This window comes from Rana temporaria, chromosome 3, assembly GCF_905171775.1.
Source record: "Rana temporaria chromosome 3, aRanTem1.1, whole genome shotgun sequence".
Taxonomy (NCBI): domain Eukaryota; kingdom Metazoa; phylum Chordata; class Amphibia; order Anura; family Ranidae; genus Rana; species Rana temporaria.
Window position 1 is genome coordinate 450,629,448 of NC_053491.1, and position 144,179 is coordinate 450,773,626.

Sequence of the window (144,179 nt, forward strand, 5' to 3'; positions counted from 1 at the left end):
CTCGCCGCATTTGAATTCTGCGCCCTTACGCCGCGAGAGATACACTACGCCACCGTAACTTACGGTGCAAATTCTTTCAGGATTCAAACCAAAGCCAGGTAAGTTACGGCAGCGTAGCGTATCTCAGATACACTGCGCCGGTGCAGATCTTTGAGGATCTGCCCCCATAGGTTCAAGTAAAGCCAACTCAATTTTTCCAGTTTATAGAAAAGTTTAAGTTAGGAACACATACATTAACTTAATTATTTCTAGTACTTATATAGCACTGTCAATTTACAGAGAGTTTTACTTATACATACACATCAGTCCCTGCCCTCAAGGTGTTTTCAATCTAAGATCCCTAACTCACATTCATACATATATTAGGTCCATTTTACACAGGAGCCAATTACACTACCAGCATGTAGTTAGAGTGTGGGAGGAAACCTACACAGGCACAGGGTAGAACATGCAAACTGCAGGCAGGGAGTGTCGTGGTTCGAACCAGCGACCCTTTTGCTACTAGATGAAAGTGCTAACCACTACACCACTGTGCTCCTATTGCTTAGTTAACTTTTAACTTGTAACTTACTCAATTTTTTTAAGTTGGCAAAACTTATTTTACAAATGTATGTGATATATGTTTGAAGGTTTTTATATAAGAATAATACGATAATTTGTTTTTTATTAAAGGAATAGTCTCATGAAACAGGCTTTTAAAACAAATTAACATTTATTATTTATGTACATGTACACATTTAAAAAATAAAGCTAACAAATTAGACTGAAACACATGTATATACAGTTAATCTGTAAATAACACAGAATACAGAATGTATTAACTTTTTTAAAGTTTTTTAGCAAAGTAATTTGCACTTTAACCACTTAATAATTTAACCAGGCCATTTTTTCCGATACAGCACTGTGACTCTTTAACTGACAATTGTGTAGTTGTGTGGTTTTACGACGCTGTACCCAAACAAAATTGACCTTCCTTTTTTTCCGACTATATATATATATATATATATATATATATATATATATATATATATATATATATATATATATATATATACACTGTATACAGTTTAGCGCCTTGTCCTGTGCTGACCCGGACACAGTCTTTCTCACTGTCTGAATGGTCCTGGTCTGCATACTCTGACCCTTCAGAACAGGGGTCCTGTTTCACAGCCAGGCCCGAGTCTGAGTTAGAGCTTTCCCCAGACGATGGTTGGGGGAGGGGGCATTTTTTACCCCCCTTGCGCCCGCACACTGCTTCCACCCTGGCAACAAATGATTCCAAGACCGCCGACAAAGCGTCCACAGGTACCGCAGGTGCAGGGGCACCGGTTGCTACCACTGGAATGTCTGGGGAAGAAACCCCAGCTTCTGACGCCATGCTGACCCACACACTTGACAGCCACTCAGGGAACAAGTCAAGGTACAAGAAAAGGCCCACCCTTCTAGCTGCCCAGACCGAGGGGTATTCCCAGAGGACTCACCGCCCTGACCCAGGCACTGCTTCAGCGCTGCTGTCTGCTCTAAACTACTGCACAGTGTGTGCCTGAGGTGTCTCTGACGTGATCTGCCATTTGCGCTGTTCAGAATGACAAACCGGCGCTAGAGGTCCAGCCAATGTAAAAATCCCCACAAAGATGGCCGCCGGTTACTGCAGGAAAAAAAGAGCGCAAGCTTCAAGAAAATGGCCGACCGCTGTATTAGCTATAGGAACAGCGGAGCTTTATGAGGTAAAAATAAAAGGCCGCAAACACACTGGGCCTCCGAGCGGAGGCCCTCACAAGGCAGACCACCCACACTAGAGCAGACCCAGACACACCGCACAGCCCCCAGCCAGGACCCGGAGCCCCCCTTAGGGACCCCCCGATGAGGTACACAGCAGGCCCAGCAAAGCATGGGGAGAAGGGATGGACGGGGAGAGAGGAAAGGGAGGACTAGAGACCAACTAATCCACCACCCCAGGAATGCCCAGCTGTTCGATCCTGCCAAGACAGGAGGAACCTTACTTACCTGTCCCTGCGAGGACTGCTGGACGCATTCCTGACAGACCCATCACCGAGCAGTATGGAGTGGCTGTCGGCCACGGCTCACTGTGACTGGACAGCAGTAGCCCAGTAATATGTGGGCCCCGGAGCATATAGCTCACCAGCCACCCCTGGAGCAAACGGAGTATGTCGTGGCCGACCCAGCACATAGCTAAAGAGCTGCTCACGCTCAATGGCTGGACTGAGGAGACTACAAGGATCTATATTATCCAGCCTGTCACCCAGCCGGCAATTGATAGTAGATCTCAGGATCCAAAATTGAAAATAAAAAAATAAAAAAGTTCTCCAGGACCAATGGACCCCTAGGGTGCCAGGTCCTTCTCCTACACTAGGCAGAAAAAAACTGAGCTGTTGAGTGCAGGGTGAGAGGTTATGACCAGAGGGACTGCCATTGATATAATTACATGTTTTTATATATCTAACATGTCTGTCTAGTCCTCTCCTAATAGATGGAACATAACCCAATGGTCAAGACTAAAGAAGCTGTGACTGTCACTTGTTACTCTCTGTCTCACAACAATCTTTACCCAAACTCACACAGGTGTCTTTACAAAGCACAAACAATACCATTGCTGATGCAAATGTAAAATGAGTCACAATTTTGTGTGCTTTTTTCCAAATAATCATAATTTGAGTCCCAAAAATTTGATATGTGTACCAACATCAGAAATCAAAATGTAATTCCCCAAAATTTGAGGGTAATATCACTATTCTACACTCACCCACAAAAAAATGTTTTATTTATGTGTATTAATGTGTAGGAGGTTCTCACGTGTGGCAGCTCTGTGGCTTAGAACTTCTACTTACCATCCTTGAATGTCTGGGTTTGAATCCCAAACATGCCGCTTCATGTAGAGAAGTTGTCTCATCTCCCAGGTCCTAAAACTATGTCTAAGTGTAGGAGGCTTCCACCATCATTGTAAATCTTGCCAGATACACTATCTATCCAAAAAAGTCTTGGGTCACCTGCCTTTACACACACTTGGTCCATAGGGTTAAAATTTTATTTGCCCCACCCTTTGCAGCTATAACAGCTTCTGGGAAGACTGTCCACAAGGTTTAGTGTGTCTATGGAAATGTTTGACCATACTTCCAGAAGTCCCTCAGTCGAAGTCGGAAGTGATGAAACGCGTCAGGGTGTGGCTACAGACAGCGCTACACAGAAGTCTTGTTTGCGTTCCACCGCGCTCCACCGTCCACCATCCACAGTGAGGAAAACCAACACATCGCATCCGCAGCACTCGCGCGCCCCCTGCGGGCAGGAGGTCTTCGGCGATGGCGGTGAAACCTTTTTTGTATTTATGTTCACACACAGCATTCTAATTGTACGGGCATTTATTAGTGGGCTTACACCCAACCTGATCGGGGATTACTGTTAGCCATTATTGCACTATGAGAGATCTGTGTCTTTTCTACCTTACATGTACCTCCGCTTGGGCAGTTTAACCCGTACACCCCTGGATGACCAGTTGATTTTGAGAGCAAGTTTATTTCTGACTTGCTGTGGTAAGCTTTACCCCACTCAGGGGATTTATCCACACTTGATGGTGTATCTACAGGTATTTGGTGCACATATACCTTCTTTTGATCACCCACCTCATCATCACCGATCCTCAGGATTAATTTTCTTTATTGGAGTCAGATCACTTCTACTCTTAGCGCTGTTTTTATCATTTTGAACATAAGTTCACGTTTTACTGATACTTTTAATTTATTCTTCCAGAAGTGCATTTATGAGGCCAGGCATTGAGGTTGGATGAGAAGGCCTGGCTTGCAGTCTCTGCTCTAATTCAGCCAAAGGGTGTTCTATCGGGTTGAGGTCAGGACCCTGTGCAGGCCAGTCAAGTTCCTCCACCCCAAACTCGCTCATCCATGTCTTTATGGACCTTGCTTTGTGCACTGGTGCGCAGTCATGTTGGAACAGGAAGGGGCCATCCCCAAACTGTTCCCACAAAGTTGGGAGCATAAAATTGTCCAAAATGTCTTGGTATGCTGATGCCTTAAGACATGACAAGTATGACAAGTCGCTGCCTATTGGAGGCAATGGCACTGTTCCAATCGATGCGACACAGATTTTGCGGCGCCACAACGATTTGCAAAAGTAGTTCCTGCACTACTTTTGTCGATTTCAGGTGCAACTTCAATAGGCATCTGTGCATGAAGCCCCACAGATGTCTATCAAGTAGCAGCTGAAATCGCACTGACCTTGCTACTTTGAAATCACGCTACTTCAAGTGAATTAGCGCGATTTCAAAGTAGCATCAATGTGAACCAGGGCTAAATTTGTTTTGGAGAAGTGCAATATCTTATTATTTCTATACGTATTTGTGCACCAAAAAAAAATAATCTCTTCGCCATGGTTCACATTGATGCTACTTTGAAATCTTGCTACTTCACTTGAAGTATCGCAATTTCAAGGTAGCAAGGTCAGCACGATTTCAGGTGCTACTTTATAGATATCTGTGTGGCTTCATAAACAGATGTCTATTGAAGTCGCACCTGAAATCAGCAAAAGTAGTGCAGGAACTACTTTTGCAAATCGGTGCTGCGGTGCAAAAAACGGTGTTGCATCGATTGGAACAGTGCCATTGCTGCCAATAGGCTGCTACTTGTCATGCGATTTTATCTTTCAAATCACATGACAAATCGTTCCAATGTAAACCTAGGCTTCAGCACACCTGTAAGTTAATGATAAAGGTGGAATCTTTATATGTAATAGCTGTGGAGAATTGCAGATAATGAATTCAGCTGGTGGATAGGCAGTGTTGTATCTGTCAGCTCCGGTTCACATTGGTGTGATTTGACATGTCAAATTGGCGGCAATTGCACCATTCTAACTGGTGCGACTTTGGGTTTCGATTTGTATTGGTGTCAGTGGAGAAACCTGCACAGAGATCTGATATTTCCCCCACAGTTGGGACTGACGTGCGGGAATGAAATTGTGTGAGTTCAGCTGATTTCATCCCGCTGTCAGTGTGATCCAGGGCTCAAACTGGGTCTTTTGTCTTTGTAATTTACCTGCTGCTATCCCAGAGACACCATTTCTTATCGAACTCCCTTAAGTTTACCTTCAAATATCATGATATGTAGAAATACAGATTTGCATATCTGCAAATTAACAAAAATAATAAAATTCTAATTGTGGTTGAGATCAAATATTTGCAGCTGCAATCAAAAGGACGTGGTTTCACCTTCTGACCCGGAAATGAGTCATTGTAATCACCTGGAAGTTCCTGTGCTGATCAGGATCTCCATCTAGGTGGACGTGGCAAGGTCTCTCTTTAGCGAGGAGGAGGTGCTGCTGATTTGCCGGGTAAGTGTAGGATATGTACTTGTGTTCACTCAATGTGGATGGGGGTTCATTGATTTGCTTGGCATCACCACACATTTGCTTCCGGCCCATGTGCACACATCACTTCATGCATTTGTTCTGCTGATGTAAATCAGTAAGGACTATGCAAGTATAAATGAGAGCTCCTTTCTATTAAAATGTTATATATTTTATATATATATATATATATATATATATATATATATATATATATATATATATATATTATGTATTTATATGGCTTTTTTTTACAGTTGGGCGACTTTTCCAGCAAATTTGGACCTCTGATCTGCATGACAAGTTGTACCCTATGATTTTCAATGATAATCATTCATATCTGTTATACTTTAAGTCGCACCAACTTCAAAGTAGTCCCTGTACTTCTTTGGTGTGACTTGAGGTACATAGGGCGCAATATTACACAGGCATTCCCAGAAGTTGGGGCCAAATTGCAGCGGCAAAATAATGTGACTTTCAGGTTGCAGCAGTGTGAATGAGATTCAAGGATAACCTTTTGAATTTGGCCCTATTGTCACTTGTGCATCCTGAAAGTGGGGAAAATTTGTCCCTGTACTACCTTGGTTTGACTTTGATGCGATTTGTGGTCCATACACCACAAGATTACGCAGACACTGCTTCAAGTCATGGCAAAGCTGTGCAATTTTAAGGTTGCACAAGTGGGGCCTTATTCAGAGGTGTTATTAATCAATCTCATTGGGTTGCTTTCACACTCGGGTGACTGCTCATGCAGCTTTGAACCTCAGAGTCGCATGAAAAGTTGCCCCCCATGATTTTCATTCATATCTACGCAACTTTACCCATGTTCACATAGCTATGAATTGACATGTAAAATTGCAGGCCAAATCGGCGCCCATTTGACGACAATGGAACTGTCCGAATTGGTGCGACGCCACACAGATTCCCAAAAGTAGTTCCAGCACTACTTTGGGTGACTTCAGGGGGCGATTTCTTACCTCCCAACTTTTTGAGAAGGGTATAAGGGACACCTATTAGCAAAAGTATGTAGGCATAGGACACACCTTCTAAAACATCTTCTCAAAGGAGAATTATAAAAAATATATATGTATTAGTTAAACCCCCCAAGTGCTTTTTTTTTTTATTTCTTTTTTTTTACCAATAATATTCCTTTAGATTGGCTTTGGAAATTTACAAACAAACCAGTTTAGAAATTGGAAAAAAGGTTTAGCGCTTCCCCTTTTTTGAAAGATATAAAAAGTGCATTTTATATACAACTGTACAGATCAGGACAAATGAGGAGGACGCAGGGACAGTTGGGACCTATGTGATTTCACTATACATCTGTGCAGGAAAGTGCACTCATGTCTCTAAAATTGTTTACAAAGTCGGGCTGAGGCCCCTTTCACACTTGTGTGACTTTTCCTGAGACTTTGGACATCAGAGCTGCGTGACAAGTCATACCCCATGATTTTCAATGTGTACCATTCATATCTGTGTGACATCAAGTCACACCAACTTCAAAGTAGTCCCTGTACTATTTTGGTCCGATTTGTGATGCGTGTTGAGGCCCATAGACCTCAAGTTTACACAGGCATTCCCTGGAACCGCTGCAAAATTGCAGACGCAAAACCACTGGAAAATTGTGCACATTTCCCTGTGACTTCTGCATCCATAGACCTCAAGATTACACAGGCATTGCTTAAAGGACTTGTAAAGACAAAAATATTTTCCTCTTAAATTAAAGTCTGACAGTAGCTGATAAAGTAAAAAGTAATGTTTTGCATTATAACTAGTTTGATACCTGTTGAAATTGAGCTGTTTTATTCACCTCCGTCACTCCTGAATCATTATTCTCACTGACTTCCTGGTTTGCAGTGCGCATTCATTCTTGCTACATCACGGCCTAATGGGAAGTACAGTTCCCATTAGGCTTAGCCTCCATGCCTGTGAGGGATAAGATAGCATATTCACGCAGGGCTGTAGTCATAGGGAGGGGGTGAGCACATTCTGCTTTCCACCATGCAAAACAGCTCAGATGCTGGTGGAAAGCAAGAAGAGGAGAGACAGGAAATGGCATTTTCAAACCTGGATTACTGTATTTTGGAGGTCAAAAGGGAAAAACGAGGTAAGTGATATATAAATGCTCTAGCTTACAGCAATCAATTGATCTAATAATAAACATACTTTTAGTGTTCCTTTAAAGTCGCATCAAAATCGTGCAACTTTCAGGTTGCACAAGTGTGAAAGGGGCCTAAGTCACTGTGCTGAGTACTATTATACCTAGAATATAAAGTAGTCCCGCCATCAAACAATAGTAAACATATGTTCTCAATATAATTGTGCTCAAATGGCTGAAAATCACACAGATGGTATGGTATCTCCTATTGAAAGCTTGCATTGTACTCAGCAGCAAAAGAAAAGAGGCGAATGCCTATTAGCCAATGCCAAATCAGCATGGTTGTTCCTATAATAATAATAATAATAATATAGTAGTAGGTATGTGCTCAGCTCTGTAGCATAGCGGTATGCTCTGCTGCCCTCAAAGGTTAAAGCCATGAGTTCAAATCCCACTGATTGCTTCACCTCCTGAAAGTGTCCATTGTACTCGGCAGCATAATTAGCCAATGCCCATCAGTTTGGTTTATTCCATATTTTAACTCTTCAAATGCATGCAATGGTATGTACTTATTCAATAATAGTATGGTGTGGAATTCCAAAAATTAAGGAAAAAAATGTCATGGAGTTCCCCACCCCAAAAACAAAAATCCATACCAGACCCTTGGTTCTTAATTAAATAGCAAAGCATGCATTTAGACAAAATGCTACTCCAAGTGGGTTCACGTCACTGTCCTCCACAATCCTCAAGTATTCAATTGCTAATCCAGTTCATCCAACTGTGTACAATATAACATCAAAAAATCCATACGGTTGCACTTCTGAAAAATATCCAATCTTTATTGCGGTAGTAAAGTCGTTCCAAAACAGCACTTTGACACAGAAAAGTTAATGTGTTTTACGCTATCCCAGCACTTATTTTTGACTAAACATTCCAGAAGTGCAGTCTTCCCGTTTTTTGGATGTTATATTGAGCCAAGCATACTGTACATGTTTAGTTCAAACAAATCTGACTTTTTTTTTCTGTGGAAAAATATTAAAGAATTCTGCCTAGTGCCTGCAGACATTCAAATATACTACGTTCAATTCATAAAGCTTACAAGGGTAAGAATATTTATTTTCAGCCTTGTGACTGTAATTTTCACTTCCCATTAGTTGCAGCTGAAAATAACTGTTTGAAAATAAGGATCCTTCTTTTGTTTTTTTATTGTTCTGATTTGAGCCTATATTGTTGAGAATCTAATGGTCCATTGTAAAATGTATTGCTCTGTCCTTGTTGTCCCATGTGTCTATACACATGAACATATCAGGAATATATATTGTGTTGTAAAGGTAAAACATGTTATTCCTAAATAGCTTCCTTTACCTTAGTGCAGTCCTCCTTCACTTACCTCATCCTTCCATTTTGCTTTTAAATGTCCTTATTTCTTCTGAGAAATGCTCACTTCCTGTTCTTCTGTCTGTAACTCCACACAGTAATGCAAGGCTTTCTTCCTGGTGTGGAGAAAGCCTCTTGAGGGGGAGGGGGCGAGCAGGAGTGTCAGGACCCCCAATAACACACAGCTCCTTTCTCTATCTGCAAATTAGAGAGCGTCCTGACACTCCTGCTCGCCCACTCCCCCCTCAAGAGGCTTTCTCCACACCAGGGAGTAAGCCTTGCATTACGGTGTGTAGTTACAGACAGAAGAACAGGAAGTGAGGATTTCTCAGAAGAAATAAGGACATTTAAAAGCAAAATTGAAGCATGAGGTAAGTAAAGGAGGACTGCACTAAGATAAAGGAAGCTATTTAGGGAAACATTTTTTTACCTTTACAACCCCTTTTAAATACCTGAGCTGCATTTGACTACCTGTGAATAGAGGTTTTTACATGCAAACAGAATTTTCAAGTATATCTGAAGCCAAAACCTTTTTCTTTCATGTTAGTGTAGAAGGTTAGAACCCATTTCAATTGCATTGCTGTCAATCAGAGACCATTTTAAAAAAATGATGGGGAAACCCAAAATGTATGGTTAATATTGAAACAGGGGGTCAGGGGGGATTTTCCAATGGTGACAGTGACAGCGAAAGTGACAACTATCTAATAGAGGCTTTCTCCTCCCTTTTGAGGATATTTGATTTTACTTCATGTTGTATTTTCACTACAGGATATGTACGTAAGTAAATATACCTTCAGAATAGATAAAAGTGATAACGGTTCTAGCATTCTCTACACCAGGGATATGCAATTAGCGGACAAGAGCTTCTTAAAAAAGGGTCATTTTAATAATCATTTGAGCACTCACACAGGGGAAAAGCCATTTATGTGTTCAGAATGTGACAAGAGCTTTTCACGAAAGGATAATCTTATTCAGCATCTGAGGATTCACACAGAAGAGAAGCCATATCATTGTTCTAAATGTGATCAAAAGTTTTCTCACCCTAGTTCATTCGCTGACCACAAGATGAGTCACACAGGAGTGAAGCCGTACCCATGTACTGAATGTGACAAATATTTTTACAGAAAATCAAAGCTCACAAGACATCAGAGGATTCACACAGGAGAGAAGCCTTTCAGATGTTCAGAATGTAACAAGTGCTTCTCAGTAATATCCAGTCTTTATACACATCAGGCGATTCACACAGGAGAGAAGCCATATCAATGCTCTGAATGCAATAAATCTTTTATCAAAACAGCTGATTTTATGAAACATCAGAGGATTCACACAGGAGAGAAGCCGTACCCATGTACTGAATGTGACAAATATTTTTACAGAAAATCAATGCTCACAAGACATCAGAGGAGTCACACAGGAGAGAAGCCTTTCAGATGTTCAGAATGTTACAAGTGCTTCTCAGTAATATCCAATCTTTATGCACATCAGAGGAGTCACACAGGAGAGAAGCCTTTCAGATGTTCAGAATGTTACAAGTGCTTCTCAGTAATGTCCAGTCTTTATAGACATCAGAGGATTCACACAGGAGAGAAGCCACATCAATGCCCTGAATGTAATGAATGTTTTGGAAATAAATCAAACCTGAAAGCTCACCAAAAGGTCCACACGAAAGTCAAGTCTGACTCAACACCTACAAAGGCATAGGGAAGCAATTTAGATGTTCAGAAAATCCTTAGTACACATAGAAAAATATTTTTGTGATCAGAAAACTTACAAGAAAGAGGTTGTGTCCTTGTTCTTAAAAATAAAATGATCTCTAATCATGGAGAATAGCACAAAAACGCAAACATAAGAAAAGGGAGCTAAATGTTCCAAATCTGTTTAGAGCTTTAGACAGCAGACACATCTGATTCAACACAAAAGGGTTCATCAGAGCCACTGTGAAAATAAATTGTAATTGATGTATATTATGAATAAACATTTGGCTAACGGATCTAACGATTTATGTGTATATGTTGAATGTGGAAAATACTGAAAGTTTATTGACATTTTTCACTGAAAAGTATGTGTCTCCCTCCTGAGAATGTAATTTTCATGGCAATCAAAAGTGGCTTAACTTAAATTTATCTGCCAGCTTTGGGGGTTAATATCAGGCAAAATCATTGATAAATATGCACCTAAAATAAAAATCGTCAATAGTCCTTGAATTTATGTTTCAAAAAGTTGAATTGCAAACCAAAGCCTCATTCACATGGGACCAGAACACGGTGAATCAGCTGTTTGATAATGTCGCCAGCTGTTTTCGGAGCTGCTGGGTGCTGCATGCAGGCAGCCCATGTAAGTCTAGGGAGGTGCAGCATCTGTATAAACACAGCCACTCCTCCTAATGTAACAGGTAGGGATGAGCCAAACAGTCCCTGGTCCTGGGTTTGGTTCAAGCAGTGTTTTGATGCTGAAACTGAACCCCACTGAAATAAAATAGTTTAATCAGTTAGCCCAGAAAATGGGCATTTTTGATTTAACAGGCAAAGGCTTGTAAACAATAAGTAGCGTGGAGGTGGGAACTGCCCTGGTGAACATGTACCAGTACAAAAATAAAAATTAAAGAATTCTATTTGGCCAGGGGCAGTTTTTTTTTTTTTTTTTTAAAGTACTGACATTTTCAAAGAGAAAATGCTTTTAAATTGCCAGCAAATGAAATCTCCCTTCTGTCCGCTATTTAAAAAATACAGAACATTGACACCTTAGAATAGGGGTGGCCCGCGGAGCCCTCTGATGTGGCCCGCGACCTCCTGCTCCAGAATGGCAGGTTGGCAAGCCCAGATCGCAGGTTGCCGACGTGCCATAACGCAACATCAGTGTTGTGAATGAAGCTGGTGGTAGAGGAATAAAGCGTCTGTGGAGCAGAGCCCCATAAGCCGATACGTCTTCTACAGCGCTGGCTTTTGCCACAGGTGGAGTCAATGGCAAGGTTCAGCTAACCCGCAGGATAGACACGGGTGCACTATGCTGCACCCACGGTGTGGGTAAATGGCAGCACATCAGCTTGAAAGCAGTCTTAGGCCCCTTTCACATGATCAGCCCAACCAAATGGGACCCTCAATTCCCCTCTATAGAGCGACAGATGTCTGTTTACGCCCACCTACCTCCAATCCGGAAAACAGAAGGGAATTCGTCCCCTTCTATCTGGGTGGATCGGAGGGCCTATAGAGTAGCTGTGACCTGTATCCGCCCACTCCGCTCATTGTGGCCCATGACTCGTTACCAAGTTGCTTAAGTGACCCTCGCACTTCAAAAGGTTGGGCACCCCTGCCTTAGAAGGAAAACTCTACTTGTGTTAATTAAAATGAATGTAATATATATGTGCAACATTTAGTGATAACAATGAAATCACGGAATACCTTTACTCTAAATCTAAATGTTTGACTCATCAAACTGGTGTACACTGTTTGCAGATATTACAACTTTTTAGAAATCTCTACCCCATGAGGCTCAGTAAAGCCAAAGAAATGCCACTCTAGGTGAGTGACTGACTCTCATATGTTATGAACTGGAACCAAGGGTTCTGCACAGCTCGTCTGTGAGATTCAGTAACATGCAAAATACAGAATATTGCTGCTCTCTTTGGTATCTTTATTGAAGCATTAAAATCACATCACAGGTATGACAAGAACAAGAAAGGTAACGCGTTCCACACTAAAGCCAGCGCTTACCTCATATACACATACATTGCATGAAATATATATGCATGATACAAGTGAGCATGGTGTGGCAATTGAACAATAAATCAATTAGACATGCACTCCCACTACACTAATGATTCTATGCTCCTTTCCTTCCCATACTAACATGTTGTATAAATCAAAAAATCACAAACAAAACAGGCACACAAATCTCCTCCAACACGTCACCCACCAACACAGATCCAGCAGCAACATGTGGGAGAGCACAGGGAAGCAGACAGTCAGCCAACTACATCAGGACACCTTTACAAACTAAGTGCACATAACATCACAATATGAGAGGTACACATAATGTTGTTTCCTCCTCTGACAGGCTGTGTGGCTAACATGCCATTCACAGCATGCCAGACAGCCAATGGTGACCTATAAAAACTAATACAACGGTTTGGAAAACGTCAAAATATGCTAGGTGAGATAGAGTATCCGATTATTCAAAAACAAAAAAATCATAAAAACAATATAATAAGAATAAAAGATCAAAATAATCCAAAAAAAATGGACCGCCTAGGAACCCATTACAAAAAAGGTACAATTGGACAAAAGGATGATACAGGTGGATGAAGAAGGAATAATACCTGTATGGACCAAACACAGATATAATACCAAACCTACTTACTGACTACATATAATGTGCTAAATGTGGTGTGATATAAACAAACGTCAGTACCATAATGGCTGTTCATAAAATTATTCAAACTAAAACACCACTGTGTTCATATACAGTATATACATCACACCACCATGCAAGGATACAGACCAACACACCCTTCAGATGGCACTAACAGCTCCCTTGTTTATTCATAGAAATGTGTAAGGTACCACACATAATTGAACCCCTCTGGAACTCTAGTATGCAATTGAAAGATCCAATAGACCTCGCATTTACAGAGAGACCTTAAGCTGTCACCACCACATCTGGGAGTACCCACCTTCTCTATAGCCTGTACATGGATGGCCATTGTGTTCCCCATATGGATAAGCAGCAGGTGCAATCATGGGAGGATGATGATGCCCTCCCAGAACTGGCTGGCAAATGGTTAAGTAAACGGCATAGTTTTGATTAAAAATCCACAGTGGGGAAAATATAAATGTATTAAAGCCTTATTCTGTGCTGCTGTTAAATTTTTGTAGTGGGGCACCTCCTTGCCACCCCACCTGCAATGCATGGGTGCATCATATTGAGATGACAGCAGGGGATTAAACGCACTCCCTGTGCAACCCAACCCCCCCCCCCAACTTCATGTGGACCCATCATGTAGCTCGGGTTATGGCATGACAGGTGCCGCAGGGTAGAGGGGAGAGATACATGCAAACATCTTTTTGCTCTCTCTACTGACCCAAAAGCAAAATGTCACTTCTGAGTCCCCATGTCACTTTTCCCAGCCAGTAGATCGCACTTTTGTGTCACTTTCTCCAGAACATTATATTGCATTATATTTATTAAAGGACAGATGAGACACCAGGGATCTTTTAAACCCCTGTTGTCTCATTTAAAAGAACCCATCACTAAAAAATCATACGGTATTATAGATACAGTATAACAGTAGCTTATGGGGATTTAAGCAAAAAAAAAAATGAATGAAAGTACCAAGTATACAATAACCTGAAACTGTAAAGTCAAAAATGTCTACAGGCATCAGCTTCCTCTGTCATTGATATTACAATCACAGTATCATCTCTTATAAATGCTAATGATAAGTGCAAACCATGGATTTTGCATTTACATTCCCTCTTATTGTCTTCCCTCCAAACTTTCAAATGTTAATGAACTTGATGGAATCAACTTGAATACAAATAAAAAGTATATCTATCTTTAAGCAATTGGAAACACACCTTACATTGTTCTGAGTAAATGATTTTAGCCAATCCAAAGATTCCTCATGTTAGTGAATTTGGGGTTGGAATGAATATAAGGTGAAGCAGATCTCAAACAGGTAGAAAGATTACTGGCAGATTAGGAGAACAAGGAGCCGCTGAAGAATCCCAATATTACATCATATCGGGTAAGCTACAGTACTTTTCATTCACATATTTTTATTCCTACACATGTTTATCAATAGTCTTTTTCATTTTCATCTCTGTGTTGTATTATTGTATTAACATGCTGTATTAATATATAGTTAAATACCTGAGCTGCATTTGGGTTATTTGACTACCTGTGAATAGAGATTTTACATGCAAACAGGATTTTTAAGTATATCTGAAGCCAAAACCCTTTTCTTTCCATGTTAGATAGTGTGGAAGGTTAGAACCCCTTTAAATTTGATTGTTGCCAATAAGAGACCATTATCAAAAAAAAAATGATGGGAAACCTAAAATGTATGGTTTATATTGAAACAGGGGGTCAGGGGGGATTTTCCAATGGTGACAGCGAAAGTGACAACTATCTAAGAGAGGATTTCTCCTCCCTTTTGAGGATATTTGATTTTACTTCATGTTGTATTTTCACTACAGGAAATGGACGTAAGTAAATATACCTTCAGAATAGATAAAAGTGATAAGGGTTCTTGCATTCTCTACGCTATCCAATATGAATCAAAATATTTGGGTTGGAGTTAGGGGACACTCATGCATGGACAGCCATCTAATGCTAATAAAGTTCCATGGGTTGTGGCATTTAATAGACACCTTTGAGTGCCCCTGAGTCATCTTGGTTGTACCCCCCCTCTTTTTTGAAAATGTTCACACCTCCTGTGGTCCACTCTGGGCTTCCTCTTGGGTGTGGCACATGGGATCCACTGACTCATATTAGAGCTCCCCTTGGGTTGGACCCTGAGATCTCTGGTTTATCCATGTGGGTTTTTGGAATGGTTTTCATTCATTCTAATTTGTCTCCTGATGAAGTGCAAGAGCGAAACATGTTGAAACCACCAATAATGAAGATAAGAGTATATAGTGTAATACTGCTATTTTTATTCATAAAATTAAAAAATATTACACTTTCATCAAAAAACGTTTAACCACTTAACCCCCGGACCATATTGCTAGTCAAAGACCAGAGCACTTTTTGCGTTTCAGCACTGCGTCGCTTTAATTGACAATTGCGCGGTCGTGCGACGTGGCTCCCAAACAAAATTGGCGTCCTTTTTTTTCCACAAATAGAGATTTCTTTTGGTGGTATTTTATCACCTCGGTATTTGAAAACCTGCGGTTTTTCGTTTTTGCGCTATAAACAAAAATAGAGTGACAATTTTGAAAACAATGAATATTTTTTTACTTTTTGCTGTAATAAATATCCCCCAAAAATATATAAAAAAAACGTTTTTTCCCTCAGTTTAGGCCGATACGTATTCTTCTACATATTTTTCGTAAAAAAAATCACAATAAGCGTTTATTGATTGGTTTGCACAAAAGTTATAGCGTTTACAAAATATAGTGTTTACAAAATAGGGGGTATTTTTATTATTTATTTATTTTTTTACTAGTAATGGCGGCGATCAGCGATTTTTTTTTTTTTTTTTTTTTTCCCCGGTACTGCAACATTATGGCCGACACTTCGGACACTTTTGACACATTTTTGGAACCATTGTAATTTTTATAGCGATCAGTGCTATAAAAATGCATTGGATTACTATAAAAATGCCACTGGCAGGGAAGGGGTTAAGTATGTTCCCTGGGTGTGTTCTAACTGTAGGGGGGTGGCCTTACTAGGGGAAATCACTGATCTTCTGTTCATACATTGTATGAACAGAGGATCAGCATTTCCCCCTCTGACAGGACCGGGAGCTGTGTGTTTACACACACAGCTCCCGGTCCCCGCTCTGTAACGAGCAATCGTGTGTGCCCGGCGGCGATCGGGGGCGAGTCGGGGGCGAGCGGGGGCGCACGCGCCCCTGGTGTCCTGCGAGAGAGCCGATGTAGAGCTACGGCGGTAAAACGACGGCGGCAGGTCGGCAAGCCGTTAAAGTAGCTTCTGATGATGCCCAGTGGGAGGGGTAAAGCAAGAAGCTGAGGAGACCTTGTGATGGTTGTTTGCACGTCAAGGCGGCATTTCTCTGCACGTTTTGAGCATTTTTGATGTAAGTGTAATTTTTATTTTATGAATAAACCTAGCAGTATTACACTATATACTCTCTTATCTTCATTGCTATATGTTTTAAATTGATATATGGTCACCATGAAAGCTGGGAAGGTGATATTTAAGATTTGGATCTAGAAATATCCCAACGTTTTTTAATCTACCGGTGGAAGAAAGGAGTTATTCCTATACAATGACAACATACAACAGCCAGTGATGGGAGATACCATCCTAATATTACAGGATTATTTAAAGTTTCTTTCTGGTGAGTGGGGACCCAGGAGGGGAGCACGAAAAGTCACCTTAGAACTACATAAACTATAAATTGTCACAAGTTCAACACACCATATTGGATGGACTTTATATGACTGCACTATATTTGTTTGCACTTTATTTGCACTGAGCACTTTGTACCATATTGCCAAGTAATATCATGCTACTGAGCATGCTGATATAGGCATTTGAACATTAGCTATTGTATTACTGTTTTGTTTACAGAAGCAGCACTAAGTTATTGTTCATTACAATATGATCTCTTATAAATGATAAGTACAAACCATGGATTTTACATTTACATTCCCTCCTATTGTCTTCCCTCCAAACCCTCAAATGTTAATGTACATGTCACTTGACTGGAGCAATAACTTGAATACAAATGAAAATGCAAAAATTACCGCTAAACAATAGGAAACCCACCTTACATTGTTCTGAATTATTTCCTACAGCCAATCCAAAGTCGTCTCATGTTAGTGAATGGGGGTGGAATGAATATAAGGTGAAGCAGAACTCAGCCAAGTAGAAGGTTTACAGTCAAAGAGAACAAGAAGCAGCTGAAGGATCCCAATACTACATCATACCAGGTAAGATAAATTACTTTCCATTAAAAAGTTTTTTGATTCTCATACATTTTTTTAGGCTGAATAGTTTGTTTCATGTGTAACTAAGTGGTGTGGTGTACTATTGTATTGTCATGCTCTATTAGCCGATTATATTTAATAATATATTCCTCTAATTATTATGTCCCAGTTTTACAAACCTAAGAAAAGCTACAGTATGTTACCCAAAATATATTTTTTTTACTATACTGAAAATATATTGACCCTTGAAAATTTGCCTACTAGTTCATTGCAAGCTCATAATTTTGTAATGTAGATACTTACAAAACAGTAAAGTGATTGTAAACCTTAATTGTATTTTAAATAACAAACATATTATAATGACATGCTCTGTGCAATGTTTTTGTGCTCAGAGCAGCCCTGATCCTCCTCTTATCAGATCCCTGGTCCCCCGCTAGTGCTCCTGGCTCTTCCACCCATGAGTGCCCACCATTGCAAACTCCATCCTATTGGGACCCCCTTGCAGACTTGCGCCTAAGATGGACACAAGGGGCGCAGCTCAGTCCGGGACCCCACTAGCTGTGATTGACAGCAGCAGGAGCCACTGCTGTCTCTGAGCCCATGAGGAGGGAGAGACCCACTGCTCTCGTATACATTTCTGGATCAAGATTGGGTGGGCTGGAGGGGGACATTATATTAAAGTAAAAAAAAAAAAGTTAAGCCTTTAGAACGACATTAACCACTTAAGACCCGGACCAAAATGCAGGTAAAGGACCAGGCCCCTTTTTGTGATTCGGCACTGCGTCGCTTTAACTGACAATTGCACGGTCGTGCGACGTGGCTCCCAAACAAAATTGGCGTCCTTTTTTTCCCACAAATAGAGATTTCTTTTTGTGGTATTTGATCACCTATGCTGTTTTTATTTTTTGCGCTATAAACAAAAATAGAGCAACAATTTTGAAAAAAAATCTATATTTTTTACTTTTTGCTATAATAAATATCCCCCAAAAACATATATATATATATATATATATATATATATATATATATATATATATATATATATATATATATATTATATAAAAATTCCTCAGTTTAGGCCGATACGTATTCTTCTACCTATTTTTGGTAAAAAAATACGCAATAAGCGTTTATCGATTGGTTTGCGCAAAATGTATAGTGTTTACAAAATAGGGGATAGTTTTATTGCATTTTTATTAATAATTTTTTTTTACTACTAATGGCGGCGATCAGCGATTTTTAAGTGACTGCGACATTATGGCGGACACTTCGGACAATTTTGACACATTTTTGGGACCATTGTCATTTTCACAGCAAAAAATGATTTAAAAATGCATTGTTTTACTGTGAAAATGACAATTGCAGTTTGGGAGTGCTGAAGGGGTTATGTTTCACCTAATGTGTGTTTACAACTGTAGGGGGGTGTGGCTGTAGGTCTGACGTCATTGATTGTGCGTCCCTATATTAGGGATCACACAATCGATGATAGCAAAAACACGGCTATCCTCGTTCTTCAGCTCCGGGGACCGATCGCGGGACTCCATCGGCCATCGGGTCTGCGAGTCCCGCGGTCCCGGACCTTCAGACCGGGTCGCGGGAGAATGCCACCGCTGGGCTTTATACAATCACGTATAGGTACGTGATTGTGCCCAGCGGTGCCATTCTGCCGACGTATATCGGCATTAGGCGGTCCTTAAGTGGTTAAACACAAATGAACTTCCATTTTTGTTAGCATTAAATTGGACAAAACTGAAATTTGAAGTATATTTTAGGCATTTCTCTTACTGTTGAATAGTGTAGAAAGGTAGAACCATATCAATGTTTTAATTCGGTCTGCTTTAGGCAATGGTAACATGGACAGGGTCTAAAGCCCTGTACACGATCGGTTTGTCCGATGAAAACAGACCGATGGCCTGTTTTCATCGGACAAACCGATCATGTGTGGGTCAGTCTTTTTTCCATCGGTGTTAAAAAATAGAACATGTTTTAAATTTTTCCTATGGATAAAAAAACGATAGAAAAATCTGATTGTGTGGAACTCCATCGGATAAAAATCCATGCATGCTCAGAATCAAGTCGATGCGTGCTCGGAAGCATTGAACTTAATTTTTTTCGGCTCGTCGTAGTGTTTTTACGTCACTGTGTTTTGGCACGGTTGGATTTTTGACTGATGGTGTGTAGGCAAGACTGATGAAAGTCATCTTCATCGGATATCCAACGAAAAAATCAATCTGATTAGATTCCATCAGATATCCGATCGTGTGTACAGTGCTAAAGAGTGGCTGTCTGGGAATGCTACTTCACCAGAGGGAGATCTCAACTGCTAAACTGGGAGATTTTGCAAAATATCATGGGATCTTGGGAGAAAGGTGTTTTTTTTTTTTTTTTTTAACAAAGTTTCTGAGTAGAGAATTCAGTGCATAGTTACAGGTTCTGCTTGTGCATCATCGTAGGCGACAGGAATTATTTGCCCTTATTTCCATGGGAGAAGAGTCTAAAAACACCAAAGGTATTTCCAACAACAAATGCCTGCATTTAAAAAGTAAAACATTATTTTTCTAATTAATTAAAACTTCTAAACTTTTCAAAGGTGGCTTTATTTATTTTTTTACGATGTGGGTGAAGGTCCGCTTTAATAGTCTTCACTAAATAAATGTTTCAGTGGTAATTAAGACTTGGGATGAACTGGGTTCAGTCTGAACTCGGTCCAAAACCAGTACAGCAGATGTAAAGACCTAACGTAAGGATACAAGAAACTGGGTTCAAACTAAGTTCAGACCACTGCATTGTTAGTATTTATCCTATGTTTAGGATACTTTCTACACTTTATGAGCACCGATTTACCTTTTCTCACTTGGTTTTTAAATGCAGACCACACCCAGCTCATGCATAATTATGACAGATGTTTCTATTTAAGTGTGCTTGTGAGTTTATTTTTATTTTTTGCATATCTACAGCACTTAAAAATATTTGCATAGGATTACATTATAATTAACTTTTATTTACTTCTAAATTATTTTCTGTACTTCGTATGCTCAAATTCCCTGTACACTGCAAGCACACTAAGGGACCCAGTTAACCACTTCCATACCAGGCACTTAAGCACCTTCCCACCCAAGCCAATTTTCAGCTTTCAGCACTGTCGCAATTTGAATGACAATTGCGCAGTCATGCTATACTGTAGCTAAATTACATTTTTATCATTTTGTTCCCACAAATAGAGCTTTCTTTTGGTGGTATTTGATCACCTCTGCAATTTTTTTTATTTTTTGCGCAACAACTAAAAAAAGCCAGAAAAATGTGTTTTTAATTTTTTTCTGTTAATTTTTTCTGTAAATAAGTTTTCTTCTTCAATTATGGGCACTGATATGGCGGCACTGATAGGCGACGCAGGTATGCGGCCCTGATGGGCACTCATGGGCGGCACTGGTGGGCACTGATAGGTGGGCACTGGTGGGCACTCATGGGCGACAGGTGGGCACTGATAGGTGGACACTGGGCATAGATGGGCACTAAGAGGTGGCACTGATGGACACTGGGTGACACTGAGGGGTGGCACTGATGGCATTGCTGGGCATCAGTCAATGCCCATGTTGCCAGTCAGATCAACGGCTCTTCCTGTTTACATCGTGATCAGCCATGGTTGGACACGGCTGATCACGTGGTAAAGAGCCTCCGCTGGAAGCTCTTTACTGAGATCGGAGATGCAGGGTGTCAGACTGACACCCCGCATCACCGATCGCTGCGCACCCCCACGGGCGTGCGCAGGCATGAAATCCTGCAGGACGTCCAGTCAGGATTTCAGAACCACTTCCCGGACATCAATTGACCATTGACCGGGCGGGAAGTGGTTAACCACTTAAGGACCAGAAGGATTTGCCCCCTTAATGACCAGGCCATTTTTTGCAATATGGCACTGCATTGCTTTAACAATTGTGCGGTCGTGCGACGCTGTACATAAACAAAATTGACGTCCTTTTTTTTTTTTCACAAATAGAGCTTTCTTTTGGTGCCATTTGAGCACCTCTGCCATTATTATTATTTTTTTTGCACTATAAACAAAAAGAGTGACAATTTCGAAAAAAAACTATTTTATACGTTTTGCAATAATAAATATAAAAACATTTAAAATAATTAATTACTTCATCAGTTTAGGCCAATATATATTTTTCTACAAATAAAATCACAATAAGCATATATTGATTGCTGTGAAATTTTGTTGTGCGACAATCAAGGGAATATTGCTTGGGGTGCCATTAACCACTTAATTTTACCCCCTTCATGACCAGGCCATTTTTTGGTGCAATTTTTAAACATGAGTGGCAGTCAAGTTATAGGGAAAAGATTTATGGCATTTTTATGGCAGACTAGAGGAGGAAACAGATCGCCAACATACAGCTATGGCGATTTACAGGGAGCCGACCTGCCACAGTATAATGGTGATGGCTGGTCAGCAAGTGGTTAAAAAGCAGTTAAATTATCATATCAAAGCCATATTGTTGCTTTTAAAAAAGAGCTATACTGCACATTTAGGCTCCTTTCTAATGTGTGTAATTTTTCTAGCATGATTTACACACATTCTCACGTGTTTTACATAGAACAGCCCTATGTGGGTTTGTCAGAATTGAGCAGAGGTATATCTTGTCTCTGTCGTGCAGAAGAAGCTCATGCACCTGTTTGGTTGAGGAGCTTCGTGCAATTTTTAAACATGAGTTTTGACGCAATTTCTGTGCAATTTTGTTGTGCAACAATCAAGGGAAAATTGCACTGTTTGGGGTGCTATTAACCACTTGATTTTGCCCCCTTCGTGACCAGGCCATTTTTTTCTATTTAGCACTCTGTTACTATAATTAGTAATTGCATGGCCATGTAATGTTGTATGCAAACAAAATGTATATAATTTGTTTTCACACAAATGGAACTTTCTTTGGTGGTATTTGATCACCACTGGGTTTTTTTATTTTTAATATATATGAAAAAGCCCAATATTTTGAAAAAAACTATATTTTCTACTTTCTGCTATAAAATATATCCCAAAAAATGTTTTAAATTAAATTTCTTCAAAAAGTTTGGGCAAAATGTCTTTGGTAAAAACAAAACAAAAAAACTATGGTACAAATACTGGATTTTTTTTCTATACTATTAATGGTAGTGATCAGCAACTTATAGTGGGACTGCAATAGTGTGGGGAGCAATCTGACACTAACTGATGCTGAGGGGGACTGATTAACTGCCACTGACATCCCCAGTGACACTAATACAGTGATCAGTGCTAAAAAAAATATACACTATCACTGTACTAATGGCACTGGCTGGGAAGGGGTTAACATTTTGAGGCTGATCAATGGGTTGAATGTGTGGCTAAAAATATTTAGCATGTGCTGTTTTACTAATCAATGTGCCGGTTTTTACTCCCTGCTTTGCAGAGAGGAATGAATGGCACATTGCTGCTGTATGATGAGAGTCCTGTGGTGTTAACCAACACAGGGGTCTCTTCTGTCATTCTTTCTGCTGATGAGTGGGTCCCGGCTGTATTTCATTGGCCAGGACCCACTGATCGACTTGTGCTGCAGTGACATTTTTCAAATGCTCTCGCAAAAGCCCGAAATCGCCCCCGAGAGCTCTTGAGTGAGTGAAAAACTTATATAGCGCTGCACATGCGAACTGAATCACCTCTGGGCGCTCGTTTGTCCATTTCTCCTTATAACTCAAAAGAGATAGGTTTTGATCTTTCTCCTAAAGGTCAAGTGATTCTCCTCCAACTGAATGCTGGTTGGTAAAGCGTTCCATAGTCTGGGGCCCTGGAGCGCAAATCTTCGTTCTCCCTTGGACTTGTATCTGGCTTTGGGTATTTGGAGTAGATTTTGATTGGTGGATCACAGAATGCGATTGGAGTTGTGAGCTTTTAGTTTTTCGCATTGATATTGGGGGGCATTTCCTTGAACACATTTATGCGTCAGACAGAGGGCTTTAAAAGTAATTCTGTCTTTTACTGGCAACCAATGAAGGGTTCTCAGTGAAGGAGAGATTGATTCCCATGCTTTTTTCCAGTCACTAGTCGAGCGGCCGTATTTTGAACGACTTGCAGATGAGTGATTTGGTACTTTGGGAGTCCGAGGTAGAGGGCATTTTGCATAGTCCAGTCTGGAGTTAACAATTGTTCCCACCACGACTGCTATGTCTTCTTTAGGAATAAATGGAATAAGTCTGCGTAGTAGGCGCAGCAGATGGTGTGATCAGCTGACTACTGACCCTATTTGTGCATCCATTGTCATGTAGGTGTCGAAGATGACCCCGAGACTTTTGACTTTGGTGCTAGGGGTGATGATTTGGCCTAGAATGGGCGGGGTGTTCAAGTTGTTGCAAGTTGATTCTTTCGATTGGCGTGAAACAGGAGAAGTTCTGTTTTCGATCCGTTGAGTTTAAGATAACTCTTTGTCATCCAGTTTTCTACCAAAGAGAGGGATTTCTCTAGACCTAGATGATAATCCTTTTTGTTGCAGATTCGAAAATACAGTTGTGGGTCATCTGCATAAGAGTGGTAAAGTAACTTTTGGCTACTGATGATTTCAAAGAGAGGACAGAGGTAGATATTGAACATCACCGGCGACATGGGGGATCCTTGAGGGACCCCGCATGACACCGTATGTTTAACATAGTCTCTCAAACCATGAACCCAGCCTGCCTAGAAGCTCAAAAAAATGAAACACAAGAGTTCTGCAACAAATTATCGGATTTTTTCATCAATAAAATTAAAAAAAATTGTGAAATAATACAGTAAAATCAAATCACCATCTTCACCCCCACTAATCAAAAAGAAAATACAAATGTTCTTCAATCCAAAAAAATTATATTAGTGCCAATCTCCATCGATACCACTAAAAAAATCATTGGAAGTCTCCGAGATAGTACATCCCACAATGACATCATTCCCACAAATGTGGAAAAAGAATGTGCCGATATTTTGGCACCCGCAATCACTCACCTCATAAACCAATCATTTAAAAAAGGCATAGTTCTAACCCCCTTAAAGCAAGGAATAATTAAACCCCTTCTAAAAAAAACAATTCAGACTGCAAATATCCAAACAATCGGTGTCCGATAACCTCCCTCAACATCTTTTCCAAGGTTATGGAAAAGGTAGTAGTACAACAACTACAACACCATTTAGACACCCATAAACTCCTGGACCCACTACAATCGGGTTTTCGACCAGGTCATGGGACAGAAACAGCGCTTCTCAAAATATGGGACAACTCCCTCGAAGCAGCAGATGACGGAGAATCTTCTCTCCTGATACTGCTGGACCTCAGTGCTGCCTTTGATACAGTAGATCACAAACTGTTGCTAACCCGGCTCACAGAGATAGCTGGAGTGGCAGACTCGGATCTACCATGGTTTTTATCATTCCTGGAAAATCGATCCTAGATAGTGAAACTAGGACCTTTCACATCTGAATCTCGCAGCGTGTCTTGCGGAGTCCCTCAGGGATCTCCCCTATCGCCCGTGCTATTCAATATTTACCTCCGCCCACTACTAAAAATTATTAGTAATCACGACCTTCTCTATCACTCCTATGCGGATGACACACAACTTTATTTTCGTATCAGCGATAAAAAGAACCAATACTCCGCATTAGAACAATGCCTCACTCAGATAGACATCTGGATGACGGAGAGTCACCTCAAACTCAATGGAGAAAAAACAGAAATCATTCAACTCCATGCAAACAGGAGGAAACTGGCCAGGACTGCCTGGACCCCTCCACCCATTTTGGGACAAACCATCACCCCTAGCACCAAGGTCAAAAGTCTAGGAGTCATCTTTGACTCAGACATGACAATGGATGCACAAATATGATCAGTAATAAGTGGATCACACCATCTTCTACGGCTCCTACGAAGAATGGTTCCCTTCATCCCTAAAGAAGACACAGCGGTAGTGGTAGGGTCAATCATTAACTCCAGATTGGATTATGCAAATGCCCTTTACCTCGGACTCCCAAAGTACCAGCTCGCCCTGCTCCAAATCATCCAAAACATGGCAGCTCGACTGGTAACAGGGAAAAAACCCTGGGAACCAATCACCCCATCCCTGAGATCCCTCCATTGGCTGCCCATAAAGGACCAAGTCATTTTCAAGGCCTTATGCCTAATGCAAAAATGTGTACACAGAAGGGCGCCCTTATATTTAAGTGAGAAAATAAAACAACAAAACCCAAATCGAGTTCTTAGATCAACTAACCAAAAATTATTACAAATTCCCAAAGCCCAATATAAGACCAAAGGAGAACGTCGCATTTCAGTTCAAGGACCTCGACTATGGAACGTGGCAACTAATATCCGAATGGAAATTGATCACCTGGCCTTCAGAAAAAAACTAAAGACCCATCTATTCTGAGGGTCAAACTGAAGGAAAATGGATACCTAGCGCCTTGAGGCGATTCAGTTTGCATTTGTAGCGCTATATAAGTAATTCACTCACTCACTCACAGCACAGTCTTCCAGGTCTGTGTGCACTTGCACAAGTTTACCTGGAAGAAACCAGCGACATACAGGTACATTACGGGGCCTGTATGAGCTAACCTATCACAGTATATGTACTGTGGCTGGTCGACAAGTGGTTAAGAATGAATGGCATCCAAACACACATTGAGTTTGTTGCCAAGTGTGAATGGGGCCTTATAAAGTACAGTGCTGTGCATAAAAATGTGCTAACCTGCCAAAGTCATGTATCGCATAGTTTCCTGTGCTGCTTTGAGCAGAGAAAAGTCTATGAGCAACAGCAGCCTCCAAACTGCAGCCTGTATTTTATTAACGAGCCACAAAATGCAGATTACAATGGGTTGTAACCTAGCCATTTCAGAATTTTAGACAACAGTGTATAGTGAAATCCATTTACATTTTTAATTAGCTACTATTATATTAGCTACAAATGAAAAAAACTATATTTATGAAATTGCAAATTTCTCAATACCATGAATACTTTCAAATGTTATAAAATTTCTACCCTATTAGTATTATAATTATTTTATATAAACCTTTATTTCAAATTTGATTGCAGGTGGATGAAAGAAGAAATTGTGAAAGGGCTTCACAGCAAAGTATGATGGATGGAGCAGGTGAAAAGCCATTTTCTTACACTGAGTGTGACAAATCTTTTAGCGCAAAAATTAATTTACTTATTCATCAGAGGACTCACACAGGGGAAAAGCCATTTACATGTTCAGAATGTGACAAGAGCTTCTTACGAAAGGATCATCTTATTATTCATTTGAAGACTCACACAGGGGAAAAGCCATTTATGTGTTCAGAATGTGACAAGAGCTTCTCACGAAAGCATCATCTTATTCAGCATCTGAGGATTCACACAGAAGAGAAGCCATACCATTGCTCTGAATGTGATCAAACGTTTTCTCACCCTAGTTCATTCGCTGACCACAAGATGAGTCACACAGGAGTGAAGCCATACCCATGTACTGAATGTGACAAATATTTTTACAGAAAATCAAAGCTCACAAGACATCAGAGGATTCACACAGGCGAGAAGCCTTTCAGATGTTCAGAATGTAACAAGTGCTTCTCAGAAATATCCAGTCTTTATACACATCAGGCGATTCACACAGGAGAGAAGCCATATCAATGCTCTGAATGCAATAAATCTTTTATCAAAACAGCTGATTTTATGAAACATCAGATGATTCACACAGGAGAGAAGCCTTTCAGATGTTCAGAATGTTACAAGTGCTTCTCAGTAATATCCAGTCTTTATAAACATCAGAGGATTCACACAGGAGAGAAGCCACATCAATGCCCTGAATGTAATAAATGTTTTGGAAATAAATCAAACCTGAAAGCTCACCAAAAGGTCCACACGAAAGTCAAGTCTGACTCAACACCTGAAAAGACATAGGGAAGCCATTTAGATGTTCAGAAAATCCTTAGTACACATAGAAAAATATTTTTGTGATCAGAAAACTTACAAGAAAGAGGTTGTGTCCTTGTTCTTAAAAATAAAATGATTTACAATCATGGAGAATAGCACAAAAACACAAACATAAGAAAAGGTAGCTAAATGTTCCAAATCTGATTAGAGCTTTAGACAGCAGACACATCTGATTCAACACAAAAGGGTTCATCAGAGCCACTGTGAAAATAAATTGTAATTGATGTATATTATAAATAAACATTTGGCTAACAGATCTAACGATTTATGTGTATATGTTGAATGTGGGAAATGTATACTGAAAGTTTATTGACATTTTTCACTGAAAAGTATGTGTCCCCCTCCTGAGAATGTAATTTTCATGGCAATCAAAAGTGGCTTAATTTAAATGTATCTGCCAGCTTTGGGGGTTAATATCAGACAAAATCATTGATAAATATGTACCTAAAATAAAAATGGTCAATAGTCCTTGAAATTATGTTTCAAAAAGTTGAATTACAAACTAAGGCCTCATTCACATGGGACCAGTACACGGTGAATCAGCTGTTTGATTATGCAGCCAGCAGTTTTTGGAGCTGCCGGGTGCTGCATGCAGGCAGCCCATGTAAGTCTAGAGAGGTGCAGAACCTGTACAAACACAGCCACTCCTCCTTATTAGGGATGAGCTTTGTGTTTGAGTCGAACCCATGTTCAACTCGAACATCATATGTTCGATCGTTCGTCAAAATACGAACGTTACGGGCCGTTCGCGCCAAATTCGAGTGGCGTGTCACGGCCCATAATTCACTGCGGCAATGCTGGCTGATGATTGGCCAAGCATGCACTATGACCCGCATGCTTGGCCAATCACAGCTTTCAAAAAACAGAGAGCCATAATTGGCCAAAGCCACGCTGGCTTTGGCCAATTATGGCTCAGGGAATTTAGTACACGCCCCCACACTATAAAAGTCCGCCTGCAGGTCAGCCTTGTGTAGTGTGTTGCAGCGGTGGTTAGAGATCTGTCAGAGAGAGAGTGTCTTTTTTTCTAGATAGATAGAGCAGGCAGGCTAGTCAGTTAAAGTTACAGTGTGTAGAGGATATATATGCATCCCAGGTGTTGTACATATATTTATGCACTGTATAGTTTAGCTAGATCAGTTCTTCCTAATTTACTGGCAGGCAGTTGATTGTGCTAGCTGCAGTATTCTCACATGGTGTATTGCCTCTGTCGTTTGCACCTAAATCTTCTTTGTGTGTACTGCCTGTGTGCTCTGTAGTTTGCACCTAAAGCTACTTGGTGTGTACTGCACGTGTGCTCTGTAGTTTGCACCTAAAGCTACTTGGTGTGCACTGCACGTGTGCTCTGTAGTTTGCACCTAAAGCTACGTGGTGTGTACTGCCCGTGTCCTCTGCAGGCCATTAGTATGTCTGGAAGGACAACAAGGAGAGGCAGAGAGTCACAAGGGCAAGCAGGCTCTGCATCTAGAGGCAACAGTGCTGGTCGTGGACACGGTGCATCCGTATCAGCACGTGGCCGTTGGACACGCTCGTCCTTGTTTTCGGCAGCTGGCCGTGTTGAGCTGCAACACGCCGAAGACTTGGTAGAGTGGATGACCAAGCCGTCCTCATCCTCCTCATCCTCTCTCACCCAGGCTCAGGGTACTTTGTCTGGCAAAGTAGTTGCCAAGGCGTCCTCTTCCCTCTGCTCAATGGCATCACTCACTCCTTCCCTAGCCCCACTATGTCCTCCTGAGGAGTCCCCCAAACTGTTTGACCACAGTGTTGGGTACATGCTGCATGAGGATGTGCAGCGTTTTGAAGGCTCTGATGATGGTATAGAGAAAGGCAGTAACGTGAGCCCAGAGAGAGGGGGTGCCCAAGAAGGACAGCAATCTGGCAGTCATGTTCCCCCCCAGCTGCAGCATACTGCCAGGTTTTCTACAGTGATGAGGAGGGAGGGGATGATGTCACTGACTCTATGTGGATGCCTGATGGGTTAGAGGAGGAGAAGCACATCTCCAACGAGGCAGGATGCCCTCCAGTGGCCAGCTTAAGGGCAGCACACCGACTGCATCACAACGCAGAGCTAAGCTGTGTCTCAGCATTATTCCAAAAGTTCTTTGGTGTGGGCTTTTTTGAGACGAGTGCATCAGATCGCACTGCTGCTATTTGCAACATTAGTCTCAAGCGTATCTCGTGTGGCCAAAACATCACCCCCTTGGGCACCATATGCTTGACCAGACATATGTCGACCTGTCATGCAGTTCATTGGCAAGCGTACCTCAAAGACCCACACCAAAAAACAAAGCAGACCTCCCCTTGCCCCTCATCAGCTGGGATCTCCAACCCCACTATACCCTCAGTCCTCTCTGAAGCCTGCACTGATAGGACTGAAGGTGTAGAATTAGGTGTGTCACAGCCTAGTACATGCGGGCAATCTACTATCAGTACACCGATGGCAGATTTACCAGGCAAATTTCCCTGCCCCATCTGCTGCAGCACTGAAAGAAGTTCTCTCCCAGCCATCCACATGCCCAGCGGTTGAATGCTAGCTTAGCTAAATTGCTAGCACTTCAACTTCTGCCTTTTCAGTTGGTAGATTCTGCCCCCTTCCGTGAGTTTGTGGAATGTGAAGTACCTCAGTCGCAAGTTCCCAAACGCCACTTTTTCTCACGGAAGACGTTTCTGGCTCTCTACCGCCATGTGGAAGGCAATGTCCATGCCTCGCTGGACAGGGCAGTCAGTGGTAAGATGCATATTACCGCTGACTCATGGTCCAGCAGGCATGGACAGGGACGTTGCCTATCTTTCACGGTGCATTGGGTGACTCTGATGGCAGCTGGGAAAGATGCAGGACAAGGTACAGTAGTGTTGGAGGTTGTTCAGCCACCACGCCTCCAAAATTCTACTACTGGTTATGACACACCTCTCTCCTCCACCCCCTCCTCTTCTTCTTCCTCTGTGGCCTCTTCCTGTGCTGATGTGTCCTCGGAACCAGCGGTGCTCTGTAGGCTTTCAAGGGGGTACGCAGGAAAAGAGATGCCATGCAGTGCTTGAGCTGGTGTGCTTGGGAGACAGGAGCCACACTGGGGCAGAGGTTCTGTCAGCTCTGCAGGGGCAGGCTCAGAGGTGGTTGACGCCACGCCAGCTTAAGCCAGGAATGGTGGTTTGCGACAATGGCAACAACCTCCTTTCCGCCCTGCGACAGGGACAACTGACCCATGTGCCCTGTTTTGCTCATGTCCTTAATTTGGTGGTGCAGCGATTCTTGGGCAGGTACCCGGGCTTACAGGATGTCCTGAAGCAGGCCAGGAAAGTCTGTGTTCATTTCCGACAGTCATATAATACGACCTGCCCAAGAACTGCCTAATCTGTGACATGCCCACCAGGTGGAACTCTACGTTGGCCATGCTGCAGCGGCTGCACACGCAGCAGAGGGCCATCAATGAGTATCTGTGCAAATATGGCAGCAGAACTGGGTCACGGGAGCTTGTTTTTTTCCCCAAGCCAGTGGGCCTTGATCAGGGATGAATGCACTGTCACCATTTGAGGAGGCCACGAGGATGGTGAGCAGTGACAGTGCATGCATCAGTGAGACTGTCCCTCTTATTCACATGTTGGAGCACACGCTGCATGGAATAATGGACAGGGCCCTTGAGGCAGAACAGAGGGAGGAAGAGGAGGACTTCCTTACCTCTCAAGACCCCCTTTATCCAGACAGTGTTCCTGCTTGCCCGCCTATCACACAGGAAGAGGAGGAGGATTGTGTCAGCATGGAGGTGGAGCCTAGCACTCAGCATCAGCAGCAGTCTTCAAGGGATCAATTACAGTCCCAAGGAACCCATAGACTTGTACGTGGCTGGGACGAGGTGGCTGCGGATCATGTCGTCCTCAGTGACCCAGAGGACTCCGCAACTAATGCCTCAGCAAACCTACGTTGTATGGCCTCCCTGATCCTGCAAAGCCTGCGGAAGGATCCTCGTATTCGTGCTATCAAGGAGAGGGATCATTACTGGCTGGCAACCCTCCTTGATCCACGTTACAAGAGTAAGGTTGCGGACCTTATCTTGCTGTCGCAGAGGGAGCAGAAGATGAAACATCTTCGGGAGGCCTTGCATAAAGGTCTGTGCCACGCGTTCCCAGAGACTGGGGGGTTACAAAATCCTGGTCCTGGACAACGTGTTGCTGAGGCTTCGGTCAGTCACTAGAGGAGCGGTGGAGAAGGTGGCCATCTGACCGATGCGTTCAGACAATTTTTTAGTCTGCAGCCCCAAGGTATGACCGGTTCCAGCAACCATCGCCAGTGTCTGTTTTACATGGTGCAGGAATACCTAGGGGCAAGATCAGTCTTGGACTCCTTTCCCACCGAAAATCCTCTGGCTTACTGGGTCTTGAGGATGGATCACTGACCAGAGCTTGCACAGTACGCAATTGAGCTACTGGCTTGTCCTGCATCCAGCGTTCTTTGTGCCTCTCCACCGACTCGGTCGATTGACTGACCTTCATAAAAATGAATCAGGCTTGGATCACCACCAGCTACCAAGCACCTGATGCTGATGTAACTGAGTATTTTTTTTAAAATGTCCGATCCCTTCAAGACTGCCTATGCTGATGCTGAGTGACTATCCTGTTATGCTGAGTGAATATCATTTTCCTTCTCAATAATCTTTCTGATAGCTTGTAAGAACATTGTTGGTTCTGGGCACCGCCACCAGTGCCTAAGGCCCAATTTTTCTGCCCCTGTAAAACAGGGGCGTGTAATTACAATTTTTGTGCAAAACTTTGCAGCAGGCTCATTGCTGCACTCAAACTAGAGTATCTGTGAGGGGTTGCAGTGTTGTGGCACCACCACCAGTGCCTAAGGCCCAATTTTTCTGCCCCTGTTCAACAGGGGCGTGTAATTACAATTCTTGATCTAATATTTCACAGCAGGGCGTTCCAGCGCCCACAAAGACTAACTGTGAGGGCTTACAGTGTTGTGGCAACACCAACACCTAGGCCCCAAATTTATGCAGAGTATATACGGCAGGCCCCTACTTTCAAACATCCAACTTACAAACGACTCCTACTTGCAAACGGAAGGAGACAACAGGAAGTGAGAGGAAATCTACTCCTAGGAAGGGGTAAAAGGTGTCTCCTGTCCACTGATCACAATCCTTGTTTCACAAAAAAAAAATCATTTGTCATTGGGACAGAAAGTGAGATGCAATCTTCTGAACAGATGCACACAGACAGCAAAACAAATGTTACAGGGGTGATAACCCTTCTCTATGTTTTCAGAAAAGCTTAAAAAAAGATTTTATGGCTGAAGCTACACTTTAAAGAAGTACCAGTTTAAAATTACAGATTCTACTTAACAACAAACCTTCAGTCCATGTCTTGTTTGCACCGCCTGTATACTACTGTTCAAAGTATATAGGGCCAAAGGGGCTTGTAATGACCTGGGGGGAGGGGGGCGGGCAAACCCATGCTATTTTTCTCAGTGATTTTCATCCATATGCAGGGACCAAACATTACATTAAAGCCGCAAGCAGTCTTAAATTACTTTAATCTCATTTTGTTCAGGGACAGTTCTAAACATGTGCCACTACTATAGACACCAAGCAGGTACGATATTTAAATGAATTTTTCTTTTTTTTCCACTTTAAGCTTCATTAAAATCGCTGCCCTAGAAAAAAATACAGTTTTTTAAACTTTTTTTTCCATTGATACATGTTCCCTTGGGCAAGACCCGGGTCCCCAAACCAGTTTTCCGACAATAACTTGCATATTAGGCTTTAAAATGAGCACTTTTGAATTTGAACGTTCGAGTCCCATTGACATCAATGGGGTTCTAAATGTTTGCGCGAACGTTCGGTCCCTTCAAAGGTTCTGGTGCGAACCGAATTGGGGGGTGTTCGGCTCATCCCTACTCCTAATGTAACAGGTAGGGATGAGCCAAACTGGTCCTGGTCCTGGGTTTGGTTCAAGCAGTGTTTTGATGCTGAACCTGAACCCCACTGAAATCAAATCGTTTAATCATTTAAATCAAAAATGCCCATTTTCTGGGCTAACAGGCAAAGGGTTGTAAAAGATTTTAAGAATTCTATTTGGCCAGGGGCAGTGTGTTTTTTTTTTTTTTTTTTTTTTTTTTTTTTAAGTACTGACATTTTCAAAGAAATTTTTTTTTTTAATTGCTACCAAATGAAATCTCCCTTCTGGCCGCTATATACAAAATACAGAATATTGACACCTTTAGAACAGGGGTGGTCAACCAGTGGCCGGCGGAGCCCTCTGATGTGGCCCGCGACCTCCTGCTCTGGAATGGTGGGTTGGCAAGCCCAGATCGCAGGTTGCCGACGTGCAATACCGCAATATCAGTGTTGTGAATGAAGCTGGTAGTAGAGGAATAAAGCGGCTGTGGAGCAAAGCCCCATAAGCCCATGCGTCCTCTACAGCGCCAGAGTCTATGGCAAAGTTCAGCTAACCCGCAGGATAGATACAGGTGCACTACGCTGCACCCACAGTGTGGGTAAATGGCAGCACATCAGTGTGAAAGCAGTGTTAGGCCTCTTTCACATGATCAGCCGACCAAATGGGACCCTCAATTCCCCTCTATAGAGCGACAGATGTCCGTTTACGCCCACCTACCTCCAATCCGAAAAACAGAAGGGAATTCATCCCCTTCCACCTGGGTGGATCGGAGGGCCTATAGAGTAAACAACAAATGTCAGGGATAGACAAAAATGGACTTTGTAGGCAAAGGGTTATTGGACCAACAGCAGAGAAAGTACAATAAAATAAATTAAAACATTAAAACAAAAGAAAACAACACAGTAGCAACTGTGTTAACAGCGAAAAAATTCAATAATGATCCAAGGAAAGGCATCAGATCTCAAAGGAGATGTAATGACTATTGTACATAATAGGACGGAGAAAAGCTTGACATGTTTCGCGGATACCGCTTCTTCTGGAGCTATTAATAATTCTAAAAGAAAACAGACTATTATTGGTTTCTGGAGTATATAGACATATACAAAATATATCAAAATGCATAAACAAGAAAGATATACAACGTGCATTAGAGCACCATAGAACAGACAAGACATGCGAGTAGAATAGAAAAAACACACCCAAAGTGCCACCATATCTGAACTGCATGCTACAGGCCCAGCAAGAAAGGGGTGTCGGGACACACCTGGAAAGATAGTGTAGAAACTATATAAAATTTTATATCAACAGTGTCAGGATGTTAATTGGTTGATTGACTCAGTCCAATATAGTAAGCCACCCATAACTGGTCATAAAAACAGGACTAGTCAAAAGAGAAGTGTGCGCTTATATAGGTATTGTGACACCACCACCAAAGCCATATAATAAGGCAGGTAAATTGAAAAATGCCTACCATACAAGATACTGAAATATGTTTAAAGATGGATAATCTTAGACAGGATTATGATGGTTGGTAATATATTCAGAACTTCCAAGAATGCCTCATTAATATCCGAGGTGGAGCACATCTATCATGGGCAAAAGTAAACAGGAAAGAAACAGAAATGAGACAATCATAATAGGGGCTAATTAGTGATCAAAAAGAAATAAGGAGTATGACTAGATACATGTAATAAGAACATATACCAGCCCATACCTATTTGTCAGCCAGGAAAGGGTAAACCGTGGCCCAGTAAATTAGATGTGTGAGGATGGTTGAAACCAATAAAGTGAGACAAGTGTCACTTAAGGTTTAGAAGATACGCCTAAGGTAAGTTTTAGCCACATAAGTTACCACAATAGCTGAATCATTGATATGGTATCTGGTAGAGATAGAGAAGGAAGGAGTGGGACAATTAGCAAAAATAAAAAACGTATTTACTGACCATAATGGGCCCTGAAAACAGTGCATGCAACATTCAGAGTATACATATCACCAAGAGTCCCAGTCACGTGTGCGGTGTGAACTTCCGCATCACGTGACTCGGCCAGTACACAGACCAACGAATCCCAGCATGCCAGTCACCCAGGCGGTGTCAGAGACGCCGCACCTTAGGAGCCAACTATGCGGGGAAGAACGTCTGTAAGAGGAGAGGAGAGGAGAATCCGACCAGCCCCACCTAGTGGTCCCAATAGGACATGGCGACGAACGGCAGCCCAAGTGATGACAAGAAGCAGCTGGGAACAACCAACAAAGAAAGGGCGGCCAAAACGTCCGCTCCACACCGCAGAGCGCAGCAAAATCTGTGCGCTCCGCAGTTAGCTGGCCGCACATCCACAGAGCCTTAAAGTGCAAACTAGTCCCAGTGACAATGGGTGTAGGTTCTAATCCACTCACATGTAGTGTTGAGCAGAATACGTCATATTCGATTTCGCGATATATCTCGAATATATAGTCGAATATTTGAGATATATTCGCTAAATTCGAATATTCGTGATATTTTATCGAAATGAAATGATTGCGAATTTTCGCTATTGCGAATGCGAAAATAATTGCGAAATTTAGATAACTGCGGTAGGAGCACTCTGATTGTCTCAGAATATTCTTAAAATTTTTTCGAAATTTCGCAAAATGCGAATGCGATATTTACTGTGCAATTTCGACAAATGCTGTAGGAGCACTCTGGCTCAGAATATTCGTGATATTTTATCGAAATTTCGCAAAATGCGAATGCGATATTGATGGCGAAATTTCGACAACAGCGATAGGAGCACTCTGATTGGCTCAGAATATTCGTGATATTTTACAATACAAAATAATTGCGAATATTCGTCAAATGCGGAAGGAGCACTCTGATTGGCTCAGAATATTCTTGATATTTTACAATACAAAATAATTGCGAATATTCGGCAAATGCGGAAGGAGCACTCTGATTGGCTCAGAATATTCGTGATATTTTACAATAGAAAATAAAAAGTGTTTTGCATTGGTGGTGATTCTTTACTCTATCCATCTGTCACAGCCGTTTGTCAATCAAACACCTTGAAGATTGAACACGTTCATGCTGCATGCTTTGGACTTTTTTTCACTTCACATATCAAAGACATTTTTATGAAAGATTATTTTTCTATTATTGGGACTATATTTCTTTATATATTTGTTTCACTGTGTATTTCACAAGTTATTTGCGCTTGCTTATTTTATAATTTGCCCACATGTCTTGTCACTAGACATATTTTTTATTCTTGTAGAGCGACTCCATTTTCTGTCTTGTATTAATTTATGTTGTATAACATTTTTGAGTTTCTGCTGTATTCTCCCCTTTTTTTTAAGGTATGCGCAATTTTTTCCTTCTTACAAAAAAAAATAATATCAAACATACAAATATTCATAACAGAAACATACACAAAGCCCCCCACTTTTGCATCAGAGACAATCAGAGTTCTCCTACCACAGTTATCAAAAATTCGCAATCATTTTCGCATTCGCAATAGCGAAAATTCGCAATTTTTTTTTTTTTAATATTCGGCAACATAAAAGGATCGCCTCAGCTCAGCTACTCGGCCCAGGGTCTCTAATCATACCAGCAATGCTTTTAGACGTCGATAGGATGTGATCTGTTTTAAAAATAAAATTGAAAAAATGCGAATATTCGGAATAGCGAATATTCACCGCGAAATTCGAAATATATCGCGAATACTCGAATATGCCATATTCGAGCCGAATATTCGCAATACGAATATTCGTGAGCAACACTACTCACATGCATTAAACAGTAATAAAACAATTACATTTAATGAATGCTCTCTTGGTGATATGTATACTCTGAATGTTGCATGCACTGTTTTCAGGGCCCATTATGGTGAGTAAAAAAGTTTTTTATTCTTGCTAATTGTCCCACTCCTTCCTTCTCTATCTCTACCAGATACCACATCAATTATTCAGCTATTTCGGTAACTTATGTGGCTAAAACTTACCTTAGGCGTATCTTCTAAACCTTATGTGACACTTGTCTCACTTTATTGGTTTCAACCATCCTCACACATCTAATTTACCTGCCACGGTTTACCCTTTCGTAGCTGACAAATAGGTATGGGCTGGTATATGTTATTATTACATGTATCTAGTCATACTCCTTATTTCTTTTTCATCACTAATTAGCCCCTATTATGATTGCCTCATTTCTGTTTCTTTTCTGTTCACTTTTGCCCATGATAGATGTGCTCCACCTCGGATATAAATGAGGCATTCTTGGAAGTTCTGAATATATTACCAACCATCATAATCCTGTCTAAGATTATCCATCTTTAAACATATTTCAGTATCTTGTATGGTAGGCATTTTTCAATTTACCTGCCTTATTATATGGCTTTGGTGGTGGTGTCACTATACCTATACAAGCGCACACTTCTCTTTTGACTAGTCCTGTTTTTATGACCAGTTATGGATGGCTTACTATATTGGACTGAGTCAATCAACCAATTAACATCCTGACACTGTTGATATAAAATATTACATAGTTTCTACACTATCTTTCCAGGTGTGTCCTGACACCCCTTTCTTGCTGGGCCTGAGGCATGCAGTTCAGATATGGTGGCACTTTGGGTGTGTTTTTTCTATTCCACTCGCATGTCTTGTCTGTTCTATGGTGCTCTAATGCACGTGGTATATCTTTCTTGTTTATGCATTTTGATATATTTTGTATATGTCTATATAATCCAAAAACCAATAATAGTCTGTTTTCTTTTAGAATTATTAATAGCTCCCGAAGAAGCGGTATCCGCGAAACATGTCAAGCTTTTCTGTGTCCTATTATGTACAATAGTCATTACATCTCCTTTGAGATCTGATGCCTTTCCTTGGATCATTATTGGATTTTTTCACTGTTAACACAGTTGCTACTGTGTTGTTTTCTTTTGTTTTAATGTTTTAATTTATTTTATTGTACTTTCTCTGCTGTTGGTCCAATAACCCTTTTGGGTGTTGTGTCAATAAACGTATTCATACTTTTATAATTGGTGCCTACAAAGTCAATTTTTGTCTATCCCTAACATTTGTTGTTTCAATTTATTTAGGACGTGGCACTGCACTATTATAGACACCCACAGTCCATCCTGTGCGTGGTGTTCTTTTCTCTAATAATTCAGGCCTATAGAGTAGCCGTGACCTGTCATCCACCCACTCCGCTCATTGTGGCTCACTAATCGTTACCAAGTTGCTTAACCACTTCCGGACCGCCGCATGTAGATATACGTCGGCAGAATGGCACGGACAGGCACATGTACGTACCTGTACGTGCTCTGTTTGACGTGGGTCGGGGGTCCGATCGGGACCCCCCCCCTGCTACATGCGGCCGTCCCCGTGGCTTCAGGAGCGATCCAGGACGACGGCGCGGCTATTCGTTTATAGCCGCTCCGTCGCGATCACTCCCCGGAGCAGAAGAACGGGGAGAGCCGTATGTAAACACGGCTTCCCCGTGCTTCACTGTGGCGGCGACATCGATCGAGTGATCCCTTTTATAGGGAGACTCGATCTATGACGTCAGTCCTACAGCCACACCCCCCTACAGTTGTAAACACACACTAGGTGAACCCTAACTCCTACAGCGCCCTCTGTGGTTAACTCCCAAATTGCAACTGTCATTTTCACAATAAACAATGCAATTTAAATGCATTTTTTGCTGTGAAAATGACAATGGTCCCAAAAATGTGTCAAAATTGTTCGAAGTGTCCGCCATAATGTCGCAGTCATGAAAAAAATCGCTGATCACCGCCATTAGTAGTAAAAAAAAAATGTAATAAAAATGCAATAAAACTATCCCCTATTTTGTAAACGCTATAAATTTTGCGCAAACCAATCGATAAACGCTTATTGCGATTTTTTTTTCCAAAAATAGGTAGAAGAATACGTATCGGCCTAAACTGAGGGAAAAACATTTTTTAGATATGTTTTTGGGGGATATTTATTATAGCAAAAAGTAAAAAATATTGCATTTTCTTTTTTTTCAAAATTGTCGCTCTATTTTTGTTTATAGCACAAAAAATAAAAACCGCAGAGGTGATCAAATACCACCAAAAGAAAGCTCTATTTGTGGCGAAAAAAGGACTCCAATTTTGTTTGGAAGCCACGTCGCACGAGCGTGCAATTGTCTGTTAAAGCGACGCAGTGGCGAATTGTAAAAACCCTTGGGTCATTTAGCAGCATATTGGTCCGGTCCTTAAGTGGTTAAGTGGCCCTCGCTCTTCAAAAGGTTGGGCACCCCTGTCTTAGAAGGTCCCCCAGGGAGTTTTTTTTTAATAAAAGGAAAAACTCTATTTGTGTTAATAAAAATAAATGTAATATATATGTGCAACATTTAGTGATAACAATGAAATCACGGAATACCTTTACTCTAAATCTAATAGCCAGATTCAGGTAGAGATACGACGGCATATCAGTAGGTACGCCGTCGTAACTCCGAATCTACGCCGTCGTATATTTAAGTGTATTCTCAAATTGAGATGCGCTTAAATGTTTCTAAGATACGACCGCCGGCGCCGGCGTATCTTAGCTGTCTATTTACGCTGGCCGCTAGGGGCGTGTATGCTGATTAACGCCTAGAATGCGTAAATCAGCGAGATACGCCTATTCACGAACGTACGCTTGCCCGTCGCAGTAAAGATACGCCGTTTACGTAAGGCGTTTTCAGGCGTAAAGATAAACCACCAAAAAGATGGCCCAGCCAATGTTAACTATGGACTTCGGAACCGTGTCAAATTTTAAAATTTTTACGTTGTTTGCGTAAGTCGTTCGTGAATGGGGCTGGCCGTAATTTACGTACACGTCGAAAGCAATGAGTCTTTGCGGCGTAATTTAGAGCATGCGCACTGGGTTACGTCCACGGACGGCGCATGCACCGTTCGTTCAAAACGTCATTTACGTGGGGTCATGCTTAATTTACACGCCCACTTCTTCCACATTTGAATTAGGGGCGCTTACGCCGGCACATTTACACTACGCTGCCGTAACTTAGGACGCAAGTTGTTTGTGAATACTGTACTTGCCTCTCTAACTTACGGCGGCGTAGCGTATATGAGATATGCTACGCCTGCCTAAAGTTACGCACATCTACCTGAATCTGGCTATAAATGTTTGACTCATCAAACTGGTGTACACTGTTTGCAGATATTACAACTGAACACACTCCTGGCATTCTTTCTACAATGAAAACAATTATGTTTTTAGAAATCTCTACCCCCATGTGGCTCAGCAAAGCCAAAGAAATGCCACTCTAGGTGAGTGACTGACTTTCATATGTTGTGAACTGGAACCCAGGGTTCTGCACAGCTTGTCTGTGAGATTCAGTAACATGCAAAATACAGAATATTGCTGCTCACCTTGGTATCTTTATTAAAGCATTAAAATCACATCACGGGTATGACAAGAACAAGAAAGGTAATGCGTTTCACACTAAAGCCAGCGCTTACCTCATATACACATACATTGCATGAAATATATATGCATGATACAAGTGAGCATAGTGTGGCAATTAAGCAATTGAACAATAAATCAATTAGAAATGCACTCCCACTACACAAATGAGTCTATGCTTCTTTCCTTCCCATACTAACATGTCATATGACATATAAATCAAAAACAAAAAATCACAAACAAAACAGGCACACAAATCTCCTCCAACATGTCACCCACCAACACAGATCCAGCAGCAACATGCAGGAGAGCATAGGGAAGCAGACAGTCAGCCAACTACAGCAGAACACCCTCACAAAAATGCACATAATCTCATAATATGAGATTATGTGCATGAGGTACACATAGGGGCTGATTTACCAAGCCTTTGCACCATGATTCATGGCGCAAAGGCAGGAGTAAAAGCCTTCTTGACATACGGCAGAGCAGCATATTTCTTTATTTACTATAATGCCTAGTGCGCCTAGGAGAGGGCGCATGGTGCACCGCTATAGACCTGGTACACGGCATTTAGAAATGTAAATAGAAAGTGTGTGGGCGGGAGTTTATTAGGGGGATGTGGGGTGATGTGGGGAAGTGTAGTGACATGTGTTTGTTTAACATTCACGGGCTGAATTGAAAGTGAAAGTGATTTTTCTGAAAACGATCGCCGTACGCCGCAAGTACGCCTAAATCTCCGGGAGGTTTATTTGTGTACTGCGCATTCGTGCCCGGCCTAATTTTGGAAAATCACACACGCCGTCTCACTACGCCGCCAAAATCTTGGTAAATACCAAGCGGTGCAGCTGCATTTGTGCGGCTTGGAGCGGCGCACGTGAATGCCTGAACCGTTTTCAGCTTACGCTGACCATGAAGGGGAACTCTGCACCAAATTTCAAACAAAAAAAACGGGTGGGTTCCCCTCTAGGGGCACATTAAGCCCTTAGGTTTGGTCTGGATCGTAAGGGGGAAAACCTATGCCGAAAAACGGCGTGGGGGTTCCCACAAGATCCATACCAAACCCTTATCCAAGCATGCAGTCTGGCCGGACAGGAATGGAGGTGGGTAGGAGCGAGCGGCTCCCCCTCCTGAGCCGTATCAGACCGCATGCCCTCAACATGGGGAGTGTGTGCTTTGGGGCAGGGGGGCACTGCGCCCCCCACCCCAAAGCACTCTTGTCCCCATGTCGATGGGGACAAGGGCCTCTTCCCGACAACCCTGGCATTGTCGGGATATGCGGGTGGGGGCTTATCGGAATCTGGGAGCCTCCTTTAATAAGGTGGCCCCCAGATGCCGGCCCCCCACCCTATGTGACTGAGTATGGGGTACATCGTACCCCTACCCATTCACCTGGGGGGAAAAAATGTAAAGTTAAAAAAACACCACACAGATTTTTGTAGTAATTTATTAGTCAGCTGGGGGGTCTTCTGCCGGGGCCCCCCCTTTCTTCTTTAAGCTCTTTTACAAGGGGGGTGTAGGCCCGGTCTTCTCTGTTTTCTGCAGGGGGGAGGGCCGGCCCCCTGGCAGAAGACCCCCCCCCCCAGCTGACTAATAAATTATTTTAAAAATCTGTGTGGTGTGTTTTTTTAGCTTTACATTTTTCCCCCAGGTGAATGGGTAGGGGTATGATGTACCCCATACTCATTCACATAGGGTGGGGGGCCGGCATCTGGGGACCACCTGATTAAGGAGACTTATCCTACAATTGTCCAGCTGCTACTCCGGCTGCCAGGTCAGTGAGAGAAGCCTGTCCGGGTGCGCTAAACCCACTGCGGCAGGAGTGGCACAGAGAAGTGTTACACCTGGGAGCAGGACTGTTTCCCTATCATCACGCCTGAATCTGCTATTCTCCTTCCTTCTTCAACTTTACATCCTCACCACAAGTTTACTTTTTTTACCCGGCTGGGTAATAAAGAGCACAGCAGAGAGCACCTGTCGTGGACATTCCTTTACTTCTACTATATGCAAATACACATCACTCACCCCTAGGAATTCGGAGGAGCCATGAGGTAATGTGCCACCCAAAAATCCAGCAGCTCCTCCGGGGGTAATGCTACATTAGGAATAACAAACTAAAATCTGTCCAAGCCAGAGTTTAGTAGACATTCCGGGTATGATAAAGTTTGAAACACAAAATCATAAATTATAATATAATAAATAACTATAATTATAAAACAAAAAAATATAATAATAATAATAAAATGAATTTCCCCACAAATCACAGTCTCACTAATCTGCAAGTGTTCTAATTTACTGGCGCTGTTTTTTAGCTGGTCTAAAACCACTTTTGATGTAAAGGGACACTTTTGGTTGCTCAAGTTTCCAGGCAGAAAGAACAGCACATATAATATAAAAGTGCAGGCAGGGCAATGGACAAAGCATTAGAGACAAAATGGATGTGAAATTATTTGATACTGTAATGTAATCTGTAAGATTACAGTATACTGTTTGTGTTATGTTTTTTGTACTTTTTGAATTTGCCGCCGGGCTCCACCCCAATGCGTTGCGACGCTCCCAGGGAACAGAGCCCGGAACACAGTATTGATCGCAGATGATCCGGCAGAGGACACAGTGGGGGAACATTGCAGGATCCTGGAGACAAGGTAAGTAGGCTGTACCAAGATTCTGCAATGCAGTCCCGAGTGTGGCTCTGGGTTACCACTAATGGTACTGAAATTTAACCCCGAACCACACTCGGCAATACCTCCAGGAGGGTTAAGATATTGTTTCACAAATTAGAGCATGTCATGGACAAGGAAATGAGAGCCTACTGGGATAAACATGACTTGACAGAGTATGTATCCACCAACATGATTCCTAGTGGACTACGGATTAAGAAGTATCTGACATTCAAGTTTATGGTTGAAAAATTAAGGAAAAGATGGCTTGACACCTTAACCACTTTTTCCTTGGAACTAATGGAGATTATTATTGTGGCCAAAACCCAAGAGCTTGAGAAGTTACAGCAAGAGATAACAGATATTCAGAATGAAATAACACCATTACGAAATGTACCTGTCTTTGGGGACTTGTACATTAATTTTAGAAAGGAAGCAATATCTAGCAAGTGGACATTGATGGTCAGACTTTCAGGCCAGGGAAGTATGTTTTAAAAAAAATATATTTAATAGCATATAAATACACAAACAATAATACAATATCATTTTTACAAAAAAATGACCACTGTATATTCCTCAGAAGGCGACTTCTGAGGAATATACAGTGGTCAATTTTTTGTAAAAAATTCGGCACTGCGTCGCTTTAACAGACAATTGCGCGGTCGTGCGACGTGGCTCCCAAACAAAATTGGCGTCCTTTTTTACCCACAAATAGAGCTTTCTTTTGGTGGTATTTGATCACCTCTGCGGTTTTTATTTTTTGCGCTATAAACAAAAATAGAGCGACAATTTTGAAAAGAATTCTATATTTTTTACCTTTTGCTATAATAAATATCCCCCAAAAACATATATAAAAATGTTTTTTTTCCTCAGTTTAGGCCGATACGTATTCTTCTACCTATTTTTGGTAAAAAAAATCGCAATAGGCGTTTATCGATTGGTTTGCGCAAAATTTATAGCGTTTACAAAATAGGGGATAGTTTTATTGCATTTTTATTAACTACTTGCCGACCGCCCACCGTCGTTATGCGTCCTCACTTTAGAGATGAATATCTCGGTAACGGCAGCAGCTGCTGCCACAATCGAGATATTCATCTCTTCTGTGGGCGGCCGTGTTAACGACAATGGCGGTCTCCGCGGCGAATTCGCCGCGAGATCGCCGTTATCGGTGGCGGGAGAGGGCCCCCCCCCCTCCCGCCGCTCTCCCACGCCCTCCGCCGCTTACCGTAGCCGTCGGTAGCGGCGGAGGAGATCGCGACCATCCGGCATCTGAGCGGGGACGAGACTGAAGGAAAAATCTCCTTCGCCCGTCCCCATAGCTCCGCTGGGCGGAAGTGACGTCAAAACGTCAGTCCCGCCCAGCGTCTTAAAGAAACATTTTTTTTTTTGTCATTTGAAAAAATGACATTTCCAATTTTTTATTTTTTTTTGCAGTTAAGCCCAAATATGAGATCTGAGGTCTTTTTGACCCCAGATCTCATATTTAAGAGGACCTGTCATGCTTTTTTCTATTACAAGGGATGTTTACATTCCTTGTAATAGGAATAAAAGTGATAATTTTTTTTTTTTTCAGTGTTAAAAATTCTAAAATAAATAAAAATAAATGCGAAAAGCAAAAAAAATTTTTTTTAAAGCTCCCCGTCCCGACGAGCTCGCGCGTAGAAGCGAACGTATACGCGAGTAGCGCCGACATATGAAACCGGTATTCAAACCACACAAGTGAGGTATCGCCGCGATCGTTAGAGCGAGAGCATTAATTTTAGCCTTAGGCCTACTCTGTAACTCAAAAAATGCAACCTGTAGAATTTTTTAAACGTCGCCTATCAAGATTTTTAAGGGTAAAAGTTTGACGCCATGCCACGAGCGGGCGCAATTTTTAAGCGTGACATGTTGGGTATCATTTTACTCGGCGTAACATTATCTTTCACAATATATAAAAAAATTGGGCCAAATTTATTGTTGTCTTATTTTTTCATTTAAAAAAGTGAATTTTTTCCAAAAAAAGTGCGCTTGTAAGACCGCTGCGCAAATACGGTGTGACAAAAAGTATTGCAATGACTTCCATTTAATTCTCTAGGGTGTTAGAAAAAAAATATATATAATGTTTGGGGGTTTTAAGTAATTTTCTAGCAAAAAAAAATGGTTTTGTCTCGTAAACACCGACTCTGAAAAACAGGCCCGGGGCTAAAGTGGTTAATTTTTTTTTTTTTACTACTAATGGCGGTGATCAGCGATTTTTTTCATGACTGCGACATTATGGCGGACACTTCGGACAATTTTGACACATTTTTGGGACCATTGTCATTTTCACAGCAAAAAATGCATTTAAATTGCATTGTTTATTGTGAAAATGACAGTGGCAGTTTGGGAGTTAACCACAGGGGGCGCTGTAGGAGTTAGTGTTCACTTAGTGTGTGTTTACAACTGTAGGGGGTGTGGCTGTAGGACTGACATCATCGATCGAGTCTCCCTACATAAGGGATCACTCGATCGATGCAGCGCCATAGTGAAGCACGGGGAAGCCGTGTTTACATACGGCTCTCCCCGTTCTTCAGCTCCGGGGAGCGATCGCGATGGAGTGGCTATAAACCGGAGATATGCAATTAGCGGACCTCCAGCTGTTGCAGAACTACAAATCCCATGAGGCATAGCAAGGCTCTGACAGCCACGAGCATGACACCCAGAGGCAGAGGCATGATGGGATTTGTAGTTTTGCAACATCTGGAGGTCCGCTAATTGCATATCCCTGCTATAAACGAATAGCCGCGCCGTCGTCTCGGATCGCTTCCCGCGGGAATCCGACCGCCGGATGTAGCGGGAGGGGGGGTCCCGATCGCCCCACATGCTAGAAGGCAAGGACGTACATGTACGCCCATTTGCCTGTACGTGCCATTCTGTGAACGTACATTTACATGCGGCGGTCGGGAAGTGGTTAATTTGAACATTAAATTGGACAAAAAAGAGAAGGCTATTATTGCTACAAAAAGGGACAAATTAATGTGGATAAGGTGGACTATAAAACTGATACTGTTTATCTGTGGAGAAAGCACAACGGTATGGACACAGGTGGAGGGGATACAGCTGACCTGACAAAGCAGGCAAGCAAGTTGGCTTTTCTGATTCCTAAACTGACACTTTAGACTGCACATGGGCCACTTCAGGCAATGAGTCCTCTGTAAGCTCTCCGGAAGCTGTGTCAACAGGTACATCAGTTAATTCCCATTAACAGGAGTTCAATGGGAATTAAAGTATCCAAAGTATCCATAAGTGGAGATCACAAGAAAAAACACAACCGTACAAGAAAACGGGGAGGACAAAGGAACAGGCGGGAAAGGTGGCTATGCTCTGAGAGGGTCCAGTCAGAGGTGAGCCACAGTGTATTAAATTTGTCAAAAAAAACTGGAGTAAGGAAGGACATTACACTGTTATCTAAAGGACTCAATTTCATCCTAAGAGACATTTTAATCTTTTTGATACCATATTAGATGTGAATGAATTAGTTATAGCTATGATTTTGCGCAAGCATTACCACTCTGATGTTTTGGTTTCAGATGCAGCACCTGAGACAAATAGAGAGGATGTAACTCAGGAGAGATCTCTATATTTCAGGGATCAGTTTGGTGTTGTGGACCTGGAAGAGTTAATGTGTCTGAGACTATTAAAAAGGAAGGCTCTGCCACTGTTATTCCTGTGAGCTGCAGGATCAGGTCTGACTTTTATCCTGTCAGCTCTAGGGGGAAAGCAATGGATGAGTATCAAAAAATGGTGGCACGTGATTTAACTTTTCTTTCCACCACTATGCATCACATGGAGGGGTTGTGAATGACAATTTCACCTCTGGTAAGTGTGAATCCTTACTTAGACTCAGTAAAGATCCTAACATAATAATCAGAAACTCTGATAAAAGGGGACTGATGGTAGTACAGGATGCATTAGCTTACAGAGATGAGGCATTGAGGCAATTATCAGATGGGCCACATATGAGGTGTTGAAAAGTGATCCCACTAAATCATGTAAAGAAAGGTTGAGTTTGTTAGTGAAGAGGGGTGTAAGATCAGGAGTTCTCAATATAGAGGAGGGTGAGATATTGATTCCACAATTTCCTGTAATGGCAATATTTCATCATCTTCCTAAAAACCATAAGGTGTTAATTCCCTTTGTGGGTAGACTTGTTGTGTCAGGAATAGGCTCCCTAAATGAATGGCTAGGATAGTGGCTTGATGCTCAATTATAACCTCTAGTTAGAGAATTGCCCTGCTTCCTTAGAGACACCAAGCATTTGTTAAGCCCCATACACACTATCAGTTTTCCTGATGGTTTCCTGATTACCAAAACCATCTAATATGAGGTCAAACCTTAAGCGTTTCAATTTGAATGCAATCAGGCAGGTCCTTGTACTACATGGTTTTGGTAAACCTGAAGAGAAAACCAGCAGGAAAACTGATAGTGTGTATGGGGCTTTAGACATTATGGACACTTTTCAATGGCAGGATTGTTTAATTTGGGTCACATGTGTTCAGTCTTTACTCGTGCATACCACATGGGTTGGGCTTGGATGCAGTTCAGTTTTATTCGGACAGGTATAGTGGTCTCTCATGCGTCCAAAGGGAATTCATTTTGGACACTTTAGTTTATCTTCTTGCACACATTTTGTTTTCTTTTGATCGTCAATGGTGTGGTGCATCTATGGGCACCTGATTTTTTGCCCTCTCTCACTAACTTATATATGGTTTGGTGGGAGAGGGTTCACATTTATGGCAAGGGTAATCCATTCAGGTCTAGCATCAAATTGTTCTATCGCTTCATAGATGATCTGACAATGATCTGTTTTAAAAACAAAAAACAATATTTTCTACTTTCTATTTTAAAAGAAATCCAATAAAATTGAATTTTGTCATAAATTTAAGTCAAAATTTATTCTGCTACATGTCTTTGATCAGTGTGTAAAAAACAGCTCATACTCAATGATCACCAGCCGGCTGCAGCGATCCGCTCTCCTCACTGACAACTTCTGTGTGAGGAGAGCCGATCGCCTAGCAACCAGCTCTCTATTTACATCACATGACGGCTGTGATTGGACACAGCCGCCATGTGATCAGGAGGGCAAATCACAGAGTCCTCCTGCAAATCAGAGATACGCCATGTCCGGGTGACACAAGCGCATTGGGATCGTGCTGCACCCTCTGAGGGACATTCCTGAACATCCACTCAGAAGGAGGAAGCACCTACCCGGCCATATATGTACAGTGGCCAGATGGGGGGTGGTTAAAAGTCCCCACTACAGTTCTCAGATCAGCAGATGACCTTGATCTAGAACACCTAGGTTGGCTGATCAGAACTCCCCCCAGCATTGCTACTGATCCCACCCCTCCACCAGCACTGCCACTCTTCCCACCCCCCCTCCCAGAAAAGAGTAAGAGAAGGGAAAAAAATAACAATACATGGAAGGGAGAGGAAAAGAGGGGGAGGAACAAAGAAAAAGGAAGAGAAAGAATAATAGAAAGAACAAGAAAGAGGGATAAAGAGAGGGATGGGGGAAACAAGAAATTTATGATAGAGAGAGATAAAAGGGAAATAAATGAGAACAAAGAGAGAGTGGTACATCCTAAAATGTACCATAAGGGGTTTCAATACTGTACATGTACAGCCCACGCTATGAAAATGTCACTGTTAGGGGTCCCCACAACTTGGGAAATTTTATCAAGGGGTCACGGCACAAGAAAGGTTGAGAACCACTGCTCTGTCATTGATATTACAATCACAGTATCGTCTCTTATAAATGCTAATGATAAGTGCAAACCATGGATTTTATATTTACCTTCCCTTTTATTGTCTTCCCTCCAAACATTCAAATGTTAATGAACTTGTCACCTGACGGGAGCAAAAACTTGAATACAAATAAAAATTGAAGTGGACCTTTAAGCAATTGGAAACACACCTTACATTGTTCTGAATAGATCCTTTTAGCCAATCCAAAGCTGTCTCATGTTTGTGAATGGGGGTGAATTGACTATAAGGAGAAGCAGAACTCAGACAGGTGGAAAGATTACTGTCAAATAAGGAAAACAAGGAACAGCTGAAGGATCCCAATACTACACCATACCAGGTAAGATATAGTACTTTCCATTTACAGTATTTTTTGTTCTTATACATTTGTATCACATTGAATAATCCTTGTCATTTGCATCTGGGTGTTGTCTTATTTTATTATCATGCTGAATTACATTATTATATTTAATAATAAGTTTCCCAAAATCATTAACAGGGTTGTAAAGGTTCGTCTTGTATTCTCTAAATAGGTTCCTTTAAGCTAGTGCATTGTTTTTCCTTTTTTGAATTTCTCACCTCCTGTTTCTCGTCAGTAAGCTTTCCAACATCATCCGAGCGGTGGAAAGTCATTGAGAACAGCTTACTGAACACCTGAGGCCCCCTACACACGACCGAGTTTCTCGGCAGAATTCAGCCAGAAACTTGATCGGAGCCGTATTCTGCCGAGAAACCCGGTCGTGTGTACACTTTTGGCCGAGGAAACCGACGAGGAACTCGTCGAGCCAAATAGAGAACATGTTCTCTATTTCCTCGTTAGTCAATGGGGAAACTTGGCTCGGCGAGATCCTCGGCGGCTTCACAAGGAACTCGACGAGAAAAACAATGTGTTTTGCCCGTTGAGTTTCTCGGACGTGTGTACGGGGCCTTACTGAGGAGGAACAGGAAGTGAGAAATTCAGACAAATAAAACAAAGAAAAAAACATTTAGAAGGGAAATTGAAGGAAAAGTTAAGTGAACCAACAATGCACTAGCTTAAAGTAACCTATTTAGAAAATAAAAAATTAACATTTACAACCCCTTTAAGTCCCACCTTTCAAAAAGAAAGAGATATAATTCAAATTTTATTTTTCTACGCTGAAAAATATATTGCCTTTCGATAACTTGCCCAATAGTTCTTTGTAAGCTCATATTTTTTAATGCAGATAATTTATATAACTAAATACCTAAGGTGCAATTGGTTTATTTGACTATCTGTGAATAGGGATTTTTATGTGCAAGTTTTTATAAGAAGCCAAAACATTTATTTTCATGTTAGATATAATGTGGAAGGGTGGAACCTCTGTCAATTTGTATTGCTGTCAATGAGAGACCATTGTAAAAAAAAAAAATAGAAAATAATGGGAAATCCAAAATATTAACATTGGAACAGGGGGTCAGGAGAAATCTTCCAATGGGGACAGTTGACAGTGACAATGAAAGTGGCAACTATCTAAGACAGGATTTCCTCTCCCTTTGAAGATATTTGATCTTACTTATTGTTGTATTTTCACTACAGGAAGTGATTAAACTGTATGTAAGTAAATATACCTTATGGAAATCAGTCCAGATAAAAATGATAAGGGTTCTAGTATTCTCTACTCTATCCAAAGTGAAAAAAATATATAGGTTGGAGTTATGAGGGGTCACTCATACATGGACAACCACCTAATGCTGATAAAGTTCCATGGGTTTTGGCATTTAGTAGACACCTTTGAGAACCCTTGTGTGATTTTGGTTGTACCCCCCTTGTTTTGAAGTTGCACACCTCCTTATTATCTCCTCCTGTGGTCCACTCTGTGCTTCCCTTTGGGTGTGGCTCATGGGATCCATGGATTCATTTGGGGTTCCCCTGGGTTGGACCCTTGAGCTCTCTGGTTTATCCATGTGGGTGGTTGGAATGGTTTGCATTAACTTTAAGTGGTTTCCAGATGAAGCAAATGTCTAGAAGTATCTGTATACCCTCTATAGCTTCCTCTGTCATTGATATTATGATCACAGTATCATCTCTTATAAATGCTAATGATAAGTGCAAACCATGGATTTTACATTTAAATTCCTTCCTATTGTCTTCCCTCCAAGCCTTTAAATGTTAATTAACATGTCATCTGACTGCAGCAATAACTTGAATAGAAATAAAAAAGCAAATAGACTTTTAACCTCCCTGGCGGTATGATTCTTTCAGAAAAAACATGCTGAAAGCGGTACCATTATTTGCAAGGAAATTTGGCGTTTTATATTGTAGGTCTGTAATTTTTAGAAATAACTCACTTAAATCTGACCAAACAAGCTTCTAATAGGCATCCCGGGTATGACATTTTTTAAAAAACAAAATTATAAATTATAATATAATAAATAATTATAAATAATTATAACAAATAATAATATAATTATAATAAAAATTATTCAATAATGTAATCAAATCAAAATCACTGAAATTTGCTCAGTTGCAGAATTGTTGCTGTCATTATTTTTTTTTTTTTTATGACGAATTTCCCCACAAATCGCTATCGCACAATTCTGCAAGTGATTATAATTTATTATCGCTGTTTTTTAGCTGATCTAAAACTATTTTTGACATAAAGGGACACTTTTGGTTGCTATGGACAATCTACAGTTTGCAGGGAGAAAGAAACGTTTTTATTATATAAAATGACATGCATGACACAGGACAGACCACTAGGGACAGGGGGGGTGTGTTTTTTTTACATACAGTACTGTAATCTATAAGATTACAGTATACTGTATGTAAGGTGTTTGTTTACTTTTTTGAATTTGGCGCCGTTCTCCGTCCCCGTGCGTCGTAACGTCGCAGGGAACGGAGATCGGCGTCACACGGAGGCACTGTGTGAATCGAGCGAGGACCCACTCGCTCACACAGCGCGGTGGCATCGCTGGATCCAGGGACAAGGTAAGTAACTTGTGCCTGTGGATCTAGCGAGGCAAGCCCGAGTCTGACACGGGGTTTCCGCTCGCAGCAGGAAAATCTAACCCCGTGTCAGACTCGGGAAGACCGCCAGGCAGGTTAAACAATGTGAAACACACCTTATATTGTTCTGAATAATTCCCTACAGCCAATCCAAAGTCGTCTTATGTTAGTGAATGGGGGTGGAATGAATATAAGGTGAAGCAGAGCTCAGCCAAGTAGAAGGTTTACAGTTGAAGAGATCCCAATACTACATCATACCAGGTAAGATGAATTACTTTCCATAACATTATTTTTGGTTCTCATACATTTTGATCAGGTTTAATAGCTTGTTTCATGTGTAACTAGTAAAGTACTATTGTATTTTCATGGTGCATTAGCTCATTACATTTAATATTATATCACTCTAATCATTGTGTCCCACCTTTCCAATATCTACAGCACTTAAAAATATTTACATATGATTACATTATGTACATTTTTTTATATTTACTTCTATAATATTATCCACACTTATGCTTCCATGTGCACTGCAATCTCACTAATGGACCCAGTTAAAAAGTGGTGAAATGACCATACCACAGCCATACTGTAGCTTTAAAAAAAAAAGAGAGACACTGCACATTTAGACCCCTCGTGTTCCCACTCACAATGTTTCTAGCGAGATTTACATGTTTCCACGTGTTGTATATAGAGCAGCCCTATGTGCATTTGTCAGATTTGAGCACAGGCATATCTTGTCCCTGTCATGCAAAAGAAGCTCATGCACATTTGGGTTATGGAGCATTGTGCGATTTTTAAACATAAGTTTTGACATGATTGCTGTGCAATTCTATTGTGAGACAATCAAGGCAAAATCCCATTGTGTTTGAAGTGCCATTAACCACTTGATTTTACCTCCTTCATGACCAGGCCATTTTTTTTTTTTTAGCACTGTGCTACTATAACTGGTAATTGTGCAGTTAAGCTTTCCTTTGGTGGTATTTGATCACCACTGGATTTTTTATCTTTTGCGATATATCGTATATACTCGCGTATAAGCTGAGTTTTTCAGCCCTTTTTAAAGGCTGAAAGTACCCCCCTAGGCTTATACTCGAGTCAGTACCTGAAGGGCTGCAAGCGTCCATTGTTTAAAAGTCGCGGCTTCCCCTCAGTCCCTTCCGTGATAGGCGTTTCCCAGGAGACACTGTGTTCAGTGTTCCGCCTATCACGAATGTCCTCTCATCCTCGGACTCGGTTTGCCAGCAGACACTGTGTTCAGTGTTCCGCCACTCATGGACGTCTTTTCATCCTCGGACAAGAGAACATCTGTGATAGGCGGAACACTGAACACAGTGTCTGCTGGGAAACCAAGTCAGAGGATGATAAGACATCCGCGATAGGCTACTGGGAAACGCCTATTACGGAACGGGACCAGGAGGAGACCGCGACTTTTAAACAATGTATGGACGTCCGCAGCCTGTCAAAAATTTCAGGTACACTGACTCGGGCACAGGGAGGCTGCAATTGGCACAGTGGCAATTGGCACAGTGGCAATTGGCACAGGGAGGCTGCCATGGGCACAGTGAGGTGGCAATGGGCACAGAGAGGTAGCAATGGGCACAGTGAGGTTGGGCACCTTGAAGCTGCAGTGGGCACAGTGAAGCTGCAATGGGAACAGTGAGGCATGCAAATGGGCATTGTTGACCCTCTTTTCCACTTACAGTGGCTGTAACTCTAGGCTTATACTCGAGTCAATAGGTTTTCCCATTTTTGGGGGTAAAATTAGGTGCCTCGGCGTATACTCGGGTCGGCTTATACTCGAGTATATATGGTAAATAAATTTTAATATTAATAATATTTTGGAAAAAAAACAATATTTTCTACTTTCTGCTATAAAACAAACCACAAATGTCTTCAAAAAGTTAGGCCAAATAATATTCTGCTATGTCTTTGATAAAAAAATATATATATATATCCCACGCGTATATTGATTGGTTTTGTAAAAGCTATAGGCCCAGATTCACAAAGGACTTACGATGGCGTATGTCCACGTACGCCATCGTAAGTCCGAATGTGCGCCATCGTATCTACGCGCCTGATTCTTAGAATCATTTGCGGTTGAACTCGGCCAAGTCTCCTACGCCGTCGTATCTTGGGGTGCATATTTACGCTGGCCGCTAGGGGCGCTTCTGTATATTTCCGCGTCGAATATGCAAATGAGCTAGATACACCGATTCACGAACGTACTTGCGCCCGGCGTATTTAAATACGCTGTTTCCGTAAGGAATAGGACCGGCGTAACTTTACCCCTCATAAAGCAGGGGTAAGTCATGTTAAGGTATGGACGTCGGAAACATCGGAAACAGCGTCGTATTTTACGTTGTTTGCGTAAGTCGTACGTGAATGGGGATGGGCGTAGGTTACGTTCATGTCAACTAAGCATTGAGCCGGCGTAACTTTGGGAGAAAATTCAAGGTGATACTGAGCATGCGCGCGCATACACCATTCGTTAGGTGCGCCATATACGGGGGGTCACAATTAATTTCCACACAACACGCCCCCTACCAGCCTACTTTGAATTAGACGGGCTTACGCTGGCCCATTTACACTACGTCGCCGTAACTTAGGGCGCAAGTTCTTTGTGAATACGGTACTCGCCTCTCTAAGTTACGGCGGCGTAGCATATATAGGACACGCTACGCCCGCACAAAGATACGCCCTCCTACGTGAATCTGGCCCATAGTGTCTACAAACTATGGTACAGATAGTGGAATGGCGATGATATGCAACTTATAGTGGGACTGCGATAGTTAGTCTCAGATTGTCCGCCGCACTAATGCTGAGGGGAACTGATTAACTGACACTGACATCCCTAGTGACACTAATACAGTGATCAGTGTTAAAAATATACACTGTCACTATACTAATGACACTGGCTGGGAAGGGGTTAACATTTAGAGTGATCAATGGGTTAAATGCATGCCTAACAATGTTTAGTGTGTGTACTGTGTGCTGTTTTATTTAGCAATGTGCCGGTTTTTACTCCCTGCTCTGCAGAGAGAAGAAACAAATGGCAAATTGCTGCTGTATGAAGAGAGTCCTGTGTTGTTTACCAACACAGGGCTCTCTTCTCTCATTCTCTCAGCTGATCAGTGGGTCCCGGCATTAAATCAATGGCTGGGACCCACCGATTGGCTTGTGCTACATCAATTGATTGGCACAGTCTTCTGTGTGCATGCACAAGTGTACCCGGATAAAAGGCGCAATGTACAGGTATCTTATGGGGCCTGTATGAGCCAAACTGTCACAGTAAATGTACTGTGGTGGGTTGGCAAGTGGTTATGAATGACATCCAAAAACATGCTGAGTTTTTGCAGTGATTGCCATGCGATTTGGGATCATGAACAGAACTACTGGCAATTCTGCTAGCGATTCTAAGTTGCCAAGTGTGAATGGAGCCTTATCATGTGCTGACCTGCCAAAATCTTGTTTCACAAAATTCTCTGTGCTGCTTTGAGCAGAGAAAAGTCTATAAGCTACAGCAGCCTTCAAACTGCAGCCTGCATTTTATTAATGAGCCACAAAATGCAGATAATAATGGTTTGTAACCTAGCCATTTCAGAATTTTAAAGAAAAGTGGATAGCAAAATCGATTTTCCATTTTAAATTGGCTATAAAGTCGCCATGTGAAACAAACTATATTTCTGAAATTGCACATTTCTCAACACCATGAATATTTTCAAAAGTCACAAAATGTCTACCTTACTAGTACAATTTATATAAACATTTATTTTAAATTCCATTGCAGGTGGATAAAAGAGAAGAAATTGTGAAAGGGCTTTACACAAAAGTATGATGGATGGAGCAGGTGAAAAGCCATTTTCTTGCACTGAATGTGACAAATCCTTTACAGCAAAACAATATTTAATTAATCATCAGAGGATTCATACAGGGGAAAAGCCATTTATGTGTTCAGAATGTGACAAGAGCTTCCCACGAAAGGGTGAACTTATTCAGCATCTGAGGATTCACACAGGAGAGAAGCCATTTATGTGTTCAGAATGTGACAAGAGCTTCTTACGAAAGCATCATCTTCTTCAGCATCTGAGGATTCACACAGGAGAGAAGCCATATCATTGTTCTGAATGTGATCAAAAATTTTCCCACCAAACTTCATTTATTGAACACAAGATTATTCACACAGGAGTAAAGCCATACCAGTGTACTGAATGTGACAAATGTTTTTACAATAAATCAAATCTCACAAGTCATCAGAGGATTCACACAGGAGAGAAGCCATTTAGATGTTCAGAATGTAACAAGTCATTCTCAATGATGTCCAGTCTTCATACACATCAGAGAATTCACACAGGAGAGAAGCCATATCAGTGTACTGAATGTAACAAGTGCTTTTCAGACATATCTCATCTTATTCGACACACAAGGATTCACACAGGAGAAAAGCCACATCAATGCTCTGAATGTAATAAATATTTTAGTAATAAATCTGATCTTAGGAAACATCAGATGATTCACACAAGAGAGAAGCCTTTCAGATGTTCAGAATGTAATAAATGCTTTAGAAATAAGTCAAATCTGATCGAACACCAGAGGATCCACACAGGAGAGAAGCCATTTAGATGTTCAAAATGTGCAAAATGCTTCTCTTCAAAGTCCAATCTGAATCAACACTTGCAAAGACATACATAGAGAAGTAATTTAGATGTTTAGAAAGTGCTTAATACAAATAGAAAAAATATTGTAATCAGAAGACTTACAGAAATGAAGTTGTGTCCTTGTTCTTAACCACTTGACCTCTGGAAGTTTTACCCTCCTCCGTGACCAGGCCATTTTTTTTTATGCAATATGGCACTGAGTTACTTTAACTGACAACTTGTGTGTTTGTGCGATGCTGTACCCAAACAAAATGTATATCCTTCTTTCCCACAAATAGATTTATTTTGGTGATATTTGATTACCACTGCGGTTTTAATTTTTTTTCACTATGAACAAACACAGATTTACAATTTTGAACAATATTTTTTACTTTCTGCTAAAAACATATCTAATAAAAAAATGCACTTTGCACTACAAGTGCAAACTACAAGTGCAAAGTGAATTTGCATTTCGTAAATAACCACCTAAGTGTTCTAAACCTGATCAGTGCTTTAGACAGCAAACACAGCTGATTCAGCACAAAACAGTTCATCAGAGCCACTGTGAAAATAAACTGTATTGTATATTATGAATAAACATTTGGCTAACCGATCTAACGATTTATGTTAATATGTTGAATGTGGGAAATGTATACTGAAAGTTTATTGAAGTATTTCACTGCAAAGTATACATCCCTCTCCAAGATGGCTGAGAATATAATTGTCATGACTTGACTTACATGTATCTGTCAGCTCTGGGTTAATATCAGGCAAAATCATTGATAAATATGCACCTAAAATAAAAATAGTCAATAATCCTTGAATTTGTTTCAAAAAGTTGAATTGCAAACTAAGGCCTCATTCACATGGACCAGTATATGGTGAATCAGCTGTTTGATTATGCAGCCAGCTGCATTTGAAACTGTCGGGTGCTGCATGCGGGCAGCCCATGTAAGTCTAGGGAGGTGCAGCAGCTGTACAAACACAGCCACTCCTCCTAATGTAACAGATAGGGATGAGCCAAACTGGTCCTGGGTATGGTTTAAGCAGTATTTTGATGCTGAACCTGAACCCGAACACAACTGAAATAAATTAATTGAATCAGTTAAAATGACAGTTTTCTGGGCTCATAGGCAAAGGGTTGTAAAAAAAAATAGCATGGAGATGGGCACTGCCCTGGCGAACATGTACCAGTACAAAAAGAAAACTAAAGAATTACATTTAGCCTGGGGCAGTGCCTTTTTTTTAAGCACTGGCCTTTCCAAAGAAAAAAATGGTTTAAAATTGCCAGCAAATGAAATTTCCCTTCTGGATTCTATTTAAAAAATACAAAAAAAATTACCCCCTCGAAGTTTCCACAGGGAAGTTATTTTAAAGTAAAAGCAAAACTCTACTTGTGTTAATAAAAATGAAGGTAATCATGTATTTTAGTGCTAAAAATGAAATCACGCAATCCCTTTAACACAATATAATCTAAATGTTTGGCTCATCAAACTGGTGTACACTGTTTGCAGTTATTAAAACTGAACACACTCCTGTCATACTTTCTACAATGGAATTCAAATAATGTTTACCCCACATGGCTGCAGGTGTTCCCACCACTGCATTGCACTTGTAGGCTGCTTTGGTTTTACCATTCAGTTTAACCCAATTCAGCTTGATGGGGTGTAAGTCTGGAGACAGTACTGGTCATTTCATGATTTGAAGCCTACTCTCATCTCCTTTTCTTCTAAGGTAGTGCTGAAATAGCTTGATGGGTAGTATGTTTTGGGCCATTGTCTTGCTGTAGAATTAACCTCTGACCAACTAGGTATAGATCAGAGGGTATTGCATAGGGACTGCACAATGCTGCTTTTGCCCTAATGTTCAGAGTACCAGTCACTGCCTCTGGATTCAGCAAAAGAACCCCAGACCATCACACTTCCTCCTAAATGTTTGAAATTTACTTCTACTTGTTGATATACATAAACACTGTTGGGTAGATTCAGATAGGTTAGCGGATCTTTAGATCCGCTAACCTATCTGATTTATGATCCGCCGGCGCAAGTTTTTGAGGCTAGTGCTAAATTCAGAAAGCACTTACCTCAAAACTTGCGGCGGCGTATCGTAAATCCCCCGGCGGAATTCAAATTCCGCGGCTAGGGGGAGTGTACTATTTAAATCAGGCGCGTCCCCGCACCGATCCAACAGCGCATGCGCCGTCCGCGTTTTTTACCAGCGTGCATTGCTCCAAATGACGTCGCTAGGATGTCATTGGTTTCGGCGTGAATGTAAATTACGTCCATCCGTATTTGCGAACGACTTACGCAAACAACGTAAAAATTCATAACTCTGTGCGGGAACAACGGCCATACTTAACATAGGATACCCCTCACATAGCAGGGGTAACTATACGCCGGAAAAAGCCGAACGCAAACGACGTAAAAAAAAAAACGACGGGCGGGCGTTCGTTTCTGAATCGGCGGAAATCCTCATTTGCATATTTGTCGCGTTTACAAAACGAAGCGCCACCTAGCGGCCAGCAGGTGATTGCAGCCTAAGATCCGATGGTGTAAGTCACTTACACCTGTCGGATCTTAGGGAGATCTATGCGGAACCTGATTCTATGAATCAGGCGCATAGATCCGACGGACGAAACTCAGAGATACGACGGCATATCAGAAGATACGGGCCAGGGTGAACGATCCTTTCTCCTACTTGATGGCATACATAAACCCTGGGAGATTGATTTACTAAAGGCAAAAGGCTGTTCACATTGCAAAGGAATTTTCTCTTAGCTTAGTGAATGAGGTGAAGTACTTCTGCCTTCCATATCTCGTGGTGTGCAAACAAAAATAAAAAATAAATGGCATTGTGTATGCTTTGCAAAGGGAATTCTCACTATATTTGCTAAGTTAAAATACATTTTCTTTCTAAAGTACAAATTGTCCTCCAAAGTAAGCAGCCTATTAGCCTTTAGTGAATCAACCCCTGCGTGTCATTTTTACTACATGGGCAATTCTTCTTCTTCTTCTTCTTCTTCTTCTTCTTCTTCTTCTTCTTCTTCTTCTTCTTCTTCTTCTTCTTCTTCTTCTTCTTCTTCTTCTTCTTCTTCTTCTTCTTCTTCTTCTTCTTCTTCTTCTTCTTCTTCTTCTTCTTCTTCTTCTTCTTCTTCTTCTTCTTCTTCTTCTTCTTCTTCTTCTTCTTCTTCTTCTTCTTCTTCTTCTTCTTCTTCTTCTTCTTCTTCTTCTTCTTCTTCTTCTTCTTCTTCTTCTTCTTCTTCTTCTTCTTCTTCTTCTTCTTCTTCTTCTTCTTCTTCTTCTTCTTCTTCTTCTTCTTCTTCTTCTTCTTCTTCTTCTTCTTCTTCTTCTTCTTCTTCTTCTTCTTCTTCTTCTTCTTCTTCTTCTTCTTCTTCTTCTTCTTCTTCTTCTTCTTCTTCTTCTTCTTCTTCTTCTTCTTCTTCTTCTTCTTCTTCTTCTTCTTCTTCTTCTTCTTCTTCTTCTTCTTCTTCTTCTTCTTCTTCTTCTTCTTCTTCTTCTTCTCTTCTTCTTCTTCTTCTTCTTCTTCTTCTTCTTCTTCTTCTTCTTCTTCTTCTTCTTCTTCTTCTTCTTCTTCTTCTTCTTCTTCTTCTTCTTCTTCTTCTTCTTCTTCTTCTTCTTCTTCTTCTTCTTCTTCTTCTTCTTCTTCTTCTTCTTCTTCTTCTTCTTCTTCTTCTTCTTCTTCTTCTTCTTCTTCTTCTTCTTCTTCTTCTTCTTCTTCTTCTTCTTCTTCTTCTTCTTCTTCTTCTTCTTCTTCTTCTTCTTCTTCTTCTTCTTCTTCTTCTTCTTCTTCTTCTTCTTCTTCTTCTTCTTCTTCTTCTTCTTCTTCTTCTTCTTCTTCTTCTTCTTCTTCTTCTTCTTCTTCTTCTTCTTCTTCTTCTTCTTCTTCTTCTTCTTCTTCTTCTTCTTCTTCTTCTTCTTCTTCTTCTTCTTCTTCTTCTTCTTCTTCTTCTTCTTCTTCTTCTTCTTCTTCTTCTTCTTCTTCTTCTTCTTCTTCTTCTTCCCGATACAACAGCGCATGCGCCGTCCGCGTTTTTTACCAGCGTGCATTTCTTCTTCTTCTTCTTCTTCTTCTTCTTCTTCTTCTTCTTCTTCTTCTTCTTCTTCTTCTTCTTCTTCTTCTTCTTCTTCCCGATACAACAGCGCATGCGCCGTCCGCGTTTTTTACCAGCGTGCATTTCTTCTTCTTCTTCTTCTTCTTCTTCTTCTTCTTCTTCTTCTTCTTCTTCTTCTTCCCGATACAACAGCGCATGCGCCGTCCGCGTTTTTACCAGCGTGCATTTCTTCTTCTTCTTCTTCTTCTTCTTCTTCCCCGCACCGATCCAACAGCGCATGCGCCGTCCGCGTTTTTTACCAGCGTGCATTTCTTCTTCTTCTTCTTCTTCTTCACCGCACCGATCCAACAGCGCATGCGCCGTCCGCGTTTTTTACCAGCGTGCATTTCTTCTTCTTCTTCTTCGGCGGCTACCAATCTCTAACAGGCCGTCTTTTTACGGCCGCCCCTTTGCACGTTCCCCGCGCGTGCTCCCGAGCGCGCAGCGGGGAACTGCTGTGCTGGCCGTGTCCCTTGGACACAGCCAGTCACAGATCGCCGTGAACGGTCAATCGGAGCGGCCGTTTCCTAGGCGATCTGTGCCGCCAATGAGAGATGATCTCATATGTTTACATATGAGATCATCTCTCATTCCCGACTCTCGCAGACAGCGGTGCTGTCAGGGGAGAGAGGAGACGGATCTGTGTCTCTTGTACATAGAGACACAGATCGGTCACCCCCCCCAGTCACCCCCCTTCCCCCACAGTTAGAACACTAATTAGGGTACACATTTAACCCCTTCCTCACCCCCTAGTGTTAACCCCTTCCCTGCCAGTCACATTTATACAGTAATTAGTGCATGTTTATAGCACTGATTGCAGTATAAATGTGAATGGCGCCAAAAATGTGTCAAAAGTGTCTGATGTGTCCGCCATAACGTCGCAGTCCCAATAAAAATCGCAGATCTCCGCCATTTCTAGTAAAAAAAAAAAAAAAAATAATAATTCTGTCTTGTAGGCGCTATAACTTTTGCGCAAACCAGTCGCTTATTGCGATTTTTTTTTATTTTATTTTTTTACTAAAAATATGTAGAATACGTATCGGCCTAGACTGAGGATAAAAAAAACGTAAAAAAAAATTGAGCTATTTATTATAGCAACAAGTAAAAAAATGTTTTTTTTTTTCAAAATTGTCGCTCTATTTTTGTTTATAGCGCAAAAAATAAAAACCGCAGGGGTGATCAAATACCACCAAAAAGAAAGCTCTATTTGTGGGGAAAATAAAAACGTCAATTTTGTTTGGGAGCCACGTCGCACGACCGCGCAATTGTCAGTTAAAGCGACGCAGTGCCGAATCGCAAAAAGTCCTCTGGTCAGGAAGGGGTTTAAGTGCCCAGTAAGGAAGTGGTTAAAGCATGATAGACACAGTGTTTGTGCGGTGTCGTCTATCCCTCTCAATTTTCCTCTTAAAATCAACAAATTCTGTGTCCTCTGTCTTCCCCTCACCCCCTGCTTCCCCCCCCCACCACAACTTGTCAGGGCAGGAGTCCGTTTCTTACATCATTCTGAATTGATTGTAAAGTAATCAGTTCTATTACAGTTCAGTCAGTCCCGTTTTATATTGTATAAAAGTACCTTTTTAACAACTTTTATGGTACCGTATACTGCTCTTCTCTGAGATGAGGAAAGAGAATGTGACGTTAGCGCGCTCCGTGCACTACGGTAAAGAGGGAGAGGGCGCAGGCGGGATGAGAGGAGGAAAAAGAAGAGCCACGATTGCCGCTGACGTCTGTGCACTGAAGACAGAGGGGCCGCCGCTAGGTGGGAGGAGTGGAGAAAAGAGAACAGCCGAGATATCTGCTGACGTCAGCCCGCTCCATGTGCAGAAGAGGAAGACATCATATGGGAGGAGAAAAGAGGACCTCCGGCGGGTCAGCGATGGGTTGTAAAAATGATTTTTTAAATACAGCTGCAAACGGAGACACTGGCCAATATTTACAAAAGAATTACAGAGTATTTAATGAGATTTACTAGGGCTTATTTTTGGGGTAGGGCTTATATTGCAGCCCACCCTGATAATCCAGATAGGTCTTATTTTCGGGGTAGGGCTTACTTTCAGGGAAACATTGTAGAAAAATAATATTTAAAAAATAAATACTAATAAATAAAACTGGTAACTAATGGAGGGAGGGGGGAGGGATGTGACATTCACCTCTAATATTCTATGTAAATTAAATTGCTCTGTCCTTGGTGTCCAGTGTGTCGTTAGAAGCTTTGCCCCTGTAAATCCCAGTTTCTATACACATGAACATATCAGGAATATATATTTTGTTTTATGTAAACAGCATAGCTTTTATCAAAAGTCCTCAGCTGATGAAGATATATGTCATGTGTTGTGCTGCTGGATAATTTACTCATGAATTGGGGCTCCTTCCTGCCCAGGCCCGGATTTACTCCCTTTTCCGCCCCAAGGCCGGGTCCTTCAAAGCCGCCCCCCCCCCCATGTGATAGAAATTAGGTAAAAAAAACTATATTAAACCCCCTTCCACCAAAAAAAAACTAAAATTACTTGTGATTTTCAGCAGTGGTGGTTGGGTGGGGATAAGATCAGTGGCAGTGGTGAGGGAGAGATGGAATGAGTGGCAGTGGGGGTGGGGGAGATGGGATGAGTGGCAAGGGTGGTGGTTGAGGGTGGGATCAGTGGAAGGGGGGTTTAATGGGATGAGTGGCAGAGGTGGTGGGGGGAATATGATCCGTGGGGCAAGGGTGGTGGTTGGGGGCATTGGATGAAATGAGAGGCAGCAGTGGTGGGAGGATGGGATCAGTGGTGAGGGTGGTGGTTGGGGAAGAGGGGATGGGATGAGTGGTAGTGGTGGGGGTGGTATCAGTGGCAGGGATGGTGGTTGCTGGATGGGATCAGTGGTGGTGGTGTGGGGGTATCAGTGGTGGTGGTGTGGGGGGTATCAGTGGTGGGGGTGTTATCAGTGGTACTAGTGGCAGTGTGGGGGGGTATCAGTCTCACTAGTGGTGATGGTGGTGGTGTGGGGGGAATCAATGGCAGTAATAGTGGTGGGGGGTATCAGTGGCAGTAATGGTGGTGGGGGGTATCAGTGGCAGTAATTGTGGTGGGGGGTATCAGTGGCAGTAATGGTGGTGGGGTATCAGTGGCAGTAATAGTGGTGGGGGGTATCAGTGGCAGTAATAGTGGTGGGGGGTATAAGTGGCAGTAATAGTGGTGGGGGGTATCAGTGGCAGTAATAGCGGTGGGGTAACAGTGGCAGTAATGGTGGTGGTGGGGGGTATCAGTGGCAGTAATGGTGGTGGTGGGGGGTATCAGTGGCGATAATGGTAGGGGGTATCAGTGGCAGTAATGGTGGTGGGGGTATCAGTGGCAGCAATAGTGGTGGTGGTGGGGGGTATCAGTGGCAGTAATGGTGGGGGAGTATCAGTGGCAGTAATGGTGGTGGTGGGGGTATCCGTGGTAGTAATGGTGGTGGTGGGGGTATCAGTGGCAGTAATGGTGGTGGTGGGGAGTATCAGTGGCAGTAATGGTGGTGGTGGGGGGTATCAGTGGCAGTAATGGTGGTGGTGGGGGGTATCAGTGGCAGTAATGGTGGTCGTGGGGGTATCAGTGGCAGTAATGGTGGTGGGTGGGTATCAGTGGCAGTAATGGTGGTGGTGGGGGGTATCAGTGGCAGTAATGGTGGTGGGTGGGTATCAGTGGCAGTAATGGTGGTGGGAGTATCAGTGGCAGCAGTGGTGGTGTGGGGGGAATCAGTAGCAGTGTTGATATTGACTGTGCCCGTGAGTGAGGGGGATATCAGTGGCAGTAATGGTGGTGGGTGGGTATCAGTGGCAGTAATGGTGGTGGTGGGGGGTATCAGTGGCAGTAATGTTGGTGGTGGGGGGGTATCAGTGGCAGTAATGGTGGTGATGGGAGGTTATCAGTGGCGGTAATGGTGGGGGGTATCAGTGGCAGTAATGGTGGTGGGGGGTATCAGTGGCAGTAATGGTGGTGGTGGGGGGTATCAGTGGCAATAATGGTGGTGATGGGAGGTTATCAGTGGCGGTAATGGTGGGGGTATCAGTGGCAGTAATGGTGGTGGGGGGTATCAGTGGCAGTAATGGTGGTGGTGGAGGGTATCAGTGGCAGTAATGGTGGGGGGTATCAGTGGCAGTAATGGTGGTGGGGGGTATCAGTGGCAGTGGTGGTGTGGGGGGAATCAGTAGCAGTGTTGATATTAACTGTGCCCGTGAGTGAGGGCGGCAAGGATAGGCAGAGCCGCCCCCGCCCCTTCACCCACTACGAGACTTTACAGTATGCCCGTGAGTGAGGGTGGGGAGGATGGGCGGAGTGGGTGGAGAAGATGGGCGGAGCGGGGACTATACAGTGTGCCCGTGAGTGCGGGCGGGAGGAGACTGTGCCCATGAGTGAGGGCGGCGAGGATAGGTGGAGCCGCCCCCGTCCTTTCACTCACTACCAAGACTTTGCAATGTGCCTGTGAGTGAGGGCGGGGAGGATGGGCGGAGCAGGCGGAGCAGGCGGAGAAGATGGGCGGAGCCGGGACTATACAGTGTGCCGTGAGTGCGGGCGGGAGGAGACGGTGCCCGTGAGTGAGGGCGGAGAGGATAGGTGGAGCCGCCCCCGCCCCTTCACCCACTGCCGAGACTTTGCAGCGTTCCCATGAGTGAGGGGAGGATGAGCGGAGCGGGCGGAGATGATAGGCGGAGCCGCCCCTTCACCCACTGCCACCCTGAGGCCTGGCCTCGGTGGCCTTGTCTGAAATCCGGCCCTGTTCCTGCCCCTCCACCTGCAATGCATAAGTATGTCATATGGCGGTGACAGCAGAGGAATAAACACACTCCCTGTGCCCCCCACCATGTAACCCTCACCCAGAACATGCCACCTAGAACATAACCAATGAATCCTTTAATGATTTTAACCCAAATAAAATTCAGTGTCATTCATCTTGAATTGCACAGTCATACTCCTGCTACTTGCAGTAGGACAAATGTACATCACACAAATCCAACATCAGATGGAAAGGCGTAAAATCTCACATGTACAGTAGCTATGCAGAATACCATTTACTGTATATGTGAATCTGCCAGCAACAGATCTTGATGGTTTTCATACACAGTTTAAACACTAGAAGGGTTAACTATCACTTTCTTAATGTACACTTGGCATGTGGGCTGTATCCCCATATTAAAATAACAGTGACTGTGCGGCTCCCATTCTACAATGATACTATCCCACATGTCTGTTAGCATTGGGGAGGTGCTAACTAAACTAAACTAAAAACACAAAAAAAGGCTGTCTCAAAAGACTGATTAGTCTTTTTTTGCCGTCACTCTTCTATGTTTTCTGTTAAATCTCTTCAGTTGTTTTCCGTCAGAAAAAAAATGGCTGACCAAAAATATGTCACAATTTCCTGAAACACACAAAAGTACTTTCCAACTAATTTTAAGAAGATTTTTGGGATAAAACCTTTTGAATGATTGAAAAGCAAAGTTAAACAGCAAATTAGCAAAAAACTCATGGGAATGAAAGTACTGCATGTGTTTGACTTTTTGTGAACTTTTTTCAAACATTTACAAAGTTCTGAAAGCTCCATCACCTTTTTCTGAATACTATATTTGATGTATAAAGGATATGGATATTGGATTCTGAATGTTGGAGATATGTGCACCGATCAGCCAATACTAATAGAAAACTCACTGCTGCTCAACCTGAACAGTCCATAAAAGATGGTGAATGCAACTGGTGCCACAGATAAGGCTCCTGACTGCCGTAATGAATATCTTGAAGTATATATTGGCACTTATTCCCAGGATGGCATTAACTGACTTTTTTCAACACAGTATACAATTAATGTATGCCTTAGTCACACTGATCTTCCGTAACATATAACCACTGTGATTAATATTGATTATCTCCTGACAATTGCACCTGGAAGTGGGAGGGATATGTAAAAATGTTGTCCTGGACAAAAATGGTGCATGAAAAGCGATGTCTCCTTCTAGTCTTCCACCATACATCATCTGTGCTTAAGAAGACCTTCTCTCTTTAGGAAGAAACTCACTGGAGCATGACAATGACCCAAAACACACGGCCAACAAAGGAGTGGTTCAAGAAGAAGCACATTTATGTCCTGGAGTGGCCTAGCCAGTCTCCAGACCTTAATCCCATAGAAAATATGTGGAGGGAGCTGAAGGTTTGAGGTACCAAACGTCGGCCTTGAAACCTTAATGACTTGGAGAGGATCTGCAAAGAGGAGTGGGACAAAATCCCTCCTGAGATGTGTGAAAACCTGGTGGCCAACTACAAGAAACGTCTGACCTCTGTGTTTGCAAACTAGGGTTTTGCCACCAAGTACTAATATTTTGTCATGTTTTGTGAAGGGGTCAAATATTTATTTCACTCATTAAACTGCAAATCAATTTTTACCTTTTTTAAATGCATTTTTCGGGATATTTTTGACAAAAAATGTATTTGTCAGTGGGAAAACATACCAAATCAGCAGGGGATCAAATACTTTTTTCCTTCACTGTATATATTTTGCCATCCATTATTATGTTCTGTTTGTTGATTGAAAATCTAGTAAGGTGGACAATAGACAGTTTGAATCTTGGCTGGTTCTTAATGAACCAGCCAAGATTCAAGCTATGTATGTGCAGGCTGAATGTACCCAGGTTGATTGATCAATAATCACTGTCTTCTCCTGGTGCCGTCCGCTCCATCCCCCCTGCCGGGAGAACACAATGGCTCAGTGTGAGGGATTCCCCTATCAATACTCTCTGTGTTGATATGGAAGTTGAGCTAATTTCTTTCCTGAATCTCATGGTTGTGCGGGCCTAAAGGTTATTTTTTCTAAATGTACATCAGAATATAAAACAAATGAAATGTACCTCATCATACTGATCCACATCTGATAAGGGTCTGAATAACATAATAAAACTGATTATATCAATGAAAACAAAACAAAAAGAACAACACCCAAGCACAGAGCCTGCACACAATGTGAATGACATTCTTTAAGTTGCCCTTCTGTATTTACATTTCCTTTTGTTTGAAGAACCTGGTTTTCTGTCCCCACCACAAATACACCAACAATGTGAAACACACCTTATATTGTTCTGAATAATTCCCTACAGCCAATCCAAAGTCGTCTCATGTTAGTGAATGGGGGTGGAATGAATATAAGGTGAAGCAGAGCTCAGCCAAGTAGAAGGTTTACAGTCAATGAGATCCCAATACTACATCATACCAGGTAAGATGAATTACTTTCCATAACATTATTTTTGGTTCTCATACATTTTTATCAGGTTTAATAGCTTGTTTCATGTGTAACTAGTAAAGTACTATTGTATTTTCATGGTGCATTAGCTCATTACATTTAATATTATATCACTCTAATCATTGGGTCCCACCTTTCCAATATCTACAGCACTTAAAAATATTTACATATGATTACATTATGTACATTTTTTTTATATTTACTTCTATAATATTCTCCACACTTATGCTCAAATTCCATGTGCACTGCAATCTCACTAATGGACCCAGTTAAAAAGTGGTGAAATGACCATACCACCGCCATACTGTAGCTTTAAAAAAAAAGAGAGACACTGCACATTTAGACCCCTCGTGTTCCCACTCACAATGTTTCTAGCGAGATTTACATGTTTCCACGTGTTGTATATAGAGCAGCCCTATGTGCATTTGTCAGATTTGAGCACAGGCATATCTTGTCCCTGTCATGCAAAGGAAGCTCATGCACATTTGGGTTATGGAGCATTGTGCGATTTTTAAACATAAGTTTTGACATGATTGCTGTGCAATTCTATTGTGAGACAATCAAGGCAAAATCCCATTTTGTTTGGAGTGCCATTAACCACTTGATTTTACCTCCTTCATGACCAGGCCATTTTTTTTATTTTTTAGCACTGTGCTACTATAACTGGTAATTGCGCAGTTAAGCTTTCCTTTGGTGGTATTTGATCACCACTGGATTTTTTATCTTTTGCGATATATCGTATATACTCGCGTATAAGTTGAGTTTTTCAGCCCTTTTTTAAGGCTGAAATTACCCCCCTAGGCTTATACTCGAGTCAGTACCTGAAGGGCTGCAAGCATCCATTGTTTAAAAGTCGCGGTTTCCCCCCGGTTCCTTCCGTGATAGGCATTTCCCAGGAGACACTGTGTTCAGTGTTCTGCCTATCATGAATGTCCTCTCATCCTCGGACTCGGTTTCCCAGCAGACATTGTGTTCAGTGTTCTGCCACTCATGGACGTCTTTTCATCCTCGGACAAGAGAACGTCTGTGATAGGCGGAACACTGAACACAGTGTCTGCTGGGAAACCAAGTCAGAGGATGAGAAGACATCCGCGATAGGCTGCTGGGAAACGCCTATTACGGAACGGGACCAGGAGGAGACCGCGACTTTTAAACAATGTATGGACGCCCGCAGCCTGTCAAAAATTTCAGGTACACTGACAGGGAGGCTGCATTTGGCACAGTGGCAATTGGCACAGGGAGGCTGCCATTGGCACAGTGAGGTGGCAATGGGCACAGTGAGGTGTGCAAATGGGCATTGTTGACCCTCTTTTCCACTTACAGTGGCTGTAACTCTAGGCTTATACTCGAGTCAATAGGTTTTCCCATTTTTGGGGGGTAAAATTAGGTGCCTCGGCTTATACTCGGGTCGGCTTGTACTCGAGTATATATGGTAAATAAAGTTGTAATATTAATAATATTTTGGAAAAAAAACAATATTTTCTACTTTCTGCTATAAAACAAACCACAAATTTCTTCAAAAAGTTAGGCCAAATAATATTCTGCTATGTCTTTGCTAAAATATATATATATATATTAGGGTTGTCCCGATACCGATACTAGTATCGGTATCGGGACCGATTCCGAGTATTTGCGGGAGTACTCGTAGTCCCGCAAATACCCCCGATACCAATATAGAATACTTCCCCCCCCGCCGCCGTCGCCGTGACGCCGCATCCCGCCGCCGTTCGTCCCATCCACGCTGCCGCCGACTGTGTAATACGCCGGGAACATTACAGCTTTGAATAGCTGTAATGATTCGCGCCGCGTATAGACACTCCCCCTCGCTCGGGTGAACTGTCCAATCCCGAGCGAGGGGGGAGTGTCTATACGCAGCGTGGCGCCAATCATTACAGCGATTCAAAGTTGTAATGTTCCCGGCGTATTACACAGTCGGCGGCAGCGAGGATGCAGGTAAGCGGGACATGGCTGGATGGGGGGAGACGCTGGATGGGGGGAGACAATGGCTGGATGGGGGAGACAATGGCTGGATGGGGGAGACAATGGCTGCATGGGGGGAGACAATGGCTGCATGGGGGGAGACAATGGCTGCATGGGGGGAGACGCTGGATGGGGGGAGACAATGGCTGCATGGGGGGAGACAATGGCTGCATGGGGGGAGACAATGGCTGCATGGGGGGTGACAATGGCTGGATGGGGGGAGACGCTGGATGGGGGGAGACAATGGCTGCATGAGGGGTGACAATGGCTGCATGGGGGGTGACAATGGCTGCATGGGGGGTGACAATGGCTGCAGGCTGGATGGGGGGTGACAATGGCTGCACGGGGGGTGACAATGGCTGCATGGGGGGGTGACAATGGCTGCATGGGGGTGACAATGGCTGCATGGGGGGTGACAATGGCTGCAGGCTGGATGGGGGGTGACAATGGCTGCATGGGGGGTGACAATGGCTGCATGGGGGGTGACAATGGCTGGATGGGGGGAGACAATGGCTGCATGGGGGGTGACAATGGCTGGATGGGGGGAGACAATGGCTGGATGGGGGGAGACAATGGCTGCATGGGGGGTGACAATGGCTGCATGGGGGGTGACAATGGCTGGATGGGGGGAGACAATGGCTGCATGGGGGGTGACAATGGCTGGATGGGGGGAGACAATGGCTGGATGGGGGGAGACAATGGCTGGATGGGGGTGACAATGGCTGCATGGGGGGTGACAATGGCTGCATGGGGGGTGACAATGGCTGCATGGGGGGTGACAATGGCTGGGGGAATACATTGCTGGATGGGGGGTGACAATGGCTGGATGGGGGGATACATGGCTGGATGGGGGGATACATGGCTGCATGGGGGGTGACAATGGCTGGATGGGGGGTGACAATGGCTGGATGGGGGGAGACAATGGCTGGATGGGGGGAGACAATGGCTGGATGGGGGGGAGACAATGGCTGGATGGGGGGGAGACAATGGCTGCATCTGTGGGGGAACATCGCTGCATTTGGGGACACATTTTAAAAAAAGTATCGGTATTCGGTATCGGCGACTACTTGAAAAAAGTATCGGTACTTGTACTCGGTCCTAAAAAAGTGGTATCGGGACAACCCTAATATATATATATATCCCACGCGTATATTGATTGGTTTTGTAAAAGCTATAGGCCCAGATTCACAAAGGACTTACGACGGTGTATCTCCACGTACGCCGTCGTAAGTCTGAATGTGCGCCATTGTATCTACGCGCCTGATTCTTAGAATCATTTGCGCCTGAACTCGGCCAAGATACGAGCGGCGTAAGTCTCTTACGCTGTGGTATCTTGGGGTGCATATTTACGCTGGCCGCTAGGGGCGCTTCAGTATATTTCCGCGTTGAATATGCAAATGATCTAGATACGCCGATTCACGAACGTACTTGCGCCCGGCGTATTTAAATACGCTGTTTCTGTAAGGCGTAGGACCGGCATAACTTTACCCCTCATAAAGCAGGGGTAAGTCATGTTAAGTATGGACGTCGGAAACAGCGTTGTATTTTACGTTGTTTGCGTAAGTCATACGTGAATGGGAATGGGCGTAGGTTACGTTCACGTCGACTAAGCATTGAGCCGGCGTAACTTTGGGAGAAAATTTGGCGTGATACTGAGCATGCGCGCGCATGCGCCGTTCGCGTCATTTACAGGGGGTCACGATTCATTTCCATACAACACGCCCCCTACCAGCCTACTTTGAATTAGGCAGGCTTACGCCGGCCCATTTACACTACGCCACTGTAACTTAGGGCACAAGTTCTTTGTGAATACGGTACTCGCCTCTCTAAGTTACGGCGGCGTAGCATATATAGGATACGCTACGCCCGCACAAAGATACGCCCTCCTACGTGAATCTGGCCCATAGTGTCTACAAACTATGGTACAGATAGTGGAATGGCGATGATATGCAACTTATAGTGGGACTGCGATAGTTAGTCTCAGAACGCTGAGGGGAACTGATTAACTGACACTGACATCCCTAGTGACACTAATACAGTGATCAGTGCTAAAAATATACACTGTCACTATACTAATGACACTGGCTGGGAAGGGGTTAACATTTAGAGTGATCAATGGGTTAAATGCATACCTAACAATGTTTAGTGTGTGTACTGTGTGCTGTTTTATTTAGCAATGTGCCGGTTTTTACTCCCTGCTCTGCAGAGAGAAGAAACAAATGGCAAATTGCTGCTGTATGAAGAGAGTCTCTTCTCTCATTCTCTCAGCTGATCAGCGGGTCCCGGCATTAAATCAATGGCTGGGACCCACCGATTGGCTTGTGCTACATCAATTGATTGGCACAGTCTTCTGTGTGCATGCACAAGTGTACCCGGATAAAAGGCGCAATGTACAGGTATGTTATGGGGCCTGTATGAGCCAAACTGTCACAGTAAATGTGCTGTGGTGGGTTGGCAAGTGGTTATGAATGACATCCAAAAACATGTTGAGATTTTGCAGTTATTGCCATGCGATTTGGGATCATGAACAGAGCTACTGGCAATTCTGCTAGCAATTCTAGTTACCAAGTGTGAATGGAGCCTTATAATGTGCTGACCTGCCAAAATCATGTTTCACAAAATTCTCTGCGCTGCTTTGAGCAGAGAAAAGTCTATAAGCTACAGCAGCCTTCAAACTGCAGCCTGCATTTTATTATCGAGCCACAAAATGCAGATAATAATGGTTTGTAACCTAGCCATTTCAGAATTTTAAAGAAAAGTGTATAGCAAAATCGATTTTCCATTTTAAATCGGCTATAAAGTCGCCATGTGAAACAAACTATATTTCTGAAATTGCACATTTCTCAACACCATGAATATTTTCAAACGTCACAAAATGTCTACCTTACTAGTACAATTTATATAAACATTTATTTTAAATTCCATTGCAGGTGGATAAAAGAGAAGAAATTGTGAAAGGACTTTACACAAAAGTATGATGGATGGAGCAGATGAAAAGCAATTTTCTTGCACTGAATGTGACAAATCCTTTACAGCAAAACAATATTTAATTATTCATCAGAGGATTCATACAGAGGAAAAGCCATTTATGTGTTCAGAATGTGACAAGAGCTTCTCACGAAAGGGTGAACTTATTCAGCATCTGAGGATTCACACAGGAGAGAAGCCATTTATGTGTTCAGAATGTGACAAGAGCTTCTTACGAAAGGGTCATCTTATTCAGCATCTGAGGATTCACACAGGAGAGAAGCCATATCATTGTTCTGAATGTGATCAAAAATTTTCCCACCAAACTTCGTTTATTGAACACAAGATGATTCACACAGGAGTAAAGCCATACCAGTGTACTGAATGTGACAAATGTTTTTACAAAAAATCAAATCTCACAAGTCATCAGAGGATTCACACAGGAGAGAAGCCATTTAGATGTTCAGAATGTAACAAGTCATTCTCAATGATGTCCAGTCTTTATATACATCAGAGGATTCACACAGGAGAGAAGCCGTATCAGTGTACTGAATGTAACAAGTGCTTTTCAGAAATATCTCATCTTATTCGACACACAAGGATTCACACAGGAGAAAAGCCACATCAATGCTCTGAATGTAATAAATATTTTAGTAATAAATCTGATCTTAGGAAACATCAGAGGATTCACATAGGAGAGAAGCCTTTCAGATGTTCAGAATGTAATAAATGTTTTAGAAATAAATCAAATCTGATCGAACACCAGAGGATCCACACAGGAGAGAAGCCATTCAGATGTTCAGAATGTAACAAGTCATTCTCAGTGATGTCCAGTCTTTATACACATCAGAGGATTCACACAGGAGAGAAGCCTTTCCGATGTACAGAATGTAACAAGTGCTTTTCAGAAATATCTCATCTTATTCGACACACAAGGATTCACACAGGAAAAAAGCCACATCAATGCTCTGAATGTAATACATATTTTAGTAATAAAGCTGATCTTAGGAAACATCAGAGGATTCACATAGGAGAAGATGTTCAGAATGTAATAAATGTTTTAGAAATAAATCAAATCTGATCGAACACCAGAGGATCCACACAGGAGAGAAGACATTTAGATGTTCAAAATGTGCAAATTGCTTCTCTTTAAAGTCCAATCTGGAACAACACTTGCAAAGACATACATAGAGAAGTAATTTAGATGTTTAGAAAGTGCTCAATACAAATAGAAAAGAAATATTGTAATCAGAAGACTTACAGAAATGAAGTTGTGTCCTTGTTCTTAACCACTTGACCTCTGGAAGTTTTACCCTCCTTCGTGACCAGGCCATTTTTTTTATGCAATATGACACTGAGTTACTTTAACTGACAACTTATGTGTTTGTGCAATGCTGTACCCAAACAAAATGTATATCCTTCTTTCCCACAAATAGATTTATTTTGGTGGTATTTGATTACCACTGCGGTTTTAATTTTTTTCACTATGAACAAACACAGATCGACAAATAACCAACTAAGTGTTCTAAACCTGATCAGAGCTTTAGACAGCACACACATCTGATTCAGCACAAAACGGTTCATCAGAGCCACTGTGAAAATAAACTGTATTACTGTATATTATGAATAAACATTTGGCTAACCGATCTAACGATTTATGTTAATATGTTGAATGTGGGAAATGTATACTGAAAGTTTATTGAAGTATTTCACTGCAAAGTATTCATCCCTCTCCAAGATGGCTGAGAATATAATTGTCATGACTTGACTTAAATGTATCTGTCAGCTCTGGGTTAATATCAGGCAAAATCATTGATAAATATGCACCTAAAATAAAAATAGTCAATAATCCTTGAATTTGTTTCAAAAAGTTGAATTGCAAACTAAGGCCTCATTCACATGGACCAGTATACGGTGAATCAGCTGTTTGATTATGCAACCAGCTGCATTTGAAACTGCCGGGTGCTGCATGCAGGCAGCCCATGTAAGTCTAGGGAGGTGCAGCAGCTGTACAAACACAGCCACTCCTCCTAATGTAACGTTGTGTACGTCAATCTACGCAAAGCCCTATTCGCGAACGACTTACGCAAATGACGTAACATTTTCAAAATTTGAGCCGGGAACGACATCCATACTTAACATAGGATACGCCTCATATAGCAGGGGTAACTATACACCGAAAAAAGCCGTACGGAAACTACGTAAAAAAATACGCCGGCCGGATGTACGTTCGTGGATCGCCATATCTAGCTAATTTGGATACTCGACGCGGAAATCGACGGAAACGCCACCTAGCGGCCAGCGTAAATATGCACCTTAGATCCGACGGCGTACTAAGGCGTACGCCAGTCGGATCTAGCCCAGCTTCAGGCGTATCTTGTTTTGTGGATACAAAACAAAGATACGCCGGAGCGTACTTGATGGCATACATAAACCCTTGGGGATTGATATAATAAAGGCAAAAGGCTGTTCACTTTGCAAAGGAATTTTCTCTTAGCTTAGTGAATGAGGTGAAGTACTTCTGCCTTCCATATCTCGTGGTGTGCAAACAAAAATAAAAAATAAATGGCATTGTGTATGCTTTGCAAAGGGAATTCTCACTATATTTGCTAAGTTAAAATACGTTTTCTTTCTAAAGTACAAATTGTCCTCCAAAGTAAGCAGCCAATTGCCTTTAGTATAAAACATAAAGTGTAGCGCTGATTATAAGTGAAATAAAGGATTGGGTATATTGATAATTAGCCAATCATAAAAAAGTGTCCATATGAAACACATTGAAGTAGTCCATAAACATAAACTGTGAAAGAATTATTACTAAATATATCCTCAAAGTTCAATCCAAAGTGAATAAATGTGCAAAAAACTTCAATAAAGAAATGATAATAGATCTTCATAGGTAAAAGGTGTATAAATCCAGCACCGAAGTGAATGGAGGCTTACCAGAAGCTGTGGACCCAGAATAGGCATATACCTAATGGGTCAATTGTGCTTAAAGTTGATGATACCAGCGAGGAGGTGAAGTCCAGCACAGGATCAGGTGAAAGTCGGTTCAGAGGCACCTTGTATTAGGTTGTAGACTTGGGTCCATATGGAGGTTCAGATTCTCAATACATTTATTCATATCACTCAAGTGATTGCTGGGATGCTGAGCTGAGAACTTACAGGATGGTGGTGTTTGGTTATTGAATGAATGGCAAATCGAATAAATGTATTGAGAATCTGAACCCCCATATGGACCCAAGTCTACAACCTAATACAAGGTGCCTCTGAACCGACTTTCACCTGATCCTGTGCTGGACTTCACCTCCTCGCTGGTATCATCAACTTTAAGCACAATTGACCCATTAGGTATATGCCTATTCTGGGTCCACAGCTTCTGGTAAGCCTCCATTCACTTCGGTGCTGGATTTATACACCTTTTACCTATGAAGATCTATTATCATTTCTTTATTGAAGTTTTTTGCACATTTATTCACTTTGGATTGAACTTTGAGGATATATTTAGTAATAATTCTTTCACAGTTTATGTTTATGGACTACTTCAATGTGTTTCATATGGACACTTTTTTATGATTGGCTAATTATCAATATACCCAATCCTTTATTTCACTTATAATCAGCGCTACACTTTATGTTTTATATTGTTTGTTTTTTGGAATTGATCTATTCTGTGGTGTTGGCTGCATTTTATAAGTTTTTCATAGTAGCGCGGTGTTCATCTATACATTTCCGGTATAGTTATTTCCTACACGTTATTTGCCTTTAGTGAATCAACCCCTGCGTGTCATTTTTACTACATGGGCAATTGTTTCTGCCCCAGGCAAACCTCTTTTTTTTTCTTATTCTGTAATTATAGCTATGGATTTTATTTACTGAAAACTATTAAACCGGAAATCTTTCTGATTTTAGCTCCTTCTCCTTCTTCTTCTTCTTCTTTCAGATGACATCAAATAAAAATGAGATATAACATCGAAATACAAATGAATGCAATAATAATTGTACTTTTATAGGAGTATTATACCATAGTAATAAGAGGGAAGAAGACTAGTCATACACCATGTATTATTTAGAGGCATTATAGCCTTAAAGTGGAGGTTCACCCAGAAATGTTAATTTTTAACATTAGATTCATGCTCATTATGTCAAGGGGAATCAGGTAGTTTTTTAAAAAACGAAGCAGTACTTATCGTTTTAGAGAGCGAACTTCTCCGCCACTTCCGGGTATGGGCTGCGGGACTGGGCGTTCCTATTTGATTGACAGTCTTCCGACAGGCTTCCGACGGTCGCATCTATTGCGTCACGATTTTCCGAAAGTAGCCGAACGTTGGTGCGCAGGCGCCGTATAGAGCCGCACCGACGTTCGGCTTCTTTCGGCTACTCGTAACGCAATGTATGCGACCGTCGGAAGCCTGTCGGAAGACTGTCAATCAAATAGGAACACCCAGTCCCGCAGCCCATACCCGGAAGCGGCGGAGAAGATCGCTCTCTAAAACGGTAAGTACTGCTTCATTTTAAAAAAAACTACCCGATTCCCCTTGACAAAATGAGCATGAATCTAATCTTAAAAAAAAACTTTCGGGTGAACTCCCGCTTTAAGAGTCTACCTATATGTAATTAATAGTTGAGACAAAAAGGGAAAGTTGAATTGGTACTTCAAATAACTATAAATATCATGGGTCAATTGATATGAAGATATGGTCTAATATAACCAAAATTGTCAATTCAATCATATCTAAAAAACATATACACTGTAATGTATAACCAAGTGAGTTAAAGTGGATTTGGTCCTAGAAAGATAATGTTCTACCGTGTTTCCCCAGGTCTTATATTAATTTTGGCTTATTTTCAGGGTAGGGCTTATTTATTTACGGTCTGTCTGGCTGGTTATTGCTTTAAAAAACAAACCTGTTTCTTTAAAGCATGATAGACAACACAGTGTTTGTGCGGTGTCATCTATCCCTCTAAATTTTCCTCTTAAAATCAACAAATTCTGTGTCCTCTGTCTTCCCCTCACCCCCTGCTCCCCCCCCCCCCACCACAACATTGTCAGGTCAGGAGTCCGTTTCTAACATCATTATGAGTTGATTGTAAAGTTATCAGTTCTATTACAGTTCAGTCAGTCCCATTTTATACTGTATAAAAGTACCTTTTTACAACTTTTATGGTACCGTATACTGCCCTTCTCTGAGATGAGGAAAGAGAATGTGACGTTAGTGCGCTCCGTGCACTACGGTAAAGAGGGAGAGGGCGCAGGCGTCAGCGGGAGGAGAGGAGGAAAAAGAAGAGCCGCGATTGCCGCTGACGTCTGTGCACTGAAGACAGAGGGGCCGCCGCCAGTTGGGAGGAGTGGAGGAAAGAGAACAGCCGAGATATCTGCTGACGTCAGCCCGCTCCATGTGCAGAAGAGGAAGACATCATATGGGAGGAGAATGGGTTGTAAAAATGTTTTTTTAAATACAGCTGCAAACGGAGACACTGGCCAATATTTACAAAAGCATTACAGGGTTTTTAATGAGATTTTCTAGGGCTTATTTTTGGGGTAGGGCTTATATTGCAGCCCACCCTGATAATCCAGATAGGTCTTATTTTCGGGGTAGGGCTTACTTTCGGGGAAACACGGTAGAAAAATAATATTTAAAAAATAATAAAAATAAATACTAATAAATAAAACTGGGAACTAATGGAGGGAGGGGGAGGGATGTGACATTCGCCTCTAATATTCTATGTAAATTAAATTGCTCTGTCCTTGGTGTCCAGTGTGTCATTAGAAGCCTTGCCCCTGTAAATCCCAGTTACTATACACATGAACATATCAGGAATACTGTATATATTTTGTTTTACGTAAACAGCATAGTTTTTATCAAAAGTCCTCAGCTGATGAAGATATATGTCATGTGTTGTACTGCTGGATAATTTACTCATGAAGTGGGGCTCCTTCCTGCCCAGGCCCGGATTTACTCCATTTGCCGCCCCAAGGCCGGGTCCTTCAAAGCCGCCCCCCCCCATGTGATAGAAATTAGGTAAAAAAAACTATATCAAACCCCCTCCCACCAAAAAAAAACTAAAATTACTTGTGATTTGCAGCAGTGGTGGTTGGGTAGGGATAGGATGAGTGGCAGTGGTGAGGGAGAGATGGGATAAGTGGCAGCGGTGGTGGGGGGATGGGATGAGTGGCAAGGGTGGTGGTTGAGGGGTGGGATCAGTGGAAGGGGGATTAAATGGGATGAGTGACAGAAGTGGTGGGGGGAATATGATCAGTGGGGCAAGGGTGGTGGTTGGGGGGCATTGGATGAAATGAGTGGCAGCAGTGGTGGGAGGATGGGATCAGTGGTGAGGGTGGTGGTTGGGGAAGAGGGGATGGGATGAGTGGTAGTGGTGCGGGGTGGTATCAGTGGCAGGGATGGTGGTTGCTGGATGGGATCAGTGGTGGTGGTGTGGGGGTATCAGTGGTGGTGGTGTAGGAGGGTATCAGTGGTGGGGGTGTTATCAGTGGTACAAGTGGCGGTGTTGGGGAGAGGTATCAGTCTCACTAGTGGTGATGGTGGTGGTGTGGGGGGAATCCATGGCAGTAATGGTGGTGGGGGGTATCAGTGGCAGTAATGGTGGTGGGGGGTATCAGTGGCAGTAATGGTGGTGGGGGGTATCAGTGGCAGTAATAGTGGTGGGGGCATCAGTGGCAGTAATAGTGGTGGGGGGTATCAGTGGCTGTAATAGTGGTGGGGGGTATCAGTGGCAGTAATAGTGGTGGGGGGTATCAGTGGCTGTAATAGTGGTGGGGGGTATCAGTGGCAGTAATAGTGGTGGGGGTATCAGTGGCAGTAATGGTGGTGGTTGGGGGTATCAGTGGCAGTAATGGTGGTGGTGGGGGGTATCAGTGGCAGTAATGGTGGTGGTGGGGGTATCAGTGGCAGTTATGGTGGTGGGTGGGTATCAGTGGCAGTAATGGTGGTGGTGGGGGGTATCAGTGGCAGTAATGGTGGTGGGTGGGTATCAGTGGCAGTCATGGTGGTGGGAGTATCAGTGGCAGCAGTGGTGGTGTGGGGGGGGGAATCAGTAGCAGTGTTGATATTGACTGTGCCCGTGAGTGAGGGTGGCGAGGATAGGCGGAGCCGCCCTCGCCCCTTCACCCACTACCGAGACTTTACAGTATGCCCGTGAGTGAATGGCAGTAATGGTGGTGGTGGGGGGTATCAGTGGCAGTAATGGTGGTGGTGGGGGGGTTTCAGTGGCAGTAATGGTGGTGGTGGGGGGAATCAGTGGCAGTAATGGTGGGGGGTATCAGTGGCAGTAATGGTGGTGGGTGGGTATCAGTGGCAGTAATAGTGGTGGGGGTATCAGTGGCAGTGGTGGTGTGGGGGGGAATCAGTAGCAGTGTTGATATTAACTGTGCCCGTGAGTGAGGGCAGCGAGGATAGGCGGAGTCGCCCCGCCCCTTCACCCACTATGAGATTTTACAGTATGCCCGTGAGTGAGGGCGGGGAGGATGGGCGGAGTGGGCGGAGAAGATGGGTGGAGCTGGGACTATACAGTGTGCATGTGAGTGCGGGCGGGAGGAGACTGTGCCCGTGAGTGAGGGCGGCGAGGATAGGTGGGGCCGCCCCCGCCCTTTCACTCACTGTCAAGACTTTGCAATGTGCCCATGAGTGAGGGCGGGGAGGATGAGCGTGGCAGGCAGAGAAGATGGGCGGAGCCGGGACTATACAGTGTGCCGTGAGTGCGGGTGGGAGGAGACTGTGCCCGTGAGTGAGGGCGGGGTGGATAGGTGGAGCCGCCCCTGCCCCTTCACCCACTGCTGAGACTTTGCAGCGTTCCCATGAGTGAGGGGAGGATGAGCGGAGCGGGCGGAGATGATAGGCGGAGCCGCCACTTCACCCACTGCCACCCTGAGGCCTGGCCTTGGTGGCCTTGTCTGAAATCCGGCCCTGTTCCTGCCCCTCCACCTGCAATGCATAAGTATGTCATATGGCAGTGACAGCAGAGGAATAAACACACTCCCTGTGCCCCCCTCCATGTAACCCCCACCCAGAACATTCCACCTAGAATATAACCAATGAATTCTTTAATGATTTTAATCCAAATAAAATTCAGTGTCATTCATCTTGAATTGCACAGTCATACTCCTGCTACTTGCAGTAGGACAAATGTCTATCACACAAATCCAACATCAGATGGAAAGGCATAACATCTCACATGTACAGTAGCTATGCAGAATACCATTTACTGTATATGTGAATCTGCCAGCAACAGATCTTGATGGTTTTCATACACAGTTTAGGCACTAGAAGGGTTAACCATCACTTTCTTAATGTACACTTTGCATGTGGGCTGTATCCCCATATTAAAATAACAGTGACTGTGCGGCTCCCATTCTACAATGATACTATCCCACATGTCTGTTAGCATTGGGGAGGTGCTAACTAAACTAAACTAAAAACACAAAAAAAGGCTGTCTCAAAAGACTGATTAGTCTTTTTTTGCCGTCACTCTTCTATGTTTTCTGTTAAATCTCTTCAGTTGTTTTCCGTCAGAAAAAAAATGGCTGACCAAAAATATGTCACAATTTCCTGAAACACACAAAAGTACTTTCCAACTAATTTTAAGAAGATTTTTGGGATAAAACCTTTTGAATGATTGAAAAGCAAAGTTAAACAGCAAATTATCAAAAAACTCATGGGAATGAAAGTACTGCATGTGTTTGACTTTTTGTGAACTTTTTTCAAACATTTACAAAGTTCTAAAAGCTCCATCACCTTTTTCTGAATACTATATTTGATGTATAAAGGATATGGATATTGGATTCTGAATGTTGGAGATATGTGCACCGATCAGCCAATACTAATAGAAAACTCACTGCTGCTCAACCTGAACAGTCCATAAAAGATGGTGAATGCAACTGGTGCCACAGATAAGGCTCCTGACTGCCGTAATGAATATCTTGAAGTATATATTGGCACTTATTCCCAGGATGGCATTAACTGACTTTTTTCAACACAGTATACAATTAATGTATGCCTTAGGCCCCATACACACGAGAGGATTTATCCGCAGATACGGTCCAGCGGACCGTATCCGCGGATAAATCCTCTCGAGGATTTCAGAAGATTTCTATGCGATGGCGTGTACACACCATCGCATTGAAATCCCCGCTGAAATCCTCTGCCGATGACGTGTCGCGCCGTCGCCGCTATTATGACGCAGCGACGGGCGCGACGCTGTCATATAAGGAATTCCACGCATGGGTCAAATCATTACGACGCGTGCGGGGAACCCCTTTGGACGGATGGATCCGGTAAGTCTGTACAGACGAGCGGATCCATCCGTTGGAATGGATTCCAGCAGATGGATTTGTTGAGCATGTCAGCAAATATCCATCTGCTGGAAATCCATCCCAGGGGAGATTTATCTGCGGATAAATATCCGACGGAGTGTACACACCATAGAATCTATCCGCAGAAACCCATTTGATGGGATTTATCTGCGGATAGATTCTATGGTGTGTATGGGGCCTTAGTCACACTGATCTGCCGTAACATATAACCACTGTGATTAATATTGATTATCTCCTGACAATTGCACCTGGAAGTGGGAGGGATATGTAAAAATGTTGTCCTGGACAAAAATGGTGCATGAAAAGCGATGTCTCCTTCTAGTCTTCCACCATACATCATCTGTGCTTAAGAAGACCCTCTCTCTTTAGGAAGAAACTCACTGGAGCATGACAATGACCCAAAACACACGGCCAAGGCAACAAAGGAGTGGTTCAAGAAGAAGCACATTTATGTCCTGGAGTGGCCTAGCCAGTCTCCAGACCTTAATCCCATAGAAAATATGTGGAGGGAGCTGAAGGTTTGAGGTACCAAACGTCGGCCTTGAAACCTTAATGACTTGGAGAGGATCTGCAAAGAGGAGTGGGACAAAATCCCTCCTGAGATGTGTGAAAACCTGGTGGCCAACTACAAGAAACGTCTGACCTCTGTGTTTGCAAACTAGGGTTTTGCCACCAAGTACTAATATTTTGTCATGTTTTGTGAAGGGGTCAAATATTTATTTCACTCATTAAACTGCAAATCAATTTTTACCTTTTTTAAATGCATTTTTCGGGATATTTTTGTTGTTATTCTGTCTCTCACTGTTGAAATAAACCTACCATTAAAATTATAGACAAAAAATGTATTTGTCAGTGGGAAAACATACCAAATCAGCAGGGGATCAAATACTTTTTTCCTTCACTGTATATATTTTGCCATCCATTATTATGTTCTGTTTGTTGATTGAAAATCTAGTAAGGTGGACAATAGACAGTTTGAATCTTGGCTGGTTCTTAATGAACCAGCCAAGATTCAAGCTATGTATGTGCAGGCTGAATGTACCCAGGTTGATTGATCAATAATCACTGTCTTCTCCTGGTGCCGTCCGCTCCATCCCCCCTGCCGGGAGAACACAATGGCTCAGTGTGAGGGATTCCCCTATCAATACTCTCTGTGTTGATATGGAAGTTGAGCTCATTTCTTTCCTGAATCTCATGGTTGTGCGGGCCTAAAGGTTATTTTTTCTAAATGTACATCAGAATATAAAACAAATGAAATGTACCTCATCATACTGATCCACATCTGATAAGGGTCTGAATAACATAATAAAACTGATTATAACAATGAAAACAAAACAAAAAGAACAACACCCAAGCACAGAGCCTGCACACAATGTGAATGACATTCTTTAAGTTGCCCTCCTGTATTTACATTTCCTTTTGTTTCAAGAACCTGGTTTTCTGTCCCCACCACAAATACACCAACAATGTGAAACATACCTTATATTGTTCTGAATAATTCCCTACAGCCAATCCAAAGTCGTCTCATGTTAGTGAATGGGGGTGGAATAAATATAAGGTGAAGCAGAGCTCAGCCAAGTAGAAGGTTTACAGTCGAAGAGAACAAGGAGCATCTGAAGGATCCCAATACTACATCATACCAGGTAAGATGAATTACTTTCCATAACATTATTTTTGGTTCTCATACATTTTGATCAGGTTTAATAGCTTGTTTCATGTGTAACTAGTAAAGTACTATTGTATTTTCATGGTGAATTAGCTCATTACATTTAATATTATATCACTCTAATCATTGTGTCCCCCCCTTCCAATATCTACAGCACTTAAAAATATTTACATATGATTACATTATGTACATTTTTTTATATTTACTTCTATAATATTCTCCACACTTATGCTTCCATGTGCACTGCAATCTCACTAATGGACCCAGTTAAAAAGTGGTGAAATGACCATACCACCGCCATACTGTAGCTTTAAAAAAAAAGAGAGACTGCACATTTAGACCCCTCGTGTTCCCACTCACAATGTTTCTAGCGAGATTTACATGTTTCCACGTGTTGTATATAGAGCAGCCCTATGTGCATTTGTCAGATTTGAGCACAGGCATATCTTGTCCCTGTCATGCAAAAGAAGCTCATGCACATTTGGGTTATGGAGCATTGTGCGATTTTTAAACATAAGTTTTGACATGATTGCTGTGCAATTCTATTGTGAGACAATCAAGGCAAAATCCCATTTTGTTTGAAGTGCCATTAACCACTTGATTTTACCTCCTTCATGACCAGGCCATTTTTTTTATTTTTTAGCACTGTGCTACTATAACTGGTAATTGCGCAGTTAAGCTTTCCTTTGGTGGTATTTGATCACCACTGGATTTTTTATCTTTTGCGATATATCGTATATACTCGCGTATAAGTTGAGTTTTTCAGCCCTTTTTTAAGGCCGAAATTACCCCCCTAGGCTTATACTCGAGTCAGTACCTGAAGGGCTGCAAGCGTCCATTGTTTAAAAGTCGCGGTTTCCCCCCGGTTCCTTCCGTGATAGGCGTTTCCCAGGAGACACTGTGTTCAGTGTTCTGCCTATCATGAATGTCCTCTCATCCTCGGACTCGGTTTCCCAGCAGACATTGTGTTCAGTGTTCTGCCACTCATGGACGTCTTTTCATCCTCGGACAAGAGAACGTCTGTGATAGGCGGAACACTGAACACAGTGTCTGCTGGGAAACCAAGTCAGAGGATGAGAAGACATCCGCGATAGGCTGCTGGGAAACGCCTATTACGGAACGGGACCAGGAGGAGACCGCGACTTTTAAACAATGTATGGACGCCCGCAGCCTGTCAAAAATTTCAGGTACACTGACAGGGAGGCTGCATTTGGCACAGTGGCAATTGGCACAGGGAGGCTGCCATTGGCACAGTGAGGTGGCAATGGGCACAGTGAGGCGTGCAAATGGGCATTGTTGACCCTCTTTTCCACTTACAGTGGCTGTAACTCTAGGCTTATACTCGAGTCAATAGGTTTTCCCATTTTTTGGAGGTAAAATTAGGTGCCTCTGCTTATACTCGGGTCGGCTTGTACTCGAGTATATATGGTAAATAAAGTTGTAATATTAATAATATTTTTGAAAAAAAACAATATTTTCTACTTTCTGCTATAAAACAAACCACAAATTTCTTCAAAAAGTTAGGCCAAATAATATTCTGCCATGTCTTTGCTAAAATATATATATATATATTAGGGTTGTCCCGATACCGATACTAGTATCGGTATCGGGACCGATTCTGAGTATTTGCGGGAGTACTCGTACTCCCGCAAATACCCCCGATACCAATATAGAATACTTCCCCCCCGCCGCCGCCGTCACCGTGATGCCGCATCCCGCCGCCGTTCGCCGCATCCCCGCTGCCGCCGACTGTTTAATACGCCGGGAACATTACAGCTTTGAATAGCTGTAATGATTCGCGCCGCGTATAGACACTCCCCCTCGCTCGGGTGAACTGTCCAATCCCGAGCGAGGGGGGAGTGTCTATACGCAGCGCGGCGCCAATCATTACAGCGATTCAAAGTTGTAATGTTCCCGGCGTATTACACAGTCGGCGGCAGCGAGGATGCAGGTAAGCGGGACATGGCTGGATGGGGGGAGACGCTGGATGGGGGGAGACGCTGGATGGGGGGAGACAATGGCTGGATGGGGGGAGACGCTGGATGGGGGGAGACAATGGCTGCATGGGGGGAGACAATGGCTGCATGGGGGGAGATGCTGGATGGGGGGAGACAATGGCTGCATGGGGGGAGACAATGGCTGCATGGGGGAGACAATGGCTGCATGGGGGGTGACAATGGCTGGATGGGGGGAGACACTGGATGGGGGGAGACAATGGCTGCATGGGGGGTGACAATGGCTGCATGGGGGGTGACAATGGCTGCATGGGGGGTGACAATGGCTGCAGGCTGGATGGGGGGTGACAATGGCTGCATGGGGGGTGACAATGGCTGCATGGGGGGTGACAATGGCTGCAGGCTGCATGGGGGGTGACAATGGCTGCATGGGGGGTGACAATGGCTGCATGGGGGGTGACAATGGCTGCATGGGGGGTGACAATGGCTGCAGGCTGGATGGGGCATGACAATGGCTGCATGGGGGGTGACAATGGCTGCATGGGGGGTGACAATGGCTGGATGGGGGGAGACAATGGCTGGATGGGGGGGAGACAATGGCTGCATGGGGGGTGACAATGGCTGCATGGGGGGTGACAATGTCTGCATGGGGGGTGACAATGGCTGGATGGGGGGAGACAATGGCTGCATGGGGGGTGACAATGGCTGCATGGGGGGTGACAATGGCTGCATGGGGGTGACAATGGCTGCATGGGGGTGACAATGGCTGCATGGGGGGTGACAATGGCTGCATGGGGGGTGACAATGGCTGCAGGCTGGATGGGGGGTGACAATGGCTGGATGGGGGGAGACAATGGCTGGATGGGGGGTGACAACGGCTGCATGGGGGGTGACAATGGCTGCATGGGGGGTGACAATGGCTGAGGGAATACATGGCTGCATGGGGGGTGACAATGGCTGGATGGGGGGTGACAATGGCTGGATGGGGGGAGACAATGGCTGGATGGGGGGAGACAATGGCTGGATGGGGGGGAGACAATGGCTGGATGGGGGGGAGACAATGGTTGCATCTGTGGGGGGACATCGCTGCATTTGGGGACACATTTTAAAAAAAGTATCGGTACTTGTACTCGGTCCTAAAAAAGTGGTATCGGGACAACCCTAATATATATATATCCCACGCGTATATTGATTGGTTTTGTAAAAGCTATAGGCCCAGATTCACAAAGGACTTACGACGGCGTATCTCCACGTACGCCGTCGTAAGTCTGAATGTGCGCCATTGTATCTACGCGCCTGATTCTTAGAATCATTTGCGCCTGAACTCGGCCAAGATACGAGCGGCGTAAGTCTCTTACGCTGTCGTATCTTGGGGTGCATATTTACGCTGGCCGCTAGGGGCGCTTCAGTATATTTCCGCGTTGAATATGCAAATGATCTAGATACGCCGATTCACGAACGTACTTGCGCCCGGCGTATTTAAATACGCTGTTTCTGTAAGGCGTAGGACCGGCGTAACTTTACCCCTCATAAAGCAGGGGTAAGTCATGTTAAGTATGGACGTCGGAAACAGCGTTGTATTTTACGTTGTTTGCGTAAGTCATACGTGAATGGGGATGGGCGTAGGTTACGTTCACGTCGACTAAGCATTGAGCCGGCGTAACTTTGGGAGAAAATTTGGCGTGATAATGAGCATGCGCGCGCATGCGCCGTTCGCGTCATTTACAGGGGGTCACGATTCATTTCCATACAACACGCCCCCTACCAGCCTACTTTGAATTAGGCAGGCTTACGCCGGCCCATTTACACTACGCCACTGTAACTTAGGGCGCAAGTTCTTTGTGAATACGGTACTCGCCTCTCTAAGTTACGGCGGCGTAGCATATATAGGATACGCTACGCCCGCACAAAGATACGCCCTCCTACGTGAATCTGGCCCATAGTGTCTACAAACTATGGTACAGATAGTGGAATGGCGGTGATATGCAACTTATAGTGGGACTGCGATAGTTAGTCTCAGATTGTCTGACGCACTAACGCTGAGGGGAACTGATTAACTGACACTGACATCCCTAGTGACACTAATACAGTGATCAGTGCTAAAAATATACACTGTCACTATACTAATGACACTGGCTGGGAAGGGGTTAACATTTAGAGTGATCAATGGGTTAAATGCATGCCTAACAATGTTTAGTGTGTGTACTGTGTGCTGTTTTATTTAGCAATGTGCCGGTTTTTACTCCCTGCTCTGCAGTGAGAAGAAACAAATGGCAAATTGCTGCTGTATGAAGAGAGTCCTGTGTTGTTTACCAACACAGGGCTCTCTTCTCTCATTCTTTCAGCTGATCAGCGGGTCCCGGAATTAAATCAATGGCTGGGACCCACCGATTGGCTTGTGCTACATCAATTGATTGGCACAGTTTTCTGTGTGCATGCACAAGTGTACCCGGATAAAAGGCGCAATGTACAGGTATGTTATGGGGCCTGTATGAGCCAAACTGTCACAGTAAATGTACTGTGGTGGGTTGGCAAGTGGTTATGAATGACATCCAAAAACATGTTGAGTTTTTGCAGTGATTGCCATGCGATTTGGAATCATGAACAGAACTACTGGCAATTCTGCTAGCGATTCTAAGTTGCCAAGTGTGAATGGAGCCTTATAATGTGCTGACCTGCCAAAATTATGTTTTGCAAAATTCTCTGCGCTGCTTTGAGCAGAGAAAAGTCTATAAGCTACAGCAGCCTTCAAACTGCAGCCTGCATTTTATTAATGAGCCACAAAATGCAGATAATAATGGTTTGTAACCTAGCCATTTCAGAATTTTAAAGAAAAGTGGATAGCAAAATTTATTTTCCATTTTAAATTGGCTATAAAGTCGCCATGTGAAACAAACTATATTTCTGAAATTGCACATTTCTCAACACCATGAATATTTTCAAACGTCACAAAATGTCTACCTTACTAGTACAATGTATATAAACATTTATTTTAAATTCCATTGCAGGTGGATAAAAGAGAAGAAATTGTGAAAGGGCTTTACACAAAAGTATGATGGATGGAGCAGATGAAAAGCCATTTCCTAGCACTGAATGTGACAAATCCTTTACAGCAAAACAATATTTAATTAATCATCAGAGGACTCACACGGGGGAAAAGCCATTTATGTGTTCAGAATGTGACAAGAGCTTCTCACGAAAGGGTCATCTTATTCGGCATCTGAGGATTCACACAGGAGAGAAGCCATATCACTGTTCTGAATGTGGTCAAAACTTTTCCCACCAAACTTCATTGATTGACCACAAGATGATTCACACTGGAGAAAAGCCATACCAGTGTACTGAATGTGACAAATGTTTTTACAAAAAATCAAATCTCACAAGTCATCAGAGGATTCACACAGGAGAGAAGCCATTTAGATGTTCAGAATGTAACAAGTCATTCTCAATGATGTCCAGTCTTTATACACATCAGAGGATTCACACAGGAGAGAAGCCTTTCAGATGTTCTGAATGTAATAAATGTTTTAGAAATAAGTCAAATCTGATCGAACACCAGAGGATCCACACAGGAGAGAAGCCATTTAGATGTTCAAAATGTGCAAAATGCTTCTCTTCAAAGTCCAATCTGGATCAACACTTGCAAAGACATACATAGAGAAGTAATTTAGATGTTTAGAAAGTGCTTAATACAAATAGAAAAAAATATTGTAATCAGAAGACTTACAGAAATGAAGTTGTGTCCTTGTTCTTAACCACTTGACCTCTGGAAGTTTTACCCTCCTCCGTGACCAGGCCATTTTTTTTATGCAATATGGCACTGAGTTACTTTAACTGACAACTTGTGTGTTTGTGCGATGCTGTACCCAAACAAAATGTATATCCTTCTTTCCCACAAATAGATTTATTTTGGTGATATTTGATTACCACTGCGGTTTTAATTTTTTTCACTATGAACAAACACAGATTGACAATTTTGAACAATATTTTTTACTTTCTGCTAAAAACATATCTAATAAAAAAATGCACTTTGCACTACAAGTGCAAACTACAAGTAAATAACCACCTAAGTGTTCTAAACCTGATCAGTGCTTTAGACAGCAAACACAGCTGATTCAGCACAAAACAGTTCATCAGAGCCACTGTGAAAATAAACTGTATTGTATATTATGAATAAACATTTGGCAAACCGATCTAACGATTTATGTTAATATGTTGAATGTGGGAAATGTATACTGAAAGTTTATTGAAGTATTTCACTGCAAAGTATACATCCCTCTCCAAGATGGCTGAGAATATAATTGTCATGACTTGACTTACATGTATCTGTCAGCTCTGGGTTAATATCAGGCAAAATCATTGATAAATATGCACCTAAAATAAAAATAGTCAATAATCCTTGAATTTGTTTCAAAAAGTTGAATTGCAAACTAAGGCCTCATTCACATGGACCAGTATACGGTGAATCAGCTGTTTGATTATGCAGCCAGCTGCATTTGAAACTGTCGGGTGCTGCATGCGGGCAGCCCATGTAAGTCTAGGGAGGTGCAGCAGCTGTACAAACACAGCCACTCCTCCTAATGTAACAGATAGGGATGAGCCAAACTGGTCCTGGGTTTGGTTTAAGCAGTATTTTGATGCTGAACCTGAACCCGAACACAACTGAAATAAATTAATTGAATCAGTTAAAATGACAGTTTTCTGGGCTCATAGGCAAAGGGTTGTAAAAAAAAATAGCATGGAGATGGGCACTGCCCTGGGGAACATGTACCAGTATAAAAAGAAAACTAAAGAATTACATTTAGCCTGGGGCAGTGCCTTTTTTTAAGCACTGGCCTTTCCAAAGAAAAAAATGGTTTAAAATTGCCAGCAAATGAAATTTCCCTTCTGGATTCTATTTAAAAAATACAAAAAAAATTACCCCCTCGAAGTTTCCACAGGGAAGTTATTTTAAAGTAAAAGCAAAACTCTACTTGTGTTAATAAAAATGAAGGTAATCATATATTTTAGTGCTAAAAATGAAATCATGCAATCCCTTTAACACAATATAATCTAAATGTTTGGCTCATCAAACTGGTGTACACTGTTTTCAGTTATTAAAACTGAACACACTCCTGTCATACTTTCTACAATGGAATTCAAATAATGTTTACCCCACATGGCTGCAGGTGTTCCCACCACTGCATTGCACTTGTAGGCTGCTTTGGTTTTACCATTCAGTTTAACCCAATTCAGCTTGATGGGGTGTAAGTCTGGAGACAGTACTGGTCATTTCATGATTTGAAGCCTACTCTCATCTCCTTTTCTTCTAAGGTAGTGCTGAAATAGCTTGATGGGTAGTATGTTTTGGGCCATTGTCTTGCTGTAGAATTAACCTCTGACCAACTAGGTATAGATCAGAGGGTATTGCATAGGGACTGCACAATGCTGTTTTTGCCCTAATGTTTAGAGTACCAGTCACTGCCTCTGGATTCAGCAAAAGAACCCCAGACCATCACACTTCCTCCTAAATGTTTGAAATTTACTTCTACTTGTTGATATACATAAACACTGTGGGGTAGATTCAGATAGGTTAGCGGATCTTTAGATCCGCTAACCTATCTGATTTATGATCCGCCGGCGCAAGTTTTTGAGGCTAGTGCTAAATTCAGAAAGCACTTACCTCAAAACTTGCGGCGGCGGAATTCAAATTCTTCAATTCTTCTTCTTCTTCTTCTTCTTCTTCTTCTTCTTCTTCTTCTTCTTCTTCTTCTTCTTCTTCTTCTTCTTCTTCTTCTTCTAAAATGAGATATAACATCGAACTACAAATTAATGCAATAATAATTGTACTTTTATAGGAGTATTATACCATAATAATAAGAGGGAAGAAGACTAGTGGTACACCATGTATTATTTAGAGGCATTATAGCCTTAACCCCCCTGACGGTAAACCCGAGCGTGACTCGGGATTGGTTTTCAATGGTAAGATCGGTATCCCCGAGTCACGCTCGGGATGGACGTGCAGCGGCGCGGCTTACCTTTCGCTGGATCCACAGGCAAGTTACTTACCTTGTCCCTGGATCCAGCGATGCCACCCCGCTGTGTGAGCGAGCGGGACCTCCTCGCTCGATTCACAGTCCCCGTGTGCCGCCGGACGTTACGACGCACGGGGGCGGAGAACGGCGCCAAATTCAAAAAAGTAAACAAACACTTTACATACAGTATACTGTAATCTTATAGATTACAGTACTGTATGTAAAAAATACACACCCCCCTTGTCCCTAGTGGTCTGCCCAGTGCCCTACATGTACTTTTATATAATAAAAAATGTCATTTCTGCCTAAAAACTGTAGATTGTCCAAAAGTGTCCCTTTATGTAAAAAATGGTTTTAGATCAGCTAGAAAACAGCGATAATAAATTATAATCACTTGCAGAAATGTGCGATAGCGATTTGCGGGGAAATTCGTCATAAAAAAAAAATAATAATGACAGCGACAATTCTGCAACTGCAAATTTCAGTGATTTTGAGTTGATTACATTATTGAATAATTTTTATTATAATTATATTATTATTTGTTATAATTATTTATTATATTATAATTTATAATTTTGTTTAAAAAAAAAATCATACCCGGGATGCCTACAAGACTCTTGCTTGGTCAGATTTAAGTGAGTTATTTCTAAAAATGACAGGCCTACAGTATAAAACGCCAATTTCCTTGCAAAATAATTGTACCGCTTTTGGTATGTAATTCCAGACAGAATCATACCGCCAGGGAGGTTAAGAGTCTACCTATATGTAATTAATAGTTGAGACAAAAAGGGAAAGTTGAATTGGTACTTCAAATAACTATGAATATCATGGGTCAATTGATATGAAGATATGGTCTAATATAACCAAAATTGTCAATTCAATCATATCTAAAAAAAATATACACTGTAATGTATAACCAATTGAGTTAAAGTGGATTTGGTCCCAGAAAGATAATGTTCTACTGTGTTTCCCCGGGTCTTATATTAATTTTGGTCACAAAAAACACACTAGGGCTTATTTTCAGGGTAGGGCTTATTTATTTATGGTCTGTCTGGCTGATTATTGCTTTAAAAAACAAACCTGTTTCTTTAACCACTTGCTGACGGCCGTACGACTTTGTACGGCCGCAGCGCGGCTCCCAATCTCTAACAGGCCGTCTTTTTACGGCCGCCCCTTTGCACGTTCCCCGCGCACGCTCCCGAGCGCGCAGCGGGGAACTGCTGTGCTGGCCGTGTCCCTTGGACACAGCCAGTCACAGATCGCCATGAACGGCCAATCGGAGCGGCCGTTTCCTAGGCGATCTGTGCGGCCAATGAGAGATGATCTCATATGTTTACATATGAGATCATCTCTCATTCCCGGCTCTCGCAGACAGCGGTGCTGTCAGGGGAGAGAGGAGACGGATCTGTGTCTCTTGTACATAGAGACACAGATCGGTAACCCCCCCCGCAGTCACCCCCCTTCCCCCACAGTTAGAACACTAATTAGGGTACACATTTAACCCCTTCCTCACCCCCTAGTGTTAACCCCTTCCCTGCCAGTCACATTTATACAGTAATTAGTGCATATTTATAGCACTGATTGCAGTATAAATGTGAATGGCGCCAAAAATGTGTCAAAAGTGTCCGATGTGTCCGCCATAACGTCGCAGTCCCAATAAAAATCGCAGATCTCCGCCATTTCTAGTAAAAAATTAAAAATAAAAAATAATTCTGTCCCTTATTTTGTAGGCGCTATAACTTTTGCGCAAACCAGTCGCTTATTGCGATTTTTTTTTATTTATTTTTTTTACTAAAAATATGTAGAATACGTAGCGGCCTAGACTGAGGATAAAAAAAAAACGTAAAAAAAATTGAGCTATTTATTATAGCAACAAGTAAAAAAATGTTTTTTTTTTCAAAATTGTTGCTCTATTTTTGTTTATAGCGCAAAAAATAAAAACCGCAGGGGTGATCAAATACCACCAAAAAGAAAGCTCTATTTGTGGGGGGAAAAAGGACGTTAATTTTGTTTGGGAGCCACGTCGCACGACCACGCAATTGTCAGTTAAAGCGACGCAGTGCCGAATCGCAAAAAGTCCTCTGGTCAGGAAGGGGTTTAAGTGCCCAGTAAGGAAGTGGTTAAAGCATGATAGACACAGTGTTTGTGCGGTGTCATCTATCCCTCTCAATTTTCCTCTTAAAATCAACAAATTCTGTGTCCTCTGTCTTCCCCTCACCCCCTGCTTCCCCCCCCCCCACCACAACTTGTCAGGGCAGGAGTCCGTTTCTTACATCATTCTGAATTGATTGTAAAGTAATCAGTTCTATTACAGTTTAGTCAGTCCCGTTTTATATTGTATAAAAGTACCTTTTTAACAACTTTTATGGTACCGTATACTGCTCTTCTCTGAGATGAGGAAAGAGAATGTGACGTTAGCGCGCTCCGTGCACTACGGTAAAGAGGGAGAGGGCGCAGGCGGGATGAGAGGAGGAAAAAGAAGAGCCACGATTGCCGCTGACGTCTGTGCACTGAAGACAGAGGGGCCACCGCTAGGTGGGAGGAGTGGAGGAAAGAGAACAGCCGAGATATCTGCTGACGTCAGCCCGCTCCATGTGCAGAAGAGGAAGACATCATATGGGAGGAGAAAAGAGGACCTCCGGCGGGTCAGCGATGGGTTGTAAAAATGATTTTTTAAATACAGCTGCAAACGGAGACACTGGCCAATATTTACAAAAGAATTACAGGGTTTTTAATGAGATTTACTAGGGCTTATTTTTGGGGTAGGGCTTATATTGCAGCCCACCCTGATAATCCAGATAGGTCTTATTTTCGGGGTAGGGCTTACTTTCAGGGAAACATTGTAGAAAAATAATATTTAAAAAATAAATACTAATAAATAAAACTGGTAACTAATGGAGGGAGGGGGGAGGGATGTGACATTCACCTCTAATAATGTAAATTAAATTGCTCTGTCCTTGGTGTCCAGTGTGTCGTTAGAAGCTTTGCCCCTGTAAATCCCAGTTTCTATACACATGAACATATCAGGAATATATATTTTGTTTTATGTAAACAGCATAGCTTTTATCAAAAGTCCTCAGCTGATGAAGATATATGTCATGTGTTGTGCTGCTGGATAATTTACTCATGAAGTGGGGCTCCTTCCTGCCCAGGCCCGGATTTACTCCCTTTGCCGCCCCAAGGCCGGGTCCTTCAAAGCCGCCCCCCCCCCCCCATGTGATAGAAATTAGGTAAAAAAAACTATATTAAACCCCCTCCCACCAAAAAAAACTAAAATTACTTGTGATTTGCAGCAGTGGTGGTTGGGTGGGGATAAGATCAGTGGCAGTGGTGAGGGAGAGATGGAATGAGTGGCAGCGGTGGTGGGGGGGATGGGATGAGTGGCAAGGGTGGTGGTTGAGGGTGGGATCAGTGGAAGAGGGGGTTTAATGGGATGAGTGGCAGAGGTGGTGGGGGGAATATGATCCGTGGGGCAAGGGTAGTGGTTGGGGGCATTGGATGAAATGAGAGGCAGCAGTGGTGGGAGGATGGGATCAGTGATGAGGGTGGTGGTTGGGGAAGAGGGGATGGGATGAGTGGTAGTGGTGGGGGTGGTATCAGTGGCAGGGATGGTGGTTGCTGGATGGGATCAGTGGTGGTGGTGTGGGGGTATAAGTGGTGGTGGTGTGGGGGGTATCAGTGGTGGGGGTGTTATCAGTGGTACTAGTGGCAGTGTGGGGGGTATCAGTCTCACTAGTGGTGATGGTGGTGGTGTGGGAGGAATCAATGGCAGTAATAGTGGTGGGGGGTATCAGTGGCAGTAATGGTGGTGGGGGGTATCAGTGGCAGTAATTGTGGTGGGGGGTATCAGTGGCAGTAATGGTGGTGGGGGTATCAGTGGCAGTAATAGTGGTGGGGGGTATCAGTGGCAGTAATAGTGGTGGGGGGTATAAGTGGCAGTAATAGTGGTGGGGGGTATCAGTGGCAGTAATAGTGGTGGGGTATCAGTGGCAGTAATGGTGGTGGTGGGGGTATCAGTGGCAGTAATGGTGGTGGTGGGGGTATCAGTGGCAGTAATAGTGGTGGGGGTATCAGTGGCAGTAATGGTGGTGGTGGTGGGGGGTATCAGTGGCAGTAATGGTGGTGGGGGGTATCAGTTGCAGTAATGGTGGTGGTGGGGGGTATCAGTGGCAGTAATGGTGGTGGTGGGGGGTATCAGTGGCAGTAATGGTGGTGGTGGTGGGTATCAGTGGCAGTAATGGTGGTGGTAGGGAGTGTCAGTGGCAGTAATGGTGGTGGTGGGGGTATCAGTGGTAGTAATGGTGGTGGTGGGGGTATCAGTGGCAGTAATGGTGGTGGTGGGGAGTATCAGTGGCAGCAATGGTGGTGGTGGGGGGTATCAATGGCAGTAATGGTGGTGGTGGGGGGTATCAGTGGCAGTAATGGTGGTGGTGGGGGGTATCAGCGGTAGTTATGGTGGTGGTGGAGGGTATCAGTGGCAGTAATGGTGGTGGTGGGGGTATTAGTGGCAGTAATGGTGGTGGGTGGGTATCAGTGGCAGTAATGGTGGTGTTGGGGGGTATCAGTGGCAGTAATGGTGGTGGGTGGGTATCAGTGGCAGTAATGGTGGTGGGAGTATCAGTGGCAGCAGTGGTTGGGTGGGGGGAATCAGTAGCAGTGTTGATATTGACTGTGCCCGTGAGTGAGGGCGGCGAGGATAGGCGGAGCCGCCCCGCACGTTCACCCACTACCAAGACTTTACAGTATGCCCGTGAGTGAATGGCAGTAATGGTGGTGGTGGGGGGTATCAGTGGCAGTAATGGTGGTGGGTGGGTATCAGTGGCAGTAATGGTGGTGGTGGGGGGGTATCAGTGGCAGTAATGGTGGTGGTGGGGGGTATCAGTGGCAGTAATGGTGGTGGTGGGGGGTATCAGTGGCGGTAATGGTAGGGGTATCAGTGGCAGTAATGGTGGTGGGGGGTATCAGTGGCAGTAATGGTGGGGGAGTATCAGTGGCAGTAATGGTGGTGGTGGGGGGTATCCGTGGTAGTAATGGTGGTGGTGGGGGTATCAGTGGCAGTAATGGTGGTGGTGGGGAGTATCAGTGGCAGTAATGGTGGTGGTGGGGGGTATCAGTGGCAGTAATGGTGGTGGTGGGGGTATCAGTGGCAGTAATGGTGGTTGTGGGGGTATCAGTGGCAGTAATGGTGGTGGGTGGGTATCTGTGGCAGTAATGGTGGTGGTGGGGGGTATCAGTGGCAGTAATGGTGGTGGGTGGGTATCAGTGGCAGTAATGGTGGTGGGAGTATCAGTGGCAGCAGTGGTGGTGTGGGGGGAATCAGTAGCAGTGTTGATATTGATTGTGCCAGTGAGTGAGGGGGGTATCAGTGACAGTAATGGTGGTGGGTGGGTATCAGTGGCAGTAATGGTGGTGGTGGGGGGTATCAGTGGCAGTAATGGTGGTGGTGGGGGGTATCAGTGGCAGTAATGTTGGTGGTGGGGGGGTATCAGTGGCAGTAATGGTGGTGATGGGAGGTTATCAGTGGCGGTAATGGTGGGGGGTATCAGTGGCAGTAATGGTGGTGGGGGGGTATCAGTGGCAGTAATGGTGGTGGTGGAGGGTATCAGTGGCAGTAATGGTGGGGGGTATCAGTGGCAGTAATGGTGGTGGGGGGTATCAGTGGCAGTGGTGGTGTGGGGGGAATCAGTAGCAGTGTTGATATTAACTGTGCCCGTGAGTGAGGGCGGCAAGGATAGGCGGAGCCGCCCCGCCCCTTCACCCACTACGAGACTTTACAGTATGCCCGTGAGTGAGGGCGGGGAGGATGGGCGGAGTGGGCGGAGAAGATGGGCGGAGCCGGGACTATACAGTGTGCCCGTGAGTGCGGGTGGGAGGAGACTGTGCCCGTGAGTGAGGGCGGCGAGGATAGGTGGAGCTGCCCCCGCCCTTTCACTCACTACCAAGACTTTGCAATGTGACTGTGAGTGAGGGCGGGGAGGATGGGCAGAGCAGGCGGAGAAGATGGGCGGAGCCGGGACTATACAGTGTGCCGTGAGTGCGGGCGGGAGGAGACGGTGCCCGTGAGTGAGGGCGGAGAGGATAGGTGGAGCCGCCCCCACCCCTTCACCCATTGCCGAGACTTTGCAGCGTTCCCATGAGTGAGGGGAGGATGAGCGGAGCGGGCGGAGATGATAGGCGGAGCCGCCCCTTCACCCACTGCCACCCTGAGGCCTGGCCTCGGTGGCCTTGTCTGAAATCCGGCCCTGTTCCTGCCCCTCCACCTGCAATGCATAAGTATGTCATATGGCGGTGACAGCAGAGGAATAAACACACTCCCTGTGCCCCCCACCATGTAACCCTCACCCAGAACATGCCACCTAGAACATAACCAATGAATTCTTTAATGATTTTAACCCAAATAAAATTCAGTGTCATTCATCTTGAATTGCACAGTCATACTCCTGCTACTTGCAGTAGGACAAATGTACATCACACAAATCCAACATCAGATGGAAAGGCGTAAAATCTCACATGTACAGTAGCTATGCAGAATACCATTTACTGTATATGTGAATCTGCCAGCAACAGATCTTGATGGTTTTCATACACAGTTTAGGCACTAGAAGGGTTAACCATCACTTTCTTAATGTACACTTTGCATGTGGGCTGTATCCCCATATTAAAATAACAGTGACTGTGCGGCTCCCATTCTACAATGATACTATCCCACATGTCTGTTAGCATTGGGGAGGTGCTAACTAAACTTAACTAAAAACACAAAAAAAGTCTGTCTCAAAAGACTGATTAGTCTTTTTCTGCCGTCACTCTTCTATGTTTTCTATTAAATCTCTTCAGTTGTTTTCCGCCAGAAAAAAAATGGCTGACCAAAAATATGTCACAATTTCCTGAAACACACAAAAGTACTTTCCAACTAATTTTAAAAAGATTTTTGGGATAAAACCTTTTGAATGATTGAAAAGCAAAGTTAAACAGCAAATTAGCAAATAACTCATGGGAATGAACGTACTGCATGTGTTTGACTTTTTGTGAACTTTTTTCAAACATTTACAAAGTTCTAAAAGCTCCATCACCTTTTTCTGAATACTATATTTGATGTATAAAGGATATGGATATTGGATTCTGAATGTTGGAGATATGTGCACCGATCAGCCAATACTAATAAAAAACTCACTGCTGCTCAACCTGAACAGTCCATAAAAGATGGTGAATGCAACTGGTGCCACAGATAAGGCTCCTGACTGCCGTAATGAATATCTTGAAGTATATATTGGCACTTATTCCCAGGATGGCATTAACTGACTTTTTTCAACACAGTATACAATTAATGTATGCCTTAGTCACACTGATCTGCCGTAACATATAACCACTGTGATTAATATTGATTGCACCTGGAAGTGGGAGGGATATGTAAAAATGTTGTCCTGGACAAAAATGGTGCATGAAAAGGGATGTCTCCTTCTAGTCTTCCACCATACATCATCTGTGCTTGAGAAGACCCTCTCTATTTAGGAAGAAACTCACTGGAGCATGACAATGACCCAAAACACACGGCCAAGGCAACAAAGGAGTGGTTCAAGAAGAAGCACATTTATGTCCTGGAGTGACCTAGCCAGTCTCCAGACCTTAATCCCATAGAAAATATGTGGAGGGAGCTGAAGGTTTCCAGTTACCAAATGTTAGCCTTGAAACCTTAATGACTTGGAGAGGATCTGCAAAGAGGCGTGGCACATAATCCCTCCTGAGCAAACCTGGTGGCCAACTACAAAAAAAGTCTGACCTCTGTGATTGCCAACAAGGGTTTTTTTGCCACCAAGTACTAATGTTTTGTCAGGTTTTGCTAAGGGGTCAAAATACTTATTTCACTCATTAAACTGCAAATCAATTTATATCTTTTTTTTTTAATGCATTTTTCTGGATATATTTTTGTTGTTATTCTGTCTCTCACTGTCAAAATAAATCTACCATTAAAATTATAGACAGATCATTTATTTGTCAGTGGGAAAACATACCAAATCAGCAGGGGATCAAATACTTTTTTCCTTCACTGTATATATTTTGCCATCCATTATTATGTTCTGTTTGTTGATTGGAAATCTAGTAAGTTGGACAATAGACAGTTTGAATCTTGGCTGGTTCCTAATGAACCAGCCAAGATTCAAGCTATGTATGGGCAGGCTGAATGGGCCAAATTCTCAAAAAGTCTGCGTAACTTAAATTTCAGCAGTTAAGTTACACTGACTTAAAATTTCTACCTAAGTGCCTGATCGTCAAAGCACTTAGGTAGAAATTACACGCTGTGTAACTTAAGTGCCGCCGTCGTAAGGCGGTCCTCCTCTCCTGGGGGCGTTTTAAATTTAAATGAGGCGCGCTCCCGCGCCGGCCGTACTGCGCATGCGTGTGACGTAATTTTCCCGACGTGCAGCGCGCGAACGTAATTAACGCCGGTCGGCTTTGAGAATTTCGACGGGACACTAAAGTTGCGACGGGTGAAAAAAAAAGACGCGCCGGGAAAACAAATAATTTAAAAAAAAAATTTCAGCGTCGCTCAGCATGCATTCCTGAGAGGGAGAACTCCATGCCAATTTTCAAAGAAAAAAACGGCATGGGTTCCCCCCCCAGGAGCATACCAGGCCCTTAGGTCTGTTATGGGTTGTAAGGAGACCCCCCCACGCCGAAAAATTGACGTAGGGGGTCCCCCTACAATCCATACCAGACCCGTATCCAAAGCACGCTACCCGGCCGGCCAGGAATGGGAGTGGGGACGAGCGAGCGTCCCCCCCCCTCCTGAGCCGTGCCAGGCCGCATGCCCTCAACATGGGGGGGTTGGGTGCTCTGGGGCAGGGGGGCGCACTGCGGGCCCCCCCACCCCAGAGCACCCTGTCCCCATGTTGATGAGGACAGGACCCCTTCCCGACAACCCTTGCCATTGGTTGTCGGGGTCTGCGGGCGGGGGCTTATCGGAATCTGGGAGTCCCCTTTAATAAGGGGGCCCCCAGATACCGGCCCCCCACCCTAAGTGAATGGATATGGGGTACATCGTACCCCTATCCATTCACCTGGAGGCAAAAAGTTAAATTTAGTAAACACACAACACAAGGCTTTTTAAAATAATTTATTATTCTGCTCCGGATGCCCCCCCTGTCTTCGTTATTAGCTCAATTACCAGGGGGGGCTTCTTCTTCCACTCTCCGGGGGTCTTCTCCGCTCTCCGGGGGGGGTTTCTTCTTCCGCTCTCCGGGGGGGGCTTCTCCGGACTCCGGGGGGCTTCTTTCATCTTCTCCCCTCTTCCACTGTTGACTCGGCGAACCCCGGTTCTTCTGCAGCTGTCCGGTGCCTTCTTCTTCAGCGCTGGCTGCCTGCTATGTTTGTGTGTTAGCTCGATTTCAAACAGGCAGCCGGCGCGGTCTTCTGTGACGCCAGGGTCTTCTGGTCTTCTCCCCTCTTCCGATGTTGCCTCGTCGCCTGTTGTCGCTGTAATGATGGAAGCGCGCCTTGCATCACATTTATATAGGCATCACCGTCCCATCATGCTCCGGTAGGTACCCACGTGGTGGGTGCCTACCCACGTGCACCCACCACGTGGGTACCTGCCGGAGCATGATGGGACGGTGATGCCTATATAAATGTGATGCAAGGCGCGCTTCCATCATTACAGCGACAACAGGCGACGAGGCAACATCGGAAGAGGGGAGAAGACCAGAAGACCCTGGCGTCACAGAAGACCGCGCCGGCTGCCTGTTTGAAATCGAGCTAACACACAAACATAGCAGGCAGCCAGCGCTGAAGAAGAAGGCATCGGACAGCTGCAGAAGAACCGGGGTTCGCCGAGTCAACAGCGGAAGAGGGGAGAAGATGGAAGAAGCCCCCCGGAGTCCGGAGAAGCCCCCCCGGAGAGCGGAAGAAGAAACCCCCCCCCGGAGAGCGGAGAAGACCCCCGGAGAGTGAAAGAAGAAGCCCCCCCTGGTAATTGAGCTAATAACGAAGACAGGGGGGGCATCCGGAGCAGAATAATAAATTATTTTAAAAAGCCTTGTGTTGTGTGTTTACTAAATTTAACTTTTTGCCTCCAGGTGAATGGATAGGGGTACGATGTACCCCATATCCATTCACTTAGGGTGGGGGGCCGGTATCTGGGGGCCCCCTTATTAAAGGGGACTCCCAGATTCCGATAAGCCCCCGCCCGCAGACCCCGACAACCAATGGCAAGGGTTGTCGGGAAGGGGTCCTGTCCTCATCAACATGGGGACAGGGTGCTCTGGGGTGGGGGGGCCCGCAGTGCGCCCCCCTGCCCCAGAGCACCCAACCCCCCCATGTTGAGGGCATGCGGCCTGGCACGGCTCAGGAGGGGGGGGACGCTCGCTCGTCCCCACTCCCATTCCTGGCCGGCCGGGTAGCGTGCTTTGGATACGGGTCTGGTATGGATTGTAGGGGGACCCCCTACGTCAATTTTTCGGCGTGGGGGGGTCTCCTTACAACCCATAACAGACCTAAGGGCCTGGTATGCTCCTGGGGGGGAACCCATGCCGGTTTTGAATTTAAAAATTGCCGTGGAGTTCTCCCTCAGGAATGCATACCAAATGCCGTCGCTGGAATGGGCCTTTACAAGGTTTGGCTAACTTTCCACATTATAAAACCAGCCCTAGTTTTGCGCCGGCAAATTCGGAACTTAGGCAGAAATCAAAGTGCTGAAATGCTTTGAAAATCTGCTTAAGTCCTCATTTGCATACGCAAAGCTGCATTTCAATGAGAAATGCCCCCAGTGGCGGATGCGGTACTGCATCCTAAAATCTGACCGTGTAAGTGTCTTACACATGTCAGATTTTCTGCCTAACTTTGGAAAAAGCCTTTTGAGAATCGTTTCCAAAGTTAGGCACAGGGATACGCAGGCTGAACAGCAGTTAAGTCTGCGTATCTCTTTTGAGAATTTGGCCCAATGTACCCAGGTTGATTGATCAATAATCACTGTCTTCTCCTGGTGCCGTCCGCTCCATTCCCCCTGCCGGGAGAACACAATGGCTTGGTGTGAGGGATTCCCCTATCAATACTCTCTGTGTTGATATGGAAGTTGAGCTAATTTCTTTCCTGAATCTCGTGGTTGTGCGGGCCTAAAGGTTATTTTTTCTAAATGTACATCAGAATATAAAACAAATGAAATGTACCTGGTCATACTGATCCACATCTGATAAGGGTCTGAATAACATAATAAAACTGATTATAACAATGAAAACAAAACAAAAAGAACAACACCCAAGCACAGAGCCTGCACACAATGTGAATGACATTCTTTAACCTCCCTGGCGGTATGATTCTTTCAGAAAAAACATGCTGAAAGCGGTACCATTATTTACAAGGAAATTTGGCGTTTTATATTGTAGGCCTGTAATTTTTAGAAATAACTCACTTAAATCTGACCAAACAAGATTCTAATAGGCATCCCGGGTATGACATTTTTTTAAAAACAAAATGATAATATAATAAATAATTATAAATAATTATAACAAATAATAATATAATTATAATAAAAATTATTCAATAATGTAATCAAATCAAAATCACTGAAATTTGCTCAGTTGCAGAATTTTCGTTGTCATTGTTTTTTTTTTTATGACGAATTTCCCCACAAATCGCTATCGCACAATTCTGCAAGTGATTATAATTTATTATCGCTGTTTTTTAGCTGATCTAAAACTATTTTTGACATGAAGGGACACTTTTGGTTGCTATGGACAATCTACAGTTTGCAGGGAGAAAAAAAAGGTTTTTATTATATAAAATGACATGCAGGACACTGGGCAGACCACTAGGGACAAGGGGGGTGTGTTTTTTTTACATACAGTACTGTAATCTATAAGATTACAGTATACTGGGGGCGTGGCCTGGCACGCAATGGAGAAGGCAGCCTAAGCTAAGAGCTCCGTCGCACCCGCAGCCTGAGACCCGTTTTCTGGCACTAATACAGCGCAGGATGCACAGAAGATCATTCGGCACCCCGCACACAAGATCTCGCCGCAACCCGGGCACCTGCAAGGGGAGAGATATCGCCGATATCTTTAAAAATCAATCAGCCTCCCGCAACCACACAGCGAGAACCAAGATGGCGCTGCCGCACGTGGAGGAAGACTGCAGTGAGGACTCCCAGTCGGCCGCAGAGGAGACCGGTAAGGGACATCTCAGAACCCACAGACCCCTCACATACGAGGATATGACCGACATAGCCGCGGATATAAAATCCACATTCTCAGCAGCCATAACAGACTTAAAATCGAACCTCATGGTTCTCAATGGCAAAATGGAGGCGGCTGAGCAAGAGGGGAGACACAGGGCCAAAGAGATCCGTAGGCTGGAAAGAATCTCTTATTCTCACGCTGAACATTTTATTGATATCAACAGACACCTGGAGGACCTGGACAACAGGGGACGGAGGTGTAATATAAGGGTACGGGGGATCCCGGAATCAGTGGAGGCAGACCAGGTTACGCTAGCCCTGCAAAGGGTATTCAACAGCCTATTAGACAGACCAGAAGACACAGCCATAGACTTTGTGAGAGCTCACAGAGCCCTTAGAGCCAAAGGACCTGACTCCCAGCCACCACGGGACATAATATGTTGCCTCCAGAGCTTTACCCTAAAGGAGGATATCATGAGAAAAGCCTGCAGGAATGAGAGGATAATTTATAATGGCGCAACGATCATGCTTATTCCAGGATCTCTCCCAGATCACCTTGAAAAACCGTAGAGCCCTACGCCCTCTCTTGGACAAGCTCAGAGAAAAAGATTTGCGCTACACCTGGAGGTTTCCTTTCGCCCTCCTGGTAAACTACAATGGCAATCAACAGGTGCTACGCTCTCCCGCTGATCTCCCGGACTTTTGTGAGGCCTTGCAGATGGACCCGGTGGACCTCCCGGAATGGTACCAGGAGTTCCGCCTGCCTCCCGCGAACAGGAGCCCACCGGAGTCCCCATTAACCTCTCCTGACAGCAGAGCCACCAAGAGACTGAAAGCTTCCCGCCGGGGACGATCCTCGGCGGGCTCACTCGCAGGCACCCCCAACAACAAGCCTCACTCATCCAGGGCCCTGGATGACATCTAAGCAGACCGCCAACCTCGATCATGCCTGCCCCCTCGGCGCTCCCGACCTGAGACACAGAGCACTGTATCCCAAAATTGTGTGGTCCCTGCCTGCACCCCCTTTTCACCCCGCCGCAGACCTCATACACTCCGATCCACTACGAGACACGTGAGACCCCAGACCGCGACCAGGCGAGCAGCGACAGGTCGAATGGACGGACCCTCAACACCAACGGTGACCTCGCGGGGATGAACAACGGAGTTGGATCTGCGCAGACCATCATACCAGACCATGCTGAATGATGGTAACCCCGAACCCTGTCCTAAGGGGAGACGCACTGCGGCCTTGTCCACCGTCACGCGGCCCCCACTTGCTCGCTGTGGCGGGGGGGGAGGGGGGGAGTTTTTCTTTTTCCCTTTTTTTCTTTTTGTTTGCTAGTATTTTTTCCACGGCTTATGACTATTTTGATTTCTGGACCTGGGCTCAGGTCTATTGTTCCCTGGCTTAGATACATGCTCCCTTTAAAAAGCCACTGGAAGGTTGGGGGAGGTTGGGAGGGCATGACCCTTGATTATTTGGCGCACTACATGTACGCCCTGCCCTATCTCTCGGGCCGGGCATACTCAGTTGTAGCCTGGCTTATGGATGTTCCGGTCTCTAGAGAATGTTCTCTTGAATGTTTAAAGCCTGTAACTATTCCTGCACATGCTATACTACCTACGCAAAATTTATTAGTGCCATGAAGACATATATGTTGCACATTTTTACTTTCTATGCATATGTTTTAGGGCTGCGGGCCGACTGCCCCGGATTGCATAACTGTTATATTTGTTCTCCCATTTTTGGTTGTATTTTATTTGTGTTGGTGACTGCAATCCAATTTACTGCAGCCGTACCACCCCCCACATAGTGTGCCACGGGGACCCCCTTCTGGTTCCCCGCGACATACTGCTTGTAGATCCTTGAGACCGTATTAGGTTCAAAGGAAGATCACCTTGACTCCCTTAATCTCTTTTTCTTTCTCTTTTCTCTCAACTTGCTAACTCCTTCCTCCTTTGTCTCTACCTCCTATCCCCATTCCCTCCTCCATCCCTCCCCTGACCTCCACTATTCCCTCCGCTCCCCCCTTACCCTCCAATCCAGCTGACCGCCTCTAATATACACGGGAAGCCTCTCGGTTGACTCAACGGAGGCACAAGACACACTGATCCAGTATCTATCCTAACAATAACTGTGTTTTTATTTCCCTTCCTCTCATAGTAGCGGAACTCCTCGACAACAGCACTCCATCTCTCTCTGCAGCCTCGCGATGGCGTACTCGTCTCTCGGCCGGAACCCGACGGTGATCTCGCAAAAATGCCAGAGGGTTGAATATACCCGAAAAACGCTCCACCCTCCTGAGGGAACTTAAAAAAGGTAGGCCTAGATTCGTTTTTCTACAAGAAACTCATTTCAAAACTGCCCAGGTACCCAGGCTCACTGACTCCTATTTTCCTGATGCGTTCCACGCCACAAACAACCTTGCTAAAACCAAAGGCGTCTCCATTTTGTTGAGTAAGCACGCCTCCTTTGAGGTAACAGACAAACTCCTAGATCCAGAGGGAAGATTCATCTTCCTAAAAGGGATGTGTAATGGTAGACCTCTCACACTGGCCAATGTATATTTCCCCAACTCATCGCACCTCACATTTTGCAGACACATGGTGTCCATGCTTAAGGGCTTCAGCTCTGGTTGCATACTCCTAGGTGGGGACTTCAACATACCACTGAACCCAAAGACAAATGAGAGAGAAGATCACCGCTCAAGGTAGGTCTATTGTAGGGTCGTTTCAAAAATATAGGACTCCAAGGGTGCAGGCAATGCACTAAGGCAAATATTGGTAAAAAGATGAGGGATGGACAGCCGCACTCCAAACCAAACAGGTTGTCTTTATTCAAATCAACAGCAAGAACACAACAGATCACAGCAATAGGAACAGGAGAATACCGACGTTTCGCACTGGCTTCAGTGCTTATTCATGGCTGATGAATAAGCACTGAAGCCAGTGCGAAACGTCGGTATTCTCCTGTTCCTATTGCTGTGATCTGCTGTGTTCTTGCTGTTGATTTGAATAAAGACAACCTGTTTGGTTTGGAGTGCGGCTGTCCATCCCTCATCTTTTTACCAATATATACCACTGAACCCCTTGGTAGATACTTCTACAGGGAAATCCTCTATCACATACAAGATTCTCAAGAGAATCAATTCCCTACTGGGCTCCATGCAACTGGTAGATTCGTGGCGCTTTGTACACCCAGAGGATAAAGACTACACTCACCACTCGATCCCTCACAGACATTCCAGAATTGACTATATTTTCGCTACCCAAAGAGACCTCCATCTTATAACAGATGCACACATAGGAATTCAATCCATTTCAGACCACACCCCGACCTCGTTGACCCTTGACCTACACAGGCCTCCTCCCAAACCTAATTCTTGGAGACTGAATCCATCTTTGCTAACCGACCCAAAATTACTACCAAGCATCTCCTCATCCATTAAAGAATTTTTTCAGCTCAACACCACTGAGGGCATGGACCCTTTGACAATCTGGGAAGCCCACAAGTGCACTATAAGGGGGGAATTGATCAGACTGGGAACACACCGTAAGAGAGAGAGGGAAACAGCCATTAGACTCCTTGCCGACAAAATACACAAATTTGAAACGCTCCATAAACAATCCCTTTCTGAAAAATCGGCTTGCTCACTTTTAGATGCCAGAAGGGAACTCCAACAGCTCCTAGACCTTAAAACCAAGCGATTTCTTTTTTTCAAAAAGAAAATATATTACGAACATGGCGACAAGACCGGCGGTTTTCTTGCCAGAGCTTTGAAAGACGCGAACCATACACACAACATTATGGACATACGTAATAAGCTAGGGACGGTAGATGTCACCACAGATAAAATAGCCCAACACTTCCATGAATACTACTCTGGCTTGTACAATCTCCCCCCACAGAGTGACCCCTCTGATTCCTCTAGGAGCAGAAGTCAGATAATCAGAGACTACATAGCAAACTCCAATCTGCCCTCTCTGTCGGCAGAAGTGATTCAACATCTGGAGTCCCTCATAGTTAACTCCGAATTACAGGCGGTTATTGGAGATCTTAAAGCTGGTAAGAGCCCAGGCCTGGATGGATTCACCTCCATTTACTATAAGACCTTCACAGAGATAATTGTTGACCCCTTACGGAAGGCCCTGAACTCCCTAGCTTCCCCTAGAGACATGCCGGCCACATTTCTCTCAGCACATATTGCAGTCCTGCCAAAACCGAACAAAGATCCTCAAAACTGTGCCAGCTACAGGCCGATATCGCTCCTTAACATTGACGTTAAGTTGTTGGCCAAAATATTGGCAAATAGGCTTAGACCGTCCTTGCATGATATCATAGGACCCGATCGAGCAGGCTTTATGCCTGGCCGGGAGTCGAGGGATAATGTCATTAAAACACTCAACTTAATATATGCAGCACGCTCCCGGAAGATCGAGGGCCTTCTCCTGTCGACAGACGCGGAGAAGGCCTTCGATCGTGTGTCATGGGATTACATGATGAGCACATGCCGACATATAGGACTGGGGTCACACATGATGTCCTGGGTATCAGCCCTTTACAATAACCCATCAGCTCGAATTAAGATTAACGGTTCCCTATCCGAGACGTTCCAAATAAATAACTGCACCAGACAAGGTTGTCCCCTCTCCCCTCTCCTTTTTATCTTGTCCCTTGAGCCATTCATCAGGAGAGTCATAGCTAACAGACTGATACGGGGCTTTCACTTGGCGGACAGGGAATATAAAATCGCGGAGTATGCGGATGACCTACTTTTTTTTCTCTCACAGCCCCAGACTTCCCTACCATCCCTCATGACTGAATTCTCTACGTTCGGCCACATATCAAATCTGAAAATAAACCTTACGAAATCGGAGGTTATGAACATCACTATACCGGCTAGCGCCATAGACAAACTTAAATCCATTTGCCCCTTCAGGTGGGAACCAGCTGCCCTTAAGTATCTGGGAGTGTGGCTGACTCCAGACATAACACATATATACGACCGTAACTTCCCACCTATTCTTACAATAATAGATAAGGACCTGAAAAATTGGCATACACGCAATTTCTCCTGGTTCGGCAGGGCGGCCATTTGCAAAATGACCATATTGCCAAAGCTTTTATATTTACTCCGCAACCTACCGATCAGAATTCCCCAATCATTTTTTAAAACCATTGCCTCAATTCAACAGAGATTTATCTGGGCCCACAGACCCCCAAGAATTAAAGCTAAACTACTGGCACTGGCTAAACACAAGGGAGGTATGGGCGTCCCAGACTTTAAGAACTATTATTTCGCGGCTCATATCACACGAATCATTGACTGGCACTGCCACCACAAACTCAAAGACTGGGTACAAGTGGAGGAAGACTTGTGCCCCATCCCTTTACGATTTGCCCCATGGATCCCTTGGACCAAATATCCCACTTCCCTAAAAAAACACCCACTTCTAGGGGCCTCACTAGGAGTATTCCATACACTACTAAAAACATCTGCCCTGTCCACAACCTTAAGCCCATTATCACCTCTTCTCAACAATCCTGACTTCCCCCCCGGACTGGAGAACAGTTCTCTCCACCTTCCTGATGCCTCCAGACCGTTATTAGCCACAGACTGCTTCCTCAACGCTACGTTTAAAGATTTTAGTGTCCTGAAGACTGACCTCGACATCCCAGACCTACCCCTCTGGACCTACTTTCAAATACGGAGTTACCTAAATCGCGACGTCAGGAGACATAATTTCAGTAGGGAGCCTACGGAGCTGGAGTCAGTGTGCCTGGCAGGCGAACCCGTGAAGAGGGCAACCTCACTTTCTTATACATGGCTACGAGATCAACCGGTCAGTGGAGATGATAGGTTCAGAGAGAGATGGACACAAGCCCTGGACATTCCGATCTCAGAATCCCAATGGAAGAGATCCTGTATTTTTGCTCATAAATGCTCGTTGTACACTAGAACGCAGGAAACTGCCTACAAACTGCTCACTCACTGGTATGCTACACCAGTAAAGTTACACTCTTGGTTTCCGCAGACGTCTGATGCATGCTGGAGATGTGGTGAGGACAGGGGCACTCTCCTCCACATATGGTGGCAGTGCCCTCTGATTGCCTCCTTCTGGCAGACGGTATGTAAAGTAATCCGGATGATCACGGAGACTAAGATGAGACTTGATGCTGCATGTTGCCTCCTACACATCTCGAATGTATCCTATCGTTCATACAAAAATTCTTTGACTAAGCACCTTCTGAATGCAGCTAAGGCCCTAGTGCCCTTGCATTGGAAATCCACCCGGGTCCCTTCGATCCGTGACTGGTTGTCCAGAATAACGGAAACATACAACATGGAGGAAACTGTGGCCCAGTCCTCGGACCGTGCTGAGAAGTTCTTTCAAACCTGGTCCCCCTGGGTACAATTTAAACTCTCACCTGCTTATGAACAGACATTGTCTATGGCCTAGACCACTCAGAATACACAAATGTGGCTGTGCTTTGCACATTTGACCATTGAACGCTCTGCTGGACCCCCTCACCCATCCCTTCCCCCGTGTACCTAAACCCCCTCCTCCCCATCCCTCTCGTGCCTCCTCCCCCCTCTTTCTCTTCACATTCTTTTATCTACTTTCTTCCCTTTCTGACGCTGAGAACCTGCCTTGACACAGGTATATATTGAATGTAAGATAATCCTTCTACATTACAAGCCTACGTTTAACATGTAAAAGTTTTCTCCTGCCATATATGTTACACGTTCATGTCATGTCTATCCGTCCGTGATTTACTGAACTTTGCACTGGCGTGACATGTGTTGTTACGCTTTTCAATTATCTGCTTATACTTTGTAATACGCAACTGTGGGAGCTGCGCCTCCCAATTCTGATTTTCTGCTGTCTACTTTTCCAATAAACTGGATGTTATAAAAAAAAAAAGATTACAGTATACTGTATGTAATGTGTTTGTTTACGTTTTTGAATTTGGCGCCGTTCTCTGTCCCCGTGCGTCGTAACGTCGCAGGGAACGGAGATCGGCGGCACAGAGGACGCTGTGTGAATCGAGCGAGGTCCCGCTCGCTCACACAGCGCGGTGGCATCGCTGGATCCAGGGACAAGGTAAGTAAACACTCCCTGTACATCCAGCGAGGCAAGCCCGAGTCTGACTCGGGGTTACCAATTTTAGCCCAAAAATCTCACCCCGAGTCAGACTCGGGAATACCGCTCAGAAGGTTAAGTGGCCCTTCTGTATTTACATTTCCTTTTGTTTGAAGAACCTGTTTGGCCATCTGACATGAATAATACACATTTGTTTTGGTACTATGGGGACATTGATGGTTTTCTGTCCCCACCACAAATACAGGGCCACTTAATATAAAAAGGAATTTCTTCACAAAATACATTTATTAATGAAATTATTATTAGAAAACATTCATCAAAGTTAATTCTCGATCTCTAGATATCGTAGGTAGACACAGTTGGATGCTCAGGTATAATCCACCCATCAACAGGCCAAACTGTCTTTAGATTCCTGGTGAGTTCTTAATTTAATAGCCAAGCATGCATTTAGACAAATTGTTACCCCAAGTTGGTCCGCCGTCACTATCTTCTACAATCCCCAAGTATTCAGGTGCTAGTCCAGTTCATCCAACTGTGTACAATATAACATCCAAAAATCCGAATGGCTGCACTTCTAAAAAATATCCAATCTTTATTGCGGTAGTAAAGTCGTTCCAATACAGCACTTTGACACAGAAAAGTTTATGGCCCAGATTCACGTAGGAGGGTGTATCTTTGTGCGGGCGTAGCATATCCTAGATGCGCTACGCCGCCGTAACTTAGAGAGGCGAGTATCGTATTCACAAAGAACTTGCGCCCTAAGTTACAGCAGGGTAGCGTAAATGGGCCTGCCTAAGCCCGCCTAATTCAAACTAGGCTGGTAGGTGGCGTGTTGTATGGTAATGAATCGTGACCCCACGTAAATGACGCACCTTATGAACGGCGCATGCGCGCGCATGCTCAGTATCACGTAAAATTTTCTCCCTAACTTACGCCAGCTCAATGTTTAGTCAGCGTTAACGTAACCTACGCCCATCCCCATTCACGGACGACTTACGCAACGATGTTTCCGACGTCCATACCTAACATGACTTACCCCTGCTTTATGAGGGGTAAAGTTACACCGGTCAAGCGCCTTATGTAAACAGCGTATTTTAATACGCCGGGCGCAAGTACGTTCGTGAATCGGCGTATCTAGCTCATTAGCATATTCAACACGGAAATATACGGAAGCGCCCCTAGCGGCCAGCGTAAATATGCACCCGAAGATACGACGGCGTAGGAGACTTACGCCGCTCATATCTTGGCAACCGTGAGGCGTATCTGATTCTATCAATCAGGCGCCAAGATACGACGGCGCACATTCGGACTTACGACGGTGTACGTGGAGATATGCCGGCGTAAGTCCTTTGTGAATCCGGGCCAATGTGTTTTACGCTATCTCAGCACTTATTCATTACTAAACTGTTCAGAAGTGCAGTCTTCCATTTTTTGGATGTTACATGGAGCCAAGCATATATGTTTAGTTCAAACAAGTTTTAAAAAAAAAATCTGACTTTTTTTAGGTGGAAAAATATTAAAGCATTCTGTCTAGTGCCTGCAAGACAATCAAATAGATTAAGTTCAATTCATAAAGCTTTACACAAGGGTAAGAATATTTTATTTTCAGCCTTGTGGCTGTAATTTTCAGTTCCCATTAGTTGCAGCTGGAAATAACTTTTTGAAAATAAGGATCCTTCTCCTGTGTTTTTATAATTTTTATCGTTCTGATTTGAGCCTCTAATGGTGCACTGTAAAATATATTGCTCTGTCCTTGTTGTCCCATGTGTCACTAGAAGCTTTGCCCCTGTAAATATCAGTTACTATTACACATGAATTATATGTACATCAATTGATTGTATGGGATGCTTTTTCCCTCCAGGGTGGGCAGCTGTGGGGTCTAGTGACGCCAGGAAGGTAGCCTTTTTTGCAGTTGGCTTTTTGATATTTTCTGCCATGATTGAAAGTAATTTATTCATTTGACTGATATGGTATATGTAATCATTAGGAGATGGTGACACGTGTTACATGTGTCTCAAACGACATAAGACATTTTATGTATTTAATAAAAAAAAAATGTTTTATACATCACTGTGTCGTATATTATTCCATTAGGAGGTTTCAGCATCTAAAAGTCCCATTACTCTATTTCTTTTTGTTCTATTCAATCCAGGATGTGGTGCTCTATTTTGGCTGATATACGCTATTCTAACCTACTATACACATGAACATATCAGGAACATAGGGCCAGATTCACAGAAGAGATACGACGGCGTATCTCCTGATACACCGTCGTATCTCTTGTCGTATCTATGCGGCTGATTTATAGAATCAGTTCCGCATAGATAGCCCTAAGATCCGACAGGTGTAATTGACTTACACCATCAGGTCTTAGGATGCAATACTTCGGCCGCCGCTGGGTGGAGTTTGCGTCATTTTCCTGCGTCGGGTATGCAAATGAGGTTTTACGGTGATCCACAAAGGTTTTCGCGTTCGTTACGTCATCGCTAGTAATTTTTTCCAGTTGCAAAGTTAAGCCTGCTTTAACATGGCTTAACTTTAGACGAGCCATGTTAAAGTATGGCCGTCGTTCCCGGGTCGAATTTCAATTTAATTTTTTTGGCGTAAGACGTCCGGGAATACGAATGTACGTTCCGCACGTTGCCTTTCTAAAAAATGACGTCACTTCGTGCAAAGCACAGCGGGAATTTCAAAACAGAGCATGCACAGTATGTCCGACGCGGGAGCGCGCCTAATTTAAATGGTACAGCCCCATTTGAATTAGGCGGGCTTGCGCCGGACGTCTTTACGATACACCGCCGCAAGTTTACAGGTAAGTGCTTTGAGAATCAGGCACTTACACTGAAAACTTGCGGCGGTGTAACATAAATATGATACGTTACGCCGCCGGAGTTTTTTGTGAATCTGGCCCATAGATTGTGTTTTAAGTAAATAGCATAGTTTTTTATTAAAAATCCTCAGCGGAGGAAAATATATATAGATATATTTATTAAAGAGGAAGTAAACCCTCAGATATTTTCTTTTTAAAATAACCTGTAAGAGAAAGGCACAATGAGCTAGTATGCACAGCATACTAGCTCATTATGTGTCACTTACCTGAGATCGAAGCCCCACGAAGTCCGCCTCAGTGCCGTCCTCCACACCACCGCCATGTCCCCTCGTCGCTAGTTCCTGTTTTCGCTGCTTTGGCACTGTGATTGGCTGGAGCGGCGATGAAGTCACTCCTGCGCAAATGCGCGAAAACACGGCATTTACCCCGTTAATGCCATTCACAAAACCGGCACCACTCAGTGTGCCTGTGCCATTGTCTTAGAAAATATCTCCTTAAAGCGGGAGTTCACCCATAAATGCTGTTTTTACCCTTAGATGGATTGCTCATTTAGTCTAGGGGAATCGGCTAGTTGTTTTAAAATCCGAGCATTACTTACCGTTGTAGAGGGCGATCTTCTCCGCCACTTCCGGGTATGGGTCTTCGGGGACTGGGCGTTCCTTCTTGATTGACAGGCTTCCGACAGGCTTCCAAAAGGCTTCCGACGGTCGCATCCATCGCATCACGAGTAGCCAAAAGAAGCCGAACGTCGGTGCGGCTCTATACTGCGCCTGCGCACAGACGTTCGGCTACTTTCGGAAAATCATGACGCGATGGATGCGACCGTCGGAAGCCTTTCGGAAGCCTGTCAATCAAGAAGGAACGCCCAGTCCCGCAGCCCATACCCGGAAGTGGCGGAGAAGATCGCCCTCTACAACGGTAAGTAATGCTCGGATTTTAAAACAACTAGCCGATTCCCCTAGACTAAATGAGCATCCATCTAAGGGTAAAAACAGGATTTTACCGGTGAACCTCCGCTTTAACCGTGTAGGTTAAGGAGATATTTCTTGCATCAACAGGTAAGCTTTAATCTAGGCTTACCTGTAGGTGCAAGTGTGAATTTACTCATGAAGTGAGGCCCCTCCCTGCCACTTCACCTGCAATGCATAAGTATGTCATATGGAGGTGGCAGCAGAGGATCAAACACACTCCCTGTGCCCCCCCACCATGTAACCCGTGTTTTATGTGCCGATTGTCGTATCCGGGAAAGCATGGTTAGTGCCGCAGGGTAGCGGGGAGAGATGCATGAGAATTTCTGGTTACTCACTACCACTTACTCTTACTGACTTGAAAGCAAAATTTCACTTTCGGGTCCCCATGTCACTTTTCCCAGCAAGTAGATCGCACTTTTGTGTCCCTTTCTCCAGCACATTGTACTACTTTAGATTCATTGGAGAACAGATGAGAAAACAGGGGTGACTCATTAAAGAGAACCCGTCACCTAAAAATCATGACACAGGTTATTATCAAGTTCGGCTCCAGAGCAATTTTTTCTATTTGTCGCATACATGTAAAAATCTTAATTTTTGGCAATTACATAAACCCCCCAGAAGAATATATGTTTTTTGACAGCAGAGGCCCTGTAGAACAAAAAGGTGATAGTTGGAAATTTTTGCATCACATGAAATATGGTGTTTATTAAACGCAAATTTTCCGTAAAAAATATAATAAAATGAATTTTAGTGCAAAACCTCACCATCATAATGCCCATTTTTTGTTAAAATATTAACGATGAGGTTGCATTGAGTAAATAGATGCCAAACGTGTAATGATTCCGAGTGAACAAAATAGTAGCGCTGTGTTCAAGATGAACAATCCTAAATAAATGTGTAAATAAATCTGTGAAAAAGTATAACACACATATGCTAAATGGTAATAAATATATGTGAGAAATAAAAACTACTTAAATAAATGCAAAAAATAGGTAATGACAAGCCAAGTCCATAAGTGATTAAATTCCAAGTGATTAAACTTAAAGGGCCAGATTCACGTAGGAGGGTGTATCTTTGTGCGGGCGTAGCGTATCCTAGATATGCTACGCCGCCGTAACTTAGAGAGGCGAGTACCGTATTCACAAAGAACTTGCGCGAAAAGTTACGGCGGCATAGCGTAAATGGGCCGGCGTAAGCCCACCTAATTCAAACTAGGCTGGTAGGGGGCGTGTTGTATGGTAATGAATCGTGACCCCACGTAAATGACTCACCTAATGAACGGCGCATGCGCGCGCATGCTCAGTATCACGTCGAATTTTCTCCGTAAATTACGCAGGCTCAATGTTTAGTCGACGTGAACGTAACCAACGCCCATCTCCATTCACGGACGACTTAAGCAAATGACGTAAAATACGACGCTGTTCCAACGTTTCCGATGTCCATACCTAACATGACTTACCCCTGCTTTATGAGGGGTAAAGTTATGCCGGTCGGACACCTTATGTAAACAGCGTATTTTAATACGCCGGGCGCAAGTACGTTCGTGAATTGGTGTATCTAGCTCATTTGCATATTCAACGCGGAAATCAACGGAAGCGCCACCTAGCGGCCAGCGTAAATATGCACCTAAGATACGACGGCGTAAGAGACTTACGTCAGTCGTATTTTAGACAAATTCTGGCGTATCTGATTCTTTGAATCAGGCGTCGAGATACGACGCCTCACATTCAGACTTACGACGGCGTATCTGGAGATATGCCGTTGTAAGTCCTTTGTGAATCTGGGCCAAAGTGTCCAAATAATCTTCTTATAAAATCTTGCTTGAAACCTTCCACCACACCATAAGTGCTCAGTGCCTCCACACCCTAAGGAATTACGCTTACCAATAGGACATGCCTTGCACTCACATGCTTGGCAATATAGCTGAATAAAGTCTCCAAAGGTAATAGGCGATTCCACCAGTGTGTAAATAAATCAAAATTGCTCCACATGTAAAAATAAAATAGCTTCAATGGTGAAGTATATTAAAACAAATTTATTAAAAGCAGCATAAGAAACCTTCACACATTGCAGTCACATCTATCAAAACAAATAGAGGCACTTCAACAATGAACTTGGCAGTGGGCTCCAAACCAGAGACAAACTTGCGGTAAAACCTTGATGTATTATGGTTTTGGCGGACCTAGAGTTAACCGTGAGTCTCACCCCCCGCTCCGTTCGTTCTCCTCTTCACTCCAAAACACTGGACACTCGGTGGTCGGTAATCCGAACATTCTGGAACACGAGTAGTATGCCGTGTAACCACTCCCAGACCAGTTTCGTCACTCATGACTTCTTCAATGGGATTGGTTCCACAGTCTCATAACCTCCCCTTTATTCCCCTGTCCGTCCGTTAACCCGGACGTGTATCACATTACACCTATACATATTCCGCGTACCCCGCCTGCACGTACTTTGTGTCCCCACGACCATAATACTTCAGGTATAGACACATTTGCAGTGATCTTAGGGAACATGAGCATTTTGCAATGTTAGTTATAATACACTATACTCGTACATGCTTTAAAGCCGCGTACACACGATCAGTCCATCTGATGAGAACGGTCTGAAGGACTGTTGTCATTGGTTAACCGATGAAGCTGACTGATGGTTCATCGCGCCCACACACCATCGGTTAAATAACCGATTGTGTCAGAACGTGGTGACGTAAAACACAACAACGTGCTGAAAAAAATAAAGTTCAATGCTTCCAAGCATGCGTCGACTTGATTCTGAGCATGCGTAGATTTTTAACCGATGGTCGTGCCTACTAACGATCGGTTATGACCTATCGGTTAGGAATCCATTGATTAAATTTAAAGCAAGTTGGCTTTTTTTAACCGATGGTTAAATAATCTATGGGGCCCACACACGATCGGTTTTGACCGATGACACGGTCCATCAGACCGTTGTCCTCTGTTTAACTTATCGTGTGTACGAGGCCTTAGTCATTGCAGACTATCGTGCATACTAGATATAAGTGCATAACCGATCATAACACTACAACTTACAAATAATAAAAATGCATCACGTAGGAAGCATATTTAAAATTAATAATAAAATAATATTAAACTAATATAATATTAAAATAATATTAAATCTCACCACACTCATATATGGATTGGAAAAAAGAAAAAGCTAATATTCATAAACATTATGTGCATGTGTATGCTGAAAAATTTAGATAATCAAGTACTCTCCTTATTGTACACAACAATGCTTACTGTGTCAAGAAGATTAACTATTGCATGGTACCGATCAGCCACATAGAACACTATAGGCCAAATAGGTGAATCGGACTCATGCGTAACTAAATTATATATAAAAATATATGTTAAAATGTGATTAGACGTTGCTGATAAAGCAGTTTAAATCGAGTTCAATATTTAACTCTCTCGGGTGAAGACTCCCGAGAATAAATATCCACTTTGTTTCTCTCTGTGAGAGTTGCCTAACTCGATTCGAACCCCTTCAAGCTGGAAATGTACAGTCAATACCACAAAATTGGAGAACAGATGGATCCTGATTATGCTTCTCCTTAAAATGTAGCGATACACTATGATATATGAAACCTTTCTTGATATTGGCCAAATGCTCAGCTAGCGTATTCTTAAAAGACGCTTGGTTCTACCTACATAGTACAACCCACATGGGCACCACAATAAATAAACAAAAAGGAATGAGTTACAAGTGATGAATTGCTCAATATCAAAGATCCGGCCATCTATACCTGTAAAGTTATTCTTACCCCTGTTGTTGACTTTTACTGTCCTGCAGCAGATACATCTGCGGCAGGAATAAGAACCCTTAAAATCTCGACTGAGGCTTTGTTTTTCAGGTGGGTCCAAAAATGTTGGTACCACCCAATCTCCAAAATTCGGTGCCCTCCTATAGATGAATCTCTGTCTTTCTGATAGAATTTCACAAAGATGTCTATCCCTGCATAGAATATTCCAATGTTTTCGAAAAATTCCTTCTATCTCCTTATACTGATAGTGAAAATCTGATAAAAAAAAACCCAGTTGATGTGAGTCATTAATAGTTACATCCTCCTTCTTTTTCAAACACTGTTCCCTAAATTCTATGTAGGCAGGGATTTTTTTCTCAGACAATAGGTGCAGGAACTCCCCCTTTCTGAGTCACCCCTCTTCCTTGTTTCTACCCACTTCTGAGCACCGTCCCTTGGTTCCATCCCATAACTATCTCCCAGTACACCCTTTAGACAATACAGAACCAAGTATCATTTTGTGGTGCTAAGAAATGTGTATGAAATTTGGTAATGGTATCAAGAAAATCAGTAAAATTGATCCCCTGCAGCCAGAAACAATAGATCCCCCTAACAACAATGGACCAACCACAAAAAAACACCCCCCCAGCAACAATAGACTCAGTGGGCCAGATTCTGGTAGATCCGGCGTATCTCTGCGGCGGCGTAACGTATGTCATTTACATTACGCCGCCGCAAGTTTTACAGCAAGTGCTTTATTCACAAAGCACTTGCCTGTAAAGTTGCTGCGGCGTAACGTAAATCACCCGGCGCAAGCCCGCCTAATTCAAATTTGGCGGGTAGGGGGCGTATAGCATTTAAATTAAGCGCGTTCCCATGCCGAACGTAATGCGCATGCGCCGTCCCTAAAATTTTCCGACGTGCATTGCGATAAATGACGTCGCAAGGACGTCATTGGTTTCGACGTGAATGTAAATGGCGTCCAGCCCCATTCACAGACGACTTACGCAAAAGACGTAAATTTTTAAATTTCGACGCGGGATTGATGGCCATACTTAACATTGGTTGCCCCTCATATAGCAGGGGCAACTTTACGCCATGCAAACCTAACGTAAACGTCGTAACTTCACTGCGTCTGGAATTTGCGTATTTTGCTAATTTGCATACACGACGGGGAAAACGACGGAGGCGACACCTATCGGCAAAAAAAATTGCATTTAAGATCCGACAGCGTAAGAGCCATACGCCTGTCGGATCTAATGGATATCTATGCGTAACTGATTCTAAGAATCAGTCGCATAGATACGACGGCCCAGATTAGGACTTACGACGGCGTACATTGCGTTGAGCCGTCGTAAGCCCTTTGAGAATCTGGGCCAATACAACCAGCCTTAATAGACTCTTCTGGAGCCATCAACAATAGACCCCTCCCCCAACAGTAGATCTCTTTCAGCAACAAGTGACCTCCCAGCAACATAAGACCCACCCACTGCAAAAATAGATCCCCTCCAGCTAGAATAGATCCCCCAGCAGTGAGCATCAATACCCTGCATCACACCACAGCACCCCTTGCTATTACATACAGTCAGTCCAGGAGGTGCCAGAACTGTGTTCCCCCGCGTTCCTGCTGAAAAAAGCCCTGAATGCAGGGATAGACATCTTTGTGAAATTCTATCAGAAAGACTGAGATTCATCTATAGGAGGGCAAAGGAAATTTTCATTATATTCGCTAAGTTAAAAGAAATGTTCTTGCTAAAGTGCAAATCGTCCTCCATAGTGGGCAGCCTATTTGAATTAGTGAATCAACCCCTGTGTGTAATTTTTATTACATGGGCAATGGTTTGTGCCCCAGGCAATTATAGCTATGGATTTTATTTACTGGAAACTATTAATCCTAAAATCTTGTTTCAACTAAATAACAATTCTCAGAAACCTCAAATAAAAATCAAACTTAGAAAGGCTAAGGGGTCTATTTATCAAGGATTCACTGTTCTATTAAACCAATGAATTTTTTACTGATTTTAACCCAAATGAGATTCAGTGTCATTAATTCTGCATTGCATAGTCACGTTGGCATAAAAGGCATAAAATCTCACATGTAAAACGGCTTTTATCATGTATGTGAATCGGTCAGCAATAAGTCTTGATGGTTTTATACAGAGTTTAAGCACTGGGAGGGGTAACTGTCACTTTTTTCATGTAAGCCAGGCAAGTGTGATGTATACCCATATTAAAACAACAGTGATTGCTGAACCGGCTGAAATTCAAACTATGTACAGGCAGGCTAAATGTACCCTTGTTTATTGATCAATCAATTTGGGTACAAGTAGCCTGCTGGATTTAACTTGTGATTATTGCAAGCGGCTGTTATAGCCTTTAGCAATAATCTCCTAGTCTTCTCCCGGTAGGGATGGCTTCTGATGCTACTCCACAAGGAGAACACAATACAAATTTCTTTCCCGAAACCCATAGTTGAAGGGAAAAAAAATGTTATGTCTATAGCTAGCCTAAAGGTTTTTATTTCTAAATGTACAGAATATTAAACAAATGAATTGTACCTGGTCATACTGATCCAAATCTGATAATGGTCAGAGATTAACATAATAAAACAGATTATAACAATGGAAACAAAACAAAAAGAGCAACACCCAAGCACAGAGCCTCTATACAATGCGAATGACATCCTTTAAGTGACCCTTCTGTATTTACATTTCCTTTGTTTGAAGAATCTAGTTTGGCATCTGACATGAATAATACAAATTTGTTTTGGTACAATTGGTTCTTTTTTGTCCACATCACAAATACAGGGCCACTAACTATTAACAGACATTTATTTACAGAATACGTTCACTTATGAAATTATTATTAGAAGACATTGATCATAGTTTATTCTCTTTCTCTCATGCAATATCGGTAGACTAGACACAGTTGATTGCTAAGGTATCAAGTATCATCTAGTTCTTAATTAAACAGCCAAGCATGTATTTAGACAAACTGTTACCCCAAGTGGGTCCACGTCACTGTCCTCCACAATCCTCAAGTATTCAGGTGCTAGTCCAGCTCGTCCAACTCTGTACAATATAACATCCAATAATCCGGACGGCTGCACTTCTGAAAAACATTCAGGGCCGGATTCATAAAGAAGATACGACGGTGTATCTCCTGATACGCCGTCATATCTGTGAGTCCGGCCGGTCGTATCTATGCGCCAGATTAATAGAATCAGGTTACGCATAGATCTCCCTAAGATCCGACAGGTGTAAGTGACACACCGTCGGATCTTAGGCTGCAATTCTAGGCCGGCCGCTAGGTGGCGATTCCATTGCGGTCGGCGTAGAACATGCAAATGAGTCATTACGCCGATTCACGAGCGTACGCTTGCCCGTCGCAGTAAATTTACGCCGTTTCCGTAAGAGATACGCGGCGTAAAGATAAAGCTGACCCCTAGGTGGCGTAGCCAATGTTAAGTATGGCCGTCGTTCCCGCATCGAAATTTGAAAATTTTACGTTGTTTGCGTAAGTTGTCCGTGAATGGCGCTGGACGCCATTTACGTTAACGTCGAAACAAATTACGTCCTTGCGACGTCATTTAGCGCAATGCACGTCGGGAAATTTTAGGGACGGCGCATGCACAGTATGATCGGTGCGGGAACGCGCCTAATTTAAATGATCCACGCCCCCTACCCGGATCATTTGAATTAGGCGGGCTTGCGCCGGAGGATTTACGCTACGCCGCCGCAACTTTTACAGGCAAGTGCTTTGTGAATCAAGCACTTGCCCGTAAAACTTGCGGCGGCGTAACGTAAATGAGATACGTTACGCCGCCACAGAGATGCAGCGATTCTATCTGAATCTGGCCCCCAATCTTTATTGCAGAAGTATAAGCATTCAAATACCGCACTATGACCCATGGGGACACAGAAAATGTAATGCGTTTCACGCTATTTCAGAGCTTATTCATGACTGAACTGTTCAAAAGCGTAGCCGTCTGGATTTTTGGATGTTATATTGAGCCAAGCGTACTGTACATGTTTATTTAAAACCAATTTCCAAACAAATATGACATCTTTTCTGTGGGAAATTATTAAAGTATTTTTCCTAGTGCCAGCAAGACAATTTAATATATTCAATTAAATTCATAAAGCTTTACACAAGGGCAAGAATATTTATTTTTAGTCTTCCGACTGTAATTTTTGCTTCCCATTGGTCGCATTTTAAAATAACTTTTTGAAAACAAGGATCTTTCTCCTGTTTTCTTTTATCTGTCTGATTTGAGCCAATATTGTTGAGCCTCTAATGTTCCACTGTAAAAAAATATTGCTCTGTCCTTGGTGTTCAGTGTATCACTAGAAGCTTTGGGCCGGATTCACAGCTGAGATATGACGGAGTATCTCAGATACTCCGTCGTATGTCTCAGAGTATCTATGCGACTGATTCATAGAATCAGTTACGCATAGATAGCCCTTAGATCCGACAGGTGTAATTGTTTTACACTGTCGGATCTTAGGATGCAATACCGCGGACGCCGCTGGGTGGAGTTTGCCTCGTATTCCAGCGTCGGGTATGCAAATTAGCAGTTTCGGCGATCCACGACGGATTTTCGCGTTCGGTACGTCGTCGCTAGTCTAGTTTCCCATTGCAATTTTAGTCGTCGTTTTACCTGCCCTAACTTTACACAGCCCACGTATGTGCTGTTTAAAGAATAGCCGTCGTTCCCCCGTCGAAATGTAAAAAAAAAAAAATGTTCTTGCGTAAGACGTTCGGGAATACGAAAGTACGCTACGCACGTCACCGTTCGAAAAAATGACGTCACTTCGCGCAAAGCGCGGCGGGAATTTCAAAACAGAGCATGCGCAGTAGGTCCGGCACGGGAGCGCACCTAATTTAAATGGCACACGCCCCTTTGAATTACGCGGGCTTACGCCGGAGGCCGCCGGCGTAATTTTTCACGCAAGTCCTTGGTGAATCAGGCACTTGCGATGAAAACTTGCGGCGGTGTAACGTATCTACGATCTAAGATACGTTACGCCGCCACGATTCTACGTGAATCTGGCCCTTTGTCCCTGTAAACCCCAGTTACTATACTCATGAACATATCAGGAAGATATATTGTGTTTTAAGTAAACAGCATAGTTTTTATTAAAAATCGTCGACGGAGGAAAATATATATTTATCAAAGCCTTATCCTGTGCTGCTGGTAAATTTACTCATGAAGTGAGGCCTCTTCCTGCCACTCCACCTGTAATGAATAAGTATGCTATGTGGAGGTGACAGCACAGGATTAAACACATTCTCTGTGCCCCCACCATGTAACCTGGGTTTTCTGTGCCCATAATTACACTCAGGATAGGCACGGTAGGTGAGATGCATGCAAATGTCTGTTCACTCACTTCCCCTTCCTGACCTGGAAGAAAAATGTCACTTCCAGGCCCCCATATCAATTATCCCAGCCACTAGATCACACTTTGGTACCACATTTCCCAGCACATTGTACTGCATTAGATTCAATGGAGAACAGATGAGACATTAAAGAGAACCCATCACCCAAAAATCCCAACATAGGGTATTATAGAAATAGTTTAATAGCAGAATGAAAGTACTAAGTATACAATATTCTGTAAAGTCACAATGTCTACAAATAACTGTTTCAATCAAAGTATCATCTCTTATAAATGCAAATGACATTCCCTTCTATTGTTTTCCCTCCAAACCTTCAAATGTTCTTGAACTTGTGACATCACTGGAGAAATAACTTGAATATGAATAAATACGAAAAAAGACAATTAGACCTTTAACAACTTCAGTACACCCCCTTCCTGCCCAGGTCATTTTTTTTAGCTTTCATCGATGTCACACTTTAAATGACAATTGCGCAGTCATGCTACACTGTAACTATATGGGGGGGGAAAAGACTGAACATTTAAAAAAAAAGTTTTTCTTAGTTTCTGTCAGTAAATTTTGTAAATAAGTAATTTTTCTCCTTTACTGATGTGTGCTGATAAGGCAGCACTGATGGGCATTGATGAGGTGGCACTTATGGGTACTGATGGAGCAGCACTTATGGGCACTGCTAGGTGGCACTGATGAGGAGGCACTAATATGGCACAGTTATGGGCACAGGTATGTGGCACTGATGGGCACTGATAGGTGGCACTGGTGGGCACTGATACTATAGGTGGCACTGGTGGGCATGGATAGGTGGCACTGATGGGCATTGATGGGTGGCCCTGATAGGCCACAATGATGGGCATTGATGGGCATTGACAGGCAGGACTGATATGTGGCACTGATAGCCATCACTGACTGGCATCACTAATGGGCACTGATTAGTGGCACTTGTGGGCACTGGTTGCTGGTCCTGGTGGGCACTGATTGCTGGTACTAAAATCTGGCTCTTTTGGTGCTATATTGTAATCAGGGCGCTGATGATCAGTGCCTTGATTACATGTGTAGATGTCCCCCTGTGAGGAGGTGCCGCTGATTGGTTCTCCTCGCCACACATTCACCTATATGTGTATCAATGAGGATATATGATCCTTTGAAAAAGACATCATGTCTGAGAGTGGGCCCAGGGAATGGGGAGGTGGGGAAAGGGGGGAAGGAAAGGAGTGAAAGGGAAAGGAAGAAAGGAAAATAGGGAATGAGGAAAAAAGGAAAAGACCAGCAATTGCTGAATGTGGAGGAGCGTGGATTAGTCCAATGTGGGGAGTATGGAAGAAGGAGAGGATGCAAGCTCCATTGATGAGCCGGAAAGTCAGCACACTGATCCCTTATACCACGTACACACGATCGGAATTTCCGACAAGAAAAGTTCGATGTGAGCTTTTGATCGGAATTTCCGACAGCCAAAATTTGAGAGCTGGTTCTCAAATTTTCCGATGGGAAAAGTTATTCGGAAATTCTGGTCGTCTGTATGCAATTCCGGCGTACAAAAAACCACGCATGCTCAGAATCAAGACGACGCATGCTCAGAATCAAGTTGACACATGCTCGGAATCATTGAACTGCATTTTTCTCGGCTAGTCGTAGTGTTCTACGTCACCGCGTTCTTGACGGTCGGAATTTTGTGTGACCGTGTGTATGCAACACAAGTTTGAGCCAAAATTCCGTCTGAAAAAAATCCTAAAATTTCCAATTGTGTACACGGCATTAGAAGGTTAATTTAAAGTAAAAGGAAAACTAGACTTTTGTTAATAAAAATAAATGTAACATATGTGTGCAATTTTATTTACTGGCAATTTACCTAATATACCTGAAATCTTCTCTTCACAGTTTAACCGCTTCAGCCCCGGAAGATTTGGCTGTTCAATGCCTGGGCAATTTTTTACGAAACGGCACTGCGTCGCTTTAACAAAAAATTGTGCGGTCGTGCAATGTTGTACCCAAACAAAATTGATATCCTTTTTTTTCTAAAAATAGAGCTTTCTTTTGGTGGTATTTGATCACATCTGTGATTTTTATATTTTTTGCGCTATTAAAAAAAAGCGACAATTTTGAAAAAAAAACACAATGCCCCGAATTCACAAAACACTTACGCCGACGTATCTCGAGATACGCCGCGTAAGTGTAACTATGCGCCGTCGTATCTGTGCGCCGTACCCACAATCTGAGATACGCCTGAAAATAAGCTTCATTCGACCGACGTAACTTTCCTACGCCGGCGTATCGTGGGCGCATATTTACGCTGGCCGCAGGGGGCGCTCCCATTGATTTTCTATGCAAATGAGGGAGATATGCCGATTCACGAATGTAGTTGCGCCTGGCACATAATATACGCGGTTTACGTAAGTCGTACACACGGCGTAAATGTATTCCCCATATAGGAGGCGCAACTCATGCAAAGGTATGGACCAGGGAACACAGCCATCGTATTTTACGTCATTTACGTAGTAGTGAATATGGCTAGGCGTAGGTTAGTGATTCGACGAATCTTAAGCAGTTGTTTCGACGTGATTCTGAGCATGCACACTGGGATGCGGCCAAGGGACGGCGTATGCGCCATATGTTATTCGTATCTTTATGACGCTCAGTCCATCATTTACATGGGGTCACGCCTCATTAGCATGGCTCACGCCCACTTCCACCTACGCTGGCTTACGCCGAGGAAACCCAGCGTAGATTTGGGGGCGAGTGCTTTGTGAATTCTGTGCTTGCCTCTGTGCGCTGCATCGGCGTAGCGTATATTCGATACCCTACGCCGGCATAAATATGCACCGATGTATGTGAACCCGGGCCAATATCTTTTACTTTTTGCTATAGTAAATATCCCAATTATTATTTATTTATTTTTGTATTTTTTTCCTCAGTTTAGGCCGATATATATTCTTTCACATATTTTTGGTAAAAAATTGCAATAAGCATATATTGATTGGTCTGCGAAAAAGTTATAGAATCTACAAATTATGGGAAAGATTTATGGCATTTATATGGCGTTTTTTTTTTATAGTAATGCGATTTTAAGCAGTATTTTGTCGGACAGGCCGGACACTTTTGACACATTTTTGGGACCATTCACATTTACAGAGCGATCAGTGCTATAAATATGCAATGATTACTATGTAATTACTGTGTGTTTACTATGTCACTAGCAGAGAAGGGGTTAATTGTTTATAATTACAGTATCGTCCCTTATAAATGCTAATGATAAGTGAAAGCCATGGTTTTTACTAGGGTTGTCCCGATACCGATACCAGTATCGGTATCGGGACCGATACCGAGTATTTGCGGGAGTACTTGTACTCCCGCAAATGCCCCGATGCCTGGCCGAATACTTGTCCCCCCCTGCCGCCGCCGCCGCTGACGCCTAAGCTGCCACCGCATACTGCAAAGCCGCTGCCGCATTAATCTGCGTGCGGGGAACATTACAGCTTTTGTTTGAATAGCTGTTTTCCCCGCCGCGCCGTGTATAGACACTCTCCCTTGCTCGGGATTGGACGGGTGATCTGTCCAATCCCGAGCAAGGGGGAGTGTCTATACACTGCGCGGTGGGGAAAACAGCTATTCAAACGAAAGCTGTAATGTTCCCCCCACGCTGATTAACGCGACAGCATCTAGGCATGGGGGACATGGCTGGATTTATGGGGGGGGACATGGCTGGATATATGGGGGGACATGGCTGCAATATGTGGGGGGACATGGCTGGATATATGTGGGGGGACATGGCTGGATATATGTGGGGAACATGGCTGGATTTATGTGGGGGACATGGCTGGATATATGTGGGGGACATGGCTGGATATATGTGGGGGACATGGCTGGCTATATGTGGGGGACATGGCTGGCTATATGTGGGGGACATGGCTGGATATATGTGGGGGACATGGCTGGATATATGTGGGGGACATGGCTGGATATATAGGGGGACATGGCTGCATTATGTGGGGGACATGGCTGCAATATGTGGGGGGACATGGCTGCAATATGTGGGGGGACATGGCTGCAATATGTGGGGGGACATGGCTGCAATATGTGGGGGGACATGGCTGCATTCGTGAGGGACATGGCTGCATTTGGGGACACATTTAAAAAAAGTATCGGTATTCGGTATCGGCGAGTACATGAAAAAAAGTATCGGTACTTGTACTCGGTCCTAAAAAAATGGTATCAGGACAACCCTAGTTTTTACATTTACATTCCCTCCTATTGTCTTCCCTCCAAACCTTCAAATGTTAATGAACATGTGACATGACTGGAGCAATAACTTGAATACAAATGAAAATGAAAATAGACCTCTAAACAATAGGAAACACACCTTATATTGTTCTGAATTATTACCTACAGCCAATCCAAAGTCGTCTCATGTTAGTGAATGGGGGTGGAATGAATATAAGGTGAAGCAGAGCTCAGCCAAGTAGAAGGTTTACAGTTGAAGAGAACAAGAAGCAGCTGAAGGATTCCAATAGTACATCATACCAGGTAAGATGAATTACTTTCCATGAATAACATTTTTGGTTTTCAAATATTTTTATCAGGCTGAATTGTTTGTTTCATTTGTAACTAAGCGGTGTAGTATTGCAGTTTCATGCTGAATTAGCTGATTATATTTAATAATTTGTTCCTCTAATCATTATTTCCCACCTTTCCAAACCTAAGAAAAGCTACAGTATGTTACCCAAAATATATATTTTTTTACTATACAGAAAATATATTGCCCCTAGAAAATTTGCCTACTAGTTCATTGCAAGCTCATACAATTGTTATTGTAGATAATACAAAGTGTTAAAGTGATTGTAAACCTTTATTTTATTTAAAATAACACATATGTTATACTGACATGCTCTGTGCAATAGTTTTGCTCAGAGCAGCCCCAATCCTCCTCTTATCAGGTCCCTGCTTCCCTGCTAGTGCTCCTTACTCTTCCTCCCACCATTGCAAACCCCATCATTAGAGAGCACGTACAGATTTGTGCCTAAAATGGACACAGAGTAGAGAATTCAGTGCATAGTCACAGGTTCTGCTTGTGCCTCATCACGGGTGGCAGGAATTTTGTACCCTTATTTCCAAGGGGGAACAAGTCTAAAAATCAGCCCGGACCATATTGCTGGTCAAAGACCAGAGCACTTTTTGCGATTCGGCACTGCGTCGCTTTAACTGAGAATTGCGCGGTCGTGCGACGTGGCTCCCAAACTAAATTGGCGTCCTTTTTTTCCCACAAATAGAGCTTTCTTTTGGTGGTATTTGATCACCTCTGCGGTTTTTAGTTTTTGCACTATAAACAAAAATAGAGCGACAATTTTGAAAAAAAATTATATTTTTTACTTTTTACCATAATAAATATCCCCCAAAAATGTATAAAAAAAACTTTTTTTTCCCTCAGTATAGGCCGATACGTATTCTTCTACATATTTTTGGTAAAAAAATCGCAATAAGCGTTTATTGATTGGTTTGCGCAAAAGTTATAGCGTCTACAAAATAGGGGATAGTTTTATGGCATTTTTATTAATATTTTTTTTTACTACTAATGGCGGCGATCAGTGATTTTTATCATGACTGCGACATTATGGCGGACACATCGGACACTTTTGACACATTTTTGGGACCATTGTCATTTTTACAGCGAACAGTGCTATAAAAATGCATTGATTACTGTGAAAATGACAATGGCAGTGAAGGGTTTAACCACTAGGGGGCGCTGTAGGGGTTAAGTGTGCTCTAGTGTGTGATTCCTATTGTAGGGGGGCGTGGCTGGGTGTGTGACGTCACTGATTGTCGTTCTCTATGACAGGGAACAGACGATCAGTGACAAGCCACGGAGAAGAACGGGGAAAGGTTTGTTTACACTTGCCTCTCCCAATTCTTCAGCTCTGTGACCCGATCGCGGGACACCGACAGCGATCAGATCGGCGCGTCCCGCAGGCGCGGTCACGGTGCTTGGTTCCTTAAGGGGACATACATTTACGCCCTTGTGCCCAGCCGTGCCATTCTGTCGACGTATATCGTCGTGTAGCGGTCCACAAGTGGTTAAGACCTGGAATGAGCTGGGTTCACTCTGAACTCGGTCCGAACACAGTTCAGCAGATGTAAAGACCTAACTGGGTTCAAACTAAGTTCAGACCAAACCCAGCTCATGCATAATTATGACAGATGTTCATATTTACTGTAAGTGTGCATATTCACAGCACTTAAAAATATTTGCATACAATTACATTATAATAATTATTTTTTATTTACTTCGAAAATATTTTTCCACACTTCGTATGATTAAATTCCCTGTACGCTGCAAGCACACTAAGGGACCCAGTTAAAAAGCAGTGAAATTACCATACCACAGCCATACTGATGCTTTTAACAAAAGAGAGATACTTCACATTTAGGCCCCTTTCATATCTGTGTAATTTTTCTAGCGTGGTTTACACACGTTCCCACATGTTGTACATAGAGCAGCCAGCCCTATGTGCATTTGTCAGATTTGAGCACAGGTATATCTTGACTGTCATGCAGAAGAAGCTCATGGACCTTTTTGGTTGAGGAGTTTCGTGCAATTTTTAAACATGAGTTTTGATGCAATTGCTGTGCAATGTTGTTGTGCGACAACCAAGGGAAAATTGCACTGGGGTGTTTGGGGTGCCATTAACCACTTGATTTTTACCCCCTTCGTGACCAGGCCATTTTTTTCTGCTACTATAGTTAGTAATTGCATGGTCATGCAATGTTGTACACAAACAAAATTTATATAATTTTTTCGCACAAATAGAACTTTCTTTTGGTGGTATTTGATCACCACTGGGTATTTTTACGATATAAATAAGACCCAACATTTAAAAATATATATATATATATTCTTTCTGCTATTAATCATATTCAAAAATATGTTTTTTTAAATAAAATTTCTTTAAAAAGTTTGGCCAAAATGTATCGTATGTGTCGTATCTTGGGTGCATATTTTCGCTGGCCGCTAGGGGCGCTTCCGTTGATTTACGCGTTGAATATGTAAATGACCTAGATACGCCGATTCACAAACGTACTTGCGCCCGTCGCAGTAAGCTACGCCGTTTACGTAAGGTGTACGTCCGGCGTAAGTTTACCCCTCATAAAGCAGGGGTAAGTCATGTTAAGGTATGGGCAGCGTCGTATTTTACGTCGTTTACGTAAGTCGTATGTGAATGGGGCTGGGCGTAAGTTACGTTCATGTCGTACGCATTGAGCCGTCGTATCTTAGGGAGTATATGCAACGTGATTCTGAGCATGCGCGCGCAAGCGCCGTTCGTACAGCCATGCATTTACATGGGGTTACGACTCATTTTAATACAACACGCCCACTACCTGTCTACTTTGAATTAGGCGGGCTTATGCCGGCCTATTTACGTTACGCTGGCGTAAATATGGGAGCAAGTGCTTTGTGAATACTCAGCTTGCCTCTCAATGTTACATCGGCGTAGCGCATATGAGATGCGCTACGCCGGCACAAAGATATGCCGATGTACCTGAATCCGGCCCATAGTGTCTACAAACTATGGTACAGATACTAAAATTGTTATTGATTTTTTTTATACTAGTAATGGCAGTGATCAGAAACTTATGGTGGGACTGCAATTGTGTGGCGGGCAATCTGACACTAAGGCTCCATATTCAGCCAGAAACTCGAACGGAGCTGAATTCTGCCGAGAAACCTACACTTTCGGCCGAGGAAGCCGACAAGGATCTCATCGAGCAAATAGAGAACATGTTCTCTATTTCCTCGTTAGTCAACGGGGCAAGTTGGCTCGCCGAGATCCTCGGCGGCTTCACAAGGAACTCGACGAGCAAAACTATGTGTTTTGCCTGTCGAGTTCCTCAGACGTGTGTATGGGGCCTTACTGATGCTTAGGGGAACTGATTAATTGCTACTGACATCCCCAGTGACACTAATACAGTGATCAGTGCTAAAAATATTCAATATCACCGTACTAATAGCACTGGCTGGGAAGGGGTTAACATTTTGGGGGTGATCAAGTGGTTAAATGTGTGCCTAAGAATGTTTAGCGAGTGTACCGTGTGCTGTTTTACTAATCAATGTGCCCGTTTTTACTCCCTGCTTTGCAGTGAGAAAAAATATGCTGCTCTATGAAGAGAGTGCCGTGGTGGGGGTCTGTTCTGTCATTCTCTCTGCTGATCAGTGGGTCCCGGCTGTATATCATTGGCCAGGACCCACTGATCGGCTTGTGCTGCAGCGAATGACAGCACAGTCTTCCAGGTCCGTGTGCGCATGCACAAATGTACCTGGAAGAAAACCACGACATACAGGTACTTTATGGGGCCTGTACAAGCTAACCTGTCACAGTAAATGTACTGTGGTAGGTCGGCAAGTGGTTAAGAATGAATGGTGTCCAAACACACTTTGTGTTTTTTGTCAAGTGTGAATGGGGCCTTATAAAGCACAGTGCTGTGCATACAAATGTGCTGACCTGTCAAAATCATGTATCGCATAGTTCTCTGTGCTACTTTGAGTAGAGAAAAGTCTATAAGCTACAACAGCCTCCAAACTGCAGCCTGCATTTTATTATTGAGCCACAAAATGCAGATTATAATGGGTTGTAACATAGCCATTTCAGAATTTTAGAGAAAAGTTTATTAGCAAAAAATGTCCATGTTTTTATAGCTACCAAGTCTCCAAATGAAACAAACTATATTTCTAAAATTTCACATTTCTCAACACCATGAATAATTTCAAATGTTACAAAATGTTTACCCTATTAGTATTATACTAATTTATACAAACATTTCTTTGAAATTTCATTGCAGGTGAATGAAAGAGAAGAAATTGTGAAAGGGCTTTACAGCAAAGTATGATGGATGGAGAAGGTGAAAAGCCATTTTCTTGCACTGAGTGTGACAGATCTTTTAAGGCAAAATCGAATTTCATTTGTCATCTGAGGACTCACACAGGGGAAAGGCCATTTATGTGTTCAGAATGTGACAAGAGCTTCTTACAAAAGGGTCCTCTTATTCAGCATCAGAGGACTCACACAGGAGAGAAGCCATACCATTGTTCTAAATGTGATCAAAAGTTTTCACAACAAAGTTCATTGACTGAACACAAGAGGATTCACACAGGAGAGAAGCCATACCAGTGTACTGAATGTGACAAATGTTTTTACAAAAAAACACATCTCACAAATCATCAGAGGATTCACACAGGAGAGAAGCCTTTCAGATGTTCAGAATGTAACAAGTGCTTCTCAGAAAAATCCAATCTTTATAGACATCAGAGGATTCACACAGGAGAGAAGCCACATCAATGCTCTGAATGTGATCAAAAGTTTTCACAACAAAGTTCATTGACTGAACACAAGATGATTCACACAGGAGTGAAGCCGTACCAGTGTACTGAATGTGACAAATGTTTTTACAAAAAAGCAAATCTCACAAATCATCAGAGGATTCACACAGGAGAGAAGATGTTCAGAATGTAACAAGTGCTTTTCACATATATCCAGTCTTTATACACATCAGAGGATTCACACAGGAGAGAAGCCTTTCAGATGTTCAGACTGTAATAAGTCATTCTCATGCATATACAATCTTACTCGACACATGAGGATTCACAAAGGAGAGAAGCCATATCAGTGCCCTTAATATAATAAATGTTTCAGAAAAAAATCAAACCTGAATGTGCATCAGAAGGTCCACACAGAAGAAAAGCCATTTAGATGTTCAAAATGTGCAAAGTGCTTCTCTCTAAAGTCAAATCTGACTCAACACCTAAAAAGACATACATAGGGAAGTCATTTAGATGTTTAGAAAATGCTTAGTACAAATAGAAAAGACATTCTTGTGATCAAAAGACTTACAGAAATGAGGTTGTGTTTTTGTTTTAAACCACTTGACTTCTGAAAGGTTTACCCCCCTTCATGACCAGGCCATGTTTTGCGATACGGCACTGCGTTACTTTAACTGACTTTAACTGTCTTTAACTGACAATTTTGCAGTAGTGTGACACTGTACCCACACAAAATGTAACTTTTTTCCCACAAATAGAGATTTATTTTGGTGGTATTTGATTACCACTGCAGGCTTTATTTTTTGCGCTATATACAAGGGCAGTGGGTTGCTGGTGGCGTGGATGTGCGCCCCAAACCCAGAAGTGTTGGATAACGCACCTAGTACATGAATCGGCGCAGCAGTGCCACCTTGCCCCAGTATATCTATGTTATACTGGCGGCAACTGGTTAAAAACAAATTTTTTTACAATCAGAGAGAATAGCCTTAGAACTCACACATAAGAAAAGGGAACTAAATATTCCAAAATCGATTCTGATTCAAGACACAATAGAGGCAAATAAAAGCCACTGTGAGAATAAGCTGTAATTACTTTATATTATGAATAAACATTTGGCAAATCGATGTAATGATTTTTGTAAGTATGTTGATTGTGGGAAGTGTATACTGAAAGTTTATTACAGTTTTTCACTGCAAAGTATGCGTCCCTCTCCAAGATGGCTGAAAATGTAATTGTCATGGCAATCAAAAGTGTCTTGACTTAAAAGTAATATTTGGGTAAATATCAGGCAAAATCATTGATAAATATACACCAAAATGAAAATGGTCAATAATCCTTGAATTAATGTTTCAAAAATTTGAATTGCAAACTAAGGCCTCATTCACATGGGACCAGTGCATTGTGAATCAGCTGTTTGATTATGCAGCCAGCTGTTTTTGGAGCTGCCGGGAGCTGCATGCAGGAAGCTCATGTAATGCTGGCCAAAGACTATACGAAAAATCGTTCAAATCCATTTTCGAAAAAACAACATTTGAACATTTGGCCGTGAGAGCAAACGATAGTGCCATTGTGTAATGACCAATTAATCGTTCAGCGGACATAAATTACACATTTTTTTTTGCTTTTTTTTTCACATATACCTAGTGCAAACAGTTTGGACGGGAAACACATTTAACCTTTCAATTTATCGTTCGTTCGGCAGAACATTTCCAAACTTGTCCTCTTTTTTTAAGCTCAAAAATGTCCCAATCAATTGCCGATTTCTGCCCATTAACTGGCCAAAAAAACGAACCAAACTTCGGACGATTTTTCATATAGTGTACAGTATGGCCAGTATTAGTCTAGGGAGGTGCAGCAGCTGTACAAGCAAAGCCACTCCTCCTAATGCAATAGGTAGGAATAAGCCTAAATGTCCAAAATGTAATTTTGATGCTGATCCTGAACCCCACTGAAAACAATTAGTTGAATCAGTTAAATCACAAATGTCAATTTTCTGGGCTAATAGGCCAAAAAATTAAATAATTCCATGGTGAGGGGCAGTGACATTTTTTAAGCACTTTAACCACTTCAGCCCTGGACCATTTGGCTGGCCAAAGACCAGGCCACTTTTTGCAATTCGGCACTGTATCGCTTTAACTGACAATTGCGCAGTCGTGCAACGTGGCTCCCAAACAAAATTGGCATCCTTTTTTTCCCACAAATAGAGCTTTATTTTGGTGGTATTTTTTGCGCTATAAACAAAAATTGAGCGACAATTTTGAAAAAAAGGCAATATTTTGTATTTTTTCTCAGTTTAGGCCGATACGTATTCTTCTACTTTTTTTGGAAAAAAAATCGCAATAAGCGTATATTGATTGGTTTGCGCAAAAGTTAGAGCGCCTACAAAATAGGGGGTCGTTTTATGGCATTTTTATTATTATCTTTTTTAATTGTTATGGCAGAGATCTGCAATTTTTTTTCTTGACTGCGACATTATGGCGGACACATCGGACGCTTTTTTTACAGAAAGAGGTTTTTATTAACAAAACAGCATTATAAGATATGCATTAGTCGACAATCAGATTTGCATAGAAACGGTGACAGTCAGAAACAAGCAATTTTAGCGTTTGCAGATTATAAAACAAAGAAAAAAAAAAAGGGGGAAATAATAAAAGTAAAGTAATCAACAAGGTGCAAGTTCATAGCTCTCCCACCCCAGCACACCCCAACCGTAAACCACCAGGCGCAGACCCAACAGGAGTCCTCCTCAGAGTACACTCGGGCAAATGACCGTCGCCCCTGCGCCAAATCCTCATATAACCAACCAGAACGTGTAAGGAACTCAACAGCCGATGGAAGTGGGTGGCGCCCCGGGAGAGAGGGGGGGCAATGGCCCCCATGCCGGGCGGCGGGGGGGCCATCTTTAGTCCCCCACCCCTGCGCATCCACCCAAGCTGACCAGACCTTATCATACTTAGCAGGGCACTGCCTACTCTCATACGTGAGTTTGTAAAGGGGCAAAGCCGAGTCCACCGCCTTCCTCCAGGAGCCAAGGGTGGGAGGTCCCACCGACTTCCACCGTAGCAGTATCTCCCTCCTAGCATAAAACAGTGAGAATGTAATACATAGCTTAGTATACCTGTCTCCCTCGACCTCCCCCAAATGACTCAGAAGTAGGGATGAGCTTCGCGTTCGATACGAACATATGTTCGACTCGAACATCAGTCATTCGATCGTTCGTTGAAACTCGAACAAAACGGGTCGTTCGTGCCAAATTCGAGTGACGCAAAACGTCCCATAATTCACTGCGGCGTTGAGCGCTGATGATTGGCCAAGCATGCTGTATGTCCTGCATGCTTGGCCAATCACAGCGCGCAAAAAACGAAGAGCCATAATTGGCCAAAGCCAGGGTGGCTTTGGCCAATTATGGCTCAGAGGGATTAGTACACGCCCCACACTATAAAAGGCTGCCTGAACGGCGGCCTCGTGTAGTGTGTTCCTGGTTTGTGAAAGAGAGGAGCAGTCAGACAGTTAGAGAGAGAGAGATAGATAGAGACACAGTGGCCCGGATTCAAAGAGATTTGCGCTTTTTTTGCGGAGGCGCAGGGCAACGATTTTGCCCTGCGCCCCCGCAAATTTGCTCCGCTGCCCTCGATTCACGGAGCAGTAGCTCCATAAATTGCGAGGGCGCGCCGGCAAAATTGCCCGGCGCTAGAGCACGCAATTTAAATGATCCCGTAGGGGGCGGGAATCATTTAAATTAGGCGAGCTCCCGCGCCGAGCGTAGAGCGCATGCTCCGTCGGGAAACTTTCCCGACGTGCATTGCGGCAAATGACATCGCAAGGACGTCATTTGCTTCCAAGTGAACGTGAATGGCGTCCAGCGCCATTCACGAATCACTTACGCAAACGACGTGAAATTCAAATTTCGCGACGCGGGAACGGCGGGTATACTTTAGCATTGGTTGCCCCTACTATTAGAAGGGGCAGCCTTACGCTAAACACGCCGTACGGAAACGACGTAACTTGCGTACGCAGGGCTCGCGCAACATTGTGAATCGGTGTTAGTATGCAATTTGCATACTATACACTGAGCACAATGGGAGCGCCCCTAGCGGTCATCGCAAGAATGCAGCCTAAAATATGCGTGGCATAAGAGCCTTATGCCACGCAGATTTTAGGCTGCAGTCTGCGTTACGATGTTCCTGAATCAGGAGCATTCGTAACGCCGGCGCAGGCAAACAATTGCGCTGCGTAACTATGGTTACGCAGGCGCAATTGCTCTCTGAATCTGGGCCAGTGTCTTTTCTACTAGATAGATAGATAGATAGATAGATAGATAGATAGATAGATAGATAGATAGATAGATAGATAGATAGATAGATAGAGCAGGAAGGCTAGTCAGTATAGTTAAATCTACAGTTTGTAGAGAATATATTCACATCCCTAGGAGTTGTCAATATATTTATAAACTGTATAGCTCAGCTAGATCTGCTATTAGTATCTGTCAGGCAGGAGATTGTTCTTCATGCAGTGCTCTAACGTGTTGTATTGCCTGCATTAGGGATTAGCTTAAACATAGTACTCCGTGTTATTCAACGTGTGCTAGTTAATTGCACATACACGCATTACCTGTTACTGCACGTGTGCAATTTATTTGCACAGAAACGCAGTCGCTGTTAATGCAAGTGGGCTATTGAATTGCACAGAAATGCAGTCGCTCTTACTGCGTGTGTGCTGTTTAACCACTTAACGCCCGCCGCACGCCTATTTACGTCCGCACAATGGCACGGACAGGCAGAAGGGCATATATATACGTCCTTGCCTTCTAGCGGGTGGGGGGTCCGATCGGGACCCCCTCCGCTGCGTGCGGCGGGCGGGATCCCTCGGGGAGCAATCCGGGACGACGGCGCGGCTATTCGTTTATAGCCGCTCCGTCGCAATCGCTCCCCGGAGCTGAAGCACGGGGAGAGCCGTATGTAAACACGGCTTCCCCGTGCTTCACTGTGGCGGCGTATCTATCGAGTGATCCCTTTTATAAGGGAGACTCGATCGATGATGTCCATCCTACAGCCACACCCCCCTACAGTTGTAAACACACACAAAGTGATCCCTAACTCCTACAGCGCCCCCTGTGTTTAACTCCCAAACTGCAACTGTCATTTTCACAATAAACAATGCAATTTAAATGCATTTTTTGCTGTGAAAATGACAATGGTCCCAAAAATGTGTCAAAATTGTCCGAAGTGTCCGCCATAATGTCGCAGTCACGAAAAAAATCGCTGATCGCCGCCAATAGTAGTAAAAAAAAAAATTAATAAAAATGCAATAAAACTATCCCCTATTTTGTAAACGCTATAAATCTTGCGCAAACCAATCGGTAAATGCTTATTGCGATTTTTTTTACCAAAAATAGGTAGAAGAATACGTATCGGCCTAAACTGAGGAAAAACAACATTTTATATATGTTTTTGGGGGATTTTTATTATAGCAAAAAGTAAAAAATATTGCATTTTTTTCAAAATTGTCGCTCTATTTTTGTTTATAGCGCAAAAAATAAAAACCGCAGAGGTGATCAAATACCACCAAAAGAAAGCTCTATTTGTGGGGAAAAAAGGACGCCAATTTTGTTTGGGAGCCACGTCGCACGACCGAGCAATTGTCTGCTAAAGCGACGCAGTCCCGAATCGCAAAACCTGGCCTGGGCATTTAGCTGCAAAATGGTCCGGGGCTTAAGTGGTTAATAGCAACTAAACGCAGTTGGTGTCACTGCGTGTGTGCTGTTACATAGCACCTGAACGCAGTCGCTCTTACTGCATGTGTGCAGTTTACTAACACCTGAACGCAGTTGGTGTGACTGCGTCTGTTTTGTTACATAGCACCTGAACGCAGTCGCTCTTACTGCATGTGTGCAGTTTACTAACACCTGAACGCAGTTGGTGTGACTGTGTCTGTTTTGTTACATAGCACCTGAACGCAGTCGCTCTAACTGCGCGTGTGCAGTTTACTAACACCTGAACGCAGTTGGTGTCACTGCGACTATTTTGTTACATAGCACCTGAACGCAGTCGCTCTTACTGCGTGTGTGCAGTTTACTAACACCTGAACGCAGTTGGTGTGACTGCGTCTGTTTTGTTACATAGCACCTGAACGCAGTCGCTCTTACTGCGTGTGTGCAGTTTACTAACACCTGAACGCAGTTGGTGTGACTGCGTCTGTTTTGTTACATAGCACCTGAACGCAGTCGCTCTTACTGCGTGTGTGCAGTTTACTAACACCTGAACGCAGTTGGTATGACTGCGTCTGTTTTGTTACATAGCACCTGAACGCAGTCGCTTTTACTGCGTGTGTGCAGTTTACTAACACCTGAACGCAGTTGGTGTCACTGCAACTATTTTAATACATAGCACCTGAACGCAGTTGCTCTTACTGCGTGTGTGCAGTTTACTAACACCTGAACGCAGTTGGTGTGACTGCGTCTCTTTTGTTACATAGCACCTGAACGCAGTCGCTCTTACTGCGTGTGTGCAGTTTACTAACACCTGAACGCAGTTGGTGTGACTGCGTCTGTTTTGTTACATGGCACCTGAACGCAGTCGCTCTTACTGCGTGTGTGCAGTTTACTAACACCTGAACGCAGTTGGTGTCACTGCGACTATTTTGTTACATAGCACATGAACGCAGTCGCTCTTACTGCGTGTGTGCAGTTTACTAACACCTGAACGCAGTTGGTGTGACTGCGTCTGTTTTGTTACATAGCACCTGAACGCAGTCGCTCTTACTGCGTGTGTGCAGTTTACTAACACCTGAACGCAGTTGGTGTGACTGCGTCTGTTTTGTTACATAGCACCTGAACGCAGTCGCTCTTACTGCGTGTGTGCAGTTTACTAACACCTGAACGCAGTTGGTATGACTGCGTCTGTTTTGTTACATAGCACCTGAACGCAGTCGCTTTTACTGCGTGTGTGCAGTTTACTAACACCTGAACGCAGTTGGTGTCACTGCGACTATTTTAATACATAGCACCTGAACGCAGTTGCTCTTACTGCGTGTGTGCAGTTTACTAACACCTGAACGCAGTTGGTGTGACTGCGTCTGTTTTGTTACATAGCACCTGAACGCAGTCGCTCTTACTGCGTGTGTGCAGTTTACTTACACCTGAACGCAGTTGGTGTGACTGCGTCTGTTTTGTTACATGGCACCTGAACGCAGTCGCTCTTACTGCGTGTGTGCAGTTTACTAACACCTGAACGCAGTTGGTGTCACTGCGACTATTTTGTTACATAGCACATGAACGCAGTCGCTCTTACTGCGTGTGTGCAGTTTACTAACACCTGAACGCAGTTGGTGTGACTGCGTCTGTTTTGTTACATAGCACCTGAACGCATAAATATGGCTTGAAGGACAAAGAGAGGCAGAGAGTCACAAGGGCAAGCAGGCTCTGCATCTAGAGGTAATGCTGGTGGTGGATGTGGTGCATCCTCTTCAGCACGTGGCCGTGGCCGCTCGTCCTTCTTTTCGGGAGCTGGCCGTGTTGAGCCTCAACATGCTGAGAGATTAGTGAAGTGGATGACCAAGCCGTCCTCATCCTCCTCATCCTCTCTCACACAGACTGATCATAGTTTGTCTGGCAAAGCAGCTGCCAAGGCATCCTCTTCCCTCTGCACAATGGCATCACACAATCCTTCCCTAGTCCCACCGTGTCCTCCTGAGGAGTCCCCTGAACTGTTTCAACACAGTGTTGGGTACATGCTGCATGAAGATGCGCAGCGCTTTGAAGACTCCGATGACGGAACACAGATAGAGGAAGGCATTGATGTGAGCCCAGGGAGAGGGGGTGACCGAGAGGGACAACAATCTGGGAGTGATGTTCCCCCAGCTGGAGCATACTGCCAGGTTGTCGACAGTGATGATGAGGAGGGAGGGGATGATGAGGTCATTGACTCTACCTGGGTGCCTGATAGGAGAGAGGAGGAGGAGGAGTAGGAGGATGAGGCTCAGGCACATCTCCAAAGAGGCAGGATGCCCTCCAGGGGTCAGCTTAAGGGCAGCACACCAACTGCATTACGTGGCACTGCTGTGTCTCAACGGTATAGCAAAAGTTCTTTGGTGTGGGCCTTTTTTGAAACATGTCCATCAGATCGTACCTTTGCTGTTTGCAACATATGTCTCAAGCGTATCTCACATGGCCAAAACATCACCCGCTTGGGCACCACATGCTTGTCCAGACATATGTCGAGCTGCCATGCAGCTCGTTGGCAAGCATACCAGAAAGACCCACACCAAAGACCAAAGCGTACCTCCCCTTGCCCTTCTGTGACCTCCAACCCCACTAGACCCCCAATCCTCTCTGAAGCCTGCACTGAAGTTGTAGAAATAGGTGTGTCACAACCTAGTAGTGGTAGTACATGCGGGCAATCTACTGATAGTACCAGACAAATTTCCCTGCCCCAGCTGCTGCAGCGCCGAAAGAAGTACACTCCCAGCCATCCTCATGCCCAGCGGTTGAATGCTAGCTTAGCAAAATTGCTAGCACTTCAACTGTTACCTTTTCAGTTGGTAGATTCTGCCCCCTTCCGTGAGTTTGTGGTATGTGCAGTACCTCAGTGGCAAGTACCCAAACGCCACTTTTTCTCACGGAAGGCGATTCCGTCTCTCTACCGGCATGTGGAAGGCAATGTCCATGCTGCGCTGAACAGGGCGGTCAGTGGTAAGGTGCATCTTACCGCTGACTCATGGTCCAGCAGGCATGGACAGGGACGTTACCTGTCTTTTACGGCCCATTGTGTGACTCTGCTGGCAGCTGGGAAGGACGCAGGGCAAGGTACAGTAGTTTTGGAGGTTGTTACGCCACCACGCCTCCAAAACACTACTACTGCTTGTGACACACCTCTCTCCTCCACCCCCTCCTCTTCTTCTTCCTCTGTGGCCTCTTCCTGTGGTGATGTTTCCTCAGAACCAGCCGTGCTCCGTAGGCGTACGAGGGGCTACGCAGGAATGCAGGCCAAGAGATGCCATGCGGTGCTAGAGCTGGTGTGCTTGGGAGACAGGAGCTACACTGGGGAAGAGGTTCTTTCAGCTCTGCAGGGGCAGGCTCAGAGGTGGTTGACGCCACGCCAGCTGAAGCCTGGAATGGTGGTCAGCGATAATGGCACCAACCTCCTCTCTGCCCTGCGACAGGGAAAACTCACCCATGTGCCCTGTTTTGCGCATGTTCTCAATTTGGTGGTGCAGCGGTTCTTGGGCAGGTACCGGGGTTTACAGGATGTCCTGAAGCAGGCCAGGAAAGTCTGTGTGCATTTCCGGAGGTCATATAATGCCACTGCTCGGCTGACAGACCTCCAGAGGGAATACAACCTGCCCAAGAACCACCTAATCTGTGACATGCCCACCAGATGGAACTCTACGTTGGCCATGCTGCAGCGGCTGCACACGCAGCAGAGGGCCATCAATGAGTACCTGTGCCAATATGGCAGCAGAACTGGCTCAGGGGAGGGAGCTTGGGTTTTTTTCACCACGCCAGTGGGCCTTGATCAGGGATGCATGCACTGTCCTGTCACCATTTGAGGAGGCCACGAGGATGGTGAGCAGTGACAGTGCATGCATCAGTGAGACTGTCCCGCTTATTCACATGTTGGAGCACACCCTACGTGGAATAATGGACAGGGCCCTTGAGGCAGAACAGAGGGAGGAAGAGGAGGACTTCCTTACCTCTCAAGGCCCCCTTTATCCAGACACTGTTCCTGCTTGCCCACCTAGAACACAGGAAGAGGAGGATGAGGAGGAGGAGGAGGCTGATTGTATCAGCAGCATGGAGGTGGAGCCTAGCACTCAGCATCAACAGCAGCAGTCTTCAAGGGATCATTTAGAGTCCCAAGGAACATGTGGACTTTTACGTGGCTGGGATGAGGTGGCTGTGGATCCTGTCTTCCTCAGTGACCCAGAGGACTCTGCCCCAAATGCCTCTGCAAACCTACGCTGCATGGCCTCCCTGATCCTGCAAAGCCTGCGTAAGGATCCTCGTGTACGTGCTATCAAGGAGAGGGATCATTACTGGCTGGCAACTCTCCTTGTTCCCAGAACCGGGGGGATTACCAAAACCTGGCCCTGGACAACGTCTTGCTGAGGCTTCGGTGAGTCAGAGAAGAAGCGGTGGAGAAGGTGGCCGTCTGACCGATGCGTTCAGACAATTTTTTAGTCCGCAGCCCCAAGGTCTGACCGGTTCCAGCAACCATCGCCAGCGTCTGGTTTACATGGTCTGGGAATACCTAGCGGAAAGATCCGACTTGGACACCTTCCCCACGGAAAATCCTCTGGCTTACTGGGTCTTGAGGATGGATCACTGGCCAGAGCTTGCACAGTGTTCTTTCAGAACGCACATTCAGTGCTGCTGGAGGCTTTGTGACTGATCACAGGGTGCGCCTCTCCACCGACTCTGTTGATCGACTGACCTTCATCAAAATGAATCAGGCTTGGATCAACACCAGCTACCAAGCACCTGATGCTGATGTTACTGAATAATATTTTTTTGTTGAAATGTCAGATCCCTTTGAGACTGCTGATGCTGAGTGACTGTCCTGTAATGCTGCTGATGCAATATCCTTCTCCTCCTCACTTTTCTTGCTGATAGCAAGTAAGAAATTTTGTTTTTCTGTGCTCCGCCACCAGTGCC

The 144,179-nt window shown here is 43.6% G+C and overlaps 3 protein-coding genes across 3 annotated transcripts; all 3 read left to right on the top strand.

Annotated features, from left to right (window-relative positions):
* The first annotated feature begins 5,084 nt into the window (after positions 1-5,084).
* Positions 5,085-89,768, top strand: LOC120930563 (zinc finger protein 271-like). The gene is made up of 5 exons (XM_040341738.1): positions 5,085-5,355; positions 17,329-17,463; positions 26,524-27,371; positions 43,566-43,755; positions 88,996-89,768. The coding sequence occupies exons 3-5, from the start codon at positions 26,566-26,568 to the stop codon at positions 89,632-89,634; spliced, it is 1,635 nt and encodes a 544-aa protein (XP_040197672.1). The 5' UTR covers positions 5,085-5,355; positions 17,329-17,463; positions 26,524-26,565; the 3' UTR covers positions 89,635-89,768.
* Positions 9,629-10,727, top strand: LOC120933416 (gastrula zinc finger protein XlCGF7.1-like). Its single transcript, XM_040346630.1, has one exon. The coding sequence runs from the start codon at positions 9,689-9,691 to the stop codon at positions 10,544-10,546; it is 858 nt and encodes a 285-aa protein (XP_040202564.1). The 5' UTR covers positions 9,629-9,688; the 3' UTR covers positions 10,547-10,727.
* LOC120933412 (zinc finger protein 300-like) lies at positions 73,084-74,127 on the top strand. The gene has a single exon (XM_040346626.1). It carries the CDS (start codon positions 73,149-73,151, stop codon positions 74,106-74,108), a length of 960 nt encoding a protein of 319 aa, XP_040202560.1. The 5' UTR covers positions 73,084-73,148; the 3' UTR covers positions 74,109-74,127.
* Positions 89,769-144,179: the final 54,411 nt, after the last annotated feature.

Coding starts and splice junctions, on each gene's coding strand:
- LOC120930563 (XM_040341738.1), top strand. CDS start 26,566: ATGATGGATGGAGCAGGTGAAAAGCCATTTTCTTACACTGAGTGTGAC. Junction 27,372..43,565: donor TCAACACCTGAAAAGACATA/GGGAAGCCATTT, acceptor CATGATTCCTAG/TGGACTACGGATTAAGAAGT. Junction 43,756..88,995: donor AAATAACACCATTACGAAAT/GTACCTGTCTTT, acceptor GGTGGATAAAAG/AGAAGAAATTGTGAAAGGGC.
- LOC120933412 (XM_040346626.1), top strand. CDS start 73,149: ATGTGTTCAGAATGTGACAAGAGCTTCTCACGAAAGGGTGAACTTATT.
- LOC120933416 (XM_040346630.1), top strand. CDS start 9,689: ATGCAATTAGCGGACAAGAGCTTCTTAAAAAAGGGTCATTTTAATAAT.